The sequence below is a fragment of the Grammomys surdaster genome, unplaced genomic scaffold (genome assembly GCF_004785775.1).
Source record: "Grammomys surdaster isolate TR1022 unplaced genomic scaffold, NIH_TR_1.0 126153, whole genome shotgun sequence".
NCBI classification, from domain to species: domain Eukaryota; kingdom Metazoa; phylum Chordata; class Mammalia; order Rodentia; family Muridae; genus Grammomys; species Grammomys surdaster.
The window spans coordinates 7,081,818-7,225,996 of NW_021620961.1; the positions used below are offsets into that span (position 1 = coordinate 7,081,818).

The window sequence follows — 144,179 nt, forward strand, 5'->3', positions numbered from 1 at the left end:
TTAACAGGGGTGTGGAAGCTGTACAGTGGCATTAAAAGAAAAACAAACCAAAACAAACAAACAAACAAACAAACAAACCAGAGCTTCAGTGAAGTAATGCCTCACCCAGCCAAGATGGCTGTTATCAACAAAGAATATGTGCTCATGAGGTGTGAAGAATGCAACCTTTGTATATTGTCCTTGAGATTGAGAATGTTATCCTTGCTAAGAAAACAGTTCCACTCAAGTCTATCAGTCATAATAATGTGGCATTTATCCTAAAGAATTGGGAACAGGATCCTATATAGATAATGGCAGCATGATTTTCCTTGCAGGACTATTCAGAAACAAAGCTGGCTCAGGGAATAAATGTGCTTGCTGAAAAGCCCAATGACCTGATTCCTAGGACAGGAGCTACATGACGGAAATAGAGAACTGATTCCTCTAGGCTGTCTCCTCTAATCTCCACAAAAATAAAAGTAAACAAAAGTAAGAAAATGTGTAAAAATATTAATGTCTGCTAATAGAAAAATGGATATAGAAATATAATGTGTGCGTAAATGCTATTATACATTTTATATAATATATATATGTATATATATATGTATTTTACATTATATATGTATATATATATATTATACATTAGAAAAGAAATTGGGATGAACAATAGTAAGGACCTTGAAAATATCATGCTGACTGAAGTAAACTGGTCATAGATGAACAGGTGCCACCGGACTCACTTTTGTGATGTATTACTATCTGATATAATCAAATATGTTCAAAGAATGTTAACCAAGACTGTGGAGGAATTGACTATTCAATGGGCATAGAGTTTCTGCTAAGCAAGAATCATCATCTCTAGCCTAGCATCATACAATATGGTGTTTCCACCCAACAAAATGTGTTGTACACTTGAAATATTTAAGAGGGTAGCTCTCATGTTTGGCCTCCACAAAATAGCCTTTGAGTAGAATAGTGTACCAATTGAGTAGTATACAATATTCCCTGATCAAACTATGGCCAGAATATCTCATTGCCATTTTGTAGAAATTAAAGTTGCCTATGGCTATCTTCATGCATGTTCATGTTCACAGCAACCTCATCCTTTTGCTCCCAAAGTCTGCCTCTGGTCCCCAACAGTGGCAATTTAGATATTATTGGAAAGAATAATTTAGACAAACGGGTCTAATTAACTTGTAGAAAAATTCTGTTTTAAAATGCCCAGAGGCATTGCGAAGATAGATGGCTCAGTCTGTAAGAGTGCTTGCTTGCAGTAGGACCAAAATTCTTACTCTCACCACCCACTTGTAAAACAAGGTGCAGCCACATGTGGCTCTGTAGAGGCATAAACTGGACGCTTGCTAGGACTTGTGAGCTAACTAGCTAATATTAAAATGGTGAGCCCCAGATTCAGTGAGACACCAATTCTAAGGGATGTAGGCATATAAATAGTATAGGACACTTGATATCTTCCTCTGGCCTCCATGATAAACTGCACAAAGCACACATGGGTATAAACCACACACACAAGAATCTTCACAGCAATACACTGCAAAGTGAAGCTGATCCATTAAATCAAGTCATGCATCTGCATTCTTATTTGGGGACAGAAGCAGAGGCAAAATGGAAGCCAAAGAAGTAGGTCAGAGACTCCCACATCTTATTTTGTGGGTTTATATAACTCTTCCTGGAAAAACCTCTCTAGTTTTTGATGTGGAATGAAAATAGATTTGAGAAACCTCAAACTGGAAAAGAACTCATTAACCTATAATACAGATTTCAGAGTCAAGGCAAGATATTTCACCAACAATTTCAAAATAGACCGGAGGTCTGATTTTCTTGATGCATTATTGAATAAGTATAGTGTTTATATATAGCACCATAGCACTGTACAAAAAGTATTTACATTAATGGAAGATGAATGATAATTCAATAAGCCCCAGTAAATATACAATAAAAATGTATTCTATTTATATGTGACTAGTGGAATTGGAGGTTATAATTCTGTTACATTAAATTACCAAGTTCTAAATTAAACACCATTAGCTTGTCAAGTTTTTGTTCATTAAAATAATAAAATGGAAGTCCATAGGATTGGCAAAACCACACATTTCACTTCTATAAATAGCAGTGTACTTTTTGTGCATTCCTAGGAAAATATTTACACTCTTCTATGACAAAGAGGTAGAGTGTATATTGATCTCTAACAAGGTCAATATTTTTTTCTAAACCAATGTCCATTAAAAACTTAGATCTCTCTCCTTTTGTTCCTCCCTCCTCCTTTCCTTCTTTTTGTGTTCTCTCTCTCTCTCTCTCTCTCTCTCTCTCTCTCTCTCTCTCTCTCTCTGTGTGTGTGTGTGTGTGTGTGATGCTGTTTAAGAGTACCTCAGCATATAGTTCTAGCTAAACTTGTATAATTTTATAGCTAAAACTGGCTTTGCCTTGAACTTGTGATAATCTTCTTGCCTAAACTTGGGTACTAAGATTTCAAGCATGCGTCACCTGCTCTGACTTAATGTCAGGATTTGTCCTGTTATTTCACTGGTGTCAGAAAACTGGCCTGGCAGTGTATTATCTGCTTCCACATAACCTTAAGTCATCCATATTACTAATTCATACTGAGTGCTTATGTTGAGACGTGAGTCAAACCTTTGGCCTTTGTTGGCTCATCCTGGGTCCTGAACTCATTTGAAGTGTATTTGTTTGGATTACAGTTGGTCTAAACCCACTCTTCAATCAATAAGGGAACTGTGTTCCTGAGATGTATGCTATTTAACACTGAAAGAAAATCACACAGCTTGACCGTTGTAGAGTGTTATGAAGAGCTGCAGTCAAGTGGAGACTTTTTCATTCTGTTTGGAGTGTTTTGTTGCTATCTTGACCTTGAGATGGGTACAATTGTGCACAGTGCATAGCATTCCTTTTGCTTTGCTGCTTCAATGTTAAGAGGCCTTATTAACACAGAGGCATGACAATGGAATCGAGTCTGTAGCTAAACATTTAATTTTAACATTTATTGTATCTTAAAATAAGAAGGTAATAGCTTCTGTTTATTGAGTATGTATTTTAACCAAACATTCAGGGTATTATCTGGAGCATTACATTTATTTATTTTTTACTCTGAACTTACTGACATGGCAGATGATTTTCCAGACAGTTGCTTCCTTCAAGCTAACCACTCTTCCTTGCAGACTTTGCATTAGATCTAAAAAGTCACTAGAAATTTTAAATATATATTTCGAATACACGCTGGGGTTTGCATTTCATAAATAAGAGGCTAGTTTTTTCTCCTCAACTCAATGCTAGATGATATAATATTGGCAGTTTTAAGTGATCATGGTAAATTTGTACTATAGGCATAAGTAAATATTCTTTTATTCACTTCAGAGAATATTTATCAACAACTGACTGTTTTCATGTACTGCACCATTCTTTCTCCAAGAATGAATATTGCCACTGGAAATATCTGACCTTGATCAATTACTGCTACTAAAGAGAAATTAAAAAACTAGACATTATCTTTAAGCACCTAAATGGAAAGAATTAAGCCACTTATGCCACACCCATGTCCTGAAGTTAACCATCCATACAGCTTCATTACTTTTAAGAAGTAGGTAAGAGAGCAATGGTCGTTAAGCATTCGCCAATAACCAGGCAAGGCTGGATACCAGCGAAGTACAGTTTATGAGTTAAATCTGCTAATTTCTGCACTAAGTACTTGTGGGACTCAACCAAGACCATTTGTCTATATGTTGCCCACCTGCCTTTACACCTGTACAGAAGTACAATAAGAACTGTATGGCTGACAAAGCAAAAATTTATCTGGTCCTTTACAAGGTCCTTTACAAGTTCCATAATTGATTAGAGTGGTGTGTCTCTTTAATGTATGTCACTTTGTTTGGGGCTTAGTTCATGCAAGAATAGAAAGTTGTGCTGGAACAATGTCTACACTTGTGTACAGGCAAGAGCACCTTAGTTTAAATCCTCACCACCAAGGAAATTACTTTCCTTTCCTTGCAATCCCAGTACAGTGTGGGTGAAGACAGGAAGATCAAGGAGAGCCTCTGTTTCACACAAGTTACAGAGTGGTAGAACAGGACATCCATTGCCCCTTTTGACCTCTGTACATATAAGCGCACACACCTGAACACATGTGCTCATGTATTTAACACAGAAAAATAGGATGCAAATGGGTACTAATTTATTTGAAATTCGTGGCTATAGGTGTAGATACATAGATGCTTATACAGAATATATAATATAGAGTTTAGAGTATAGAATATAGAAGTTCTATGGAACTTTATTTTCTAGGGAAGAACTTTATTCATTTTGTTAAAAAGTATGTCTTCATCTCACTAGGTTATGATAAATACTCGAACTTCTTTCTTCATCTAGTTATTCATTAATTTTCTTATTCAGCAAGTATTTATTGAAGGTTTACTTGAATCTTGCGTCCTGGGTTCTAGAATAAGAGGATGCATCTATGAATCATCAATAGGACTAATATTTTTTGGAAAGGCATGTAAGCACACAACTGTTGGATTCTTTTTGTATGCTATAATATTAAGAAATAATAATTCCCATAAAGAAAACTTAAAGCAAGAAAGATGTTGAAAAGTGAACAGAGAGATTCTCTAGATGCTCAGAGAAGCCACTGCAAGCAGAGGGCATTTGAACAGAGAGAGCAGAATATAGTTCATGGGAAGCACATATTCCTGCAGAGGGAACAGCAAAGACTAACACTATCCATTGAGCACATGCTCCTCCAGGGGAAGAGATGAGAGGTAATGAATGAAAGAGGGAAACAGGGGAAGTGATGTTTAGAACTGGACAAGGTCATGTAGGGGTTCTCAACACAGTATTTGTTATGCTAGTCCAATAACCCAGAAACCAACAGGGAGCTGTAAAGAGAAAACTGACACAAAGTAAGTTGTATTCTAGATAGCTCACGGCCTTCTCTGTGATACACTAGAGTGGCCATAACCAAGTGAATAATGCCAGGTTCAGGTCACCACAGCACTGCTGCAAGTGATAATCTGGGTTTGTATGGTTCGGCGATAATCAGGAACAAGGCAGTAAAAAGATTTATTTAAGTTGAAAGTGCTGCCGATTTTAAGTCCTTCATAATTTTAATCAAATGCTATGTCTCACTACAGAGAGATGGAGACCTCATATTCTCATTCAACAAACTGTTATTAATCATCAATAAGAGAACAGCTACTGGTGTGTATTGAGATTACAGGTGAAAAGAAACGCAGTTCCCTGACAAATAGTGGATGTACAGTTCCTTATCTGTCTGTCTCCTTGTAAATTAATGTCACCTATAGCTACTCTAACCTCAGCTTGTCCTCTAAAATCTCTGCATATGGAGCATGTGTAGTCCCTTGGCTTCTCATTCAGGATGCCTGAGGCTGGTGTCACTATTGTCATCTGGACCCTAAGGATGGAAGACATTGATTAGAACAGAATGTAGTCTACTCGGAGCTGGCACAGAGACTGTTTGTCGAATGTTCTGATCTTCTCTTTCACAAGTTTAACTTATCACTCTTAACAGAAATGAGTAACCCTGCAGCCATTGAAGATACAGGATTTCTTTAATTCATATTTTGGCTAGGGTGGCCTCAGCTTCCTCCTATTACTTTCTTTTCATTTTATGCTAAAACTCCAGCCATTGTACCTTAGCAATAAGTTTCCCTAGTAGGGGGGCTTTGCTATTGTTCTATTTGTAAAGATGTACCTGCTCTGATATTCCCTACTGTTCGTATTGCCAGAGTTTGTACTGTGAATTTAATATCTCACTTCAATGTTGTGCTTCTTTCTTTGTTCTAAACAAAGAGCAAATAATTAACTGAAATATAACAAATATAGTCTGCACATGTTGGTAGTGTTCCACATTAAGATGTTTATAGCCTGAATGAACATTGTTGCATTTCAGTAAAGTAATATTGCTATTCCTTGTCAAATGGGTCCATCTTTGGCTTCAAAGCATCCTTGCAGCCCCAGCTAAAATTTATAACATGTAAAGGTGATGGGGTAAGCAAAGAGTGTTTTCAAAGCTGCCAAAACAGTGCCATGCTAATAGTCCTGAGGCTGGAACATTAGTGCTGCTGTGGGACTCAATCTGAACAGAAAATACCTTCATGTGACTTTAAAACTGTTAAAAAATAATGACAATAAAATGACTTATGGAGAATCTTGTGTTTTATATACATAATATATAAATTTTCATCATATTCTCGGCCTTTTATTATTTTGAAACTGCCTAATATGTTTCTGACCCTGTGCTCCTTAGTGCAATAATGAGTACAGGATTTTATATGAGGACTCAGTAATCTCCCTAAGGTGTGGGTGAGTGGCACTGAGTGTCCTCTACCTCATAAGCCAGGCTCAGGACTGCCAGAGGAGCTCTGAAGGGTTAAAGTTTTGTCTGTGACACTGAAATTGAGGCCAGCTGTAGGTCATATTCACGTCCCAGTCACAGGAAAATGAACCTGTGAGACAGAACCTAATTATCCGCTAAACCAAAAGCCAGTCTCAGTTCAATAACTTACGACAGAGCCAGCAGCCAGATATAGTGTTACCATGGCAACCTTGGAAAAAGCTCCAGTGCTGTTGAGAATAAGGAGGAAGGGAAGGAGACTGTAACCCTAACTGTGCTGTAGCCATTTGATCTCAGACAAGAGAGTGCATCTAGAAACAGGTTATTCTATACACGCCTCCCATTGTCTACTCACTTTAATATCTGTAACAAACATTGAAAAGAAAAATACAATTACAACATCCTGTAGCCTTAAAAATGATCCGCTTGTTCACAGCTAATTGAAATTAATTTTAAAGAAGAAAATACAAGCTTCCATTCTCCTCTCCTCCGTGTCACCCAGAAGTATTGATGGAGTAGGATACAGCAGCATTTTAATAAACAAAGTTCCCATTCCACCAAACTCAGCCTCAGTCGATTTGCCTCTGCTTCCTCTAATGGATGTTTTTGAGAGAAGAAAGTTTTGGGAACTGAAGCAACAGTGTTTGCTTTTCCAAAGTGTGTGAAAGTTGAACTGGAGAATAGGAAAGAATTTATTTATTTATTTATTTATTTATTTATTTATTTATTATTTATGTATTTATTTAGTAAACTCTGTCTACAACTTCATGAGTTCCTGGGATAATGAGTTAAGAAGAATCAGCATTTGAGGGAGGTAAGACCTAGCATATTAGTCATTTTTTCTCATGAGATCATCTTTGTATTTGTCTCTAGAAGGGCATTGGATTTATGAATTCTTCAATTAATACTGCTTTGTGCACACAGTACTTTTAAAAGACACTCAGCATAAGTACTGTGTAAATAGCAACTCAGTAAACATGCTAACTGTACCTGCCATTTGGACTAGTGTGATTCGGATGTGATCCCTTTATTTTTAAAACCATTCTTCATGAGAGAAACCATGATAAAACGTGGCAGTTATAATTATTGGATTTCAGCCCATTTGACAATTATAATGTCATTAACGATATAATCAGACACAAATGACACAAAATATAGTCATTTAAGCCTGCTATCCAGTTGTAGTGCCAAGATTGAATTGTTTAGATAGCTTTGTATAAATATACATATATAACAGTATATTTATGTATAACTCATAAACATAATGGGTTTGAAATAAAGGAAGAAATATGAATATGAATAATATTCTTTTCATATTCATGAATAATTTTGTGGTAATGCAAATGAAAAAGAAGATGGAAAGTGGATTTTTTTTTCTAGCACAGAAATGACTAAAAATATAGCCTGAAACTTTCAATAAAATAGATTCACTTATGATATCTGTCTATTTTCTTTAAGAGGTCACATCTTTTAAACACACTTTGCCTACCTTATCTTATTCTATATTGAATACATAATTATGTATTTATAGAAATTATTTATTTATAGTTCAAATCCTTTAAACTACTGGTGAACTAAAGGAGGTTAAGGACTATAAAAGATTTGTTGGGAGTCAGTAAACAGCAGCACAGAAAAAAAAAAGAACACGTCTCAGCACAAAATGAATTTTCTGATTAATTACTAGGTAGTAGTTCCCTAGCCTCTGTTTATGACCTTAACCTAAGCCATTTTCAAGTAAATAGAAGCCATAGAGAATATCATTTCCTAAGACAGATGTTTCTGAGATCTGGTTACTAAAAGGCTTGCAAAGATGCCAGCTAAAGACAATGGAGTCAGATACACTACATGGATCTTACTACTTCTGATATAAATTTCTCTTTCCCTTAATCTTTACATGTACATGAATTAATTAGGGTAGAAAATAAAGCAGTTTCATCAGAAATGCATCTGCAAGAGTTATTGAAGCAAATACTTTCCTATTTTAGCTTTAGCCCACATGATTAGCTTATAGATTTGGGAAGATGAGGGAAGGACACACACACACACACACTCACACACACACACAAAACAAATTTCATCATTTTCTCTGTTTCTACTTGAATTCCCAAGAAAGATTATAGAAGCACTAATAAAGAAACCATACTGTTTTTCTCACAAGACTGTCAATGATTTTGAAGAGCTTTATTTTTTTTCTGACTTCCTAGAGCAAGGACTATCTAAACTGATCCATACCAATTTCTTCAGCATCATAGTATTTCCTACAAATCTGTGAGTACAGGTGTGTGTGCACATGTGTGCACACATGTGTGTATGTGTGTGTGTTTGTGTGGGTGTCTGTGTATCCATGTTTGTATGTGTATGTGTTTTGTAAATATAACCCTAAATTCTATGAATGAGAATTGTGAGAGACAGATGCTTCCTGTAACATAAAGGCCCTGGTATGTTTAATTAACATCACACAAATACAATAAAGTAAATGATAACTGAAAATAATTTGGCAGCATAAAATATTTTGCTTGCCACATGGAAGATATTTAATGTATTTGTTTATGGAGTGAAAAATATAAGGGTCTAGTCATTAAAGACCAAGAACATACTTATTTTCAAAGAAAAGCGGGGAAATTACCAGATAGAAGTTTACAAATGGAAACCTAAGGTTTCTGCTTCTATATAAAAAGCAAAGTCTCCAATTTTCACAGGTGGTTCTATGACTCACTGAGAAGTGACAAACAAAACAACTAGAGAGCATCACCCTCACTTTTGGGTGCATTATTTTTAGTAGACTTGCATAGTTCATAATGTTCAAGAATATGAAATATGATTTCTATTTTCTATTAAGGCTGCATAGGCCATGCCAGAGACCCGTGCCAGGGGGCAGAGGCCCCAAGCTGCTATAGGGGCTATTCTAGTGACCATGTGTGATTTCAAGAGGAGGGATAAGGACACCAGCAAACCTCCAAAACCATTGACCCAAAATGTGTCCTGTTTACAGGAAGTGGCGGGACAAAAAGCAAAGATGAAGGGAATGACCAACGAATGAATTGCTAAAATTGGGACCCACACAATGGGCAAGAACCAATCCATGACACTTTAATGATACTCTGTCATGCTTGCTAACAGGAGCTTACTATAACTGTCTTGAGATGCTCAACCCAGCAACAGGTACAGAGACCCAAAGCCAAACATTAGATGGAGTTCTGGAAGTCTTGTGGAAGAGTTGTGGAAAGGACTGAGGGTCCCAAAGATGAAGGGACCTCCACAGAAGACTAACAGAGCCGACTAACCTAGACTCTTGGGTGTTCCCGGAGACTGAACTACCAATCAAAGAGCGAACATGGGCTGGACCTAAGCCGTAGGATCCACCCCACACTTCCCACCTCACACATATGTAACAGAAGTGAAGCTTGGTCTTCATGTGTGTCCCCAACAACTGAAGTGGGGAATGACCTGGAATCTGTGGCCTGCCTGCGGATTCTGTTCCCCTGGTGGACCACCTTGTCTGGATTCACCAGTGTGTGTAGGTGGGACACAGTGGGGTACAGTCTGCCTTCTCAGAGGAGAAGGAGAAGGAGGAGAAGGAGGAGGAGGAGGAGGAGGAGGAGGAGGAGGAGGAGGAGGAGGAGGAGGAGGAGGAGAAAAGCAGAGAAGATCTGCATGAGAGAGTGAGAGAGTACTGGGAGGAAAGTGGGTCTAATATTGGGATGCAAAGTGAATAAATAAATAAATTAATTTAAAAGTGGTTGCATATGCTTTCTGTTCTCAATTAGCTTCCGATAATATATATCTGGGTGTGGGCCTTGCTCTTGGAACATCTCTTAGCTTATTGTTGAGTCTTGTGATATTGTTATCAGAGAGACTAGCTTGGTGATTAAACTACATTCTTGCCTTGTGTTTTGGATTCTCTAGAATACTACAGTCTCCCATCTATGGTGAGACCAGTCATTGATACTTCTTGCTTGATGCATATTCACGGGAAAATTTATGGGTTGGACAGCTAGTGGGAGATTTGGGTATTTCAGTCCTTCTCTGGCTTTGCCTTTCTGTCAATCACACAAGTGTATGGCAGTGGCCTCTACAGGAAGTGAAGGTTATGACTCACTATGTCTCTTCACCCATCTGCTGGGCACTGGTTGTCTGCCTGCCTTCCACAAGTGGTGACAATAAGAGAGGAACTTGGCATGCATTTTCCAGCATCAATTTTCATCCCCTCTTCCTGCTTCTTCTCACTTCTCCAAGTCTACCATATTTTATGGTGTTCTGTATGATGAGCAACTACCTCAAGATTATATCATATTTTGACTTTATTTTATGATTAATTTCTGTGATATGACTAACCTGAAACTGGGCTAATAGATCTGGCCATACTCTTTAGAAGTTAAAAATAAAATTATTTCCTTCTCATCTAAGACAACAAGCTTGGTTTGAGCCCATTTCATTTTCTGTACATTCAAGAAAATAATTTAATAGATGATCTAAATATTTCACTTACTTTCTTCTTGTTTATGTTCATCCACTAAAGAAATGAATGCCATTAGTTAATTGAATAGAGTAAAACATAAGACATCGGATGCAATTTGTAGAGGCAATAACCTTGTCTAAGCCCTCCAGCTTCAATGTAGAGTTTAGCTTGGCTCTGCCAGTTCCAACTCCTCAATCTTCCTGACCTCTCTTGTCTCATATTCGGATAGCCACTCTATCCATTTAAGCAATTATCATCTGACCCAGTTAACATCATATAGAAATTACTATATATATTTATAGAATTGGGTAGTAGTAGAATTGAGTAGTACAGAATCTTCAGAGTAGTGTTTATATTAGGTAAAAAGAAAAAAAAGGTTAAAAACATTGACATCTGCGATTCAACTGGTTACGTCTATTACAGCAAAGTTTTAACACAATGAACCCATGATAGAACAATACATGAATGAAATCTTTTAGCATCTCAAAAATGAAACACAAGTTAAAGTTATAAAATCTATGGGAAATTTGAATGCATATGTATAATGAGACATTAGAACACATGAATATATACTATATGATAGTAAGATTTATTCTCTGTGATATGGAGTTTTTGTCTTCCTATTTATCTGAAAATTTAATTGTATAATTTTATAGGATGAGTAACTGCTATTTTTCTGAAATAATATTTTATTTTGTAAGTAAACTAGTTCATCTTTTGACAATGTGACAAGCTCCTGAATTGGCTATAATGATCTGAGAGTAGAAGAATTAATATTAGAAGAGCAGGTTTAACTTGGTCTGTGATAATAACATCTTTCTAGTAATATGTGGAAAAATTCTGGTACTTCAGGGCATAGATCACTGGAGTAGTAGTAGTTACTCATCTAGAATTTTCAAAATGGAAAGAAAGATATGTCTTCATAGAACTTTCTCTTTAGTTCTGACATAATTTCTACGTTAAGGTCTTTAGCCATACTGACTAGAAACAAATGAACATTGGATTGGAATGGTTTCCTCAGCTTTGTAATGACTCCTAGAATTTGTCCTGCTACCTTTTCATCTTTCTTTGGTGTCACATGAACATCATGTGCGAAAGACAACTTTCAGTTCTCACAACACATCTGTGAGATGGTCGATTTCTATAAAGAGAAATAACTTGTAATATTCACTTTTATTAATCTATTTCACAATCAGCTAGTCCTGCTGATTTTCTCCCCGTGAAAAGATATTCTATTAGTGTTTGGTGGAGATAAGTTGTTTATCTCATAACCAGGAAACAGGAGAGGAAGAAGAGGGCTGGGGTACCACTGCCCATTTCAAGGGCACAGTCTCAGTTACTTCAAGACATTCTAATAGGACTTACTTCTTAACTGTTCTGCTATATCTCAGTGACACTACACTAAAGATCAAATGTTAAACATAAAGGCTTTGGGTGAGCATTCTAGATCCAAACTAGAGACCCACATCTGATATTTCAGTTCTACTTACTGAAATAAGAGCTACAAGCAACTCATGCTGGTTGAAAAAGTACTATAATGATTCTCATTCTTTTGCTGCTAATCAGTAAAACAACACCATCTCTACTTTGTGGCAATTTGTGGCCATACAATCTACCTTGTCTCTAAAGTCTCTCATTTGTGTGTGTGTGAGACTTCTCATATATATCTCTTGTTTCACATGATCGAAATTAGTAGTTATAAATTTTGGGTGGAGTCAGTCTCTTGTAAATGTTACATACATTATCCAATTCTTTTGCCCTTAATAAAGACAAGGATGTTCACTCAAAGCTTCAGATAAACCTTTTATGGGGATAAGAAAGTAGAATAGCCAAGGGAGTTCGGGGTAGGTAATCTTAACTTAGATTTTTATTGTTTTTCTTTGCTATAATTACAGTGATCCTCACATATGGTTTATTTCTGGCTTGCTTTCTCTCATTCCTACATTGTTTGCCCCATTTGTGATCAGTTAGAATGCTAGTTATTTATCTAGGAGACTTTTTTATAACATACACATATTCATATCATGTTATGTTCTCTGTCCTAAGTATACTGCTAGAATTTTCAGAATGGAAAGGAAGATTTGTCTTCATAGCGTTTCTCTTTAGCTCTGATATCATTTCTGAGTTGATGCCTATAGCCATACTGACTAGAAACAAATGAATTTTGGATTGGAAATGACCTTACATCTACTTCGAGGTGTTTGTGGTTTCCTACTCATCTGTGATGAGCACAGCCTCTGTGACTATTGTAGCTCCTTTACAAACTGATATCTGTTTGCCCTTAATTACACACTCAGCATTCAACTTTTCAACAATTACACTAATTATTAACTAAATTCAATGAGAAATATGGCATAATCTATCTTATTTTTGGACATTGGAGTATGTTACATATCCCTACTAACACACCAATTTTTCTATCCTTAGAAAACCAACTAGATGTGCTTTTGTAGGGAACTTTCCCTAGATGCTATAGTAAATACTCTCTCTAGAATCCTAAATCATTATATTGTCATGTGATTCTGTCCTATTCCAAAGACAATTATTTTTTGGTTTATATTATTCTTAAAAGAATGCAGTATTGTGTTTTAAAAAGGAAATTCTACTTTCATTTGGGTTCCATACTTAGGGGGTAAGGAATTTGATTTTAAAAATCATTGTTGATGAATGAGTGGATAAGTAGATGGATGGATAAAAAAGTTTAAAGGCTGAAAGCTTCTTGTTTGAAATTGTAGATAATTCCACTAATCCATGGAACATTTCAAAATGACAATTTTAACAATTAAGAATTATTTCCTCTTAAAAATTTAATTTCAGAAAACCATGAGGAATCATCTTCAAAATGAAAGAAAATGACTACCAAGAATTTTGGTAATTAGGAACAGAGGATTCCCAAACTTTAGATTAACAGTTTACTCAGGATATCAGAGAATTAAGTTTCTATCATTCTTAGAAGATCAAACAAAAATGTCATGGAAGTATTTCCCTTCTCCGGTTTTAAAGACCTTAATATACCTCTAAGTGCAGATAATACAGAAAGCAAATCAGATACTTTAGGTAGCCAGCATTTTGGTCAAGTTCAGAGTTTCTTCAGTGTTTCTGGAGCTGATAGTTTAAGCGATGGTAAGATATAATGCTTGGAGCTACCAAAAACAATCCTGTCCTACTCATTACTGGCTCTTAAACTTACCGTTTAACACTTAAAACCTTTACTAACGTTTAGGCACACAAAATTAAAATACTCTTGTGAATTTTATGCTTGAGACCTGCTTTTATACTGTTTATTATAACATATCCAAAAGCTAATAGGAATGTGATTTTCAAATCATGAAACATTTCACAATGATTTCCCAAAACTATAATAAAAGAAAAAGCTATCACCATTTTTAAATCATCAGTAAGTAAACCAAAATCTGCTTCATACTGACTTTTTAAAATATAAAGAACAAACACTAGATTTTTACCTAATGAATAATGAAGACTGAAATAAGAATGTGTCTTTTTAAACTAAAGAGATCATGATATAAAATTCAAATAATACTTTGATGATCATAGAAATCCCATGTAGGCTGAAGAAGTAACAAGAAAAGGCTTGGATAGTAACCCAAGATTTGTGAAACAAAATTGATTTCCACTCAAACTGGGTCTTTTTACTGTTTTTGAAAATGTCATGATGTCAGCCTTGGCCATTAGGAGACTGTGATTTATATCTAAGACAAAGTGTAATACCAGCTGACTGTCTGGAGCCACAACACAATGTTACAAAGGCTGCCAGGACAGCACCAGTTTCTTAACCAATCATGGAGGCGTAACTAAGACCTGAGTTTTTTCTCCCCCATCTTGATAAAGGAATTATAAAATACTATCTGGAGGATTTACTTTGTAGGAGATAAATGGGCTTAGTGAAGGGAAGTGGATGTAGTCCTTCTGTAGAATAAATTACAAGCATTATTTATGGGAATCTGTATTTCATCCTTTTAGAAACATATATTAAAAACAGGAAGACAAACAGATGTTCCAAATATGACAACTTATTTTAATATACTGGAAACCACTGCAGAATTTTATAATTTCATTAATTAGTAAGAAGCACTGTGAATGTTAAAATAAAATTCCAAACTCTCTAAATTATATTTATAGCTTTGTTCAACTGCATCGTAAAAGTGTTTTTGCATTAGAGTCATTATTCATAGAAAACTAATCTCTGCAGAGAGAAAGATTTCTTATGTAGTCATGATTGACAGTTAAATATTAAAAATTGCCCAGGCCATACCATGATAAACAACAGTGAAAAAGTAAAGGATAAATTATGAGGATCCTAGCCAGTCAGGCTGGGTCACCTGCTGGAGCAGTCTTTTCGGAAAGTTCAAGGCCAGTCTGGGCTACAGTGATAAATCTGTCTTCTAACCACTTCCCCACAAAGGATGGAAATCTATCACCTGAATCATTTAACTGTAGCTGTTATAACTATACATACATACATACATACATACACACATACATACATATGTATATATGTAATGTATAAATATAAAAATATAATACATACATTTTCAATAAAGAAAAAAGATTTCGGTCAGTTCCTAATCAAAAATAAGAGGATTCAAATGTTGAACCACATACATTTTCATAACTTTAGTGATAAACGTTCAAAGGTTTTAACCAAGTTGTCAAATTGTATGGTAACAATGGTACACACATTAGACTACTAAATAAAACCATTATGCTTTCTTTACTAAACTTTTATTTCTAGCAATCCTTATTTATGAAATTTCAGATCCATGGCTGACAAGATATGCTGTCTGTCCTGAAAGAGGTCACAAACTAAATGATCATGCGAAACAGTAAGAAAATGTAGGTAATCTCCATGATACTCAAGGCTGAGATCTGCCTTTCAAGACAGTCTTCCATTGTTATGATGCACACAGCACATCTCCCAGGGTAACCGTGCTTCACATTTTGATAAGCACTACCAAGTTCACTCAGGCAAGCATAGTTGACCTGTAAATGCTATGACAAACAAATCAGAAATTGGTGATGACTGTTTAAGCTCTGGTTAGGTTTTGTCTGGTCTTACTTCTACAGTGTGTCATCAGGAAGATTTCCCTTGTTTCTCAGAGACTGCTAGGTTAACCTGGGGCAGAAATGTTCATCCACTGATGGTAGTAAAATAGGGCTTCTTTCTTATCTTCTGAACTGGAAAACAGGATCTCTCTCTCTCTCTCTCTCTCTCTCTCTCTCTCTCTCTCTCTCTCTCTCTCTCTGTCTCTGTCTCTCTCTCTCTGTCTCTCTCTCTCTCTGATTCACTCTGTCTCTCCCTGTCTCACTCTCTGTCTCTCTGTCTTCCTCCCTCCATCCCTTTCTCACTCCCTCTCTCTTCCTATTTTTTTGCTTCTGGAATATTAAGTTGTAAAGAAGATGCAGTCGGTCAGCTTTGTCACTCAATGATGAGCGCCCATCTGAAAATGTCAACATAGTAGTGAGAAAAAGAAGAAGGGGAGAGAATGGAATGTGAGAGCAGAGGCAGAGAGGGACTAAATATGATAAAGGAAAGGACTAGTGAATAAACAGTGCATACTGTGCTGACAGTACATACTCAGGAACTTGTGAGTGATGGAGTCTTTCCTTCCTAGCTGTGATCTCTCCAGAAAAGCAGTAAGAGGAGAACCCATGCTCTTCACCCATATTAGTTCTCAATGAAAAAACAAAAACAAAACAAAACAAAACAAAAAAACCAATAACACCGTTTGCTCCAGACTCTGTTAATCCTCAGAAAATGTTAATAAGTTTCTGTAAGCAGTTTCATTCTTGAGTCACATTCCTACTGTCCTGAGTAAACTTTATATGCAGTTCTTTATGACAGTATTGGGACTGAAAATTCATATTCTTGTAGAAGTGAGTCTTCCTTACAAACGTCATATCTGGTAGCCTCAGAGGCAAAGAGCAAAGAATTTCCTTGCAGAGTAACCATGACATAAGACGAGGATCATGTTTTTAATCTTGTAAGAAAAAGATGGTCTTTTTTTTTAAAATCAGCAATTTGGCTTTTTCAGAATTAATTGATTACATTGTTTTAAAATATATTGAATCATAAAGTTGGATATGTGTGAATGTGCTTGAAATCATATAAAAGGTGATTACTTTTGATTTGAAATACTATGAACACTGTGACAATTATGTCTAATTGTCATAAAAATAAAATTATCTGTGACCTATCCACGTAAGCTGTTATTTTTACGCAATGCAATAGGTGGGCCTCACTAGAATGGGTCCTGTGGAAACAAAACACAGTTTTTATATCGTAAGATACAATTTCCTTGAGATTTTATTAATCATTTACTTTTTAATTGAAAAAAAAAGTCACCACAAAAAAATGAGAGTACAAAATTCTTCTAGAAAGAACCTTAAAAGTTGACATTTCTTTGAACAATTGTACCCAGAAATCCTTTTTAAAGTACGTTTTCATTTTCTGGCATGGCTTGAATTGAATTCTAAACTTTGTGTGTCTGTCCTCTAAGCCCCTCTGATGAATTAAACAGGCTTCTCTATATATTTAGTACATTCATGGATTCTTTGTCGCAGAGCCTGCTCAGCTTCATTACTAGAGCTGTCTCGGAAGTCCAGCAGCCAGTTTGTTTTCTGCCATTAATAAAGAGTCTACTTCCCCCACCTCGACCTCTTTGAAGAAGTTGAAAGGGCTCCATGTTGGGTACAGGGGCACCAGGAAGAGAGAGATATAAAGGGAACTGACTGTTATAATCCCCCAAAGAACAACAGCAAAAAATATATATTGTCTAGTGTAGAAATTTTCCCCCAAGTTACGAATGCATAGGGTGGTTTTAGAATGATATATACCAAAGTAAGAATGTAGCCAAGATTGCTTCCCCTGCTAAGATTTGCAGGTCCACTACGAGAAAGACATTGTATCAAAAATCATACAAAGTCAAGGGCTTCACTTGGATACTGTTTCCATTCAACATTACTCTAACCTCTCATGGAGGAAGGAAATCAATCATAATATAAATATGTGGGCTCTTATATTTCACTTTTGTGTTTACAAAATATTCAGAAGATTTCAAGAATGACTTGTCAATTTGGATCTAAGTAAACAAAATCTCCAATTTAGAAACAAGGAAAAAGAATTCCACAGAAAATTCACTTGCTCACAGTTTGTCAGATACCAGTAAACAAAGAGGGAGAAAAATGGAAGGGGGAGACTGCTAACACTGCTTCTACAAAAGCTCCTCAAACATTATTGAACCAAAGGAGGACCCAAGGGTAACAATTCTTACTTACTTGGCCAAGCACATGCTATCCATGATAGGTGTTGTTCTTATTTGATTAGTAATTAACTATTAAGGGAACAAGGTTAAAAATCACATTAGTAATATCATCAATGGGGCAGATTTCCCACCATATCAGAATTATTCGTTTTGACATTGTCATAAGATATCTATGGAATTAGCTGATTGATGAGGAAACAATTTAATCTTAAATTAATCTTAATTACCTTCAATCTTCACCTCCTTTTAAACTTTCCACAGGTATAATATCATACTCAGCTTAACATGTAATATGTCTAATACGAATTAACATGGGAAAAGTATCACTTGATGAAAATTGACATTAATTTAGTAATAACACAGCATGGATGATGTTAGGAAGCTGCCTCAGTGTGTATAGTGTTCTCACTAAATATTTTCCAGAAATACAGAGTGATACACAGACATACAGACATATAGACAGACAGACAGATACACACACACACACATGTGTATTTGATCATTGATGGATAAGGAAACTCAACATGGAACTGACACATAGGTCAAAAAATAGCAACTGAATTTCAGCATACTAATTATGTATTTGCAGAGCTACAGGAAAAAACTTTATTTTCAGATGTTTACAAACTCTCAGAATTTCTTTTTTTTTTTTTAAAAAAAAACTCATCTATATTTGGAACCTTGTTTTCTTTTTCCAAATGCAGTCACTTAGGGATCAGTGGGATTTGAGTACTGAATGAAAAGTCAAGTAACAAATTAGACAAAAGAATTCAGGCATCAAAACTGTGCCTTCGTTTGCTGCCTGCGGACAAGGAGGCTGCAGTGCATGTGCAAATGGCAAGAAAATTTGGGCTTCAGCTCCCCCTTTGTGTGGTGCTTTCCTATAAACTCATCCAAACATGACAGCTTGCAAGGTCATTTGCATATATAAAATATATTAGCTCAAGGTTAGGCACGTGTATCAGCATGTCATTTTGAAGAGGAGTTTAAGATAAGCCCCACCTCTTCTAAGTTCATTAATAATTAATTTGTACTATAATTCCCCTAAGATACTTCTTCCTCCTTGGGATATTATTAAATGATTTAAAGAATGTCTAAATGTCTCTATGCCTCTGTTGTGTCAGTGGAAGACTGAAATGTTTAGGAATTTTAAACTGAGAACGGTATTGATCTCATGAATTCTAAAAGAAAATATAATCATATTAAGATCTGGCAAAATTCCAGAATGGCCTCCTTGATGGATTCTAAAATGCTTTAAACATTGTCATGTAGAAAAAAAAATCCATGTTTCCCTTGAAAGAGATCTAAAGCTAAAATCACAGGTATCACAATATTGTCAGAGGCACACAACAGAGACAAAGGAAAACTACTATTTCATTAGTCTGCAGTAAATGGTTAAGTTGAGTAATGATTTTTATTTCTAAAAGGAAGTTGGAGTTGACAGTAATTTAGCAAACAATATAAGGAAGAGAGAGAAACAAGCAGGGGTTAGTCTATGTACTTGGAACAGTGACTTGCTACTTCAAAATTAAACTGTACAAATAAGCTGGTGTCAGAAGAGGTGATCCCTCATTTCCAACACACTGAGCTCATTCCAAGCTCACATGGGCAGCAGACAGCTCTTAATGTATGCGTCTGGTTCAGGCTGCTCTCTCTCCCAATTCAGAAGCCATCGGATTGTTAGGATCACTGCTTTTTGCATGCAACCCACATCATCCTCTCATTCTTTGTTGTTTATCTTTTTGTTTATTTTAAGCTTAGAATGATCTGGTTTTCCAAGTCACCTTATGAATCCACAGAACTGCATCATCTGGTGACAGCTGAGAGAGAAATGAAGAGAGAGAGTCACATCCATCCACATATAGCATAAAATAGCTTATAGAAACAAAGTCTGACACACACACACACACACACACACACACACACACACACACACCTTTATGGATTAAGACAGAAGCTTTCTGAGTAGTATTCTCACACAACATATGCTTTGCACAGAGACTCTTCAAAGTTGCAAGATATATGATACATACATACATACATACATACATACATACGTTGTTCAGTAGACCTGAAATTTATTTTGGTATTTTTCTCTCATGAAATATAAGTTAGTATATAGTGTAGTTCATTAACATAGCATAAAAAGAAAATCTCTATATTAAAATTTTCTGCTGTTGACTATTATTCCCTACTTCCTTTTGGATTTCAACTGATGAAGCATCACGTGTGTATCATATATGATTATTGTAACACAAGTGTCATTAAACACACTCCTTTATACGGTGTTTTGTTCAGTAGAACAGCTCTGATCAGTTGTGTAAAGCTTCTATTAAATGGAATCAAGTTTTTGTGATGCTTGCAGACACACAGGCATAGAGTTCTTTGTGCTGGAAAAGTTCTGACTTTTAAAAAATAATCTGTTCCAAAAAGAATGAAGTTAAAAGAAGTGAAAGATAAATACTAGTAATAATAATAAGAAACCTGCCACTATTCATATTTACTCCTTTTACTTGGAGTCGTACAGCATGTTTATACACACAGACACTGAGATTTCAAAGCTTCTTGATAAATGGCAGGGGTGAGGCCAGGAGAGAATCTGAAAAGACACAACATCATCACACACTTAAACATAGTCCCTGTTTATGATATTCTTATACTATTTCTAGGGAACAATAAGGATACTTTGTATTGTTAATATTTCAAGTTATAAGTAATAATAACAAGCTCAACGAAAACAGAACAAAGACTCCACATGATATCCTAAAATAGATTCACAGATTTATTTAATAATGGGGAAAACAATTTATGGTGAAGCATTAGAGTTAAAACACCAAAGTCACTCTCTTCTGTGTTATGAAAAGCCATCTTACTTTAAGCCTTAATTTCTGTAATGTTGCTATAAACTTGGAATAGATTTATTGATTATAGATTAAAAAAACACACGTTTGATGTGTCATTGACCAACACACAGTCAAGTAAGTCACACAGGCTATGGTTTGAGTATTTACTTCTGGTAATGAAAATTCTGAACAGAGCCTGCATCTCAGATGCGTTTTACATGTGAACTAGAGCATCCGACTTCATAGGCGTTCTCTAATGCTTTATAACACACACAAAATGAAATATAGAAATTCAAAAGCACTGTATTTTCCCTAAATATAGACTTTGTGAATCTCAGAATAAGGAAAATTTTCACAAATATGTGCTATTGTGTGTGGGCAAAAGTCTAAGGAGACACTGGCTAAACCTACCACGTATAAAACAAAATTCTCTCATGTTAGTATCAACAAGAATAGGATCAATAGAGAAAACTGCAAATCGTTTCTTTTTCAGGCCTCGAGTATTATTAGAACCTTATATTACGTATTCTAAGCCACAGTTCTATGGAGGCATGAATAATTTACTGAAATAACTAATGTATATAATTCTATGCATACAAAAACTTATGAATATAAACAACTCTCTTACAATGTAGAACAGATCCTCTTCTTAGTCATCTTAAAATACATCCAAAGCAATGTTTTTAAAACACTTGTGTTTTAGTTTTGCTTCTTATATACATGTCTTATAATACCTTTATATGATGATCATAGTAAATACAGACGGTATTTTAATATTACTGTGCTATATCTTTAGAATACAGTTTCTGACAATTGTATTTTGGGGGTGGGTCATGGTGAAACCCTTGCTGATTAAAAAGAAAACCATTGTTCTTTGCTCCTAGGCAGAATCTATGTCTGTTCTTTTGTTCTGGTGGTTTATGCCGAGAATCAATAAGGTCCAAAGCTGCTGGTACCCCTCCGCCTAGGTCCCAAGAGCCTGACTTGTGATGTTACTAAAATACCTCACAAGTTAGGGTCTCAGGGACTAGGAAAAGTCTGGTTTGATGCAGAAGAATTCTTCTTCCAGTGAAAAGGACAGCTTAGGATTTAGAGTTGGGTTCAGTCTTATTTTTCTTTTTTTTTTAATCTTCAAAGTACGAATTGAAACACACAAATAGAAACATTAGTAATACATGAAAGTCAAGATGCGCTGAATAATCAGGATGACCACTTATAGATTAGAACTTACGGTAATGCGGAATATGAAAAACAAAGCAGACAATGGACAGTTAAGAAGCATCCTGTTCTATCCAAAGCAGGAGACAGAAAATGGGTTAAAATCTGCTGCTCACAGATTTTTACAGCAACACCCACTTCTATTATATTAGAGAAGGATTATATGCCAGTTAATGGGATCCTAATTGATATTTTGCTTCTATTGCAGTTTAATATATCACAACTGTTACAGTTAGGCCCAGGATATACAACACTTAAAATTCTCATTTAAATGTATAACATTACAGTTAAGATTTAAACAGAAACTTTTTATATGTCATAATTTAATATCCATTAATGTCGATTTTTCTCTTTCAATATGCGAACTATTCAGACAGCAAATATTTTCATGCACACTCCATAGTTATTTGAGCAAGACCACCTAACAAGCATGTTACTTAAAATCCTGGCAACATAGTAAGAAAAAAAAAGATTCTTTACTTTGAATAATTACATTATAAAGTTTACTACTTTTGAAAATACACAATCTTAATCCTGTATATTCATCAAATTCTCTCCCATCTTTTAGCCTTGTTGTGATTCAGGAGCAGAATCTGTATTTTAGGAATGATGTAAGGTTTAGTAGCACAGAATGCAGGGCACAACAACCACACTTAGCACAACATAAAACTCCTAGCCACATAAGTGGAATCTGATTCTTCAAAAGTGGTGGATCTTAAAAGGGAAAAGAGGAGGTTAGAAAGAAAAGAGAGAGAGAGAGAGAGAGAGAGAGAGAGAGAGAGAGAGAGAGAGAGAGAGAGAGAGAGAGAGAATGGAAAGATTTAGAGATTTAGAGTGTTTTCCTCTAGGCAGGTGAATCATCCATTTCCAGGCAAGCTGCAAGGAAAGCTAAGCTGAACAAAATATTTGCTAAGTGTTCCCCTCCCCCACCCTAGTACCACACCCCTTTCTAACCACCCACCCCCCTTCACCCCTGCCCAGATCTTTACTTTGCCTTGTAAGACTTAAACATTCTGTTCCGTGATGTAATGCATCCTTATATAAGATCTCTTTCTGTTTATCATTTGATTTCCCATACTGAATCACTTATGGCCCCAGATAAATAGTTTTTAAAAAAATCCAAAAGAAACAACCAAAGAGCAGCATTCACAAAAAGCAAAAATAAAATAAAATAAAATAAAATAAAATAAAACAAAACAGTACTTAGATAAAAGTCCATGCTTTTCCTTAAAACTGAATATGGCTTTACAATTTTTGACCATAGCATTCAACCAATTATTAGAATGAAAAATCTCACCCCTCCATAAATATGACATTAACATAATTATACCACCCCCATCACGGAGACCCATCCTCCTTAGGGAATACATCTGATGCTCCAAAGATGGAAATCAGTCAGATTTTAGTTGCTCTCCAACGTACCTTTGCTTCTCACTGACTGACTGGCTTTTACCCTCCACGCACTCACACGCCACCCCCTCCCCTCGGCTAGACACGGATGCCCGAGCGAGCACGCGCGCGCGCACAGGCACACAGACACACGGAGAGTCGGACTAGCATCTGATGCTGACTCAGAGCGCTTCTGTGTGCAAGGGGTGGCGGCGGCGGCGGCGGCTGGTATTTTCACTGCGCTCATCATTAACATTAACGCACAGTCTGGCATCCACCCTCTCCCAGACCTGCTGGACTGCGGCATTTGCATGACGCTGTCACTCTAGCCTCTGCAGGTCAGATGATGGAAGGAAAGGGGGAGAAAGAGAGAGAAAGAGAGGGAGAGAGCTAAGGAAAAAAAAAGCCTCGAGACTCTTCTAAGAAATGCCTTCATTTCGTCCTTATTTGTCCACCTTTCTACTTCCTCTGTGGCTGTTTCTCAGCTGTTTGACATCTTCCCGGAAGAAAATGCCTTGTGCTTCAAGGAGCCAGTTGCCAGTTAGTGATCTCCCCTCCCTCCAATCCCCACCCTTTTCCCTGCTAATCAATAAGACAGATCTGCAAGAGCAATGTGGAAACAGACTCAGGCATGGTCTCGCCCGGGTCCCCACCTAAGGAAGCAGTCAAGCAGGCTCACACACTGCGACACGGGGGGGAAAAACAAAACAAAACAAAACAAAACAAACAAACAAAAACCCCGGCAGTTTCTTAACAGCCTTAGACTTTATTCTGCGGTTTCGTTTTCTTTTTCCCTTTGACTGAAGAAAGAGCAAAAGAGAATCTATCTGTTTTTGTGTGAAGACCCCACCCAGCACCAGACACCCACACACCCATAGGGCCGGGTGTGTAGAGATCAATCCTTTTAAGTAAAATAAATAAATAAAAGATAGATAAAATAAATAAAAAATTAAAAAGCTGGGATTTTAATCGAAGTTATAACCTCATGTTTTTATTAGCTATGTCCTCATTTCGTAGGAATTAAAAGACAAGACTTGCCAAGATCTGACTCATCAATGTGATTTAAACTGTGTTGAAATGCTAACTTGGAATGAGATCGACTGACTGGATATTAGTATATTTTTTAATTTTAAAGACTTTTTAAGAATAATAATAATAAATGACTGTTAGTGAATAGGTATGTCACAGAAGTTTTCTGGTTCCGCATATTAATGATTGAATACGTAGATCTAAATAAAAGGTGGATCCCTGTGCATCTGTACACTAGTACTAAAAGAGCTAAAACATTTGGCCATGATTGTGCTGGTGCTTCACAACATACAAGGCACCATTTTCTTTGTTCTTCAGTCGCTCCCTGTGATGACAGTGTGGTAAACTGTTACCTTCCCTTTCTACACTAGCAGTATTTTTTAATTACTTGCTGGGCAGAACTAGCTATTGGTGACTGTCTAGTACATACAAAAATAAAGGCATACAAAAGGGAAGCAGATATCACCATACTCCAGCCAATGCTGGCTGGTGCTCCAGATATGTCAGTTTACTCTCACAGACAATCCCAGCATGCAATGCAGCCCTGCAGGACCAACTAAGGTAGCAGTTTGGCAACAGATTCGTGGGCAACAAACGCGAAGGACAACCAGCTGAGGTTCCAAAGAAAACATCACACGATCCATAAAGAGATGCAAGTAGAAATCAGCTCTTACAGGCTTCTGATTTGAAAGAACAAGGAAAAGGAAACAGGAGTGGGCTGGAGTGGGCTGGGTGGTGGGTGGGTGAACAGAAAACCTCAAGCACAAAGACCGGCCGAAAAAGAAAAGGAAAAAGAAGTGGCCACCAGACGGAAACAGAATGTTGAGTGCATACTCCCAGGAGAAAGAAAAAAGGGCAGGAAGGAAAAGGATGGGAGAGGTAGGAGGAAAAAGAGATGGAATAGAGATCTAGAGGAAGAAAGACAGGAAGGAACAGAGCCACCATGTCGTTAATCGCTACAAAGAATATGAAGTACTATTTCTGAGTCTGGAGACTGCGAATGACTCGAGTTCAGAATCGGATGAAAAGTTGAAATAAAGACAGACATCCACAGGTTAGCTTAGCACACGTATTTGCCAGTATCAGCAATAAGCCTGCAGAATCTGTCCTGTCTGATACGTTTAGCTTATTTTCTCTCTCTCTCCTCGATCAGACTTTATTTTGATTTTTTTCACTCTCTTGCATCTGTGCATTTTTGATCCTGCTTTTGTTCCTCTAAATAGTTACCCACAATGCTCTTGATAAATTAGAGTCATGACTTTGTTATGTCTGTCAGATCTCATTTTTCGAGTATTTTAATAATGTAGTATGTGCTTACAACAACTGGCCACTGATACCCAGTTCTTTAGACCTTGTGCATGAATAACTCACTTGTAGCTCTCAGGAGAAGATGCAATAAAGTCACATTCAAATTTTCCCCTTAACCTATAGTATTTTGGTATTTCTTTCTTTTTCTTTATTTTATTGGATATTTTATTTATTTACATTTCAAATGTTATCCCCTTTCTCTGTTACCCCTCCGAAAACCCCCTATCCCATCCTCCCTCTCTCTACTTCTGAGGGTGCTCCCCCCACCTACTCACCCACTCCCACCTCACTGCCCTGGCATTGCCCTACACTGGGCATTGAGCCTTTACAGAACCAAGGGCTTCTTCTCCTACTGATGTCTGACAAGGCAATCCTCTGCTAAATATACAGTTGGAGTCACCACAGGTCCCTCCATGTGCACTCTTTGGTTGGTGGTTTAGTCCCTGGGAGCTCTGGGGGGTCTGGTTGGTTGATATTGTTGTTCTTCTTATGGAGCTGCAAACCCCTTCAGCTCTTTCAGGTATTTCTTTCTTTCCCAGGCAAGCATACATGACTTGAGTCCACAGAAAGAACAAAATATATTAACTAAAGAGTTTAGAAAATCAAAGCAATAGGCACTGGAAGGAAAATAATTATTACTGAGTGACTATGGGTTACAATATTTATATTTAGACATGGGCTAGCCAGTTCCAAGTGGCGAGACTCTGTCAGGACTTCTGTTAGGGCCAATAGGAAAGCAGATTTGGTTATATCAACATTTATTTGAAAGGAAATGTAGAAATCAAACAATGTGGTTACCACTGTCATAGACGGAAGCTTGAAGCCCTTGCTACCTTTCGGCTTCTAATCAACTAACACTGAAGCCAGCTTTTCCCTACATCCGGATTTATGTGGTGACCACAGGAAAAGTATTCACAAAGAAAAACTTTGACTTTGCTTCTCCGTTTAATTTGAAAGACGTAGCACATGTACAATCACTCAACATCAATTACTTTCAAATATTATTGGAGATTTATTTTCTAGCTTCATAAAAAAGTCAAAAGTGCTCTGATTCTACCCTAAATCATGTATCAAACTAAAGGAAGCAGTGCTTCGAAATAATACAGTCTGCCTACTCTTTGCTTACAGGCCAAGAATGTCTTATTTCTTCTAAAGGGTATGTAAAATTAGTATGATTGTGAGAATCATATTAATTTAATGTATGAGGTTTATAATAAGGAGAATAGGTGACATCAAAGTGATGCATGGTTTATATTTTGATTTCAAGTTCATGGAAGCATACACACAGTATATTATTCACGTGCTGAATATTTTTGTGCCATATTTAACTTGTATTCTGCAATCAGCTACAATTGGGAATCTTTAATACAAATTAAAATTAAACAAAAGTCAAAGTTCATTGCCTCTGACCCCATCTGTGTCTCTGATGGATAGTATGTATGGCTGGGAATTTACCATTTTAGACAATGTGAATTTAAAATATTTTCTAACTTTGTGGAGAGCTTATTATTCAATTCTGACTTCATTCATCCCTCTGAAAAGGTTTATAGAGAAAATCATCATTGGATCCCAGTGTTTTCCTTCTAGTGTCTTTTTGGAGACATAAACTATATTGATTGACTTAAGGATCTAAAATTAAAAGTATTTCTTTCTGATGGAAGAACTTTTATTTCTTATTTTGGCTGAAACGGTTTTATTTACTAAATAGCTTTTAAAAAGGTAAGATGACTTATGGAGGAAGAGTTACACAAAACCAAGCTCCTCCCCTGCCTCCAAAATATAACAATGATTTAACAAAATCAGAAGACTCAAAATATCTCCTGATTCTGTGGGCTCTGAGTATCTCAGCCATGCTTATTTGTCTAACCTTTCCAGAGTAGAGAGCCATGTTCTCTCTAATGCCAACCAACACATATCAGAGTTCTGCTTTCAGAAGGCATGGAGTAATAGTGAGAGAAGCAGATATACAGAGAGTTTTTTTTCCAATTTTTTTTCACATTAGAAAGGAATAGCAGAAACTGAATAAAATGAAAAAGGTCTCTATTTTTTTTTTCAGAGAAAGTAATGAATAACCAAACAATAAAGAGATAAGAATCAGACGTCAGTGATTTGATGTTGGTCAGGTTAGGAATTTTCTATGAAATAAAACACCCAGTGTTCTTGTTTGTCTAAGTAAGATATGTCTGAGTAAGAATTAGATCTCAAATCAGATTTCAAGGAAAGTTAAAATATATTAAAATAAAAGTGTATATTAAAATCATTATAATCAAGGACAATGTTTGCTTTTAACCAAAGGAAACTATATGGCTTAATTTTCTTTAATAATTTTGCTGTTTTGGGGGAGAGAATGGCTCTATTTAAATCAGACACCTGATAAGTGCCCAAGTTGGTCTGTCAGTCTGATAAGTCTCAGCCTCTTTCTCTCCCCCCCTCATTGTAACTCATTATAGTAATCTTTTCTATGTTCCACATCCACTTTCCCTTTCTCCTTTCAGCTCTCTTAGAAGTGCGGAACCAATTTTTGATTCCAATCTTCATCAGTATCCACAGGAAGCCTGCATTCAGTGTCACACCAATGAGAGTAGTTACAGAGAGCCAGGGAAAGGCAGGGCGGGAACATGAACTTGAAGGAGGTATAAGGCTAAAGTGCTGTTGCCCTGTAGTACACTCACCAGAGCAAACAGCTCTTAAGGCTGAAGGTGGGGCTCCCTCTTCCAGTTAATAAAGCAACTGATTGTATGGTGGGGTCAATGTGTGGACAAAGCACCAGGCTACATCAAGTTATACTCACACATGGCAGAGTGCATTTGAGTAGTTATCAGTATTATACACACCAACGGCAAAAAACGTTTCTGTGATATTTCTGAGTTTGCTGACAGGTGACAGAGAAAGAATGGATCCTAGCTTTTTACATTTATTTTTATTTTTTAATTATTTAGTTTATATGTTATTTATTGTAATACTTTTTATTTATTTATTTATTTATTTATTTTACACTTCATATTTCATTCACCCCCTTCACCCTCCAACTGTTTCACATTTCATACCTCCAACCCACCCCCCTGTCTCCACGAGGATGTTCCCACTCCCCACCCCCACCCCACCTGACCTCTAAACTCCCTGGAGCTTTTAAAGAAAAGAATAAGCAGAAAGAAAAACCTGATAGCAAATAGCATTGGAATGACTGTTGTATTGAGAGTGGGAATATCAAGGCACAGGATCTGTAACAAACAAGAACAATTATAATAGCTTATCTTTTAACTAATTCTACTATAGGAAGGAGCGACTTTCTGTCTGGTCGCACCTATGCCTTGACTAAACATGGCAGTAGGGGTGGCGTGGTAATTAAAGAACGAATGTCTCTAAATCTTGGGGAACCAAGATGTAGTGCCAGCTCAGGAGCTACTAACGCTCACTATCTTAGAAAAATCATGAAGCCTAAGAACTTCAACTTTCTAATCTTGAAAATTAGGAAAGAGAACCAAATTACCACCAAGGCCTAACTATGCTGGAAATAACTGTGCAGTGGAGTGGAACAAAACTGAGATCTGTCCTGGTCACCATTAATCTAGTATTGTTTTGTGTGTTTCCTTGGCTGTGTCGTTTCAGTGTCGTGATGGCTTTCTGGTTGCTCCTGTGACAGGAAAGCTAGAAAGATCTTCTTCTGATTTCCCTCATAGCTGATCTGAGGCCATAACCCCAAAGGTCTATTATGACATCAGCTGCAGAAGATGTCAACATCAAAACTCTATACTAAAACCTTCGCATGGACTGTCTATTCACATTAAGGTTTTCAATTGTTTGAGACAGTATGTAAGATGTATTTTTGTAGATTTATAACTGGAGAGGTATTGGCTTTTAATATAGAAGTTACTGTGTATGTGGTACATATGCGGAAGAGCATAACTGGAAAAAGTTCCAATAAGCTTACCTTAAATGAATTCTAAATGCTCTTTTTAATACAGAATTATGTTTTGCTTTTTCTATGCTCAATGATAGTTTTTTTTTCTCATCAACACACCTCTAGATGGAAGCTAATTGGAAGCAAGTTCAAGTCTACTTTCAAACTCTATTATATTTTCCCCTCTGGATTGAAGAAGCTTCCTCTTCACAAGAACTGTGAAAAACGACTCATGGCTTTGTGTGCATCATTTAAATCTTCCTGAGCAGGGGAGAGTCCACTGTGGCTGCCTTCTTAGGCACTCATCCCATGGTTTCCAATCAGCTGTATTGATTTTGGTGGGGGTTAGCTGGTGTATCTTCATTGATCAGGGAAAGAACCTGACACAGTGAAGTGTCTGCTGTTTCAAGATAAATCAATCATACCTTTGTCTCCTCCTCTTGGCTACATTATGGATACTTATTCCAAGTTATTAAATTTTGTCTTTGTCTTTCTGTCTCTGTCTCTCTCTCTGTCACACATACACAGTGGGGCATGAAGATAGAAGAAAAGTGTATAAAGTGTTATCTATTATGTATTTTCAAGGAAAATATGATGCATTCCTATGTCTTTACCACATATATCTGCTATGAACTCTATGTGACTTTTGATCAGGAACTTGAACTCATTCTCAACATTCTCAAGTTCATTGAAAAACTTAGGCCTTCCTCAAGATTTTATAAAGAAATACACACACACACACACACATACACACACACATATACACACATGCATACACATACACACACACATACACACACATATACACACATACACACACACACATATACACACATGCATACACATACAAACACACATACACACACATATACACACACATACACACATACATACACACATATATACACGCATGCATACACATACACACACATACATACACACATACACACATATACACACACATACACACATACATACACACATATATACACACATGCATACACATACACACACATACATACACACATATACACACATATACACACACATACACACATACATACACACACATACTCACATACATACACACACACACACACACACACACACTCCCCAAAACTGATTGAGCTGAAAAGATGGCTCATAGGATAAAGGTACTTGTTATCCACCAGGATGACTTGAGCTTTATTCTTGGGATTCACAGGGCTGCAGGAGAAGAACTCCTATAATCTGTCCTCTGACTACCACATACATACTGTGACTTGTCTATATACACACACAGAGGCATTCAATGAATATAATAAAAATTATTTTTAATAATGTTGGATTAATTATAAAAGTCAGTGACCACCAGGGAAGTTAAAAATAAAAATGTCACTATGGTTTGTCTCCATATATCTTACTAAGTTATAAAGAAGTCACTGATTCTGACAAATTGTTTTAAACTTAAATAGATTGACTCAACTTAAACTGTATTGGAAAACAAAATCTACAAGCAAACTTCTACTCATATAATAGTAGAGTAGCTACTTCAGGAAGGTATGTTTACAAGAGTTACCTGCAGTTTGCATTTTGTTAGCCTAAATTTTAACACAGGTATGGTGGCCCAGGCCTATTATCTCAATTATTTTTAGGCTGAGCAGACACCTAAAAGGCCAACCTGAGCTACAGAGTGAATCCTGGGCCAACCTAAGCAACTTAGCAAGACCCTATGTTAAAAGAAGTAAAGAAAAAGAATTGAGGAAACAGCTCACTTTGCCAACCACACCCCTGTAAACATTGTAAACTTTCCTGAGATGACAAACAGTATTTCCTAATTGAACACGCTCATAGAAATACTTGATTATACTTTCTTAGAAATGCTTTCTTCTTTCCTTCCTTCCTTCCTTCCTTCCTTCCTTCCTTCCTTCCTTCCTTCCTCTCCCCCTCTCTCTTTTTTTCCTCTCTCTTTCTTTTTTCCCTCCCTCCCTCCCTCCTTCCTTCCTTCCTTCCTTCCTTCCTTCCTTCCTTCCTTCCTTTCTTTCTTTCTTTCTTTCTTTCTTTCTTTCTTTCTTTCTTTCTTTGTCTATGTGCCATGAGCACATAAGAAGTGAATAACTTATTTAGAAATTATATTCAGATCCCATGCCACTATAGAACTTGAATTCAAGGGAAAGCATATTCCTACCCCCATGTCTGACAAAGACACGTTTAAAGTACATATTAAACAAAGGAAACTGCTTTTTCAATCACTAAACGCTCTATGCAGTATGACAGAAAATGTAATGCTTCTTTTAAATGCTAGACCTTTAAAACATTTAGTGGGTGACAGCATCAGGAAAAAAAAAAACCCAACTATAGTTTCTCTAGTAAAGAATTCAAGCTGAATATGCAGCATTTCTTAGGAGCACTGAATAAGTCTATTTGTCCAGCTTTACTTTGCAAAGGCTGTGGAGAAAACAGCACCATAAACAATTTCAGTCCCCACACAAGGGCTAAACAAAGAGTCCTCTTTCTAGCCATCTAATCGGGGTAATGTATTTTTTCAACCATCACATAAATTGAAACACAGCTGTAACCAATGACTTGCAGATCCAGTTCCCAGCCAGCTGGAATCATTTCTGCTGAAGCAGCAAGATTTTTACATTGTTCACTTCTGTACATCTGGAGAAATCATTGAGGTTCAAAGGTGACCAGAAAAGCTCTTTAAATAAATTCAGCCAACAGAGGGGATTTGCTGAAGGATCTACAAATTCTACATTCACTTCTACAAAGTGTTTGTGTCATGAAATTAATGCTTATAAAGGCTATTGTCATCTTTGTCCATATAGACCCTAAGAGTCTCTAATTGGATTAAGCACTTAAATGTCCATTTCTTTCAAACAACTTGCTTAGCTTTTCTCAAAACTTTTTCTTTCTGAGACTTACTGCTATTTGAAGAGAGTTATATTAAAACAACAAGTTAAATGCAGAGGCATCACCAATAAAACCTGAAAAACAAAACAAAATCCTGACACAATACCAGAAACTATCCGACTAATATCTCAAGGCCAATTGTGTTTAACTAATATCAGTCTCTGTTTAGGAAAAACGAATGAGAAATTCTCTTTGAAATCAAATAGGGCTGGAAAATCTCCATCAAACTAGGCAGGTAAATACCTTCAGGAGCAGGAAGAAACAAATGGTGGATTATAAGTGTTCCACATGGGATCTTAGAAGGAAGCAACTCAGGCGCAAAGACAGACATTCAAAAGCAAAAGCCATTGCTGTTTTATCTTAGAAGCACATAACTGCACACAGTTAGCACTTGCTTCCTAAAACAAAAACAACCAAACAGTCAGTCCTTGAAAGAAAGAGTCTGATACAAAGATTGGATAAATGTAAAAGCCAATTAAATCCCAGAAGAGAAAATATATTCGTGGTGCTAAAATAGTGATCAGAAGATCAATTTAATGAATAATTTTCTTCACAGGAATGTACTCATCATGTGAGCTGCAGACATAGCCCAGTGGTATGGTTTCTGTGTAGCAGTCATGAGGCCCTCAGTTATAAATCCAGTACCCCCAAACACAACAACAAAAAATGGGCATTTATGCAACTTGGCAAAATGAAACTGTATCCCTCACAGAATTATCAGGTATGTTTTTATTGTGTTAAAAATAGACAAAGAAATCACAAATATACATCACTTTCTCCTTTGAATAAAATCTGCATCCAAGTTACCTTCATTGTTTAAACTACCTTACTGAAATGTGTGGGCATTTTCAATTGTTCTGATCTTATGAACTGCATTTCTAACTGAAAGAATGAAGCAAGAACTTAATTGATATGGGACAAATGACAATCACTGACTGAGTATAAATTACTTATTCCATAATGAATTCAGACAAAAGCGTTGTAGGTTCTTTCACTTATTACACATCATTATTTCTTAGATTTTTGTGCACATGTACCATAAAGATAGCCATTGACATCGTTAGAGACATTATTTAATAAATAACAAAGTTCTCAGCTTAATGAGGGTAACCGTTAAGTGTTTCAGGGCACTGGAAATCTTCACTGCATCTAAAGCAGGAGATACATATTCCTGTCTATCACACCTGCTATGTGATATGGAAGAGGGCACAGAAACTCACTACTTCTCACCTCATAGCCCAGTAGATCTTAATCTATGACTTATGATTCATATGTCATCCTGTAACTAAGCACTGGGGTTGTAAAGAATTTGGCAGCGGTAATAGGTTTAGAAAACTCAGTGATGAAAAATTGGTTCACAATTCTATGAAAATCTAAGGTGTTCATTGCAGTGCACACATACCCATGTTATGTAGGACAACCTCACTCTGCTGTTGGTTTCAAAACACATAAATTGTGCTCTTTGCTCTGAACCAGCTTACATCCCAGGCAACGTCAGTGTGAGCTGCTTGAAACACCTCTGATAAGATTTGAGTATACAGTATAGTATCAAGTGTGTACCTCCCTTTACATGCAAGTATTGATACTCTTATAGAGACATGATATTTTTATTACAGAAAACCAAGATTTTTGATATTTGCTGCTGTCATTACTCAGCATGTAATTATCACGTTAGTATCATCTTCCTATTGTATTATGCTCTAATGTTTGATTTTGAGGGCTGATATGAGGTGGTCTTCTCAACATCACTGATTATAAAATAAAAATACCAACTCTAAAATAATGGTGCTCTGTTTTGAACTATAGAAATTCAGCCAAACTTGAATTATTTACATAAAAATAAAAATTGTGTATAGATTCTACTCCAAGATCTATAACTTCACCAACACTGAGTAGCTGACTGGTTTGGTTTTCTAGTATTGGTTTTGGCTTCTCTCTTACTGAACAGGTCTTTACTGAACCAACATAATCTTTAACTGCTATTCATCCCTATAGCCAGAGATAACTATAGTACTCATCCCACATCAAGAAAAAAATTTTTTTTCAATAAATTGAGACCATTATAGAACACTTCAATCAAAATGTAGGGTTGTCAAAACCTGCCCCGATGAATAGATGTAAAAACACACCCACATCTCATGATCTGTGAACATTTCAGAAGATGAGGCAGAAAGACTGTAAGAACCAGAGGATCAGGGCATTTGCTGTGAGACTGTGTCTACTAGTAATGCTGGAAGCTACACATAAATTCTCACCACGATTATCATTCAAGTGTGAGCTGAACAGCAATAGACATAGATAGAGCCAATAGAGACAGAAGAGAACCCACTATGCCTCAACCCTGCACAAAAACCTACAGGCAACTAAGGGATACTGAGGGAAGGAGACATAGTCTTCTCCAGAGAAGAGCACACCAGTTGGATGTCCTGTGCCAAACAGCCCTGAAAATAAACACATGAGCAACATTATACACATTCAGCAGGAATGTGTTATATTTGGAATATATAGGTACATGCATGTGCAAAAATCAGTAGTTAACAATAAAAAGAGGGCATGATTTTTTGAAAAAGAGCAGGAAGAGGTAGATGGGATGTTTGGGAGGAAGGAAAAGGAAGGGAGAAGTGATGCAACTATATATCCTCAAAAAACAATGGAAAAAATTCTTAGTAGAAATTTTGATTTTTGTCCATAATGAACATAAATTAATCCTTATACCAGATAATTGTTTTAAATTTTTAATGACTTATTAACAGCAAATATTTGATATGTATTCTTATTCTTAAATGCTTACATGCTTGGGATCTTGTAAACTTTTCTTAGGTGAAAAAGTTTAAGAAGTATAGTGATTAATTTCACAAATAAGTTTTTAAGATCCAAAGACACATCTACAGGTATTATGGTCTTTTGAAATGTGAAATTCCCATATTCCCTTCTATCAAAAACTTTTTTTAAACCATATTAGGAATGAATAGTCTAAAATAATATATAAATAATGAATAAATAAATAAATAACAAGAATAAACCACCACTAAGAACAAAAGACACCCTTTACTTTTTAATATACAAACCAATTAAAACAGAAATAACAAGAATCCACTACCTAACAGTTTTCATGAGAAGATAGAAAGTTTGAAGTTCAGAGACAAGTTGCTGAGAAGATACTTTCATGTCATAAATATATGTTTTAAAATAGATCATATAGTAAGTAATATCTTATTCACTATACTTTGACCTCATACTTTGGTCTCTGTGTTCATCTTCATATACTGTAAAGAAAGCAAATGGCTATAATGAAATGGTGTCTCCCAGAAACAATAGGAAAATTGCACAAACTCACAAATGAAACCTGTGCATGATCAACTCAGATAATATCCCAGGACAAAGAAGGGAGATTGGACAAAGATCACCATGAGCTGAAGAGCTATTAGTAACTAACAGCTGTTGGAAGAGAATCATTTCTCCTTAAGGGTGTCATTCATGGTAAGTGGAAGATGCTTCAGCACATACGAATATAGGGTCATCACTAATTTTGATGGGATGAATTTTTCAATATATATGTTACAAAAACATGAGAGACTATGAAATAGGGGTAGAAGGAGGAAGTGAATGAATATAGTGTATGAAATTCTCAAAAAATTAAATGTTTGCTTATAGGAGATTCTGCTAGGCTCCTACCCAGGGTCCTTGTAATGGCTTACATCATCAACTGCTGTCACTACTTGCTGCTGGCAGGTGTAGGTGGCATATAAAAGGACTGCTCACCACCCCAGCGTTCTCTCTCTCTCTCTCCCTCCCTCCCTCCCTCTCCCTTCCTCCCTTTCCTTCCCTCCCTCCCTCCCTCCCTCCCTCCCTCCCTCCCTCCCTCCCCCCTTCTGTCTTTCTATGTCCCTCTGTCCCCCCTTATCTGCTCCTATGACTCTGCTCCTGCCTGTCTGCCCTCCCCTTCTCCAGACCCTCACTCTCCTCCCATCCCCCCCAAACCCCCTTTATAGCAGATCTATTGCATGGCATAATTTCTCAGGGGACACCTTGGCATGGGCCGGCCAGGTACCCCTAGCTGCATTACATTTCATAACATTAGTATAAGTACGTATTAAAAATGAAGATTTAAATGTACCAATTTTTAAATAAAACTAAAATTAGGCAACTCCACATTTTGATCTCTACTGTAACAATAAAGTATGCTTTATATGTCAATTCATGTGGCTGCACTGACAGTGTTGTTTGTAAATATCTCAATTATTTTAATATTCTAGATCCTATTATATATTGTAATGAATGTAAACATTCACTCAAATTATCACATCTTTTATATATATATATATATATATATATATATATATATATATATGTAATTGGGAGTCAATAATAGTTTGTACTTGTCAATAACTCCAGATCTGTCATGAAGCTCTTTCTAGAGTTTTCCAGTATTCCTCAATGCAACATGACATGCAGTTTATATATGTTCCCAAGAAACTACATACAAAATTACTCAAAGGAAGGGAGGAATGGTCGGTCACTGCTCCCTAAGGATTAACATGTGGTAGATGAGTCAAGTTGACAACACTGGAAATAGCAAATTGTGAAATGCAAAGCCCCATTGGAATACAGGAAATGTGAATTGAGGGGTGCTTCCTTGAACTGGGCTTTGAAGAGGAGGACTATAGAAAAGGAAAAGCAAAGAGAAGGAGATGAAACTTGTGTGCTGAGATGCTCAAACATGGGGGATGCAGAAATTTTGGGGAAGGGATCAGGTTAGAGTATCAGAAAACTATTAGTCAATGCAAATTTCCTTGTGATGCAAGGTACAGAATGTGGAAGCAGGGGTTAATGATTCAGGAAACCAACTAGGGGAATAGTGTTGCATGCCTTTAACTCCAGCACTTGGGAGACAGATGCAGGTGGATCTCTGTGAGTTTGAGCCTGGTCTACACAGTGAGTTACAGGACAGCCAGAGCTATATAGTGCTAGCCTATCTTGAAAACCAAACAAATGAAAATATTCAGGAAACATAAAAATAGAAGTCATTTAAAGCTGTAGTTCTAACTAGCCTGATGACAAACAACAGTGGCGTTTCTATCGTCACTATGGTCTCAATAGATAACTTTGACTGAGACCTGTTTGATTTCAATTTTCACCACTTTCTTAACCGTGTGTTAGACTCTCACTAGAAAATAAGCCAGCTTTAGGCAACATTAAGCTACACGTAGCTCTCACTACATGTCAATTTAGAATAGATGTAGAGTCATAGAAAAACTTTCAAAGAAGTTACAGGTGCCCAGTAGAACTCCGGAGCTCCCTTGTATGTGAAACATTTTGACTGTAACAGGAAACTAAACCACAAGTGTGCTTGCCCTCTCCCCAAATTAAGTTCTTTCTGTTTTCACAGGCCACTGTGTATGTAAAACAAACAAACAAAAACAAACAAACAAAAAACAAATAGCAACTTAGGAACATTCTATAATTTCCTTAACCATTTTTAAAAATATTGAGAAACTCAAGGAACTCTAAATTGTAGCTATTAGTAAGTCCAATACCTGTCTCTAAAGTGTCTTATTCCTTCATTTAAATATTCTCCTTTAACTCTCACAAGGCTTCACCCCTAAAGAAGAGCTACAAGTAATTAACAGTGGCTGTGAACAGGAACATTTATCTTCAGGGATGAAACACATGATAGGCTAGTAGATCCCAACAGGTCAACCCTAAATATGAGTAACATTAAATTATCTCCAAAGATTGTGTTTATCAGTGTGTGTGTGTGTGTGTGTGTGTGTGTGGTGTGTGAGTGTGTTTGTAGCAATTACAAGGAAACAAGTAAAGCCCACCAGATCTGAGGAAGAATGGAGGAACATAGAAGGAATTGAAAGGAAGGGAGGAGAGAGTGAGTTCAATACTCATATATGACATTTTAAAAATACATAAATATAAATAAATGTTCTTCTTTGTATAAAACTACAGAAGAAAGTAGTGATCACTTCAAACAGTTGAACTTTGGCTTAACTTGATAATTGGTAAGACATTTTCTATTTACTTTTATTTTTAAGATACTCCAGACATGGTATCTATTTATCTGCTGAAACTTTTGCTTGTTTTATCTATCCACTCATTCATTTTTCCCCTGACTTAGCACATCCTGTGGTACTCTATCTCTGATCAGACTGTATGTGATGACAGAAAATTCAGTGAACAATTACACATGTCTTTACTTACTTGGCTCATAGGATCAAACACCAAATAATATTCAAAGGTTTTATCAATAAAATATTCCACTTTGCTCCATGTAATTATTTCAAGCTGCATGATAACATAGATAACTTAGCCACATGCTATTATCTCTATCCTAGAATGATAAGGTCAATGGGTGAAGCAGCAAGGCTGTTCAAATACTACCATTAGTATTTTGTAGAATCTATTAACATTTCTCCTGCATCCATATGTCTAAAAGAGTTTTTAAGCTTTTGAAACACTTTAAATACAGAAAAGGAAATACAAATAGATCAAGACAAGATTTTTCAGAGATCTAAATAAAATTTGAAAGTACAGAACATGTCTAATTTGAGAAGCAAGTGGAATAAAACATTGAAATTAGAAACCCAGAGTTCTAACTTTATCTCTGCTGTGTTCATTGAGCAAATACTGAAAAAATGCTTACTCCTTCAAAGTTTAGGGTTCCTCTTCTCAAAGTGTCAAATTATCACATTGGAATGGGATGTCTGTTTTGCACTTTAAGCCTAAATCTGTTGAAAACAAAATGAGTCACAAAATTGTAAAGTAATATTTTCTTGTTATAAACTGGCCCCTAAACCAAATTCTATTGAAGACAAAAATAAATAAATAAAAATAAGTAAATAAATAAATAAATAAAATTTTAAAAATTAAGAGACAACAATAAACATTTTCAGGATCTGAAGACATTGCTATATTGAAATAAATAATCAAATAAATACATTTTTACATTGTAATAATCTCCTATTAAATTACTTGTTTTTCCTAAAACAGCTATAGCTTTTTTAAAAGGGCAATGAAACCAATTTACTATGATTAAGATTCATTTGGAAAGGAATCATTGTTAAAATCACTTGCATAGATAGCCTAAAAACAAAGGAAGAATAAGATAATTGACTTCAGGAAAATCAAACATTTATGGGGCCTTTGACTCTTTTCTCTCAGACACCATGGTTTTTCTTTTATGAGTATCAGCTGTATGGACTTTCTGTAAATCAGGAATAGATGTTTCAGATATACTCCAAAAGAATTCGTATCCATTTTGAGAGTCTCGATAGTCATTTACCCAAACCTCAGATAACCAACTTATATAACTGTGAAGTCAAAGTTCATTCCCATGCATTCTAAGGATTAAAAACACCTTTTTGCTTTACTAATATCTTAGACAAGATGCTTAAACCTCTGATAAGTGTTAAAAAAATCAAATAGCTATATCACACAATTTAGAGATAACATGTTTTCCTGAAACGTATTTCCCCTAGAAGACTAAAAAAAATGTTGAACTGAACAGATTAAAAGCATGCATTACAACAGAAGACAGCAGTCACAGACAAAGAGCTTGTCCAATTAAATTAATTAATTAATTAATTCCATTTTACAATTTTTTAGCTGTAATTTTTAGCTCAGCTACCTAACATATACAATTCTTTCCAACACAGATATTTTGGGTTTTCTTTTAAGAATACTTAAAACATGTTTGTGATTTTGTGTTCCTTTATTCAGAATGATTTACCTTAATGAACTCTGGAGTTAAGAACCTAAAGAAATTCTGAAAACTTTCTTAAGAGAGTTAATACAAACTGTATTACTATTTTCATAAATGCACAGAGGAGAAGGAAAAGTCACAGCATAGTCTGGTTTTGAGAACTAGTGACGGACTCTAATCATAACACAAATGAAGTTCCTTAGAACATGGGAAGTTCAGATGCACTATAACAATATACATTCTCCTGTCTCTCCAAGCTATAGTCCTCTATGTTTGCAATCAATCTCACTAGCATTCGTCCTTGGGACCACTGTATTGAGAAAATGGCACTTAACTATATATTACATCATCAGACATGTCTATGCTTTTCTCCACCTGTATTCAGGATGTGTTTAACTGTGAGTTCCCCATTCCTTTTGACTTTTCTATGTTTGGATGTGTTTTTGTTGTGGTGGTTTGTTTGTTTTTGACAGTCTCTCTACTTGGTTCAAGCTCAAACTCTCAGTCATTCTGCCTTAGACACTCATGTAATAGAATTGCCTGGGAGGCCTATCCCCATTAGCTTTTAATAAAAAGGAAATCTCATGGCTGCAATCTCTCTGGTGTTTCTTGGAGACAATCTTACAGAAAACTTCCTGTTCTGCTTCCTCTTCTTCAGTAATCCCTGAACTTTAGGTCTAGGAATTATGTTATAGATGTACCAGTTGGAAATGAGAAACACATGCTCTCATTTTTTTCTGCATTTTGATTGATTGTGGTTTTCTCTAATGGTCCCATCTATCACAAAGATTCAGCTTTAGGCAGGGAATAATAGTCAATGGAGAGGTCTGAGTGCAGGAGAGATGATCTTCTGGGAAAAACACATAATTGGTTATTCAATAGGAAGTGAGTTCCAATGGCCTTGAGTTCATATACATACAGGTAACATACATATGGAGACAAAATTAAAGAAAAAGAGGGCATGAATTTGAGAGTAAACAAGAGATACATGGAGAAGGTTAGAGGAAACAATGGGAAGGGGAGAAATAATGTAATTATAATTACAGAAAATACAAAAATGTAAATGGTTTATTCTCTAGACCTGGTGAATTTTCACAACCTTTTTTTCTTTGATACTTTAGCAACCATTTCAGAACACCTATTAATTAAAAAACATCTATTAATTTTTCCTGATTATCTACAGTCAAAATTTAGATGTAATCATTTACATGGATTTTAGTTACCACATGATTCTGTTTGTCATAGTGTTAATATGTTACACTTTGCTTTCACATAATAAAATGATTTTTATTTTCCTTTTTATGATGGAATACTTCACCATACAGTTTGCAGTGGAAGAGAAAGTACTCCTTGAGGCAAACAAAAAAAAAATGCTAAGAAAGCAGATTGTGAATTAGGAAAAAGTAACGGGGTAATTGAGTGTTTCAATATAAGAAGGAGCATATTGGAGCTTCCACTCACAATAACTATTTTTCTGATTGGGACAGAGAGTTATTTTATCTGAGACTGTGCTCAGAAAACATTGGTTTGTTCTAGAATAAGAATATAAAAGAGGAGACTATTGACTACAAGCCATAATTGAAATCATAGTAACTTTTAAAAAAATAAAGTATTAGTGTAAGTTTTATAGTAGAATGGATATAATTAATATTTTTATGTGTTAGTCTTTGAAATGAAAATATGAGGAGGCTACTAACCTAAGGCTTCTCTCTCTTTACTGAAAACAATAAATAGGAAAGAATACATTGGCAATTATGAAAATAAATAATATAGGCATCACTAGGAAGACCAGCTAGCTAAAGGGGAAAAAGAATAGCTCAATCTGTGTTGGTGCCACCTGTGCACAACATAGTTGTAAGAAGCACCACTTCATGTAAACTTACTGATCTATTTTCCTGCCAAGTACATACTGGTACTTCCATCCATCAGACTGGCTGTCTTCAGCTAAAGAGCACCTGAGAGATGGTAGACTAATGATTGCAATATATAGGACATGAATCGAACTCTGAGTATAAAATGTAATATTATAAAAAACTATTGTATCCATGGTCCTAGTAGATCTGGCCAACCATATTTTACATGAACAAGAAAAGGAAAAATCAAGTCATAAATAGTATATGAATTCAGTTCACATATAAAGTATGACATCTTATTCTATCCCCCAACAAAAGTTTAATGTCCTGATAGTTTGCATCTGTAAAACTGTTATGTGAATTTTGCTGCTGTAAAGATATGAAATATTTCTGTGAAAAAGCAGACATTTGATGCCACATCAAAGATAAATACTTCATTTTTCATTGAGTCTGTATAAACATATACAATATAAATTATAGGGTTAGTATTATTATTTTATGTTAGTATATTTGAATATTATATATTCCAATGATGGGATGGAACATGGTAATTTATAGCTATTCAATGCAAAAAGATTATATTTATTTAAATAAGTAGACCTAATTAAAAGTAATACATATTATCTCAAAGAAATGTAAAAATTTTACAAACAAATAATTCAATAAAAATAATCCAACTTTTACCAGCAAAAGAAATAGAACAGATAAGACAGATAATTTTATTTGGAAAACCCATCATTTACATGCAAATAGATAATACATGTCAAAATGCCTATTCAAAATTTCAGAATAAAATAATAAATTTCCCATATTCATGATTCAAAAGACATTGAATAGGAAATAATTCAAACATGGGTGTGATAACAAGAGAAAATAAGTAGCATATCTTCACATACAGAGATTTTATTACGCCAATAGCACATAGTACTTATTCTCCCTTATGTTTATATTAGCACGTCTTCTTTCATCATAGAGACTTCTTGCTGTTCTCTTCCTTTGATATTCATTTACACTTAGGTAAACATGTTAGACAGATTCAATGGTGGAAATACCCCTGAAATCACAGTCAACAGAAGGAGAACACATCCAGGCAACTGTTTTTAAGAAGGAGCAGCCTTTGGATGAGTAAACACAGAATCATTAAGCATTAACTGAAGGAGATTGACTTTGGAAGGAGATTGACTTTTGAAGGAGATTGACTACCTTCCATAAAGTGGTTATGTCATGTTTATAACATTACTCTACCTTATGCCAATGCCTTTTTACATTTTTAAAAAAGATTACTTTTTATTTTGTATATTTTAGTGTTTTTTGTTTGTTTTGTTCCTCTTTTTTTTTTTTTTGAATTTATGTCTGTTCACTACATACTTGCCTGGTGACCAGAGAGATTAAAAGAGTCTATCAGATCTCCTAAAACCAGGTTAAAAATGATTGCTGGCTGCCAGGTTGGTGCTGGGTTTAAAATATTGGTCTTTCGTAAGAGAAATCTGTGTGCTTAACCACTGAACAATCTTTCCTGTATTACCAACTTATTCTTCAAAACCATTTCTAGACTCTTTTAATTACTTTTCTTCAAATATAATATTAGATCCATGTACTTAATGTGATTTATGTACATTAAGTCTGAGCCTGGCAACACACTGTCCAGTACACTCAATATTGTAGATACCTTAAAATGAATAGTGTGGGTGCATGTGTGTGCACATGTGTTCATGTGTGTACATGTGTGTGCATGTGTGTGCTGACTTGACTTCAAAGATTGCTATGCATACAAAGGAAAAATATATGGTAAAATAATTAATTTTCTTATATATGGTAGAGAGTGTAAAGTACTTATTTTATTCATTTTATTTACTTAGATTTTAAAAGGAAGAAAATTTAACCTCAGTAGAGCATGAAGGCAAGAGACACATGTAAATACGTAAGGTTTTTATTTTTATTTTCTTGAAGGTATCATGACTCATTTTCAGGAGTCGCTCCTGATGGAGATGTTTGGTCACAGTGATGCTTGCCAGTGAGAACATGAGAACATCTGGCTAAAGTCTCTAGGCCATGAAGAGTTCCTGAAATATATGTATGTGTTATATTAATTATAACAAATCAAGTAGAAGTAAACTTGCTTTAGGGTAGATAGAATGAAATCTCCTAGGTTTGTGAACTTTGAGTGGAATGTTTTAAAATGTCTTCTATAATAAGATCTTAAATGTTAATGTAGGTTTTTACAGAACCAGTCAGCCAGTAAGTGAAGGAACTGAGCAGGATACATCAAATTTAAATGATTTGGACTCTTTCCAAAGCTTACACTGGAAAAAGAAAATAGTCAACCTGCTTTTTTGGCAACCGATAAAAGACTACTCTGAAGTTAAAAGCTAATTGTTACATGGCACAAGACCTTAGACTCTAAACTGGACAACCTCACCGAATACCCTTGTTCCTTGATACTCCCTATAAAAACTGCAAAATAAAAATGTTCATTGATAAGAATCTAATACTCTACTCAAGAGTGTGGAACCATTGAATTTATGAGTTTAGGCTATAAAATGTTTGGTTGTAGTCATTATGGTCTGATGAAGTCCAGCACTAATGCCCACCCATTTGTAACTCCTAATTGTACTCACTCCTTGTACACTTTTCAGAGGCCCAGTTTTAGGGTTAGACTGAGGCTCCAATATTCGATTATGCATACTTAGAGTGATTCTTTTGAAGTTTTAATTATGACATTTAGAATGACTGAAATATATTAAATATTCTACCTATTTCTTAGTTCATCATTTCCATCTATATTATCTTTCATAAAGCCTATTCTTCCCACTGACCAAGGGTCATAATATCAAGTGGAAGATTATAAGCATGAGAGGCAAAAAAAATTAAGACTTATTTGTCTCACAAGCCATTGGTCTCAGTATTAAAATGTTATTATATTCATTTTAGTAAATATATTCTCCTGACACCCGTGCTTCTCCATTGACCAACAGAAATGAGTAAATTCTCACTGGAGGTCTTGTAGTGAAATAATATCTTTTGCAAGTAACTAGAAAAAGTAAGCCATTTACCTCACTTAATCTAAAATTCACAAATGGCAAGTTTGGAATATATACAAACAACAACCAAAGGAATCCAGAACCCAGAAATTATATATATATATGAAAATTATCATCCAGATAACACCAGAGGCACAATACAGGGCAAAATGCCTTGAAGAAATGAAACCATTTTAAGTAAAATATGGTTTCTACCTTTTGGTTGAATAAAACTCGTCAGTCTTACTATCAAGATCCCATATGAACTGGAATTGAACACTGTACTAAACTGGAAGTAGCATAGCATTCACCTGAAAATACAATGGTAACAAATGTTGAGAAAGCCTTATTTTACAGTATTTTGTTTTACATATTCATAAAGAGTAGTTTCAATAGTAAGGTTGAAATATTTCTGGGGATTGTTTTGTGACATTAGGAAACTGCAATACCTCCTAAATATATAATATTGCAAATAAACAATTATTAAAAAGCGAGATGATGATAGATCTTACACTGATCATAATGATTACTCAACATTAAATTAGACTCTCCCTAGAATGATGCCAAGTTGGAATAAGGACATTTTAAATGGAGTGTTAATATACAATGACAAGGTTTCAAATATGGTTTATAGTAAGTTCATGAGGAAAATCCTAATAATAAATTTTAGCATGACTATACTTGCTTACAGTTACATGAGTCTCATTTTAATTTATGATCTGCTGAAATTTCAAACAAAATATATTTTACATGGAAAGTTTCAGTGGCAAAAGGGAGGAGGTACCAGTCTACTCTATGTGCTGCAGCAGTCTTAGCTATTCCCTTAATGTCATAGAGCCTCTGACTCAGATAAAATCAGATGGGCTTCCACACAGAACAATATGCAACATATCATATCTCAGGTGTGTATTAATTGTGTACGTTGATAGATGAAGGATTCACAAGCCAGTACATTATTTAAAATAAAGGAGAGTTGATATTTCCAAAATGGAAAGAAACATGTTCAGAGAAAGATTAAAGTACATTAGATATCACTCATGTGTGGGCATCTTAGAAAAGAGTCCTGTTTATTGTGACACATTTAAGATACCTTTTAAACATAAGGGTTAAGATAGTGGTCTTGCACGAAAGAATGGCACACCTAATATGGCTACTGGCTATAGAATCTCACAAGTATCTTAGCTTTAGATATCTCATTAGGTCTACTTGTGTGCTGACTCTCCAGTTTTACCTCAAAGAATTACAGAGAAGCATTGCTCTTCTAGTCTCCCTTTTTTGATAAATGAGATTACAAGTTCCTTTGGGAATGTCTTGGATGAGATTATAATTGAATAATGCAAGAGCAGGATTCAATTGTTTGCAGGAAAAACAGAACTTTCTTCTTTTCCTACAAACCAATTTTCTGGTGAAACTTGTAGAATCACAGCTGGGAAGGAAGAAAAGTTTTATGCCTTTATTGTCAATGGTATTGGGATTCCTATTAGATTACAGGCGATTCCAGTAGGTTCCTACCAGTGTCATCATCTGCCCCCCAGATGCTTCAGGTGTGGGTTACATATAAAAGGATTGTCCTCCCACTCCCCCTTCCCCTTCTCTCCCCTCCCTCTACCCCTCCTTCTGTCTCTGCCTCTGCCTACTTTCCCATGTGTTTCTGGACAGTCTTTCTCTCTCTGCCTTTCAATTCTCTGTGCTCCCCTTTCTATCCTCACAGCTCTGCCCCTGTCTCCCTGTCTACATGTCCACTCCTCTGCCTCCATCCCTTCTCCAGGTCCTCAGTGCCCTCCTTTCCCCCAAATCAACCCTATGTTGCATGGTGTCATTTCTCAGGAGGACACACTGGCATATCCAGGCTAGGTACCCTCACTCCATTAAATTTCATAACAATTCTTAGTATCAACTGGCTAGAATATTTAACTAGACTTAGGATGAAGGGGATCCTTCTTCTCCAACCCAAAAGTATTGCTAAGATACTTCAATAAGAAGTAAAGGCAATTAAAGTTAAGTCATGTTAGAAGAGATGGGACTCTAGGCTCCTTGGGAGACAGTGGATAGTTCTCTCATGCAGTAGGGTAGGGCTCATCTGTAGGGAGCTATCCCTGAAGCACCCACCCATTTTTCCTAGGAATGGATGAGTAACTCTGATTGAGACTAAGGAGGAGTATGCTTTCGGCTCTTTACTGGCTCACTCTGATGCACAGGAAATGAATCTAGTCAAGATTATTTCAATCTCCATCTAATTCTTGCTGTAAGACCCATAACAGAAGACTGGGCAGGGCAACATAGAGGTATGCCTTCCATGGAGCCTTTCCAACTCTATGAAATTCTCTTAGTTGTAACAGATCGGCTATTCCATGTCCTCCTTTTCTTATTTCATCGGCTTGGGTGGCTTTAGCGGCTGCTGACCTTCCAGCAGCCTACCTCACTGAGTGAACTTCATCACGAAGCTAGAAAGGCTTTCTCACTCTCTGAAGTCCCAATTCTCTTGGCAAATCCATAGACAGGATCTGATGGAAGCAATGGTATAATCTATCAACTCAATTACTTCCTACAAATTAAACAATCAGGAAAAAAAATAAAACCACTCCAACCTTTCTTCTCTTGGTTCCCAGCACTGGTAACTCAGACATTTGGAAGAAAGTCAGACATTTGGAAGAAATGAGGGTAAACCGATGTTTGGAAACACTGAGAGGAAGAAGGCTCTTCACTACCAATTCTATCCACACAGAACTGATTGATTTATTCAAGTCAGATAAGTGTAGCATCCACCAACAAAAAAACACCTCCAACTGCCTTCTTCCCTAGATGAAACGCAAGAATTTAATTGGAATAATATGGGGGAACGAGAATGAAGAATTAAAAAAATGATCAGAAGGAAAAGGAGCTTAGCTAGCAAATTTTAGCTGCTATGACTATCTTCACTGCCTTTTCTCTCTGAGTCAGAATCTTTTAGGTACATAACTTTTCTCCTGCCAAATGGATTGCGACTTTCTTCTAATTGAAATGGTTATTATCAGAGAACTCTATAACAAAAATACAAGCACATCCATTTCCCCTGCTAATTTTTGCTTTTTTTTTTTTACAATGTGGCCTAAGGTGGATAGATAGACATTGGGTAGAACAAACCCAGAGCCTGCGGGGGAGGTGATCCTGGAATGTGTTGAATGCACATTCCTCAGATGCTTTGAAAGGCATGACTGGCCCTCCCTGTTAGCCTCTGCTTTTTTTGTTTGTTTGTTTGTTTGTTTTCTCCTTATGACTTTTTAAATAAAAATTTTAATTTAATTTTTAAAATTTTAATCTAATTAAACTAATTAATTAATTTTTTGTTTTTACTTATTCACTTTACATCCCACTTTCTGCCCCTAAACATAGTTTCTCTTTACTCTTAAACATTCTGTTGGCCCTTAGATGTTTAATCGCTGACTGCTGGTCACTCTAAGCTTTTTGAAGTAAGCTTTTAAGCAGAATACCATTCTGTCCAACTTTGCTTTAGACCCCTTCAAATCTATTTTGCTTGCTGTACTTTTTTTTTTTTAATGTCACAGACAGAGAAAGACAAACTGCATGCATGATCTTACTCATGAGGAATCTGAGAGAGTTGATCTCTTCTAGAGGCTTGGAAATGAAGTATGGGGACTACTGGGAGACCTCTGACTTCTGATACAGTGCTAAAGTTTGGTAGAATAAATTCTATTATTTCAGGATGGAAATAATAAAAAAATATTTTAAGTGACTATAAGTATACTTCTTGCAAAGATAATACTTTAAGGCTATATGTATGCTAATTATTCTTACTTGAAAACCGCACAATGTAGCCCATTAATAAACATAAATGCTATATCTCTATCAAAAAAAACCTTGAAAGGACTAAAAAAATAGAATTATAAATCATTTTCATTTATTTCTAAAAAGAAAAAGAAATAACTATGGGAAAATTATACCATATGATTTTGTCAGTTTCTTTAAATTTTTTTTATTCCTGGAATATTCATATCTTGTTCTTAATGAGCTTTTCATTACTCTCAGCAATAGAGTATTAAGACATAGTAATATTAATAGTAATTAATTAATTAATTGACATAGTAACGTCAATTATTATTAAGACGTAGTAAGAGACTTGTGCTGATTTTGATGTTTGTTTTTATTTACTCAGAAAAATATTTTAATTGACACTATTAAATGCTATAGTTTTCCACAGTTATTTCTTTAAAAAGATCTTAATAACCTATGATGAATAAAATAAATGTACTCATCCAGTCAGTTTTTTATAAAAGATTTAGTAATAATAATTAATAATAAACAACCACTACAAAGCAGCAGATGAACTTTCTACTCCAAGCTCAGGCACCCATGCTCATTCTAGAACAGTCTTTGTGTCTCTGACTCACTCTGAGCGGTTTTCATGACATACTGTGCCCCCACTCTCTCATGTCTCTTCTTGTAAGGTGCCTACTAGAACAATTCTCTTTTAAGAATTCTCTTTGAATTTGAAAGCTATATAAATGACGCCATTAATGAGTTTTCTAAGCAAGTCATGTAAAGCTTTTCTGGTTTAGACTTTATATAGATTTCTGTTTGAGATTCAAACTATGTGTAATTCGAACAATGATGAACACTAATTAGTTTAGAAATAGAATTATAATATTTAAACTTTCATTAATTGGCATAGGCCTTTTCTTACTTTTTTTTTCCAAATTGCAGTAGCTACATACCAAACAATCAGACAAGAAAGAATATTAAAAGTATATTAAAATTAAATGGGGTAATTTGGTGTGCACAGTCATTTATTCCTTCTTTAGAAATCCCACAGCAGAGGGTGCATTGTTCTTTCAAAGCCCTTATCACATTGTGTTATAATTACTGTTTATAGTCTATCTCTGACTAGGCAGAGCTTCAGGGGATCTACCGTATTCATCTTTAGATCCTCAGGTCTGACAGAATGTCTGACACATGAAGATTCTCTCATGGTAAATCTGTTGAATGAAAGAGCAAGTGAAGGGATGGATAAGCTTCACATCCTCCGTCTGCCATTCATACTGTTAAGTTTGCTGGAGTTTCTGCTTGCATTTGTCACTTGCATGAGATCTGCTGTGTATAAGTCATAAAGAATTTCTTTGAATCTCATTGACCTGATACTTTTATGGAACAGGAGTTGATTACTAAGTGTAAAACAACCCAGATATCTGGACACTTACTTCTACTCTCCCAGAGTCTAGTGTCTAGTAGCAAAGAAGATTGGGTAGACAGCCATGTACACACACCATACTGTGCAAAGCATACAGGAGACTCTTGATGTGAGTTAGGTAAGTGTTTCAAGAAGGGAGCAGGAAGGGAAGCCCTCACACAGGGCATGGTGCCATGTGTGTGAGAGGGCTTTTAAAGGTCTCTTGCCTTGAAAGCTTTCCAAGGATCAGTCAGGAAAATCTTGGAATCTGTAGCCATAAGTATATAGAAAAATGATCCACTCAACTGTTTTCCTTTCATTTAGGAAGTCTTTTATTTGCTTCTCTGTCTCTGAAATTTGTCAAAATTCACTAATCATGTTTGTCATTTATATGCCTTTGACACGAAAAAACTGAGTCTCTAGAGTATTCATATTACTAAATTTTAAATTTAAAATCAGAAAGTATTTTACCAGGTTGTGGTTTCATTTACCATAAATTATTGGAACTATGTGACTTCCTTAAAGTAAAACAAAACAAAACAAAACAAAACAATTGCAAAATGACAAGTCTCCCCAGTATTATTTGTGTTGAATTAGCAATTAAATAAATATTGGTCATATTATATTACTGGTGGTCAGCCACCACACATTCCATGGCATATTAGCATTTATAAGCCTATATGAATTAAATTCCTAGATAATGTAAAGGTTACTTTACATTGACAAATAAAGATTTTGGACCCTGCTCTGCTAAGAGTCATCTTGAAATGCTCAGCTCTTTAGGAACAATGAATCCAGTGTTGTTTGATTATCTTTGATTCTTGGTGCAGTCAGCCGCTTGTTCTGAGGCTTCAGGCAGATAAATTAACCTTTATTTTATTTAATGATTGCTTTCTTTATCCTACCTTTTGTACTTTAAGTAACATGAATATGGAGTTTGGAGAAGCATTTCATGGAGATTAGCTATAAAATAAACACTTGAGGGTCTTTGACTTACTCTGACTTACATAAGTAAGTACGAGTAAATCTTAGAAGTCAAAATAAAAAAAAAGAAACTCTTCATAATCTATCACCTTGCTTTCAGGATACGTATTCTAGACTACAAAATTCTCTCTCTAGCAATAATTTCACTATAAGTACTATATAAATTCTGTCACTGAATCATCGTTAACTTTACATCTGTCCTCAGCAATGTTTGAAACAGACCATAGAATCATTAATAAAGAAAGAAAGGATTTAAAACTGTTTAATGGATCCCCTCTAGTTCATACAGTGGGTAAAACAAAGTTAGGAACAACAATGCTGACATTATTTTAAGAGCTCATTTTTTTTTTTAGAAATTTACAGTGAAAATATGCATAACATGAAAGTTTCATGGACAGAAGGGAAAAGATGAGTCATGACAGAATCCCCACAGTATACATCATGCACATAAGCGAGCTCTTATTGCTGAGTTGGATACACAGTGTACTGGGTCCACCATTCTTCTGCAAAGGAGCATCTAGTAGAGATGTGTGTTTCTTTCTGACTTCTTGGAAAAAGAAAACCAGACTATGCTGGGGGAAATGGACCTTGCATTGGATCATACATTTTTTATACAAATCAGTATTTTCCCATTTCTAAATTTCCTAATGATAAGAAAGAACCTATTCCCATCAAATTGGTTTTGCTTATGCTCTTTAAGTGCAAAAGACATCCATCTGGGCTTGAAGATAATGATGCCATGAAATGGAAATCTGAGTTTTAGGCTATAGTCAGAGCAGTACTCTACTAGAAATAAGTGGCCATTTAAATGCTACCATATCTAGGTTTGCAAATGTATCTTCACATAGAAAATAATCATTCCTGGTCTGAAAGTTAGTCATAAAATTCTCCATTAGTGGTTAGTAATGGACAATAATATAACTTGTGTTTTGAAAATACATTTGGAAAATGAAATACTATAAATGTTACTCGTATAAGAAATTTTAATGCTCATATGAGATAAAATTGTAGGGACAGATCTTCATTTTCACTGGCAACTGCTAACACAGGTTTACTACTTTCTTGAGAATGTAAGGCCTCTGTTGCCCATAAAGTAGAAGAAATGGGCTTTAAAAAATTCTGTCACATGTGGTATCTGGATTCAGTAAAAAGACAAGACTGTTACACTATGGTAGATTTATAATATATGTGATAAAAATCAATAAGAAATCATCTTGATGTTTACCAAAGACCACATTAACATGTGCTGAATCTAATCCAAATGATTACAGGAAGTACAGGAACCCACTCATGTATCATTCTACAAAAGAATTTCAAGGAAGAATCAAGACTGAGATGAGCTTTTAATGTAAATGTATGAATACTCTCAATGTGGTACCAATGACAAGGGGAATATGTTCAATTTTGAAATGGTCAAAATCCTTTTTTCTGAAAGTATGGTGATGGAAACTCATCCAATGAACAAAGAAATCAATTCTGAAGGCATCTAATGAATGAAGAAGTTAATTCTGAACCCCTTAACTTTCATTTTTAAAAGAGAAATGGATTTCTTATATATATAAAGAAAAATATGAGCACTCCCCACGCACTTCAAGTAAGATGATATTTCACTTAATTTTCACAAATAAGAAATAGCCATAATGATTATAGCTATTTTTTTTTGACCACTGGTACTTGTCACACCCTGTTCAAAGTTTATAGCAAGTAACTCTTTTTTAGGAACATTTGATATTACCATGATTCTACAGATCAGGCAGACAGAAGACAAGCAAAGGTCTGGGCTGGGCCACAGTAAAAGATTCAGATTCTTATAATCTGACACTGGAACAGCTCACCCTATACAAGTTTATCTCTTTTCCTGGAACCAGAGAAACCAAAGACTCACTGAAGTGTTCTAATGTCAAGTGCTATATATTAATTAGTAAAGGAAGACTGTATTTCTAAAGCACGACTTGAGGAAGAAAGCTGTTTAAATACAAAACAAGCTATAGCACAGGTACCTAATGATGCTCTGGGCCATGGCTACAATGATGATGATGATGATGATGATGATGATGGTAACTTTCTTTCAGGGCTGTGGGTATTTGATGGGTTCTGACACTGGCCAGACAGCCTCATTGAGAGACAGTGGGTAAGACTGCTCACAGGAGCACACAACAATGCAAGAGAGGAAAACTGAATCTGAATAAGCTTTCCTTTCTTATCAAGCACTTATTCATATAATTCTGTTGCCTCCTTTCTTCTCCCTTTTCAGTAGAAGAGAGCTAACATCCCCAACAAGTAGTCTACAGACCACCCAGATCAGTAAAACCAAGGATGACTATGAAAATGAGGTTAAAGTAACCAATGGTGAGTCACCTAAAGGACCACCCCATTTTGCTATGAAGCGGTGATGATATTATGCCTTGATTTTTCCTACTTCAGAAGGGAAAACAAACATACCAACAACAACAAGAACACTGCATCAGTTTCACTTTATCCATGGCTGGCCTCTCACAGCAGACAGCACTAGAAGACAGAGGATACACAACTGCACTCTCCAATCCAAAGAATTCCCAGGTCCTATAAGTGTCAGTGTATTAGGGACCACTCTTAGATATCCAAGGACTATCAGGAGCCATTTTTAAATTTTTAAAAAGTAAATCTCTAAAATAAGATGAAATTGGAAGCAGAACCCCATATCTTATGTGAGTACCAGCAGCATATGGAAGGCTGGAGAAGGAGCGGGAAGGAACACGTTTGAAACAAGCCTGGGCCACAAAGTGAGATCTTGTCTCCAAAGTAAGCAAGCTGAAGCTCGCATAACAGAAAACAAACTGTAGTACAAAGATTTTATAGTTTTGTCCACAGGTACTTGTTATGGGACTTCCTTTTATTCCTGAAATAAATTTTATGCTGAGTCTGTCTTCTGTTAATCATATGGCTACCAAGTCAACTAGACAAACTTATTTTTCTACATGTAAGTAACTCATTGATTATTGTATCAGCAGATATTCTAGAAATAATTTTCCAAATTACTTTGTCAAAAAGTTTGAGCCTTAGTTTTGCTATTTTTGTTATTAATTGAGAATATAATTATTACTCTATAATTCATATACATGAATTATGCATGTATTTATATGAATGATATATATGTATATATGAATTATATATGTATACATATATATGTATATATATGTATATATATAATGTGTGTGAGTACATATGTGTGTGTGGTGTGTGCACATGTGTATATGCAGTTGGGCACATCTCTATTCACTCATGTGGCAGCCAGAGAAGACTACTAGGCATTTTTCTGGATCATTATCTACCTCAATCTCTTGAGACGAAGTGAGTCATTAACCTGGAACTAGTCAGGCAACCTGCAGCCAGCCGAATCTTGTATTTCCTCTGTCTCTACCTCAAGAGTGCTAGAGTTATAGGTGTGTTATCAGCCATCACTTGCTTTGAACAATGGGTGTTGAAATCTGAACTCAGATCCTCCTCCTGCTTATGCAGCAAGCATTCTTACCCACAGAAACATCTCACCTGCCCTAATGAGAGTATTTTAATAAGTGAGTGCTGGAGTCCCCTGCTCAGTTTTGTGATACTTTAGGAAATAAGACAAAATAAAAAAGGAAGCAATATTTACTAAGAAGCAGGATAGTGGAAATGCCAGTGCAGGCTGCTTCATCATTACTAACCACAACTTAATGCTAACACTGAGAATAAGCAAATCATGAATGCAAATTTCCCAGAAAGTAAAATGATTCAAAAGCATTAAACATGCATGTACCCACATGTATGTGCACAGATGCACACATACAGCCACACACACACATTCAGAGAAAGGGCAGGGAGCAGATTCTGGGAATGACAAGGGTTGTGGCAGGGTGGAGTCGGAGATAGAATAGAGAGTGGAGGAGGGCTGGATATGACTAAATACAATGTGTGTATTTATGAACATTTCACCATGAAACCCATTCTTTTATAAAAATAGTATATGCTAATATAACTTAAAACATTTAAAATTAATGGAACTGAAATTTTCATATTCATCTTTATTACATCACAATGGCTTCAACTGCCTGTCATGCTTGTTCCATATTATTTATAGCATAAATTAAATGCTCCTAGGGGCATGCTGGCGAGGTGGGGTGGGAGAGGGTTGGTGGGTGGGGGAGCACCCTCATAGAGGCAAATGGGAGGAGGGGAGGGGCAATGTGGGATGAAGGGTTTCTGGAGGGGTAACCAGGAAGGGGGATATCATTTGAGATGTAAATGAATGAAATGAATAATAAAACTAAATAAATAAAATCAAATAAATGTTCCTATCCTACAAAAGCTCAATGATGGCTTGTTATGATAATTACAAATGGATTGAGTGTAAGGTTTAGACATTGTCTATCCAAATACAAAATGATACTGGCCTATATCTGCATTGGCAGCATCACTCCCAAAACTGTGTTTATGGACTTCAGTGACCTTCCACTATACTACCTTTTAAACACACACATAGCTCTTTGAGCAAGTAATACAGAGAGGAAAAGAACTTAAAAAGCTTAAAGAAAACCAGTCTTAAATGTGAGTTAGAACAAAATATTGTATGTTAATAAAAAATATCTAGCAGGAATAAAGGACAAAACCTAAACACTGCCATCTACTATGGTTTAATTTTGAATATTCATAGAAATAATAATATATGTGCATGTCTTTCAAATCTATCCTTAAAAGGTAGAAGCATAGAGCAACATGGGTAATTACCATTCACTCATGTATTCATTCATTTGAGAACACTGAGCTGTACCTATATGCTATTTAAGGATTCACATGTGACCACAGAAAGATTACATGGTCATAAAACACATAGAACGCAATTATATGACAAAGAGCTTCAGGCTTGGACTGTGTGATAGTCACAGCTCATAGATAACTAAGCATCTGCCAACATAGAGAGTAGGCTGGGCCATTGTATTTATGTGTACTCACGGTGATGTTCATATAATAACGTGTTCTGAAAATAAATTTATAATTGTGAATATCAGTTGTTAATGACCCATGGATGTGTATTGGTCCAGCACTTCAAAAGCTGTTTAAACTATCATGAAAGTTATCAAACAGTGTGGCTTTTTCATTACAATTTTTTATTCACTAAAGTGAATGATGATGTTACACTCTACTTTGGGTCTTCTAGATGTAATTTTCTAGCTATTGAGTCATATAGAGCATTGACTTTATAATCCTTACATTTAATGGAGAAGGCTTCTTCTATGTCTTTGTTTTTTTTGTAGTTTGATATATATTCTTACATGTGTTTGGTGTGTTTTCCTCTGACCACTAATCATATTTTAATTATGTATATTTTATTACCTAGCCAACAAAGGGAAATATATTGATCATGTTTCTACACTAAAACATTACATTTAAGAGACTATGTAAATACAGCTGCCAAATCAAAATATAAGATGTTCAAGTGAAATATAAATTTCAGATAGACAACAGAAACACAAATATTTTAGATATACTAATATTAAAAAAAAAACATTGTTAGTTTCAAGAGGTGGCTCAGGTGATAAGAGCACTTTCATTCTTGCAAATGACCTGGATTTGGTTCCAAACAAACTACATGGTGGCTCATAACTGTCTAGGAAGTTCAATTCCAGAGGATCCAACACTCTCTAACCCTGTGGACAACACACACACTTAATTTGCATAATACAAAGATCAAAATACTCATAAACATTTTAAAAATGTTTAAAATTGTCTATTTAAAATTTAAATCTGTGTCCCTTATTTTTTATTTGCTAAATTTCTCAGCTTTTTTCTACAAAGTGAATGATTTATTTAAAAAAAAAAAACGATTTAAGCAGAGAGAAAGAGGGAAACAGGGAGGAGAGAGGGAGGGGGAGAGAGAGAGAGAGAGAGAGAGAGAGAGAGAGAGAGAGAGAGAGAGATATTTTCTGTACCCAATTATCCACAAAATCTGAAAAGAACCATTTATCAGGTTAGTGCATTTCAAAGTCTAAGCCATAGCAGAAAACAAACAAGGCCACCCACACAGCTGAGAAAGTCTCTGACTTTCTCAGAAGGAAGCAAGGGCAAAGGGAAATGTTATTTACCATCCCCTATAAGGCATTTATCTATGCCCCAGGGATGGTATAGGTCTTTCTGCAGATGGGTAGAAAAAACTTTAAAGGCATACATTGTACCCTAAGTGAGAGGAATCCTGTTTTGATAAATCATCTAAGACCATGACACAGGAGTGTCAAACCTAAGGAAAAGTAGCAGCAAAGTACTGGTTGTAGAAGGTCAAGGGTAAGGGGCCATAGTGATGGTTCAGAGTTTATGAGTGAGTATTGATCTTGCAGATGATCCAAGTTTGGCTCCCAGTGTCCGTACTGAGCATCTCACAGTAGGCTACAACATGAGCTTCAGGATTCTTATGCCCCCTTTTCAGCTCCATGGGCATCTGCACACACGTTCATGCACGAGTATGCACACGCACACACACGCACACACACATACACACACACAAAAAAACTTAATATAAACAAAATAAAAGTAAAACCTCAAGATGATGCATGTAATTCACCATTCCTGGCCTATCGAAAGTCTCCAAAATATAAAATAAAATCAATTAACAAAGCTTCACAGGCTTAAAACCATAGCCAAAACCTCCTAGCAAACAAGAATGGCATGCATTCTTAGCTCATGTGAAAACAGGTGGCTCTGTTAAGGAAAAAAAAAATGGGGTAAAATGGCAAGACTGTTCTAGCTCCTTATAGCATGGCAGGACCAAGATGATACACAAACTTGGCAGGTGATTAGCCTACTAATTAAATCCTGCCAAACTCTCCATCTTCATTTCAGCAAGGCCTGAAAACACACATCAGAGAAGCGAAGAGAAGAGACATAAGGAAAGGAGCAGCATCCTTTCCCAGAGTGAACACGGAAGAAAACACAGTCCTCTCTCCTTTCCTAGGTTTACACGTGTGAGATTCAAAGGAGTGATTTTCAATGACTTGATTTGTTATTTATACACATAAAAAAGATGTTCTTTTCTTTTTCTCTATCAAATGTTTTTACCTTTTCTACGCTCTGAATAAATCAGATACAAGTGATCATTATCTGTATTTTAGACATAGGAACAAAGAGATGACTGGCAATTTTTTTGTTATTTTTCATTTTGTTGTTGTTGTTTTTCAAGTTTGCACATGCTCAGCACTGACAAGATTGCTTCAAGGTTTAAAATAAGCATTACACATGGGGACTGAAAATTAACTTCAGAGGCATGAAGACAGACTGTAAGTTCAGAAAGAAGAGGTAAGATGTGGAGTATATTATGTCTTGGGTCACTTGACAATGAAGATGTTTCTAATGTGATCTGTTCAAAATAGTAAGCCAGGCAGCTGTGCCATGGTGTTCAAAGGTAGGAAGGAGGAATCATGAAGAAGAAAAGGTATGGAGTACGTTTCTCCATGAATTTGCTATGTCAGGTTCTTCCTGTGTAATTTCTGTAGCACTAGCTATTACAACTTTCAATAAAGCATGGATTGTACACATGATGTATTTTTCGACATTATACTTTTATCTACTAGCCTCCATGCTTGCTCCATATAATAATGCTCATATAATTAATACAGGTGATGTTAGAGTTTCCAGTTTACTGAGGAGGACCTATTATAAAGCACTGGGGGAAAGCCAGCTTCTGAAATCATGTGGGTCAGACTTGTTCTAAGTTTAGGCATCCCACACCCTCCATGTGAGCTTCAGTCTCTGTGTTACTAGAAGGAGAACGGTCGTGATTGTGCTCGCAGTGCACAGAGGAGTGCATAAGCCGAAGAACGTGAAGGTTTTCCCAGACTGTTCACTTCCTACTACACCACCTCTTCTTCCGGATGCAGGTTTCAAAGGAATACGGTTGAGGGTCAGTCATCTAAGAGGCTTTACAATGAGACAATGAAGGAAAGAATTTAGAGTTCACACTAAGATAGGGGGAGAAAATGTGAGCCGTGTCCTAGACTTGAGAACATCGTTAAATGTTTCCTGAATGTTAAAGTCAAAGGGAGTTTGCAGAGCTGGGATTTCTGTAGTCCCACGTTTTCAGATGCTTAAGACTTTCAGAGAGGAAGTAACCAGGACTGAGAAGATCAACTTGGAACTTCGCTAAACTGGTCATTTTACAGTCAGGGACAAATGTGTTACCTGTCGAGAGACAGGTTTGATAACCTTATGTTATCTGCATATTCTCAAAAAAAAAAACCCACATTGAATATTTATTGTGTGAATCTCTAAATTGAAACAGTGCCCTAGACACAGCGTCTAGGACTGGAGCAGGAAAGTTGAGCACTTACTGTTACTAACTGGACAAACTATCTTCTCCCATGGGACTGTGTGCCATGAGTGCTTTCAGGTCACTAAAAGCACTGTGACAAAGTAGTCAGAATCAATGGTGGAAGACACCCAGGTTCTAGGTTAAAGAGTTACCATTGTAGGTGTGACATATACATGAACACCTATCCATGTACAAATTTACAGTCCCAAGCACAGTTTTCTAATATTTAAAGAAATAGCTAACATTCCTTTTGTTGTTACTGTTTCTGTTTTTTTGTTTCTTTGTTTTATTTTGAGACATGGTTTCTCTGTATCCCTGACTGTTCTGAAACTCACTGTCTATAGAGCAGGCTGGTTTTAAACTCATGGATCTCACAGAGATCTGCTTGCCTTTGCTGGGAATAAAGTACTGTGCCACCACTGCCAGGCTTACAGCACAGACCGTCCCACTTCGTGTTTAAGGTTAGGAGCTGCTAAATGCTACTTTAAAAATAAAATCCAAATACTTTTTTTTAAAATATAAAAGCACAATTTTATAATTTTTCTTAATGTTGTCAAGTGACAAAAATCCTTTTCATTACTTGAAGCGTTAGGTGTGGGTGCTGTTTTTTTGTGAGTTTTGTAAAAGCATACTCAATGTTCTATTTTCCTGTTTCCCCTGATCCAGAGGAAGCTTCTGTACTCCTGTAGTGAATCTGTCTTTATTTTTATCATCTGTCTAATACTTTACATCTAAATGGTGAAGTGTAACTCACAGTAACTTTCTTGAACTATGCAATTACTTGAATCATTTTAAAACATTGCACTCTTTTTCTTCAATATTCTCCAGTATGTTTAGCTGGCTAATTATTTGAACTTTCTTTGCTAATGAAATACTACATATATTAAGTTTTGACCAATATTTTTTAAATGCATATTTAATAATAAAAAAAATCTTATCTGTAGATAGACAGTTAGGTAGATGAGAAGGTAATGTTCTAGGTAAGAAGGAGTTGCCAGTTCTCTATGAGCTTAGGTCTGAAAAAAACTTTTTTAAAAATCCGGATGATGCTAAGTAAGCAGCAAGTTCAAACAGACAAGCATTGCTCTCTTAATCTCTTGTGGACTACTGGGAAAATGTGATAAATTGGCACATCTGAGGAACAAATGAACACATATATTTATTTATTTTAATCAATTCAAAGAGCGCAAAGGAATGAATAAGTTTTACCCATACAGAAACTTCACCATTATAAAATCCAATAAACTCATTAGCTACTAGCAACACACAGCTGTTTAAACTTTAACTACAATGTAGTATTATATTCTTCAATTAACTAGATGCCAATTGTTTAACCCAAATGTGGCTATAAACTATTTTGATAGATGGTACAGAAAACAATTTTAAGAACAATTAAGCTAATATTTATGTACCCAAGAAATTATTACTATTCTTACTATTGCTAATATTATCTGTGGTGCTACGGATTAGACCCAGGCCCTTGTAACAACTTGTTTGTAACCCCTGGGTCACACCACACTCACAAATCTTTGCTCTCAGCCAGCCACTAAGTACTTTACATGTTTGTTTAGAGTCAGTTCTGTCCATTGCCAAGCCATTGGATACTAGAAGAACCAACTGAAATACAAGTGTACAATGAATAAGAGATGCTCTTCTAAGTTGAATGTTTCAGAAAGAATAAATAAAATTCAATCACTTTCAAAATACTGTATAATGGATAGAAAGAAATAAAACTCAAAATAGAGAATTATTTATACTTTTCCTTTCTAGATAAGACATTCATGAAGCAACCAAAAATTAGAGAGCACAGGTGACAAATCTTGTGACTTATAGAATATATATATATATATATATATATATATATATATATAATGTTGTAAGGTATATATTTTTTGTGTATAAATTTATATATGTATATAACTTTATATACATATATATATAATGTTAGAAGGTACATATTTATGTGTACACATATATATGAAACTTTATATATATATATAAAGCTTTATATATATATAACTATATATTAAACTATGTATATAATTATATATCCTTTTGTTTATATTATATGTACAATTTCTTCAGGATCTTTAATTTTATAATGTATATAATTTATGCTCTATTTTAAAGTTATTTTTTAAAGAAAATTATTTATTGGGGCATAGCGAGGTAGTTTAGTTATTGTAAGCATTACAACTTCTATTTAGTCCTCGGAAGTCAAGTATGGTGGTATGTGTTACTATCTCAGAAGTGGAAATGAAAAGACAGGCAGGTTTTGAGGCTTGCTGGCCACCCTGCCTACCTTAGTTGGTGTGCCTCTGTCCCAAGACTGTGAGAGACCATGCCTCAAGAAAAGAGTGGATAGAAGAATGACATTTGATACTTGATGTCACATACAAAGTTGCATCACATGCACAAACACACACACACACACTTCTTTATTGCTTAATTAATCAACTATACACGCCACTGGAGAAAATGAACAGCAGGTTTTCTAGTGCTCATAGAAGAATTGCAAACCTATATAATATGTTATTCCTAGAAATTTAGCCTTTACATAATGGCTTTTGACATTTTGAGAGGGAAGAGAAACAGAATGGGGATTTAATGAAGGTATAAATATGTCTACACATAACTCACACTTTCTATATAGCACAGTTAGGTGAAAATGAAGGCACATATAGATGAAGAAAAGGGAACAGCCTTCAAACATATTCCAAAGTTAATATGATATTCTTAATGTCACCTTTGCAAAATTGAAAGATTTTTAAAAGTCTACATTAATTTAGGATTGCTCTTCTATGTCAGAATACTTTTATTTTATTGAATTTTTTTTAATTCACAAGGAACACTTGAATATGCTTTAAAACGTCAATGATACAGCAAGAGTTGTGAGTTAGAAAAGAACTTAATGTTTTTATACAAGGGTTTTGGACTTATAAATATTAGTGACTGGTTAGCTTTACAAATCTTCAACCTTTATATCACAGGTCTTAATTAAGATTATGGTGTAGACCTTTCAGTTGTCACTAGAATGCCTCCAATACAATAATAACACATTGTGAATTGTCTGGAAATATCTTGGAAAACACAGAAATTTACACTGAAGCAAAAGCTATTATAATTTTGTACAGATGTTCTTGACAGAATCCATAAATAACCCAAAGTTCAATTCAATACAACAGGCATTGATTCAATACAAATGTGGTTCATTCTAAGTATATAACAGAAAGTACAAAGGCAAGACACCGTCCCTTTGGGCACTGATTATTATTAATGGAACTCAGAGTAATTGCTGTGGGAATGAAAGGTGTACAAAGACTTTGGGGAATCAAAACAGGAAGTCTCTCTTTCTGAATCAGTAAATGTTTTGTGAATGAGCACGATGGTATCTTGCTATAAAAGTAGCTGTGCTGTTTATGTTGTAGAGATTAAAGGACAAAATTAAAAATTTAAGGGCATGCTACTTGTTTCTCATTCAGACCTTTCTTTCACATCTATACTCAGTGTGTCTCTTAGGAAAAAAAGCAGGTATAATCAGGGGCCAGTCACCCTACATCAGTACTATATGGTTTTGCAGAGAAATGGGTCATGGACTTAAGGCTCAGGATGACAGACCCTCTATCTTATCTCTTGTGGAATTGCCGCTGCTTATGAATCACTCTTTGCTAATAAGAAGTAAGAGGAATTAAATGGTTATTTATAGAAAATGACTCACTCATCCTAACAGCACAGTTTATGTGCTGCTGGATTATTTTCAAAAAGGACGCATGTTGAGTAGTTTTGATTTCCTTGTAGTTCCTCTGGCTAACTTAGTTCACAGTACTATGAACTCACAATATTATGAACTTGGTTAGGTTTTTCCAACCTAAGGCTATATCTATTGCTTAGGATGTTGCTTTGTACTCTTCTTTCCTCTCTTTCCACTTTACGTTAATGCACATGCTATAAAGAGTGCAATGCAAATCAGAGGTGATGGAAGAAGAGGCAAAGGGTGCTTTAAACATTATCAAAGTTCATTTACCAAATTAATTAAATCAACCACTATGACTATAAACATATCACACTGCCACAGAAATATAGCGGTAAAATAGGATTCAGTAACAACTGAATGTTTTTTGTTGTGTAGACGATCCTTCATCTGATACAAATTGTACAAATCCTAGCATACAGTAAACCCTGCTACCTAAGGAAATAACCCAATTTGGATGATTGGTCTTATGTGACCCGATGTCTATCCTCAATGTGTATTATGATTTCCTTCAATTTTGGGATTCAGTTTACTTATTTCTAACTCATATCATCAGTGGTCCTAGACATTGGTATCTTTCAAATTAATCTTGTCAACTTTTATATTGATATTTGCTCTTGATTTTTATTCAGAAACATACAGAAATTTTAGCAACCCTAGAGATGACTTGGCAAAATACGTCACAATCTAAGGCAAAAATCGAATTATCTCACCACGCAGAGTTTTAAAACTCTTCTTCTCTGTTGCTATGCCCCTTGATCTTCAGAATTTCTACTATTTCTATGTAACCAGTGTAATGAGTTATAGTTTCATCTTCCTTAGGCTTCTTCCTCAGGTGTCTACAATTCCAGTTTTCTTTAGAAAGTTCATGCACACGATCATAATTCTATAATCTGATATATTTACTTTAGAGTGTGTATGTGTTTATGTGTACTGTGTGGGGGGGATGTGGGGGGGTTTAAGGGGGTGTTCATATGCTCACAGAGACCAAAAGAGGGTATTGGATCTCCTCTAGACAGAGTTGAAGGTGTTGAAAACTACTCATGTGGGTACTAGAAACTAAACTCAGGTCTTCTGGAAGCTTCAAGACTGATCTATCTTTCAAGAGCCACCTCTTATAATATTTTATAGCTTACTATTAAGATACAAATCATAGTTGGCCTCGGTAGTATAATTAACTCTCCTGTGTTGAATGGAAATCAGGACTTCCTTTGCAATAGTATGTATTTGATCCTTTTAGTGGGTATATCATGTGACCTCCAGATCTATGCAACCAGTATTGGGGTAAATTACACACACACACACACACACACACACACACACGAAATGAATGCTACCTTTCGGACTAATTGATGACAGAGATATCCTAGCTAACTACTTTCTTGGCCTTTTCTCCCATATTTGTGTCCAACCAACACTATATGACAGAATATCACTTTCTATTTTCCAATATACACTTTCTCTTTATTTCTTGGAGTTTGCTTTTGGGGACATGATCTCAAAAACATTTTTTTTCCTGAGACTCTAGTAATATTGCTCATATACAATAATCACTTTGGTAAGATTTGGTTTCACATGCCTAGAACTCCCGCCCCCAGAAAGCTAAAGCAGAAAATCCACAAATTCGAATGCATACCGTGCATCATGGTGAGGCCTAGACTTGACTTACCTATTAGGGAAACTGCATCTCACAAAACAATGGTTGAAAATAATTGATGTTTAATTTCTAATGCTTATTTATTCTGTATACCAGCATTTATACGTTCTTTATTTAGTATTGTTACTGGTAACTTTTAAATAATAAAAATATTTTAGATATCTATATACTATATTCTAAAAAAATTAATGATCACAAAGTTGAAAATTAAGGTGATATATTTGCATACTATATATGTATAAAATATGTATGATTATAGGATATATTCCATGATTTATTAAGATAATTGTAGTTATAAATTAAAGGTTTTAATGTCAAAAGCTACTTAAATTTAGAGGTGAAAATAATCTGTGCAAGATGAAATCAGTAACATATTGTAACACTGGAATACACTAAAATGGACAGCAAGCAAAAAGTATTCTAAAACATCTCATTTACTTTATTACATGCTAATATAATATGCCTTTCCTTTAAATGAAAATGTTTCCAAATTTTAAAATTGCATTTTACATCATTTTTTTAATCATTAAATTTCATGACGTGCTTGTGGGATTCACAACAGAAAAAAAATCAGTTATTTGAAAAAGAAAGAACATAGAAGAGAAGAAAAACACACAAAACACAAAAATTGCAGTTTTAAAATTATTAAATGAGACTTTTAAAGTGACATGTAGTTGAAATTACTATTTAAAAGAAAAATGGTTTGTCTGGAAAAAAGGTATTTAAATGGTTAACACAGATATGCATTATTTAAAACAAGAAACTATAATGAGGTAAGTAGTAAATTCATTCTACTTTTTATTCCAGAGAAAAATTATTCCAAATTTTTAAATTGTATTTATAGAATAAATCAAAACATTAAAAAATGTCGATATATTACTGACTCAGAAGAGTCTGGAACTTACAGTTATGAAAATTTAATTGGGTCAATAAAGAAAATTTATATTTAAAAAATCTTCACAGTGAAATCTTATAGCCCATTTATTGATCCTGTAAATATTTACTATTAAGATGTATAAGCAGTAAAAGAATACAACAAAAAATAAGACATGGACTTTGCCCTCAAGGAGCTTACAGTCTAGTATGGAAAATATAAGTAAACATATATATAGCTATAACATAAGATAGAAAGTGATGGGTCATGAGAAAACACAGATAATATATTATGGAATTTATTATCATTTAGACATGTTCTATTTGTAGTTTCTATGTATGAAATAAAAAAGAACCAATAATCTCTTTTAAATATCAAATTTTGTGAATCCGTTGAGGAAAGAAACCAAAGTTTCAATATTAACACAACTTAATTCACTATTCATCTGTTCTTTAGAATGGTAAACACAAAATCACAACCGATGAGAAATAGCATTGTGTCATTGCTTCACAAGTAGACACAAGCAGAATTCCAACTGTCAGGTCTGGAATGATCAGGAAAATGCACTAAGGCCTCACATACTCATGACACATTACTTTCTTGAACAGAAATTGGCTCAGTCAGATTAAAGAGATGAAGAATTCCTCGATGGCTCAAGTGTGCTCCAAGGAAAGCTAGAAGGTTGTACAGTTAACTCCCAGGGTGTAACTCTAAACCATACAACCTACTACCTCAACCCGGATGCACACAGCTTCCAATGTTTCTTCAAACTCCTTATCATATCTTCAGTCCGCTCCTCCAAATATGGCGGCCAAACACCTAAGGGCTTGGCAAGGTTGTGGATAGAATATTCTAGCAGTTTACAAATCAACTTCAATTGTACCTTACAGGACTACCCTAATCTGGTGGGTTTCTAGTATAGGTCATGTGAAATGTCTTCTGTTACCACAGTTTAATTAGCGGTGAGCAAATTTAAAAGTCAGTAGCGTTAGGCCTCAATTTTGAAGAGACACTGGCTCCATTGTAACATAAAAATCTAGTGATAGACTTTCCTCTGTTGTTGAAATGGATAAGACACATTAACTCACAGAAAAAGTGCTGAGGTTTCTTGACAACAGCCACACAGATTTTTTTTTTCTGAAAGCCAGCTATTTAGAAACACCAACCTTTGGAAAGCAGTTTATTGCACTGGAATTTAACTTTGAATGACTCTGCTACAAATACTTCCAGAAAGTCGACAATTAAAACTTGCCTTGTAAGACATGTGAGGATTAATATATACACAAAGAACAAAGGAAATACTAATGTTCCAAGGCTATGTAAAATAGTGGAGTGTTAACAGGAGTGTACTGAGATGTGATTGAGTAGCACTTTCAGAATAGTGCTTTGTCAGATTACCACACTGCCACAGACCCATAGAAACGAGCTTGTGCGGTCCACTTCACCACAAGATCGGATCTACGGGTTTATGCCAATGGGCATCGTCTCACATGGACGTTTTACTAATGTAGCATTTGTTCTAAGTATCTAATGCAAGTAGGGGATAAAAATAAAATTAATATTGTAGTGTAAATATTTTAAAGCCTGTACTCTCAGAATGCATATTCCCAGTTAAAGAGCCTCATAAATACACTGACTTAAATACAGGTTTATAAACATGAGGATTAAAAAGTAGTTTCCAAGATCTTGCTTTACTTTCTTTTTTTTTAAAGATTGCTTTTGTTTTTAATTGTGAATATTTTAGCATTATTGTTAAACTATTCTAATTAAGAATCTAATATATGCCTATATGAATTATGCTGCTGTAAAGCATAGATATAGTATGATAAGTCTACAACTAAAACAGAAATTATTAAATTGTATATACACTAGAGTGACTGTATTTATTCACATAAAATTCAGCTAATGATTTTTGAGATTTAGTCACATTATAGCTTTTGTAAAACAAATGAGATCTTGTTGACTAGGTAAAGAACACAAAAATCACAAATTTTAAATGTCTAGAGTTGGGATGAAATTAAACTTTTACAGTAGTGAGAAAAAAATGATATCAAAAATCTAAAATCAATGACATGATCTGTGTTATTCCTGCTATTCTGGATTCTTTGTATCACATCAAAGAGCATACATTCCCTTTCAACAAAATACATTTAAATTTCTTTTCCAAGATCTTTGACCTTTCAACAAAATATACAGTCACATATAACTTCTCTCTGTTCAACAGGTTGAAGTGAAATAAATGATTCTTAATTTTGTAAACTACTACACTGTAAGAAAGCAACCCACTGAGCACACATAAAACCAGTTACGTGTACTTTTTTTTAGAATGTTAAGCTCATCTGCAGCAAAATTGTAAGTTGTACAGTCGTTAATCATTTCACTCATATCTAAAATGATTTAACTTTTCTTAATTATATCTTCATTGTGAAAAATAATACTGCATAGTAATTACTTCATGATCTGGCATGTTTTGAAATAAATAAAAATAGAATGTATTTTCTAGAGTTTAATACAGATAATTTGGCCTACACAAATTTTCATCGTTATTTATTTTCAAATCATTCATCTACTTATTAAAACTGTAGTAAATAATCAACAATCATGCACCCAATTGTAATAAAAGTATTTCAACATATATTTATACATTTCATGTTTAATAAAAGAGGAAACGCTGGCTGTAGCTTTTCTTTCTACAAAGTATACTTTAGCTTTATTGTCTTATTAGATCTATGAAAATCAGACTATGAGTTTATACCTTTCTCTCAGATTTTATTTCCTTTTATATGGTATAACCACTGACAACAGATTTGTCTTTTTATTAATTAGATTCCTATTCAACCATCTTGTACCTGTATTGTATAAATCAACATACACGTATGTCCTCAGAAAGATGGAAACTGGGCATTGATCACAAAACCAAACAAAAGGTTTACAAAGGCAAGTAATACTGTAAACTCTTGAAAGAAAACCATCAAAGAAAACTCCAATAGGTACCTTCATAAAGGGAAGGACAATTTCTTATACCAAACACAGACATAATCATTTTCTCTTTAATATTCAAGGTTAATTACACTTCACACTCGTGCCTTTTCATTTTACCTGAGATGATTTTTCTCCTGTGGTCATTTTTCTTCTCTTCTCATATGCACTTTAAATGTTCCCCTAAAACAACCACAAAAGGAAAATATCAGACAACTGGCACCTACAAGGATCATCTATGTAGATTGTGAACAACGGAAGGAGGTGGACAGGAAGACAGAACAATGTCATAATGGGAAAACCCTTAAAAGTCTTTTTCTTAAGGCTTGGCAGAGTCAGAGGGCCCCACCCCAAGATACTCATATGACACAGAACTACTTTCACAGTTTGCCGTACATGTTCATTTTGGTTGGGGTTGCTTTCACAGGAGCAGCTCTGAAAGTAAAAGGATGTGCCTCTTACGGAAGTGACTAGTTCTTCACAATGAAGGGTGAACGCTGAAAAGAGCTTTGGATTTGGCATGGAGCTTAATAAGATAATTAAGAGTGTGGAGATTAATGGCTCCTAAAATTAACATTCAAAATAATGTTTTTTTTAAATACTAAAGGATCATGAAACATGAAAAAAAGGTTTATCAATATTAATTAAGCCTTTGGAAGTTGGCTTTCCACTAACAAAGGAGGAAGAAGAGCTATTCTGCAAATAATTAGTGAACAATAACTAATAAAGTCAATAAAACATTGCTTCAAATCTTATCTGTATATTAGGTCTGTGTAATGTCTAATAATTCCTTCACAAATGACCAAAGGAAGACAATTAACCAGCTGTATAATATTTCTCTTTGTTTATCCTACTTGTTTATGATATCATGAAATATAATTTTGAAATCATAACAATTATGCTAAAGTTTATTCTTCATGGATAATAGTATCATGTCAGTTCTTAGTATGAAAATTGTAATCTTAATTGACACACACTGCATATCTCAAAGCATTTTTTTCTTTTCTGAGATTTTCTTACATTTTTAGAAACATTTTTAATGAAGAAAATTTTAAAAAGGGGATATATCATCCTCTACTACTAAAAAAGGAAAAACTGCATTTTGTTGTTACAAGCTGTTGAACTTGCTCAGCAATTTCCTTCTACAAATAGAGAAAATAATTAGAATACAATGTATTCACCTGCCGAGCCAAAGCAACTCTGAACTTGAAGCAACTTTGTACAGACTTTCCCCACCGCAACAGTGAAGGGCAACTTGCAACACTTCGCAACTGCTCTAGGGCAAATTCTTTTTCCTTGTATTTTTAGTAGAATTATTAAGGAACAAGCTATTTTTTTTTTTTTACTTCACAACAGAGAATATGCCCTTTTTTAATCCCCATCTCTCTTCTAAGCTGCAACCAGTGTAAAAAGTAATTTTATTTAGCGTTATGTGGATGCATTTTTGAATTAAGCTCTCTTTTTAGAACTTCGAGAAATTTCTTCTTTTACATTTTTAAATTATGAGTCACAAAAAAGGTTTTACTTCCTGTACTACTGATTCCCAAGCCTATTTCTCCACAAAATATATTACTGAAAACAAAAATCAGAGATAACACACACTACAGTCTGCCTAAAACTTCTGTGCACAATCAAAGCAGGGCCATAAGTCTGTAGAGAGTTTTCTATTTTCAGTTTAGTGTCTATGCTAATCACGATTAGAGTAGGAAAGCAAAAGAAAAAGTGTAAAGCGGGTAATGAGTTAATAAGAATAAATTGAAACTGCAAGGACCCTGAATTATGGAATAGAAAGCAAAAAAAGAAACAACAAAAGTTATACCTGATATGAAAGTGCGGGTTCACCAAGTGCAATGTACTGCTCTTAGGCCATTGATTGTTTTTTGAAATAATAATAAAAATAAATAAATAAAAACAAAGAAGGCTCATAGGTTTGTGTTGCCTCCAAAGCTGCTTAACGAAGCCCGATGTCTCAGGAGTTAGACAAGTCAAAGTTTGCTTTTTTGGTTTGTCTCAGTTTGCATTTTTGTTTGTTTTTGTTTTCACGCAGGCGTACGGCACCATTATCAGTATTTTTCCGGCTCTCTTGCGAATACTGAGAAGCTCAGGGTTTTTGTTTGGTTTGGGTTTTTTTTTTTTTTTTTTTCTGTTTCTTCAGGGCTCCCGGTATTTCTCAGAGAAGGAGGTCCAGAGAGCTTGTCTTCCTTCTCTTCCTTCTCCATATTCCAAGCACAAAGCACTGCGCAGAATCTGCACCAATCGTTGCCATCAACTGGCAGCAGAAGGGTAGAAGGTGGGAGAGACCCGGAATCCTTCCAGGCTGAGCTGACTTGAGAAATGAGGACTGCACACGTTCGTCTCCCGAACCGAAGGGGTGAAAAGGCTGAGTGCCAGTTTGCTACTCGGCTGCAATGATCTCATGCTCATTGCTCTGTAGTCCTGTTCGACCAGTTCAAATGCCTGTTCATTATGAACCAAATACATACATAAATAAATAACCCAACTACTTGAATTCTTCAGTAACCAAAAAAGGGTATTAACATAAAATTTTTAAAAAATCAGCAGTCAGAAAAGGTAAAAAATGAAAAGAAAAAAAGCACATACAATTTTAGGATTCACTTGTTATGCCTCAATATTCTGTTATTATTATTTTCCTTTTCTCTCTCTCTTTAGAGATAAGCAGCAGAATTTATCAGGCGTGAAAGGGACAGCCTCCTGGTGGCCTGCCAAAAGCCCAGAATAAAGGCGAAGTTGTGCTTCAAAGCTCAGTTGTTTGCTGAGTCTGGCTAAAGTCAAGTATTAAGATCCACCATTTTCTGATCCTTGATAGAAAAGAAGAAAAAAGTCAGGCCCGTTTGCTGCTTCCAAGTCTCCGTTGGCACCATCACAAAATCTCAGTCGTCAGGTCACATGATTCTCTGCCAAATGTAGAGTGAGCGCATTCCCATCAACCATTCTGCTGATACTGCGAAGGCAGCTATTGTCTCGTTTAGACCCAAAGTTCAGCCCACTCTTCATTGAATTAGCTGAAAAACGCATCACCTTTGGGGGCTTGGAGTCATGGAAACGTCTACCTGGCAAGCTGCCCACTTTTTCTGCCCATCAACCAGAGATGGGATTGTGCTGCTTAACGCAGTCATGACTTGGAATGTGAAGAGTCGTCCAAAGTGAATCTCATTCTTACAACGCCTGTTTCATTTGCACAGAAAACTCTGGCTCATAGGAGAGAGGGAGGGAAAAAGAGAGAGAGAGGAAGGGAGGGAGGGAGGGAGAGAGGGAGAGAGGGAAAGAGAGAGAGAGAGAGAGAGAGAGAGAGAGAGAGAGAGAGAGAGAGAGAGAGAACAAAAAATAGCAAATAAAGGTCTGAACATGCTTACTTTGCAACTTTATTTCTCAGTGTACCCAAACGGTTCTCAAGCCGGAAGACTGAATGCCCTGCCCTGCGAGTTTTCTTCATTAAAGGCATATCTAATGTTTTCTTTTCTATAAACACAACAAACCTAGCCCATTTGTTTTGTTCTCCCACTTTAAGACTTCGAAACAAAACCAAACCTCCCAGTTTTCTTTTTTGCATTTTTATTACTTTCTGATTTTATCTAGCACCAATTTTGTGCTACATGCCCACAATATCCACTAGCAACAGAGATGCATTATTGCTCCCATCTCCAACAAAGTGGTCCCCTGAGAGGCTGGGGTGTCTCTTCCAGCAGGCAAAACCCTGCAATTGGGTCTTGTGATAATCCCCATCACTACCTAGCACAGCTGCTATGCAAGTTTGCTAAGATTGACACATGTGAGAAGTGTTCTTTCTGTTCTCTTACTGGCTGTGGGTTGCCTGTGTGGCATGAAAGATGCCTTTGAAAGATTCAGGGAGTATATCAACAGCTCTTAGGCAATAAAATGAACTGCTTTCCCCCTCCCTGGTGAATTTCCATACTAGCATGCAGTGAGATTTTTCCCATGTACAAACATTTCCATACTTTCTAATAAAAGTGGAGTGAATTCAATCTTTAAATATTTTCTCCAGCAAAATGTAAAGCCAAGTAGCAAAGTAAGCATCGTTAACATTTAAGCCAAAGATACAGAGCACCTTATGTAAAAGGCCTACATTTTCATATGTGATTGAAAATTTGGGAGCGATTGTGTATTAAAGTAAATTATGTTTGTAGTAAGTCTAAAATGATGTTCAGTGCCTTATCTGAGTAATGGATCCGGCTCCCTCTCCAGGAATGCACATATATTAAATATTATTTGACAATTCAAACCGTGACTTGCCTAAACATTATTTGTGAACGTCAGAGAACTAGGAAACTAGCCTTCAATGGTTTTAAAGGTTATTATCTTATTCATGAGGTCACTTTAGGGGCACTAGGGGTGAATGTCACATGCCCATCTGGGAAACATCATGGGATTCTGCCTGTCTGTAATTGAAAACTGCACGCAGTACTACACAATAGAACTTGACCTTCAACATGTGCTGAAGTTTGCAGTTGCTTTTCTCCTACACTGAAAAATTCTGGGCAAAATCTTCTAGAGTCTTAACCACAAGCCTAAAGAGTGTTGGGTAGAGAATTGTACAGTGCAAATTTAAAGCTCCTGTACATTCAGGCTGCACAAAGTAGGTGGACAGACAGTGAAAATTTTAAATTCGCAGTTACTGTTCAGTTATGCAACAGTTAAGCACTAGTGTTTGCTACTTTTATAATCGGCATAGGGGAATAACAGTAAGCCGAGAGGATGAGACTCCCATGGGGTATCATTCGGTAACTACTCTAAAATGAGGGAGAAAAGGTCACTGTAAAACAGTGAAGCTAGTGTCCAGAGAAAATGTATTAGAGTGAAACACTTTGTGAAACAAGCAGGAAGAAATTGAAGACCAGAAGGGAAAAGCATATTCAATATGAATTGCCAATGGAAGTGTTTTCTCAAGCTGAAGTTTTCCCTTTCAGTAAAAACTCATTAATTAGTTTTCAATAATTTTATGTTTAATTTCCATAAATAAACTGATGTAAAAGTTGTATCGTGGCCTCCCAATTCCAAATGAAAGAAACAAAGGAAAAGAAAGGAGCAAACTTTTGTGTTTAGGAGCATGGAATAAATGTTTTTATTTAAATCTTCTATTAAATACCATCAATATCCCTGAAGAATATGTATAAAACAGAAGACTGTGACAGACTGAGAGACTATGGCAAGGAGGCTGGAGACGCTGGCTCTGAGAACTGGCATGCTTGTGAGTCCCTTCGTTTTTTGCTTTGGCTGGTTTTAATTTGTTTGTTTGTTTCTGTTTTATTTGTTTTTTTTTTTGTGGGATCAGAAGAAGAGTGGCCCACAAGGACAGTAATTTTGGGGACAATGCTGTTTTAAATTTTCTTTCCAGTTTAGTTTTTTTCAAGACAGGATTTCTCTGTGTAGCCCTGGCTATCCTGGCACTCACTGTATAGACCAGGCTGGCCTCGAACTCAGAGAGATCTGTTTGCCTCTGCCTCCAGAGGGCTGAGATTAAAGTCATACACCACCATTGCCTAGGTAGGACATTACCATTTCCTATAGTCAAACACCAGAGAAGGAACTGTGACTGCATTCTAACCCACACTTATAAATGTTAGCTTGGAAGCCAAAGTGTTCCCAAGATAAAATAAGGAATTTGGATGCCTTTTTCCCAACATCACTGGAATAGGAGAAGACAAGTTTAAAGAAGAGTTAATGAAGGGGGGTTAGGGGGAGGGGAAACAAATGAAAACAAATGTAATCACACACACAAACACACACACACACTACACACACACACAGACACACACATACACACACTACACACACACACACACACACATTCATACATGCATATACATGTGCAAAGATGCCATGGCAGAATGAATTAGTTTTAGGATAACATAAAAAGTAAATAAAATAAAAACAAAAGCCTAGAAAACAAACCTCAAAACATTAACAATTGAAATATCACAGAGGGTGATACATTGGTTTAAATATTTATTAATTTTAAAACAAGGTTTTGCTATGGAGCTTAAGTTGTTCACAAATTCCTAGTCTTCCCGTTCCTATCTTGACTACGAGTGTTTCAATAGTGTATTGCCACATTTAGATTTCACAAAGTGGGTTTTGGTTTTTTTATTTGTTTTTGTTGTTGTTGGTGGTGGTGGTAGTGGTGGTTTTTCTTCCAACACATGCAAAATAGACATCAACTGACAGAAAAGTAGAATATTTCCAAGTACTTTCAAATTACAATATGTGTTTAAGTAACCCATGGGTTATAGAGGACATCTTAAGCAAGACAAACAAAAAGAAATTATAAAATATTAAGGAGGAAGAAAGAAAAACTGAAAATGTGACATAAAAAAATTATGAGATGCTTTTACAGTAGTGTTCAAATGGAAATTAATTAAGTGTATTCACTGAAAATGCCTCAAATTTTTCCTTCACACTCTAACCCCAAAACCCATAATAATAGCCTAAGTAGAGAGAGGAAGGAGACTTGAACATAAACAAATAAATTTAACAACAGAGAAAGAGAGAAAGTCAATGAAATAACATTTGGGTTTTTTATGGTACCCATCAAGTTGACAGAAGTCCTACAGTAATGGAAAGTCAGAAGATCCAGCCATCAATATTATAACAGAAACAATGGAGTCATCCCCAGATATCTAAAGATAGTAAGGAAAATTAAAAACCATATGAAGATGAATTGGACATCTCTGTTGAAATAGGTCAAGTCTTTTACACTATTTTATTTGTGTGCATGGATGTATGCCTATGTGCATGTGTGCCAGCTAAAACTTTATAAGTGGTCAAGTATGACATTGAACTCCTGATCCTCCTGCTTTCTCTTCGAAAATGTGAGAATTATAAGCATGCACCATCACATCTATTTTGCTAGAGTTTTATGCACACACATACATGTACTTAAAAGTTTAAGCCAACAGTTGCAATGAAAGCTTTAATTGTGTGAATGTGTATGTATGTGTTCATGCATGTCTGTATAGAAAAGAAGAGGACACTGGGCTGCTTGCAGCCTGAAATACAGGTGTTCATGAGAGGACAGGATGTTATTTAGGGGTTAGGATCAGGTCTTGTCGCTAAGCAGTGAGCAGTCTTAACTGCTCAGCCATTTCTCCATCAGATTTAACTCTTTGAAATAAAATTTTGAAAAAAAATCCACTCTTCTATCCTGAGACAACTTATCACAATTCATTTAAAGCTATTCAGGAAGTTGAACTTATAACTTAGCAGTTTCCTCAAAGATGCAGATGATTTCCACAGACAACAGTAAACAGTACTGACAGACTTAACACCAATTCTATACCATTGTTTGGATGACATTTAAAACAGGTAGTGGCTTTCATTCATTTCCTAAAATTAATTATTATTTCAATTTTAAATCCATGCAAGAAAATCTCTAAATAGAAAAACTACAAATCAACATTGTTCATGACTGCAACCACAAAAACCCTTAACATGCTATTAGCTAATTCAATTAATCCAGATATAAAGACATTACGTAGCATGAGATGATGAAGTTTATTACAAGAATGAAAAATCTGATCAAAATCCACAGAATACTCTTTACAATATTTAGAGCTAAATAACAAATATCAAGTAATAACATTTGACAAAATTGAGCATCCATTCATGTATGGTTTAAAACATAATTAAGGGAAAGCAAAATGTTAACTCTATAAAGATTTCTAAGACAATGACAAAGTGTCTTGTGTAAATATTATATTTATATGTAATGTTCAAATACTGAATACTGTTTTCCCTAAATTCAGAATCAAGTATGCTCAGGCACCAAACACTGATTCAATAAAGTAGTTCTGTAAGTTGTAGCTAGGAAAACAAAGCAAAACAACAACATAACAATAAAACAAAACAAAAACAAAAGAAAAGGAAAATGAGTGGAAAAAAGAGGAAAGGAGGAGAGAGGAGGATACAATGAGATAAGGTAGAAGGAGAAACAGATGAAGAATACACAATATAATTAAGAATTAGTCAAGAAAACCTCCTTCTGTATTGATAGCCTCTGCCCCTCCCCACTAGGCGCTCTCTCGCTTTGGTTCCATTTCCCATGTCACATTGCCTGTATCCTGATCTTTCTTTCCAAACCTCCCTTCCCCTCCTATGATCCCTTTATTCTCTTGTATACTCAGATCCCGGGCTTTGGAGCAAGGAACCACAGATGAGAGAATATGCAGCTTTTGTCTGTCTGGGTCTGGATTATCATGCCTAATACAATATTTTCCGAGTCTATCTACATACCTGCAAGTTCATGATATTTCTTTTCTTTATAGCTGAGTAGAATTCCATGTGCATATGTATTACATTTTCATTTTCCACCTATTAAACACTTAGACTGTTTCCATTTCCTGGCTAATGAGTATATGATGGCAATGAAAATTGTATCAAGAGGATGTGGAATCTTCTGAACATGTGCTAAGTAGATGTATTGTTGAGTCATATAGTCGATTTATTTTTGATGGCAGACCTTTGATGGTCCTTTATATTGATATCCAGAGTGGCTACACCAATTTACATTCCTGCAACATGAGGATGAGGGTTCCACCATCTCACCAGAATTTGGTGTTACTTATTTTGTTGATCTTAGCCATCCTGTCTCTAAGTTACTTGAATATAATTTCCCTAATTGATAAGGATGTTAAACATTAGAAGTATTTCTTAACCATTTTTGTTTTTTCTAATGAAAACTCTGTTTAGATTCCTAGCCCATTTTTATTTGACTTATTTATAAAAGCCTCAAGAAATCATATGATTTTTTAGTTATCTAAAATTTTTATTTGTAAACAAATACACACACACACACACACATACACACACACACACAGGCACAAACACATACCTTAAAAAAGTTAAGCCACTTGAGCTGACACTGCTCTACACAAGAACCATAGACTAACAGAAACCCACTTACTTGGCATAAAAAATATCCTTTTAAAATCTTGGTCAGAGTATTTCTAGTGAGTCCCAAAACAGTAGAGATTATTTATGTAGACACATAAAATTATTATGAACTTGGTAACTCTGTATACATACAAAGGAATTAGAATAGATGAAACAATTTGTGGGCAAAGAGATTGTAACACAAGGAAATACTCTATGCAATTCCAATGCAGATTGCATAATAGTATATTATTATAATTTATTACCATTATATATAGCATAAAACTATAATAATAGCACATTCGATTATTATTTTTACCAATCAAGACTCTGTGGTCTTGTGGAAAAATAGGATACACCAAATAATAGAACAGAAAAGGAAATCAAGAGAGACATTCATTGTACAAGTTTGCAAATCCACCAGCAGTGGAGGAGTATTTCCCTTGCTCCACAACCACTCCAGCATGTGCTGTCCTTTGGGTTTTTGCTTCTAGCCATTCTGATGCATGTAAGGTAGACTCTCAGAGTTTTTTTCAGTTGCAGGTTCCTGTTAACTTAGGACTCTGAACATTTTTTTAGGTACTTCTCAGCCATTCATGACTCCTGTGCTAAGAACTCTCTCTTTAGCTCTGTACCCCATTTTTAATTGTGTTATTTGGATGATTGGTATCTAATTTCTTGAGTCCTTTATATATTTTGGATAATAGTCCAGATGTAGGGTTAGTGAAAATCTTTTTTTCCCTAATGTCAGTGTCCTTTGACTTTCAGAAGCTTTTAGGTTTCATGAGGTCCCATTGATTAATTCTTGGCCTGAGCCATTGGTGTTCTGTTGAGGAAGTTTTCTCCTGTATCGATGATGAGTTCAAGACTATTCCCTACTTTCTGTTCTATTAGATTTAGTGTATCTCGTTTTATGTTGAAATATTTGATCCATCTGGGCTTGAGTTTTATGCAGGGTGATAAATATGGATCTATTTGCATTCTTCTACATACAGTCTTTCAGTTAGTCCAGCACCATTTATTGAAGATGCTCTCCCATTCCTGTTGTATGGTTTTGGCTTCTGTGTCAAAAATCAAGTGTCTTTAGTTGTGTGGGTTTATCTCTGGGTCTTTGATTCAATTCCATTGATCAATGTCTCTGTTTCTATATCAATGCCATGTAGATTTCATTACTATTGCTCTGTAGTACAACTCGAAGTCAGTGATAGTCCCAAGCAGGACTCCCAGTGGAGAGATATGGACAGCAACCCACCACAAAAACTTTGATCCAAAATGTGTTCTGCCTATGAGATGGGCAAGGACAAAGATAGAGCAGAGACTGAGGGAATGGCCAATGACTGTCCCAAATTGAGACCCATCCCATGGGCAAGCACTAATCCCTGACACTATTTATAATATTCTCATATGGTTGCAGACAGGAATCTAGCAAAATTGTTCAACTAGCATTCAATGGATACAGATGGACACTCACACCCAAACATTAGATGGAGCTGGGGAGCTGAGATTAGGATTGAGGAACTCAAAAAACGATAAGGACTCCAGAGAAAGACCGACAAAGTCAAGTAACCTCGACTCTTGGTGCTTCCCAGAGACTCAATCAACAACCAAAGAGTGAGCATGGTCTAGACATAGGCCCCCCCTGCACATATGTAACATGTGAGCACTTGGTCTTCATGTGGGTTTCCCAACAATTGAAGCAGGGGATGTCTGAGAGTCTGTTCCCTGCCTAGACTACCTTGTCCAGTCTCAGTAGAAGATTCACCAAGTCCCTTGTCAACTAGTGGGGACCATGTGGAGGGAGGGATGTGTTAGTGGGGGGGGGTGACACCCAGAGAGACCTGATGTTATTATAAAGAAAGAACCAAGTGAATAAAGACCTGAATGTATAAGTTGACAATTGTTTTGTTTGTTTGTTTGTTTGTTTCTTTGTTTGTTTTTTCATTTTTGGTGGTGGTGTTGGGGGCTGAAATTGCATAGATATATTTCAAAAGCAGTGCAGGGACAGCAAGCCCTGTTTGCTGGTGAGAAGATCCTAAATCAGAGGATGGCAGAGGTCTCTGGGAGGCTCAATGATGAATGTCTCACATCTCTGTGTCATGTGGTGTCTCAGTGTCTACCCCAGTTGCCCAACTTAGCTTTTGAAACATAGAAACTGTCAGAGCAATATGCATGGGAATTGAGAGAAGCAGCATTTGGGTAAGAATTTAACTATAGAAAACAAAGTTTTAAATTCACCAGTATGACTATTTTAACACAAAGTGTATGTTTAAGACACAAGTCAAAATAAAAAAAAAAATGTTGAGTAGAAGGCAGGAAATAATCAAACTCAGGGCTGAAATCAACCAAATAGAAACAGAAAAAACAATACAAAATATCAACAAAACCAGGAGCTGGTTCTTTGAGAAAATCAACAAGATAGATAAACCCTTAGCCAGATTAACCAGAGGGCACAGAGACATTATCCAAATTAATAAAATCAGAACTGAAAAGGGAGACATAACAACAGAAACTGAAGAAATTCAAAAAAATCATCAGATCCTACTACAAAGGCCTATACTCAACAAAACTGGAAAACCTGGACAAAATGGACAACTTCCTAGACAGATACCAGGTACCAAAGTTAAATCAGGAGCAGATAAACCATCTAAATAGTCCCATAACCCCTAAGGAAACAGCAGCAGTTATTAAAAGTCTCCCCACTAAAAAAAGCCCAGGACCAGATGGTTTTAGTGCTGAATTCTATCAGACCTTCAAGGAAGACCTAATACCAATTCTCTTCAAACTATTCCACAAAATAGAAACAGAAGGAACACTACCCAATTCGTTCCATGAAGCTACAATTACACTCATACCCAAACCCCACAAAGACCCGACAAAGAAAGAGAACTTCAGACCAATCTCCCTTATGAACATCGATGCAAAAATACTCAATAAAATTCTAGCAAACTGAATCCAAGAACACATCAAAACAATCATCCATCATGATCAAGTAGGTTTTATCCCAGGAATGCAGGGATGGTTCAATATTTGGAAATTCATCAATGTAATCCACTATATAAACAAACTCAAAGAAAAAAACCACATGATCATCTCACTAGATGCTCAGAAAGTATTTGACAAAATTCAACATTCCTTCATGATAAAAGTTTTGGAAAGATCAGGAATTCAAGGCCCCTATCTAAACATAGTAAAAGCAATTTACAGCAAACCAGTAGCCAACATCAAACTAAATGGAGAGAAACTTGAAGCAATCCCACTAAGATCAGGGACTAGACAAGGCTGCCCACTCTCCCCCTAACTATTCAGTATAGTACTGGAAGTCATAGCCAGAGCAATTAGACAACAAAAAGAAGTCAAAGGGATACAAATAGGAAAGGAAGAAGTCCGAATATCACTATTTGCAGATGATATGATAGTATACTTAAGTGACCCCCAAACTTCCACCAGAGAACTCCTAAACCTGATAAACAACTTCAGCAAAATGGCTGGTTATAAAATCAACTCAAACAAATCAGTAGCCTTCCTCTACATGAAAGATAAACAGACTGAAAAAGAAATTAGGGAAATGACACCCTTCACAATAGTCGCAAATAATATAAAATACCTTGGTGTAAATCTAACCAAGCAAGTGAAAGACCTGTATGACAAGAACTTCAAGTCTCTGAAGAAATAAATCGAAGAAGATCTCAGAAGATGGAAAGATCTCCCATGCTCATGGATTGGCAGGATTAATATAATAAAAATGGCCATCTAGCCAAAAGCAATCTACAGATTCAATGCAATTCCCATTAAAATCCCAGCTCAATTCTTCACAGAGTTAGAAAAGGAAATTCTCAAATTCATTTGGAATAACAAAAAAACCAGGATAGCGAAAACTATTCCCAACAATGAAAGAACTTCTGGAGGAATCACCATCCCTGACCTCAAGCTGTACTACAGAGCAATAGTGATAAAAACTGCATGGCATTGGTACAGAGACAGGCAGGAAGATCAATGGAATAGAATTGAAGACCCAGAAATGAACCCTATGGTCACTTGATCTTTGACAAAGGAGCTAAAACTGTCCAGTGGAAAAAGGACAGCATTTTCAACAAATGGTGCTGGTTCAACTGGAGAACAACATGTAGAAGAATGAAAATTGATCCTTTCTTATCTCCTTGTACAAAGCTCAAGTCTAAGTGGATAAAGGACCTCCACATTAAACCAGATACACTGAAAGTAATAGAAGAAAAGGTGGGAAAGAGCCTCGAATAGTTGGGCACAGGGGAAAAGTTCCTGAAGAGAACACCAATGGCATACGCTCTAAGAACAAGAATTGACAAATGGGACTTCATAAAATTGCAGTTTCTGTAAGGCAAAGGACACTGTCAATAGGACAAAACGACAACCAACAAATTGGGAAAAGATCTTTACCAATCCTACATCTGATAGAGGGCTAATATCCAATATATAAAAAGAACTCAAGAAATTAGACTCCAGACAACCAAATAACACTGTTAAAAAATGGGGTATAGAGCTTAACAAAGAATTTTCAACTGAGGAAACTCAAATGGCTGAGAAGCACCTAAAGAAATGTTCAGTATCCTTAGTCATCAGGAAAATGCAAATCAAAACAACCCTGAGATTCCATCTCACACCAGTCAGAATGGCTAAGATTAAAAACTCAGGTGATAGTAGATGCTGGTGAGGGTGTGGAGAAAGAGGAACACTCCTCCATTGTTGGTGGGACTGCAAGATGGTGCAACCACTTTGGAAATCAGTCTGGTTGTTTCTCAGAAAATTGGACAAAGCATTACCTGCGGATCCAGCTATACAACTCCTAGGCATATACCCAGAAGATCCTCGAACATATAACAAGGACATATGCTCAACTATGTTCATAGCAGCCTTATTTATAATAGCCAGAAGCTGAAAAGAACCCAGATGTCCTTCAACTGGGGAATGGATTCAAAAAATGTGGTATATTTACACAATGTAGTATTACTTAGCTATTAAAAACAATGAATTCGAGAATTCCCTAGGTAAATGTATGGAACTAGAAATTATCATCCTGAGTGAGGTAAGCCAATCACAAAAGAACACACATGGTATTCACTCACTGATTATTGGATATTAGCCCAGAACCTTGAAATGCCCAAGATGCAACTCACAGGCCACATGAAGCTCATGAGGAAGGAAGACCAAGTGGGGGTTATTCGGTCCTTCTTAGAAGGAGCAACAACATAATCAAAGGAGCAAATATGGAGACAAAGTGAGGGACAGAAACTGAAGGAGGGGCCATCTGAAGACCATTCCACCTGAGTATCCATCCCATGTGGAGTCACCAAAGGTAGATGGTGATGTGGAAGTCAGGAAGTGCATGTTGATAAGAGCCTGATATAGATGTCTGCTCAGAGGTCTTCAAGAGTCTGACATATTCAGAGGCAGATGCTCACAACTAGACATTGAACTGATCATGGAGTTCCCAATGGAGGAGTTAGAGTGAATACCATTGGAGCTGAAAGTGTTTGTGGCCCCATGAGGAGAGCAGCAATACCAACCAACCAGACCTTCCAGGGTCTAAACAAACAGCCGGGAGTACTTAGGGAGGGACCCATGGCTTCAGCTGTATATGTAAGAGTGGAGGGCCCTGCTGGGCATAGGTGGGAGAAGAGATCCTTGGCCTCATGAAGGCCCCAGGGTGTGAGAATTTGAGGTTGGGGAGGTGGAAGTGGGGGGTAGGTAGGGGTACATCCGCAGAGAAGCAGTAGGAAGGGTGAGGGGATAGGGGGTTCCTGGGTGGGTAGGGGATGGGGTAAGGGGACAACATATGAAATGTAAATAAAACATCCAATAAAAAAAAAGAAAAAATAAAAAATAAGAATGTTACTCTCCAAGAGAAAAAGAACTACACACTAAGTTTTTAGTCACATAAAAAATTAAGAGTCATCAGACAATAATGGGAATTTCTTTTGCAAGTTAGAATGATTGGACATACAATACTCTTAAAAACAAAATGATTTGGAGTGATAGCAAAAACTAAAGTCCCTATTCTATTTTTCTTTATGATCTATAAGCCACCAATGGAATCTTGTTAGAAAATCATATTGTCATCTTACTATCCAAAAGAAACATATGAAAATATCTTTAATAAGAATGAATTGTAGGTGAACATGGTTTCTTAAAATACTTATAATGTAAAATAAGTTTACTCACTACTGACATGTCTGTGTGCATAATTAAAAGTCATACTTCAGTCTCTCTAGCAGGTATTTGCAAATAAAGTAATAATGTTTTTGATATTCCCATGTATTATATGATTCATATATATATATATATATATATATATATATATATATATATATATATGATGGTAAAAACTATTTAATAAATGGATTAAATTGATAACTAGGGTACTAGTTAGTATGGATTTATAAATTTCAATTTTATTCTTTCAAAAGAAAGAAACAGTATGGTATACAATTATCTAAACATTAATATTTTTTAATACTTTAAAAATATCATCTCTGATTCTTTTACATAGCTGGACATTTTCAGGTATAAAGATTTGGCTTTCAAGTAACTGGCAGACTCGTTGGAGTCTTGAATGGGTTAAGAATTGACATACATCCAGCCTACAAGATATGCAGGGACAAATATGGAGCAGCAACTGAGGGAATGGCCAACCAATGACTGCCCCAAATTGAGACCCACCCCATAGGCAAGAACCAATCCCTGACACTATTAATGGTACTCTGTTATGGTGACAGCCAGGTTTCTAACATACCTGTCCTCTAAGAGGGTCCGCCCAGCTCCTGACTAAAACAGATGCAGAGACCCACAGTCTGCATTCGATGGACCTCAGAGCAGGAAGAATTCAGGGATGTATTCAGCAACCCAAAGAGAATAGAAACTCCACAGGAAGATCAACAGAGTCAACTAACCTGGAACCTTGGTGCCTCCCAAAGACTGAATCATCAATCAAAGAGGATACATGGGCTGGTCCTAGGCCCTCGTACAGGTGAAGCAATGTGTAACTTGGTCTTCACGCAGATCCCCCAACAACTGGAGCAGGGGCTGTCCCTGAATTTGACTCCTGTCTGTGGATCTCCTTCCTCTACCTGAGCTGTGTTGTATGGCCTCAGTAGGAGAGGAAGTGCCTAGTCCTGCAGACTTGATATGCCAGGGTGGGGTGATATCCAGGGGAAGCCTCCTCCTTCTCAGAGGAGAAGGGGAGGGATGAATGAGAGGAGGAGCCATGGGAGGGGGTAACTGGGAGAATAGGGTGCAGATATTGGAATGTAATGTGAATAAATAAATAAATGAAAAAAATGACATACAAAAATTTCTGCTATGAAGACATATCAATTTGTATTACAATGACCTGAAAAATCCAATTTGAGACTTAGCAACCAAACAATACATTCAACATTCAGGCCATAAATATTTGCTTTATTTGAGATATTAAATATATCACAGCCCTATTTAAAGAATAACTCATGTCATATCTAAAATAAACAAGTTTATGTAGTTAATGATGTTACAGAGAAGTTGAACCATTTCAGCAGAGTGAAGAGGGGTAGGTTTGTGGTAAGAACAAAAGATGGGTAAGTGGGTAACATACTTAATAAGTATGTTGAGAATGTATTTTACATATGGTTGAAATGTCATAATGCAACTCATAATTTTGTAATTAATGCAACTGAAAATGTTCAGAAAGATGTGTGCAGCTGGAGCTTGGTGGTCACACACACTGGGATAAAGTACCATTATTCTTCCAGATGGCCTGTGTTTGATCCTCAGCACAGACATTGCAGCTCGAAAACATCTGTAACTCCAGGTCCAAGCACCTTTTCTTACTTCCAAGAGTGCCAAGCACATATGCATCCAGACATATGGCAATACACACCAAATCAGAAAATCATTTTTAAAAAAATGATATAAAAGATCATCAAAGTTTAACTAATATTCCTGTAAGAAAAGCATTTATGCTATTTATGGGTATTTTGTAATCTGGCCCCTTTCCTAAGTGAGGCTTACTAAGTATGCTTAGATCTGAAATTTTTTATTAGTTCAGTAGTTACGCCTTATGTTAACTAATTTCTGATTCAAAAGGGAATAGAAGAGGTGTGTATTAAGTATTGATTATCAAAGCCATAAATATCCAATAAATTCCTTTTTCAATGGAAAGTGCCACTAGGGTTTTCTTGACTTAATACTAAACATGCATACAACAATATCTATTGCAGTATTTGAAGCAAGTGGTCAGACCTTCGGAAAGACTTTTCACCAATGGTGGCTCGTAAAGAGCAAATTCTTATCTGAAGCAATAGCCCCCACTGATAACTAGAGATTAATTTCACTTGCATGATTTTATTAACAGAAACTTTATGTAACTGTGGTTTTTTTTTTCTTTGCCAGTATAACATTGCTCATCATTCACTGGGAAAAATACTTCTGTTTTTCTATATTATGAAAAAATAATTTTAAACTATAATAAAATTTGTAGGTGTAGATTCCTTCCTAGGTCTATAAATATGCATTTTGAAAGCATTATACATTTTCACCTTTTCATAAAAAAATATACCTTTTATGTTTTCTAGGCAGATTTAGTTTGATAGGTAACATTATTTTGGATTTTGGGCCTTCAGGAGAGCATAGCAGCCCAGCTTTGCAAGAGCACAATACTAGGATCTCTTTCACATTAAAGCATAGATGTTTTATAAATATACATGTATACACACACACACACACACACACACACACACAAGCGCGCACGCAGTATGCTATCTTGACTTGTCAAAACATTCTCTGCCTATATACTCTGTTGTCCATAGAAAAGGTCTACAGAGATCTTCAAAAATATAATTTGGATATTCAACCCTAAATCAGTCTTTATATTTTTGTACTTTATATTTTTATTTATATTTATCCCTAAATCAATGTTTATATGTTTATATTTTATATATTACTAGATTAACATTTTAACCTATAATTTTTGTTTTACTTATCTCCTTTATTTATTGAGATCTCAATGTTCTCATCCTGCTCGGGACCTATTGCTAACTTCTTTGTTTTCTTGTGTTTTTGAGAACTTTTCTCATTATGTAACTTTACTTGGGCTAAAACTCACTGTGTAGACAAGACTGCCCTCAAACTCATAGAGATCTTCCTGCCTCTGACTTTTCAGTGTTGGGATTAAAGGCATCTGTAACAACATAAGGCCTATTCTAACTTCTTAATGAATTTAATCATCTACTGTCAATAAAAAATTAAATAATAAAGCTATTACAATAGTGTCAGGGAACCTTTATTTCTTTAATTTTGAATAAATAATCAATATTTTACATGCAGAATCTATTATCCAGGAGCAGTCTTGTGCTCTAAAATGCTTAGTAAATTTTTAAAATGATAAAATGTAATAAAATGTTCTTGAACATGAAATATTTTTTTCTTTAACAATTTATAACAGTTAAAACATGTGAAGTTGGGTTAGTGATAGAGAACAGACACAAAGAGAAGGTAAGGAGGAGTATGTGAAAACCAAATCTATAACTGTTTTATACGGACCCAGACCATGACAGTCAAACATTAAGAGTAAGTCTGTCATATTTCAAATTTTATTTTATACATTGAACATTTAAAAATTATATACTTTATAGGATTCATATTACAAGGATTTGCCTGGCATTCCACAATGACAGTGGAAGTCTCCCAAGGAAGAAAGGTTCTAGTGTCATAATTACCAAGGTTATAGGAACAGGATTAAAACAAAAAGATAAACATCATAAAATGAATGACATCATTACTTGTGTGGTTCATCAGTTACATTTTTCAAATATACTACAAGGCGAGCTCTACAACTTGATCATTTAAAAATAGTTTTCAAATGCATTCTAATGCAAAATACCTCAGATTTCTTAGTGTAATATATGGTTTTTTACAATTTGAAAGTGGAAAATATGAAAAATGAAACATTTATATATTTGCATTTACTAATAGTTTTAATTATTTTTATAGCATGCTTTCAATTTAGGAGGACGATAGTATGAAATGAATGAAGCAAGAGAACTAAATATAATATCTAGGTGTGCTCTGTACCTATTGTGACTTAAATTAGCCTTGAATAAGTTGAGTTCACACTTGGTTTAACATACATAATTGTTTGACTATGGAAAGCTGGGGTCAAAGCTGGCTGTATAGTTTCATTTGATTTGTTTTCCTTGAAAACAATGCATTTCTTCTATCCACCAGGTTTAATTACAGGTATTGTAATTTCACAATGATGGTTGCTTTATGATAAACTTCCAGAACATAAAGAATGGATCCATTTAACTATACTTCCTCAGTTCATGAAGTGGTAATATATGCTGGCGTAGCTACAAGAATTTCTTACATACGTGGAGTGAACATGAGCAGTATGCTCCCTTTCAAAAAGTTTATTGCTTAGTTTACACCCTACAATTTATTTCCCCAAGCATACTGTTACAAAGCATCATATATGTGTTAATTTGTATTATAATATTTCAGAATTTATCTTAGGAGTAGTCCACTCCTAATATCTTCATTATCCCTTGTCAAATTGTCATGAAAAATTCCTTGAAAAGAATGACCTCTGTGAAAGGAGCTTTCTTATTATACTTCCATATACTCATATTTGGTAGTACTAAGAAAAATTTAAATTGACTTAATCCAAAAAACATGAAAAACAAACCAAAAAACAAAACATAAACAAAACAGAATAACAACAACAACAACAAAAAACAAATCTAACATTGCCATGGAAGGAACCCATCACAAAATAATGAACATTCTGGAATGTCATGCATCATTTACTGGAATAAATTACTGGAATATTTAGAATACTATAAGGCAGGATCATATGAAAGAGAATGAGCAGGTAAGATTGAAGGTAGACCAGAAATCCTGTTGTGGTTCAAATGAAAGACACCCCTCATAAGTTTATGCTTTTGAATATTTAGTGGTCCTGTTTCAGGATGTTATGGAACTTTTGCTTGAATAATTATGTCACAAGTGACATACTTTGAGGGTTTAAAACCTCACCAGATCTCCGATTCTCTCTTTCTGATTTCTCTGACGGATATGAAAATGTAATCAGCCAGCCTCATGCCTTCCACAACTGCTACTGTGCCTACTTGTTATGATGGATCCCTATGGAATTGTAAGCTAAAATAAACCCTTTTCTTCTTCCAAACAGGAATAAAGGCAATAATTACTTACTGGGTATTTGAAAGGTTTTTGGTAGGCAGACCGACCTAAAGAGGTTAAAATGTCTATTACATAGTAATTATTAAATATGATGAAATTTCATGTCCATTTTAAAAACTTTCAGACTTTTATACTCAATTGAATATACTAAATAATAAAAAGATATGTGAGTATAAATTTCCAGGAGGATTCCTATAAAAGTCAAAGATGCTACCATTATTGTTTGTGTATATGAAACAGTGTGGTTTTGTATAACTACATCATTTAACATTTTAAAAAAATAAAGCAGGGCAAATGGAAGTATATTCTACTGTAGATCATTGTATTGAAGATCAGAATGATGACTTTATACGATGGGAATAAGAACCTAGGTTCACTGGTTCACATCTCAGGGCTTTTTAAAAAACTAAAAATAAACACTTGTGAAACTTTTAGCTGGCTGCATTTTTTCCTGACTCTCATTTCCTTGTTTCCACTCCCTGGCTCCATTTTTGCCTAGATCTTCTGCTATTATAGGCTACATGTATTGGAAGAGGCAAACAGTATGCGATTACCTTTCCTGTATTACCATCCACCTTTTAATCTAGTATAAACATTAGGTTTGAGGGTGAACAATTAAAATTCATTAAAATAAGTAAAATTAAATAATTTTGAGTTTGACAGAATCTTGACTGTGCTAATTTCTTTGGTCAGAACAACAACAACAAAACAGGAATAATGTACATAATTTCTGTTTTAGTGATGACTACTGGATCATCACTAAGTAACACTAGAACAAACTACACTTTATAAGAATAGTACACTTCAGAAATTTTCTTTTGCTATGTTCTTCAACAAATGGCCTATTTTAAATGCATTTTTGTTTAAATATTCTCAGGTACAATTATGAACTTCCATAATTTACTTACGTTCTTTTCAAATGTAGCTGAATTTCTTTTGCTGATAACTTTTCCATATACTAAGTTGAATCCACAAAGAATAAAAAAAATCACATGCATGATTAAAAAGTATTGCATGAACTTGGAAGGCTGTTAATCTTGGCTTTAAACCAAATTCTACTATTTTTCTACTTGAAATATAAATTTGGGGAAGAGATCTTTCTATGACCTCTACAAGATCAAAATTTGATCTGTACATAAAACTCTGCACACAAACACAAAACATTTTATTTTTGTAGACTACCAGTATCATGCTGATGCTTCAAGATTATTTCAAAGAACAGATCTTTACATTTGCTTAAATAAATCTGCATTTATCTAAAATATATAGTGGAGCATGATCTTTTGTTCTGAAAAGTTATAGATAATTTGTGATGCAGCGCTATTTAAGAAAAATTAGAAATGAAGAAAAGCTCAAGGAAAACATACAATTATCCTATAAGAATGCCCTGCCCCTTGTTTAAATAGTAATTACAACTTAGTATTTTGATGGAAAAATTGTGACTCTAGGGTAATTATCAGGGTTTCTCTTGCCTGGGGGAATAGCATGCTCTCTGTTCTAATCTGTATTAATTCGGGATGATTGAAACCATATGGAGTTTAGATAAAACATGGGTATGCATTTGAAGGTGATCATGCAACCTTACATTTAGACAAAATGAAACATGCCTTGTGATAAGCACAGGAGTCTTAGAGTTCCAATTATGTAATTAATATGATTAATTTGGTCTATTTTTAACCAGTGAGAATTTAGTTACATAGATTTCTCCATGGCAGATGGATCAGGTAATGAGTAAGGTAAATGGATGATGAGAAGCAGCGATGATGGAAACTTAACGATGTAATAAGGATCAGAGCAGTGATGATATGTCCTGTTTTTATAAATACAGGATTCTTCTGGTTCTAAAAATATGCTTGGAAATGTGTCTCCAAAGCCACAATACTATTTTTGAAGTAATTACTGGATCTAGGAACTCCAGTGAAGTTTGGAAGTCTTACATGGATCAATGATTCTACTTTTCTAAATATGGAACAATGTCTCTCAGATATTTTCGAAGAGGAAAAAATCCACCTTCTCCCATTACAGTGCAAAGAAACTACAGGAAGACAGATATGCCAGTGTTTATACTCATTGTGATAGCCCCCATAATTTGAAGAATACACACAATAGCAAAAAAAAGTATTTGTCGAATTTCTTCAAGCACGTTGAGTCTCAAAGTTCTCGAGGTTTTGTTTCTGCTTAAACCAATGATATTTTATGTTAGAAATTATCCTGAATCCTCTCTGACTAAGTATAATTCTGAAAAAATTGAGAAATGTAGGCTCAACAGAGATAAATCTTTTCCTCATTCTTAGGAATACTGTGGATTTTTGTAAAATTTTAAACTAATGATCTTTGTCCTGAGGTAGAAGGAAAATATCTATTGCTGATGAGACCACATACTTCAGACAAGGAGCTCTGAAGCCCCTGAGGTGTACCTAATATGATAGCATCCTCCCTGAAGATTAGCTTTAATGGTGAGGTTCAAGCTTTCAAAGATGAGAAGTAACCAACAGTTCTATGTAGCTATGAAGCCTATGAACCACAATGGGTTTGAAAACTACTCTTTAAACCAGACAGTATATTCTATTAGATTTGACCACAGCCCTGAAAATTCAACATATAAGTGAAGCAGAATAGGAGCGATTTGTTCTTTCCTATCTCAAGTTATCCAGGAATCTCTTACTTCATGGCCTTCTCTTCTTAGGGTATAATCTGATATGCTTACACTATGAAAATATTTCCATCCATGGGTAAACCACTACCCCATCCTCTTTGGTGCATTACCTTCCTACAAAATAAATCATCTAGTCACTAAATTTGAGCAGTTGCTGTGGACATGACCATGTTTTTCTTGTCAGAAAGTGTTAACACACTTAATTTTATAAGTTTCTATTAAGACATGTTTGAACTAAGCTTCTGAACTGGTCTTTATCTGTTAAAAAAAGAAAAACTTTTACATTTAGTTATCACTAACTGTCAAGTCACTAAATATCTTGAAAATATGGGGGCTGTCACAGTGAATGTCAACCCTGGTATCTTGTCTTACTGGTGCTTCTTTGTACTGTAATGGGAGAAGGTGGCTTCTTTTCTTCTTGTTAAGTATGAAACATTCTTTCACATGTAAGAAAACAGAAACATTGATCAGTGTAAAACATGCAACAGGGATTCCTAGATCCAGCAATTTCTAGATCCATTAATTGCTCACCTGCCTCTGCTTCCTTTTCATTAATCTTATTCCATAGTTGAAACAGAGCTTGCCAGAGCCTGAGGATTCTCACAACTTACTAAAGAAAATCAACACACGCTAGCCATAGAAATTTTTCTTTCTTTCCAATTGAAGAAAGGTACAATTTGTGGTTAGAATGAGCTGTTTTCCTTGCTTCCTTTAGGTAACTCTTACTATCAGTTATTCCCTATTGTGTCACTGGGGCCACAGAAGGCTCCCTGTGTGTCCTTTGGTGGCACACTGAGTGTATAACCAATGCATCACTGCACACATGGGTGTAACAGACAGCATTAACAAGCACACACTGTATAGAAATGATGATCCATTTCAGGCTTGCTCTTGAATTGCCTTTCTCTTGGCCCAGTTTCCTTACGGTCAGTGGCATTCAGCTATGAGATAGTTGGCCTGGGTTTGAACTGTAGTCTGTGACCCAGTAAAAGACTAAAACTCACTGGCCCACACAGAGATCAGACCCAGGATATGGCCTCATTAGCTCCATGATTCAACCAACTGAGCTAATTAACTACAGATGCACAATTATCATGCTGATTTCACTTCATGAAGAATTACAGTATAGGTTGACAAATTGCACTGAAACCCATTAAAGCAAATGTGGGTGGGATGTACTGAGTATAGTTGTAGAAGTAAAAGTATGTTTTTTTAAATTTTTATTTATTTATTTATTTATTTATTTATTTATTTATGCTCATAAAAAAGAAACAGTAGTGAGATTTTTATTGTGGAAACTCCATTCAAACCAAAAATTATTGTGGAATAACAAATGTATCAGTGAGAATCTCCTCTTCATGACTACGTTCTGGTCCCATGCATCAAATATCCAGGGGTATTAATAAACTTTTCCAGGGGCTGGAGAGATGGCTCAGTGGTTAAGAGCACTGACTGCACTTCCAGAGGTCCTGAGTTCAAATCCCAGCAACCACATGGTGGCTCACAACCATCTGTAATGAGATCTGACGCCCTCTTCTGGTGTGTCTGAAGACAGCTACAGTGTATTCATATATAATAAATAAATAAATCTTTAAAAAAAAATAAACTTTTCCATACACCTGCTGGTATTATATGGTTTTGTTAACATGTTTGTAGTCAGTGCTTCATGTTCTTACTGAGTTTCTCTTGTTTTCAAAGAAGTTCTTTTCTCTCTGAAGATCTTTACCTTAGACTTCAGCTACGCATGTGCTGTCCATCAGGCTAATGAGAAATTTTTCTCTTACAGAAAACTGTGGCATTTCTTTCTTTGCTTAAGTTATTTATTTATTTATTTATTTATTTTATTTATAAGTTTGTATGTATCTGGTTCAGTGTTTGTACATATATAGTCTATGTGTACATAGAATGTCTCGCTATCATTTCTTGAAAAATAACAGTAAACTTAAAGTACAGAATGAAAGAATTTTTTTTCTACAAAGTGATTAAATGACAACTGACAGTGTCCTGAGAAATATATCAATTATGTTAATAGTTTAAATAAATAAACCCCAAATCAAAATATTAGGTGGTTGCTCCTGAGGTTTAGATGCTTCAGAAGTCTGATGCTCTCCTGTAAATGTTTACATGGTGCAAAGATGTGTCTTATAACCTCAAAATTATTTTATTTTTATTTTGTTCTCCGAATATTACATAATCAGTTAGTTAAAATATTTTCAGCTTAAGATATATTTGGTTTTGTTTTTGGTTTTTGGTGGTTTTTTTTATAGCTCTTTAAGATAAGGCTACTTGTCAGGCTGACATGAATTTTTCTAGATACCCAAGAACGGCCCTGAAGACCTAAATCTTCCTGTCTCTTCCTTCAAATGCTAGAAATCTAAGTATGCATGACTATGCACAATTTAAACAAGAGTAGTATCTGCCATTTTTTTTAACCAACATGGAGTAATACAGAAGTCCTATATTTAAAATTAAGTATATTTTCTCACACTGACTTTAAATTTATCCATTATTTTTCTTAATAAGGTAAATTATTACACTTTTTATTTTCAGGAAAAAAAACTTTACACTACACTCATAGTTAGATTAAGAATTTCATATTCCTGGCTTACTTTATTCCAGTATAACACATATTCTTTCAAACACAGTTAAAACTTTAAAACTTGGCTTCTCTCATCTCATAGCTCTGTTTAAAATAGCTTTTTGGTGGTGTTTAGTGTTGGGCGTAGCCAATCATTTATTTTGTTTTCTTTGTAGTAAAGTATAATGTAATTGACATATTCCTGGAATTTATACTTTTATATATTATTTTAAATATGCTTGATTCTTCATTTCTTAAGAGCATGAATTTTTAAGAAGCCATCAAAGCTATCACGAGACTTCAGTACTGTACCTTTTTTTTTATTTTAATGACTTGTGTTTTCAGGTTCCTATGATGCTCTCCCTACAACTCCCTGCGTCCCCACATTCCTGGTACCAGGTCATCTCTTTCATATTGAAATTCTCATCACAACTCTCTACAACTGTCTTTTCTTTATCACAAACAAAGAAGCCTTTCTTTCCTTTTTTTTTTAATTTAGGCAGGCAATATCCACACTGGTTATTATGTTTTCATTATCGTTGTATCTGCAGGGACAGGATAGATAAACAGGTCCACCACAATGAACTCTCTGTATGGCTTAAAAATTTTCCCTCAAGATTCATTAGGCCTTTTAAAACCAAGGATGGATTAACTACTTATCTAGTTCATAGAAAAGTCCAACACAGTTTTTCTTTAGGCAAGTGAACTCAGAAAAAAATTAACTTTTATCTACCCTTTTCAAGATGAAAGTGCTATATTCCCTGGAACAAATTCCTAGATATCTTCAGCTGTGGATCCCTAGGGGTTCTCTAAGGTAGAAACTGCAAACATAGGATTCAGATAGCTTCAATTACTTCATTAAATGTGATTCATGAAGTTCTCAGCAACTCTCCCTTGATTAACAACTTTCAAGTAATTTCATTATAGTAAAACCCCCAAATACCCATTTTGTAAACAGACTTCTCTTGGGGTGAGATAATTGACTAAAGCAGACCATTGGATATGTAGAAACTGAATCAAGAGTTCCTTGAATAAAGAAACCTTATTTAATAAAAACCCTTGGATTGATTATTTGGATCATTTAGTTGCCAATTTAATGATAAAGACAAATTAGTTGTTAAAATAAGTCAGCTGTTAAAAGAACAGCACAAGTGGAATTGTCATGGGCAAAGATGATACAATCTATGTGAAACTCAACATTACAAGAATCCAGTGTTGAATTGCCTAGTCAAACTATATAGCAAAAGACAGTTTACAAGGCGTAAGGCTCTGTGACTATGCTCATCTTACAAACAATAGCACAAATAGTGGAACACCATTTCCCATACACTGTACTTGCAAACTAAGCCTTACACTACCAATGAGCAGAAGTATGGAGCACTGTATGGAAAAGAGTGTTGTGATCATGACAAACTGTATGACCTCTACACAGTAATGAATGACCTATAGTGGCATTCATTCATAACATATTCATAATAGGAGTTAAAACTTTAAATGTACAAAATGCATGTTTACTAGGCAGTGAGGAAATTGGAAAACATAAAGTGGTTATAAAATTAATGAGGGAGTATGTTCCCGCTCCAGCAAGCAGCAGAACTTGGCAGTTTCAGCCATGTGGCTCTGGCTTTAGAGTCAAGAATAAAAGTGACTACTGAGAAAATTGGTGCTGGTTAACTGGAGCTAAGAAATTAGTGATGATTAAGAGGAGACCAGCATCACTGAAATCTGGGAAGTGTTTTCTGAGAACATAAGGAAGCTGTGTTCCAGAGATAGACAAGGTTGTACCTCCTGCTGCAGCTGTACTTGGTAATGTGTAAGAGTCGCCCAGGCAGTACTGGTTTTGAAGGCATGAAGGGATTATGGAGAGCAGCTGAGGCTTGGCCTTGTGAGAAGCCATGGAAGGCCATTGGTGAAGGTGCAGCCTCAATTGCAGTTGAATAGGATTGAAGGGACTATGCAAAGAAGTTGAGGCTTGACACCTTAAAGGGAGCCTATGAGAGGCTATTGGTGAAGCCTAGTTGCAGTGAGAAACCCCAGCATGTTATTGATGCTAGTACCATGGGGTGAGCACTAGGAACAGCAGCCACAGTACAGCGGAGCCTAGAGTGCTACAGAGGGAAATGCTGAAGTTACCTAAGCCCTTTTGAGAAGCCCAGAAGACAGTGTATGGATCCCAGATATTGGAAAAAGAAGCTGTAAAGTTGAAGTAGCCTTGGAGACATCAAAATGTCAAAACTGTAGGATATCTGCCAAGGAAAGCAGGGAGTGGAACCAGCCCAGGAGAAAGAAGTTTGATGCAGTCAACAAAGATGAAAAAGGAGTTGGAGATCTGAAGACTGACTTGACATCAGACATAGAGACGCAGAGTTTGGAGTTTGCCCAGTTGGTTTCCTGTCTTGATTGAGGATTACAGTTAAGTGATTGGAAGAATCTCAAAAGAGACCTTGAGCTTTGAGCTTTTAACATTGTTGAGGCTGCTATAGACTTTGGGGACTATTGGACTAAATGTATAGGATAGACTCAATGTTTGAAAAAGCATATTTGGGCCAGAGAGCATAATGTGGTCATTTGAATATGCCTATGTCAGGGAGTGGCACTATTAGGAGGTGTAGCCTTGTTAGAATAGGTGTGTCACTGTGAACATGGGCTATAAGACCTCCATCTTAACTGTCTGGAAGTCAGTCTTCTCCCAGCAGCCTACAGTTGAAGATGTACAACTCTCAGCATCTCCTAAACTGTGCCTTCCTGGATGCTGCTATGCTCCCACCTTGATGATAATGGATTGAACTTCTGAAACTATAAGCTAGCCCCAATTGAATATGTCCTTGTAAGAGCTGCCTTGGTCATGGTGTCTGTTCACAGTGGTCAAACCCTAACTAAGGCACTTCCTTACTATAAATGGTACATTGACTCAATGCTTGTAGATGGTATTACTAATATTACTAGGGAACTGTTAAGGGATAGCATCCATTATATACCAGCTACCTGTATGAAAAGTGTTTACTGCTCTCAGTCGTAAGTCATTAAATGGGTCACTGATCATTATCGACTATGTCCAAAGTACCAGCTCCTTTTCATAATTGAGATGGATTGAGAGCATGTGCCCGTTTTAGTGAACTGTATTGCTACTTCTGGATCACATCTCTGTGAAGGCACTCTGAATGAATTCATATTATCATATACTGCTATCTGTATATAGGCAGGATTTATTTTTTTTAATTAAAAAAAATTTAATAGTGCCTTTAACTGTGAGATAAGGAATACATTAGCACCTTAGCAGTATTTTGTTCATAGAACTAAATCAACAATCGTGAGACCAAACATATGGAGTCAGTTATAAGATTAAAATATAGATATAGAGTGTTCTTGTAAATTAAATGCCTCCAGCATCCTCTCTGCTTGGTACTCTCTAATTGCCATCCCCCGACGGCTAAAAGCTTATCATCTGTTTCACACCTGCATTACTGGAAATGTTTCTTATGGTTCTTTTTCTGGCTCCAGGGTGCCTCCAGACTTTATTTCCATCTCCAACACCCAGCTATGTATTGCATACTACTTCCAGACAAATTCATTTTAAGTGCTGATTTTATTATATAATAACCTTGCTTTAATGTCACCTTTGGATCCCTATTTCAGACATCGCAACAAAATCTTCACAATGCAGATGTTTAAGCCGTTCGTAATTGTTTCCGGTATTTCCATGTAAACAATCCTATCAGCTCCATCAAGGAAACTGCTCAGTTCCTCTTCCTACTGTGTCATTAAATTCTATAACCATTGGAAGTACATTGTTACACTCCTGCTACCCCTCCCCCCATACAAAGTACTCTTCACTCTTACCTTTGTTCCTCTAACAATGCTTTATATAGCTTTCAGTATTACAATATTAGTGAGTCAAGGGCTATTTGTTCATTACAGCAAGATGAACCCTCTCTATTCAGCTAAGTGTAAAATTCCCAGTGGCATTTCCTGGCTAATATTTTTTAAGTTTTCATTTTATTTTATTTATTTTTGGTTTTTTGCTTTCTCCAATTCAACAATCTTTTATATGTTCAGACACATTCCCAAAGCTGAATCGAAGTAGTTAATGTGAAGTACTATGCTAATGATTCTAGTAACTTTCCCTAGAACAAAAAGACTCCTGAAATATAGCAGTACCTAGAAATTACTGATCAGTTGTAGTGCACTTACACAAGTCTAGAGCACTGTGTTTGTGCCTACATCTAAATGGATAAGCCTTTCCTTCTGGATTTACTGGTACTGGAAATGGTTTTTAGAATATAATAAAGAAAATTCGCCTTGAAAGAAAACATAGATTAAATTATACTGTACAAGAATAAAATTGTTTTATAATAAAATTTTCTATAATACTGTGCTATACTATTTAAGAACAATGAGAATATATATATATATATATATATATATATATATATATATATATATTTAGTTTAATGTCTGTAATCTCAAAGTATACACCTATTCCTTACACATAATGAACCTGAATTATTTGTATAATAGTAAATGTTTACAAAATATTTTTAATGTAGAAACTAAGCTTCACATATGACACTGCATTTAGAGTTTATGTTATTTTCTTAAAAATCCACCACAATTGCGTTATTAAATACAAGTGAACCTGGTAAAACTCTATGTTTAACAATTGCTTATTAAAGTGTTATCTTTGCATTGCTTACGACATACCATATTCATTTTAATTGCTTTCATTTTGTAAGAAAATATTTGATTTATGTTTTTCCAGTATATTTCTTCAAATTAACTGTTTTCAATTCCAGAAAAGATATTTCCTGAGAATTCTTTATAATTTCTCTGACTTTTAAAAAATCAAAGTCTAAAGATTTGCAGTAGTTCGATTTTGTAAATACTTCATCAAATACAACAGAACTGACTTGTGAATTATTCCACACCACAAAACAGCAACAGGTGTATGCAGAAGACTTATCCTTAATGACTTTTCCATTTTCTTAGATCTAATTACATATTTAAATGGTTCTACACTGTCTTGTCTTGCTCAAGAACTTAATGTTGTTGAGCCACAAACACTTCCATACACACAGTTCCTTTGAAGAATGGGATGTAATGAATACCAGTAGTAATATGCTGATTGGTAGCAGTATTGACAATATTTAATAACATAAGTATTAATATTTTTCTTTACATATGAGGATGCCATATTTTCAAAAGATATGCACCTTAAGATGTTCTTCAAAACTCACAGGAGTAGGAGCTTACATGAAAGTTTATGGAGAGGTCAAATTCATAGATGTCTGGGGAAGCCAGTGGGATGTGATTTCAGAGGTGTGTAATACCAGTGAGCAGAGACAGCTGTGAAAAGCAATTTATTTCTTGTGTGTGCATTTCAGACTTGGTGAATTATGTTTGCCTATCTGTTTTCTCACTTAAAAATGGAAAAGGAATTTGCAGAAACAACAACAGAAACAGAAATCATCTACTCATGAAATATAGAGCTCTTGTTTATCTTTTCCAAGCCTTTCCTGTGCAGGAAAATGTCATAATACAGAAACAATTCAAGAACAACTCCTCGGTACATAATCCATCCTCTCATTATTCAGATTACCCTAATTTAAATTTGAAGTTATTGTTTTACCCACTCTTAATTTTCTAAGCTAACTTCTACATCTATTTTAACATTAAAGAGAGGATGGTTGTACAGATTTCTGCTTCATTTGACTGAAGGAAAACCTGAGCAATTAATAATGTAATACCCCATGTTAGTCTTTTCTTAAGTTCAGTACCTCAACAGCCTTTGAATATATGTTCTTATCTAGCGAACTAAGCTCAACACTCAAGTCCGGCTTTATGTAAATGATGCACAATGCCAGAAACTCAAACTACTGGCATAGTAACGAGACAATTATATTATTTAAAATTGTGTATGTAATTATATAGTATTTTATATAGTCTCATAATAGTAAACTATACATAATTACATTCACAAATTCTATTTTGTGAGTTCTCTTTTCAACTCTTGTCAAATAAAGAAGGGCAATGTTAAGTGTTGTCTAGTGAACTCAGGTACTATTTACAAGTGACAAAGCAGAAAACTTGTGACCCTGAGCAAAATCCTATCTTTTATCCTGCTTCACTGTCACAGGTATATTTGAAATGCTTACTCACTCTGAAAAATGAAATACTATGTTTTGCTTTAACTTGGTCACACCATCTATCACTCAAGATATTTCTGTGATTATACTATAGGTATTAGATGACAAAAAATATAATATCAACAAAGGAAATTAAGAAAATATTTTAGGAAAATAACATTTCATTTTCTTTTTTATCTATAAGGACTAAACAAAATTTAAGGTGTTGATGAAATACATTTTGTGGCCTCAAGTACTGTGTTTTGGTGCCACCTAGGCAGATGAATTTCTATTGTACTTAGGCACTCAGATTTTTTATATTCCATGAGTCAAGGGCAAGCTTTTTATATATTGTCTTTTTTTAAAAATATAAAGCAAGTCCAGAGTGGTATGATAAAATATGATGTGACGAATGACATATTGTAAAATATGATAATAATATAAAATATATAATTGGTAGAGAACAGCGACACTGACCATTTGAGGAGTTGAGAGGGGATGTAAGAATTAATATTTATTAAAGGTGAGGATAGAAACATCTTTCCAGACTCCTGCTAGGAAATAGATTTCGGAATTGGGAATACTTACTTTTCTGTCAATCACCAACTTGTCATAGAATTTGAAAAGAGTGGAAGTGTGTTATGGTTCTGAGAAAGCTTTTTCTTAGTTTGCTTTGAATTCTTGGCTGTTGGATGTGTGAGAGGACAAGGAGATATAGCCTTGAGAATCAAGAATTATGATGAAGGGCAGAAATGAAAGGAAATAGTAGAGAAAGACAGAGCCTACATAGGAATACAAGAATTTAAAAGAGAAAGAGATGAAAAGAAACAACAAAAGCAGGAGGGCGCTGCTGAAGAAAAGAAGCACTGCCATGGAGAAGGCAGGGCCTGCTATAGGCAGCACCTAGTGTGGGTAACCATTATTGTGTTTCAAAGGGGAACTACAGTGTAAACAAACAAAAAACAAATAAACAAACAAAAATAAAGAAAACGAACTTAGAACAGCATCAAGGTAACCTGTAAGGTCACAAATTACTTTCAGAGCCTCCTTTCCTGTTTTCTAGAGTGGAAGAATTTTTTCCTTCGTTATATTTATTATTATTATTATTATTATTATTATAATACAAAGAGTCCTTGACCCTTAATCCTTCATGAGTCTGGTCAATATGCAAAGAATCAAACCTAAAAGTATTATGTCTTTGTTTTCTTTTTTTCTCTTTCTTTCTTTTTTCTTTCTTTCTTTCTTTCTTTCTTTCTTTCTTTCTTTCTTTCTTTCTTTTCTTGGGCAGGGTATTTATTTATTTATTTATTTATTTTTAAGATAATTATACATTTAATTTTTTATTGGATATTTTATTTATTTACCTTTCACATGTTATCCCCTTTCCAGTTTTCCCCTCCGCAAACCCCCTATTTCATCCCCTCTCCCTCTGCTTCTATGGGGATACTTCCCGATCTACCCACCCACTCCTGCCTCCCCACCCTGACATTCCCCTACACTGGGGCACTGAGCAATCTGGGTTAAAATTTTGGAGATGAGAAATAATAGATAAATAATGGAGTACTTACTCAGCTATTAAAAACAATAGCTTACACAATGGAGTGCTGCTGCTCAGCTATTAAAAACAACAACTTCATGAAATTTGCAGACAAATGAATGGAACTAGAAAATATCATCCTGAGTGAGGTAACCCACTCACAAAACAACACAAATGGTGTTTACTCACTGATAAGTAGGTATTAGGGGAAAAGCTCAGAATACCCATGATACAACACACAGACTGTATGAAGCTCAAGAAGAAGGAAGACCAAAGTGTGAATGCCTTAGTCCTTCTTAGAAGGCGGAACAAAATACTCAAAGGAGGTAGAGGGTGGGAGGGGCTTGGGAGGAAAAGAAGAGGGGGAAGGGAAAAAGAGGTGGCAGGATCAGGTATGGGAGGAGACAAACAAACAGAGGGTAAGGAAATTGAACAGAGGTGTGTCGCAATGGAGGATGGGGAGCCAGGGGGTAGCCAGAAAGTAAAGCAAGAGGCTCCCAGGAACCAACAGCACATTAGCTGAAATACTCAACAAAAGGGAAGAAGAACTTGTAGAAACAATATCCAGAGGTTAGGCAAGGCCCTTGGTCAAGGGACAGGGTCACTCACTCATCTCCAAATTTTTAGCCTTTGTTTTCTTAAAGCAAGTATTAAACTTTGTATCATTTGTGTGGTCAAAATAAAGATTGTTGGAATTGAACCCCTACATGACTGAGGTATTTGAAGACAGCAAATTAAGTGCCTATTCAGGATGCCAAAGTCATTTCTTGGCAGAAAAACACTCCATTTGTTTTAGATAAAATTAAGTAAAGTAATATAAAAAAATCTATTCCTTCCAACACACCATCAATCAATAGTTACTTCTGTATCTGGTCTCAGAGTCTTTTTCCTTTTAGTTTTTAATCTAAATGCTCCTAAACTAATAACGATGCATCTGTTCAGTTCCTTCCTGTGAATTCACAACTACTTAAAAATATAAAGGCATATTTTTCAGGGTAAATGTAATATTAAGACAATCTATTGCTCCTCATTTTTTTGTATATAGCTTTTTGTAGTTGATCTCCTTTCCAACTCTCTATTAAAATAATGTTTGGAATAATTTACCAATTAGAAGAGGTAAACATTCTGCTAAGAAACACATATATAAAAATGAATATAAACATTAACATTAAATATGAAAAATAAATATATATTGATACAAGGAAAATTATATTAACAGATGGAAAATATTAATTTATCTAAATTTGAAGTCTCATAGCTTTCAATAAATGAGGCTAACAGAACTAAAAGAATCTGTTTATCCATCAATTATTTACCTGTAAATTGTATAAATATTTGTATTTATTTGTAAATTGTACAATTAAGTTGTTGATTTTGTTCATAAATTTTTCTTTGGAAATAAATATGGATGAAAGATGAGAGGCTGTCTATAAAAACATGAAACAGAATCTTAAGAATGTTACAAAATAGATCTAATGACTACTATTTGTTTCAGATTTATACATGATCACAATTTATCCATTCAACTTAAATGCACACATATTCATAATAAAACCATCACTTAAATTAACTTTAATAATAATTGTTCAAATATTTATCTATATATCTTTTTATATGAACTTTTCTACATATTTTTCAAGAAGAGAGAAGCCAAACTCTCATAAATATTTCTGGATTTTCTATAAAAGTGCTCTTAAACTGTTTCTTCTCTTTCTTGAAAGACTCCTTATTATGTCTGTTATTTATTTGTAGCATTTTTTGTTTATTTTATGACTATAATCAATTGCATTTATGTTTTCCATTTCTTCCCTCCAAACCCTGTTACATGCCTCTAGCTGCTCTCTGAATTTATGACCTCTTTTTAATTATTTTTTTATTACATGCATATATTCATTTATATAACATATCTTCCTGAGTATAGGCTGTTGATTCCATATAACCTTGCTTGCACACACGTTTTCAGGAGTGACCTTTTGGTACTGGACAACCAATTGTTGTGCTATCAAAGGCTACTTATTTTAGACCCACAATGTCAAAAATATCTATTCCCTAATATGTTCTTGCTACCAGAAATACAGCCATGCATTTATTTTTGATCATCAAATTCTAAAGTGGAAAATTATGTTAGTAACTTAAGAGGTGACTTATTTTTAGATACTAATCAGGGATGCACCTGATAAAAATACCACAGGAACCTTTGTCTAAAAATATCATAGACCAATGTTGAACAAGGATGTACTATTTTTAATTATACTTTGCATCAAGAAATTCGGAAAAAAATCCAGTTTTTGTTTTTTTGTTTTTTAATGATTTATTTATTTTTTTATTGGTTATTTTATTTATTTACATTTCAGATATCATCCCCTTTCCCCATCCCTCCCCCAAAAACCCCCTATCCTATCCCCCCTTCTCCTTCTTACATTTTTTTCTTTATTAGTATTTTAAGTTAACGTACAAAGTACTGGGTTTTATTACAGCATCCTCATACATGTGTCATTAGAGTTCTGATTTGTTTCCCTCTGCCCCTTGCCTTTCTTCCTCCAGCTAGTTTCCTCATTTGATTTCCTGTCACATGTATTCCATCATCCTCCCTCCTCATCCTTTTTTTTTTTTAATTAGTAACTTTTTAAAAAAATGTTAATCGGAGGCTTTATAAGTTTGGTAATGTGCAATAACAAGATGCCCATATAATCAGAAGTGTAACCCATTACCCAACCTAGATATATCAACTACCTTTTACTGGCAAAGACATGCGAACATTCGCCTCCATGTCCCCCTCCCTCATCCCTAGCTCCTCCTCTCATTCTCCTCCTCCTCCTCTCGTTACTCCTCCTCTTCCTCTCCTTACTCCTCCCACCTTAGCTCCTCTTACATGTCACCCTTCCTGTTAAAATTTTTCTCTCAAAATACAATGAGAGCATAACTATACCAATTTGTATCAGTAAAGTACGAGATAGATCTAAAATAATTCCAGAAATTCATCATAATCTCAAGGACTCAATTAGTGTAGGCAATTGTAGGTTTCTACTTCCCCCTTCCCTAATACCCTGTTCTGCTAAAAGGAACCTATGTTTAAGAAATCATGAAAAGAATAAATTTCGGTTAAGAATCACATTATCTTTGAAAAGAATTTTTTTAGATATCTTTTTTATATCTCATAAATCATATAAATATTTACTTATCATGGACAGATCAGAGCTATGTATGTCTCATTCATGTCAAGGAAGTATTCTAGAAAGGAGAAAAAAGGGATGGACACATAGGAAGTAAAAAACGTGTACAGGATTGGTAAAAAGACTCCTCCCACCTGGTATGCTCAAAAGTGAAGAAAGATCTGCAAATGCTTCAAAGAAACACATTATTTTTGTTTGAAATACAGTTAATGTTTTTAATCAGTTGTATATGCTATGAAACACAGGAGCTTTTCTGTATGATTCGGACATAACTCAACATATGTTTTTAAAGTAATTGATGAGAAATGATGAAAATAAGGTATATTATCTGAAATCCAAGTTAGATGAAAACATCAAAGTAAGTGATAAAGCTTCTTCTCTGCATTTAACAAGAATTCCCAGCTTTGCTTAAAAATATCTTGATGATGATGAAATGTCATATTAATAGAAATAGTCAAAATTTAAAAAAACCTAAAAATCAATATCACAGAGTTGGTATATCTTTGTGACATTCTTCTTCATATATCTTTAAAAATATTAATTCCACAGAGAAGTTACTGGTATCTGTGGCTCTAATTAAAATGAACTTAAGTAAAGTACTGGCTTCAAATATATTTTATAAGATTTAATAGTTATCTAAAGCATATTTCACACTCAAAGAAACCTTCCTAGATCATTGTTGTCTCCTTTGATCTGCATGGTTAATTTGTTTTGCAGAAAACATGATTTTTGCTTTGTGTCTGAGTTAGATCCCTGAAGACTTCATAGTTGAGAAGATTGTTCTCCACATAAGTAAATGCCACTTTGAATCTAAGCTAGCAGAAAGTGGGACCCTGAGACATATATAGTCATGTTTTATGGTCATTGTACTGGTATAAACCTTTATAGCTTAATGTCTAAAATGAACTTTAAAAAGTTGAGATGTGTAGAAATATTACAAGATTTAAGCGAACTTTTATTTTGGAAAGTTTTTTCAGATCTCAAATCCCTATGTTTCAAAATATAAGTTATCTGTATTATTTTTCTTTCCTGTTGCCATGATAAAATATTATGGACAAAAGCGATGTAAATGAAAGGGTTTACAATAAATTATGGTTCCAGGGGCAAGGATGCCCACAGTGGAAAGACAGGCATGGAATGGTAGTGGGAGCAGGGGCTGACTGAACCTGTTATCACCCACTCACAGGAAGCAGAGAGAACGGGAAGTAGAGCAAAGCTATGCTCTCAGTGCCTCCCCCAGTGGCATACTTCCTTCCCCAAACAGCAACACCCACTGAAGTCCGAGTGTCCAAATGCACAAGCCTATGTATTGAGAAACCACCCGTTCAAACCACCACAACCTGTATTAAAGAAAGCACTGCATTTTAATACTCAAAGACACTAAGATTATGAATGAGAGTTTGTCGCCTGTCAGGAAATTATAGTATTATTTACTGTAAAATCGGGCTTTTCATTGCTCTTAATTTTTAATTTTTTTATTATTTAAGATTATGGTATACTTATGTCACTATTGCGTCCTCCCTTTCCTCCTATGACTCTACCACCACCACACTCTTTTTTTAGTTCTACATTATTTGTATTGCCTGCAAAGCTGTTGAGATCGATCATATGGCTGTTCATCTTGCTCGTTATCCTCCACATTCACTCTTCAAACACACCACATTGGTATTGCCTAAGTAGGATTTCTTTAGCTGTTTCATGTACTTCTGGTACCTGGAACTATCTTATACTTTTATTTAGTGCATCTGACACTTAAAATCCACTTAGATCTTCTCCTCTGTAGGACATACTTGCAGCTGTTAACACACATCACATTCTGTGCCCCTAGATCTGCATATACATCTTCAAGAAAAAAAAATGTGACTTATGCTACTGAGTCTCCATTGCCTACTGCATTATCTAATCAGCAATAAAAGATGACTGCGCACTGATTAAAACCATAAAATATAAACATGTTAATAGAATAAAATAAATGGTGAGAAAGTATTTGTATACTTTACTTTGGACTATTAAATGATTCTGAATTTTAAGATATTAAAATTCATAAATATTAAATTCTTTTAATTTTTAGATTCCTAAGGGAAACTGACTAATGAAAGTTGACATGTACTTCCATTGACAGTGTGTTAGACATGTGTGTATATAAATATATATATATGTATATGTATATGTATATGTATCCATCCCTTTTCTGATATATATATCAGTCATGCATTCTATTTACCAGTCTTTATTATCACAAAAGCTTAAAAAGTTGCTAAGTAGTTATGGACGAAGCATTAGTGAGCTTGTACTGGTAACATACAGTCAGTTGAAACCCTTAAATTTGGGGTTGCTCTGATAAAAGCCATGATTGGGTTGGATGTCTGAAATGTGTCTTTTTGACAAATGACGAATTTCACTACAGGTGTCTTTGTTGAGTAAAAGTTATCCTTCCCAGAACTGAATCAAATGTGTGGACATTTTCAGTATGTTTTATTGTTTTGGATATATTAAGTCCAGTGATGTTCAAAACATATTGACAGGACAGATAATTAGGTTTGTGGTTCAACAAAGAGGAGAAGGATAAGAAGGAGGAGTGGAAAGAAGAGGAACAAGTGTCTGAATGAATCACAGTGTAACAGAGGTAATTCCTGATGAACACATTCCCCTTGATTCAGCAAACTATTCTCTGAATAAAAACGTTTTAAATAATTTCATTTCTGTGGAAATACCAAAGAAAATAATGTAAATTTTCCTTTCTAATAATAGTAGACCATGAAAATGCCCTAAGCAAAGCAAAGCAGAAGACTAAGACAACCATATGAATAAATCAAACACAAAGGCTGTTTCTGCCTCAGTAGTCCAGGTAATTGAAAGTGAAACAGGTTGAGGCATGTAGCTGGCACTTTTTCTATTTTCTTTGGTATTAGAGACATGCTTTTCTCCATAAGTCTGAGATCAGTTTTAAGCTACAGTATTCTCTGTTTGTGGTACACATGGAAATATGGAATAAATTACTGAAGTTTCAAATAATATATTCAAACCATAAATTATTCTGATGACAATAAACTAATGAGAAAGCAAAGCTTTTGCATGACATTGTGCAGAGCGTGTTGGCATAGTGAATTCTTGCTGCATATGTATATGACAAAAACACATATGTACTTTCTTTAGCATTGACCTCTCTCTCCTCAATAAGCATTTCCAATTTAATTTCTAAAACTGAATTCTTTTTTTACTGTTTCTCCCTACATCCCACACACTTGTCCTCCCTTATACCTTAGCTTAATTTAGGATAATGTCATCCATCCTGAAACACAAGAAACAAATTTTAGGAATTTTCCAAGCTTTCACTCCCTGTATACTGCTTTTTGAACCCCACCCCCTTGACTATATAGAAAGCCTTTGAGAAATTCCATTGACTCCATTTCCAACGTGATGACAAAACCATGCACTGGTACATCTCCATCAATTTTCAAACCCTTAGTTATGACTGTATGTCATCTTCAGTTTCTTAGCTAAGATTAGTGAAAGACCATGCTGGTTAAACATTCCAGGTCTGTCCCACCTCCTTTGGTTATAGCCTCCTACAATCAAGTATAACATAAACTACAATATTATACTCTTGTTATACACAGGAAAATCTAGTGGTCTTCATTTTGTTTTGCAGAGGAAACTTTCCCTCACTGAAAAATATAAATGGCCTTAGAGGAAGTGTAGACCTGTCTGTTTCTTCAATCACCAGACTGTTAAATGCTTTTACTTTGGTGCCTAGCTCTTCTTCCATGAGTTATTGTAACCTTTATCTTGTCAGTTAATTCTCATTAAGTTGGCATTCATTCAAAACATTGACTAATTACTAGCAGTAGTCTATACATAGGACTGAATCGCTCTACTGTTTCTATGTAGTTTAGTCTCCGTCATAGGTATTGATTCCACCCACAGGAAGACTGGGAGGCCATTCTGTTACTTTCTGTAACAGATACTCAACTAAGCATCACAGTCAGTCACACAGAAATGACATTTGTTTGTATCTTATCCAAAACATGGAGATAATTATTGGTGAAGAGCACATATTTTAAGTCACTGTGATAGCTCCTGGTAAAGGTACTTTCTGACAAGCCTGATGACCCAAGTCCCATCCATAGTGGAAGGATAAAATGGACTACTCCAAGTAGTCCTCTGACTAGTCCTGATATGGGCAAGCACACAACAAGCAAACAAAAATGTAATGCAATGATAAGTAAAATATTATTGTATATTGTGTTTTGCTGAGTTAAGAATCTTATATCTGACAACTGAACTGAATTGTGCTGATCTTGAAGACTGAGGATACAAATAAAACTTAATCCGTTTTCTCCTATTTAGATTTTTAAAAAATATTTCTTACTCTCAATTTCTTCTGTCACTTAGAATTGGTAAGTGTAGGACCCCAAAGGGCTGCTATGCCCTAGCTGAGACTTTCCGTGTGCTGCTGTCTACTAAGTAACAATCAGCAATTCCTCTAAGATCAAAAACATTCTGACTAAGTCATGGTACCCCAGGAAGGGAATTTACACTTGACATCCTACAAAACATCCTGAAGGATGATGCCCCAGGAAGGGAATTTACACTTGGCATCCCATTGCCCCCAAGTTGAGTTTCTGCTTTTTCCTGAGTTTGTGTTTTTCCCTCCCTGGCTTGGTATATATATTGAACCTGTCCAGTAAAGGCATTGGCATTCTCTCATAACGATGATCCGAGTCTGAGTCTTTCTTTAATCCCCCAGGCCTACGCCCAAGCTCTATGCCGTGGGCAGCACTGGAGCTGTCAGGTAAGTATTGCATTTCCTACTACTATGGTCAGAGAAGCATATTGTTTTTCTTCAGGAGTAGAAATTCTAGATCTTTCTGGTGGTTGATAGAAGGTAAGCAGGCAGAAAGAGAATATAGAAAATTCCATAGAATATAATCAATATTTAGGGATGGAATGTCATCAGATATAGGAAGAACTGAGAATTTATAAATTGCAATTATGAGCTCTTACTGTCTTTTGAGAACAGTAAGAACATGTAGACCTTGGTGTTAAATATGAGAGACTTCCCCAAGATCCCCAGTAGCATAAAGGAAGGAAGAATTCTGATAAGTACCAAGGCTGGGAGCTTCACCACTTAATTAAGAAATCAAAAACTATGGTAAAGAACTTCTGTTGTAAATGATTACCATGTTTGGTTCTGAACACATACACCCAAACTGTTAAATACATAATCACATGTGAATAAACATTTTCATGCTAACAAGTACAGTATACACATATTCATGATAGGTTATACAGAGAAAACCTTATAACCATGATAACTCATGTGCAGGCACATGTATCTATGCAACAGAACATACACACATACATATATAATCATTGTCTTATACATAAATTGCATATTTCTCTGCTATACATACTAGCCAGAGCATATCCATTCTTCAGATGCCATTATGGTGTAACTCAAAATTCTACAATTCACTCTCACTACTCAGAACACAACAGTTTTAAAGATTACTTCTGGCTTCAGGTTTCTCAATTCTCCCAGGAAAGAGAGACATATGAACAACTAGAGTTTTGACAGGTGATCAAGAGTCTGTCCAGAAGAAAAGCAGAGCAGATATGTGAAAGGAAGGATCTTCAAGAAGACAGGATACAAAGCAGAGCCAGTTCCATTACACCCACTTTATTCAGTAGCAAGCATATGACAAAATAGCTCTGTACCTGAACTTTAACATCCTTCTTAGTTCCTGTTGCTCCATTAAACATTTTCACTGTTGTCTTGTGAGTTATAATACAACATACAACATGCAGAAAACTTGAATTAAGGAGAAGATAGTAATAAATTTCTCACTCAAAGTGACAGGCATAGGAAGTATCAAGAACAATATTTTAATAGCATGGTACATAGCAGCAACACAATGCTATCTTGTTTGATTTTTTTTTTTTTTGCTTTATGCTTTTGTGTTTCTGGCTTCTGGAGTTTGAGAGGAGCTTATCTGGCATGTCATTATCATATCATAAATAATTTTCATTTTCAGTTCTATTTCTATGACCTCCTCTAAGATACTATGTGACATTTTTTGTGGAGTAAGGAACATAAGGAAGAATGGTATGCTTCTAAGTAAGAATGGCTTGTTTCTATTTACCTACTATTTTAGAACTGTATTGTTTAAAGCATTTTGATGAGGCTTATCTATGTGGGAAATTGTTTATTTAAAGCACTGTTTAATTTATCACATGACTTTCTAACCTCTTTTTATTCTGTTGTATCATTACAATCCTTCTTTTTAAATTTTAGTGAACAATGAAAGGCATGATATATCACATACAAAATCTAATCCTCAAAACTCTATCCTTTGAGACGCTGGACTGACTGCTGGCTTATACAAAACAAACAAACAAAAAATAAACAACAACAAAACAAGATGCCAAGACAAAAAGCTATATACAAATCACATGACCATCTACTTCTTTGTCTGCCACAATATTATTCAGTATTTGCTTTTTGCTCTGATATACTCATTTTTGTGTGCAAGGGTCCTGGTGCACTTCATTTGTAATCTAGCTGAACAGAAAGCAAGAATGTGATGCTACAACTTACGGGCTCTGCCACGGGTCCTGTTTATGTACTGGAGACACTGGTTATGTACTGGTAACACTGGGCTTCAAATGAATTTCTTTTAGTACATACAGAATCATTTTTCTGCTGAATAATTTGTATTACCTCCCAAAGTATTAGAAAATATGGTCTCCATATTTTAAGTGAGCATTACTGTTGAATTCAGAATAAAGGATCTGAGGCTCTTTGAAATGCAGTTCAATCCAGTGAGAACTCTAATTTTGCTGGTTGAGGTAATTTTCATGACTTTAATGGTGTGAATTGAATAGCAATTTACATCACAGAACATGCTGTGATATTGTGATACTCATTGTCTTCACACAATTTCTTCTTACATGTATTACCATTCTTTGGTAAATAAATACTGATTATTTTGATCAACAGAGCCACTGTTGTTTCCTATAATATTAACAACAACAGCAATGTCATGTGTGCAAACGATTCATGAAAGGCAACAGAAATTCTAAGGGCAATATTTCCAATTTTAGACTAAATAAGAAATTTTATCATATCATAAATATTTTTCATAAATATTTGAATCTTATGTATGTTGTTTTAAGAAGAATTTTGGCTGAATATCAAAAAAAGACCTCTAAAATTTCATGTAAAATAAATTTTATTGTACATCAAAACACAAATGTTTATATTTTTGTGCCCAATTCATTAAAAAATTATGACTTAATCAAGAGATAATAAAAGGACAAGAAATGTCACCTTACAAAAAAATACATGTCTGATTTGATAGTTTTATTGATAACCCCTTATGTCTCATTCTACTAAATTTATTTAAATGAGTATTTATTCTGCAGTCAGTAATTTCAAAGATATAGTCATCACTCTCCAGGGCACATAGCCTACTGTGGACAAAAGGACAAACAAATCGATTTTGATATATGAATTCTATTATTTGCTATAGAGAAGTGTGACAAATGTTCAACACAGAGAAAGAAAAGAATCTCCAAATGCTTATGGACAGTGGTCCTGTTTGCAGCAAATCTTAAGGAATTTGGGTGGTTGTCAATTTTACCTACTTATGACACATTTTCATGACCATCTATACCATTCAATTTCCTCTGACAGTATTACTACTCTCTGTGCCTCTTGCAGAACATTTTTTCATTCCTTAATTTCTTGATTCAAATGGGAATTATTCTTTTGTATGTCTGCCAGAAGTGTAATTAAGGAAAGCTTCTCTCTGTTCTATTTTAAAATTTTATTCTAAAAGCAATGTTTCGAGGATCTATTAAATAAATTATGATACACCCAAAGATCATCTAATGCAAGTCATTAGAAGAGGAAATGGACACTGTTGATTTAGATGGAGATCTAAATTAAAAGAGGAAAAAACTCAGAACTGTTCTAACAGTATAAAAGTATCACTTGCCTTTATTAATATTGTTGTTTACACACATGAAGAAAGACTGAAACAACCAAATATTAGTAAGATAACTTTTAGGGAAATATCCCCTATTATATAGAATAATTCTCTATTTTATAATTAAATAATTCACATAACAAAGGCTTATATTATAGGTGCAAAGTACGCATAATCTATTTTTCAAAAAATAGATTTTTTGGGAGGGGGTTGTTTTTTTGAGACAGGATTTCTCTGTGTAGCCCTGGCTGTCCTGGACTCACTCCGTAGACTAGGCTAGCCTCGAACTCTCGAACTCAGAAATCTGCCTGCCTCTGCCTCCCAAGTGCTGGGATTAAAGGCGTGCGCCACCACCGCCCGGCTTAAAAAATAGATTTTTTAAAAATCTAGTTCACCATACTAAATATTAAAAATAACAATTGCTTTTTCTTAGTTTACAGAGAAAATTGATTTTTATATATTACTGCTTGATAATTCAGAAAATATTCATAATAATAGTTAAATTATCTATAGTCATAAACGATTCTTTGTTATAGCTGGGAATTGAACCCACAGCCATGTGCATGCATGAAAAATACTTGACTACTGAATTACCTCAGCCTCCTATTCAAGTTCTAGAATAATAAAATTCCAATGAAGGTATAATTTAAAAGCTCACATAATTGCAGAATTTTTAGTTTCTGAGATTTAAAGCACAAAAGTAGCCTTTAGTCAATTAGCAGCAAGACTTAGATACTTATTTTTTTTCAACATATCCAAAACATCAGCAATTCACTTGAAGATTAAAGCCAATGAGTGTAACAATCTGAATCGAGAGTTTTTTAATACAACAGACAACACATATATAAAGTCTGAGTGGAACCGTAAAAGCTGGCTACTCATCAGAAACAATACAACGTGTATTCTACAGAGATGCCTATAGACTAGACCTACATACAACAGCTAGAAAGAGAGAGCTCTGCAGCTGCCATAACCGTATGCAAACTGCCTCAGCATGGCTTACACATGGTGTACTCCATTAACCCTTCAGATGGTTTTGTCAGGGGCTGCACGTGATACTTTGGGATGAACTCCTCCATCATTCATTGAGAACACCAGAAAAATCAGCACGGTATTTCCACAAGGCCATCAGAAGTCATTTTACAGGCCTCAACCTCTTTTTGTTTAAGTTGATCTTCACTTCAATTGCCAAGAATTCTTTTACCACATGTACTTTACAGATCGGGAAACATCATCCTCTAGGCCACGATTTGGAGGCTACAAATCTTAGAGAAACAACATAACAAAGCTAACCAATCATTAAACCAGGTCTAAAGAAGCACAGCCTACCTTCCCATTTTAACAGGGACACTCTGACCCCGTGGTGCACTGTTAATTTTTATGTTACTCTTTTGGTTTTATCCAAGGTCTGTGATCTGTGCTGTTCTGCTCTTTTAGGCAAGAAGCAGTCTGTCCCGAGTTAGAAACGAGGTCCTACAGTGTGGGAGCAGGGATTGACCTACATCTGAGCAATCTGCATATGATTCACCACAATTAACCAATTTGGTTTGAAATAGCTACAATTAAGTTATTAACAGAGAAGTATTTACTAGACTAGAAACTCTAAATTTATCTGCATGTACGCTCTAAGCAAGCAAAGGGCTGCATTTTCAGGACATGTAAGCAAAAAAAAAATCCGTTCAAATTAACATTATATTGTGAAATTATTCACAACTAGTGTTTGCTATAAGTTTGTGCTATTCCCTTAAAATGTTTAGGTGTAGAATGACAAAAAATATATACGATCACTGTGCATAAGATATACTCAGTATCTACATATCATCTGTCTGTCTGTCTATCTATCATCTATCAGTACACATGTGAAAGTTCCTGATATTTGAAAATTGTATTTAGTATGCCAAGTTACTATAAAATCATGGAGAAAGTAATATAGGAAATGCTGGCTTAAATAAAGCATAATGATGTCCCCAGTAAGACATGGGTTAGAACATATTCGGACTGACAAACATTGATTGTGCAGATTCAAGTTTAGCAGTTCAGTAGAGATAATCGATCATAATACATCGCCGACAATGGGCACTATCAATTCTATCTATACCTAATGATGACAGAATATTTTGCGACGATGAAAACTAATTTATGATCAAAAATTTTTTCCTACCTTTATAGTTGAGTAAAACGTTGTCTGAGTGACCATTAAGGATAACCTGGGAAAGAAATGGACAATAGATGACGTGGGGGGAAATACAAGAGTCAGATAGCTTTAAAGTCAGTATCAACATTTAAAATTAGTATTCAATAAGCTGGATACCCAGACACTGTTTCAAGGCATCCTTGGTCCCCACTTCACATACTTATGATAGCAATGCTGGTGACAAAGGGGGCAGGCATGTTATAACAAAAGTATCCTATGTGGACTGAGCTTGTTTGTGCTTCACAGGGTATCTGCAGTCATTAAGACTCTTAGCTGTTCATCGCTACTAGCCAATTTCGAAACTTCACTGTTGACATCCTGGAAGGATGACAAGCAAAATTGAAAATCATGGCATACAGATAAAATGAAGCAAAATAACTATAATAATACAATTAAAAACTAAAGAACTCCAGATTTGGAGCTAGAGAGGTGGTTCACTGGGTAAGACCGTTTGTTTTCTAAAAGGCCCAGGCTCAGTTCTCACCAAACCACAGAGTGGTTCACAATTATTTGTAACTCTCATTCTAGGAGATTTGATGCCCTCTTCAGATCTCCCTGGACAACAAGAATATGATACACATGCATACATGAAGGCAAAATACACACATAAAATTTAAAAACCTAAAAAAACCTAAAGATTCACTGACATATAACTTTTTATATTACTGAAAATATAGGGGTCAAGAAAGCCATTATTCTTAAGATATGATAGAAGTTCTTCCCAGGGTGATTCAAGTTCTGAATTTTTGACACTGAATAAAGTCTCAACTAACCTGGACCCCTGAGATCCTGACATTGAGTCACCAACCAGGCAGCATACACCAGCTGATATGAGGCCCGACACATATATAGCAGAGGACTGCCTGGTCTGGCCTCAGTGAGAGAAGATGCACCTAACCCTTAAGAGATTTGAGGCCACAGGAAGTGGGGAGGTGTCATGGGTGGAGTGGGGTGGTGACATCCCCTTGGAGACAGGGTAGAAGGAATGGGATGAGGAATTGTCAGAGGGTAGACCGAGAGAGGGATAATGACTGGATTGTAAAAAAAAGATTAAAGAATAATAATAAATAAAAACAAAACAAAACCCCCTCAAATGTTGACAGATAATCAAAGAAATCTTTCAGCTAGTTCATGGCAGAACTCAGAGTAGCCTTTTAACTTTCTGGTTTCAAAATATTTCCGCAGCACTAGGTTATTCAATTTACTGTGCCTCCTATGTCACACGAGAAGTAGAGAAAGTGGAATAATTTAGTCTCTTTCTGAGAACTTTATATTTTGGCCTGAATTGGTGATCTGTGTCAGCAATGTGTACTGTATCTAATTCCTTAAAAATATTCCTTTGTGGGGCTGGAGAGATGGCTCAGAGGTTAAGAGCACTGGCTGTTCTTTGAAAGGACCCAAGTTCAAATTTCAGGACCCATATGGCTGACTGTAATTCCATTTCTTTGTGAGTTGTATTTGACACCTCACATAGACAACATCAATGTTAAATAAATGAACAAAAAAAGTTGATTAAAAAAAAGAAGAAGAAAAATCTCTTTGTGAGGAGATCGTATCATCTAGCAGATTTTTGGTTATAAACTTCCTAGAAAGCATTGGAAAGAATAAGGGTGAAAATACGCAAAAAGCTGGCAAAGCTCATCAGTAACACCACTAGCTGAGTGTGCAAGAAACTACCCAGTAATCCTAGATATAGAATTTGCTTCCTGGCTGACTTTAAACAAGGCAACTGTAGTGTTTGATCTTTAACACATGCTTCTCCAATCTAAACTGATCTCGAGATTGCCGGTAATATTGGAGTTATGACTTTGCCCTCTGGTTCATGGATAGACACTTTTACAAATACATAACTATCTGTTAACTATAATTGATAACAATTTTCAAAACAATCCACAAATTATTTATTGTGACTATAATACTCCTGAGATAATTCCTGGACTAGTTTGTTTTTCTAAGAAACACTATGTTCTCTGTGTGATCAGCGAAAAAATAGATTCTTGCCTCTAAACTATCTTGACTTAAAATTCTTAGAGACTTAAGACTTCTGAGCAAACCATAACTGTAAGAAGGTGTTTCTGTTGCAAACTCAGAAACTGCTTGTGTGCACCACTTGGGAGCTTCAGAGCATCCTGACATGCATCCTCCCTGTTAATTCATATTTCTTTTGCAAAGTGCCCAAAGATGAACTTTGTAAGTTTAAAAGTTATATCAGATATGAGAAAAGATATTCAACAGAAAGCTTTAAGGAGAGATTGAAATAACTTACAAATGTGTGCAGTTGATGAGGCTAATGCCTCTAATGGTGTAGAGCACTGCTTAATACTAAGGTAAATTTGCCAGATTATGTTACAACATTTTTGTTTGCATTTTTTTCTTGAATCATTAAAAAATAATGCTAGCAAGACAATGTGTTTATTGTCTTGAGTGTTGCTTGACAATTTGCATCTATTGTATTGCTAGTCCCTCAACCTAGAACTGACTTGCATGTAATTAAAATGGTATAAAAACAAAAAGGAGCAGGGGGGATGGGATGGAGAGTTCTAGGGAGGGGAAATGGGGAAAGGGGATGACATCTGAAATGTAAATAAATAAAATATCCAATAAAAAAAGAAATAATGCTAGCACACATATATTGATGCCTATGCTTAAATAATTGAACTCAATCATATTTAAGTAAAATAAAGTCACAGAAGGAATCACAAGAAATTATGTTTTCTGAAACACCAGTAATACATAATATTTAAAATGCAGCCATATTATTAGTATAAAACATATCCTCTCAGAACTAACATTTTCAGATATAAAAATTTATACAGTGCTCATTTACACATTCTTGTGCATACAATTATGTTTATACCTCCAAATATGCTTAACATATCAGGAATGTATCCTTCTAATCGATTATTCAGTTTATGTTCTCAAATGTTTTTGACTCTAACGTTCCTTTTTTTACCTCCCAAATCAAGATCATGATAAATAAGCACACCTGTAACTTTCAAAATACCAAATGTGTTGCAAAGGACTTATGTTTAAGAATATCTCAATGAGCAGCCTTTGTCTCTGGATGCTACAGTTAAATATATTAGTTACGATTACTAAATTCTATTTCTAGTTAATGGATTTTATGGCAAAATTTTTCTTCATTTGGTATGAAAGAATTTGCAGAGCTAATGGAAGCGAAGAGGAGATAAAACTTTTTTTAATCATAAATGACTTAAAGACTGTGTTCACTTCTCTTGCCTTCTAATGAAGAGAACATTTAGTAAGATATCATGAAAACTATTAAAGCCTTCCTACCTATCATACGAGGCTTTAGAAAGAAAATTCACCATTTTGAATAATGTGTTCCAGATTCCATTTCTAAAGATCCCAGTTCTTTTGTGACTATAAAAAGTCACAAGTTTACATTCTACAAAAGCAGGATACTCACAGCATTTGTGAGAGTAAGGGTGACTCTTATCCCCTTTCTCTCAAAGTTTGTATGAGCAAGCAGCTTTGGAGGTCTACCCTCCACATCGCTGTCCAAAAGAAACTTGCTCTTTATTATGATACACAGCAAATTATGATTAATAAATTTATGGAAATCTGTATGCTAAAACTAACATCAACAACCAACAGAGATAGAAACTTTGACTGATTAGATAAGATCCTTTGACTTTATAGTTAGATAATGAATGAAAACAAAACGCATGTAGCACATTTTCAATAAAATGTAATACTATTATTTATACCTTATGTTCTCTTCATTTTCTGCAAGGCTTAATTTTATATTGTGCAAATAAGGACAATGAAAACCCCTCATCTATTTAGTATTAAGTATAGTGGTTAGCATAGAGGCCTTCTGAATCTTCTTTAGAAATCAAATCAAGTATTGTCTAACGGCAGAGTGTGCTTCAATTAAAACATTTTCTATGTAGTCATCAAAGAATAAATTCACTTTCTTTTCCATTATTAACCAGGCATATTGTTCTTTATGAGAATTTTTGCTTTACCCAAGCCATTTGCACAATACATTTCCATTTCTGTGATTTGAATTCTACAATATGAATCTAAGCTCAGAATAGGGTCAAGGTTATTCTTAGACTATTAACTGTGTGTCTATAGTATTTACTTCAGGATGCTGTGACTTTTAATGACATAAAAGTTGACACTATTGAAAGGTCTATGAGCAAAGCTCTGGCAACATTACTGTATAACTATTTTCATTTCTCCTTCTTAACTAAATGCATGGCTTAGGTCATTATAAGGACATGTGACTTTCAAAAGCTGCACCTTCTTGTCTGGTGATGGAGTGGTTTGGAAATACCATGGCTACAACAATAATTTCATGTTCAAGGAATTTGAAAAAACCTTTTCCCCACCAAAAAAAACAAAAACAAAAACAAAAAAACCTCTATTTGAGCAAGTCATATGACTGGATTTCTTCAGCACAGATTGATCTCAATTGATCACGTTTTTTTTTTTTTTTTTTTTTTTTTTCCAAAGTGACAGCTGGAACATGGCCAATAGGATGGTTTCAGAAGTATTCTTAAACAACTTGCAGGGGCCAGCTGAGGTCTTGTCAGCTGATCTGAGACTAGAAATGACAGCATCCCAAGGACAAATTGTCAGATTGTCATGTTCAATACTTCTCTGGAATAGAAATCTCCATCCAAGTAAAATGTGCTATATTTTAACACTGTAGATATCCAGGAAGTGTAATGTACAAGTCTGCTAACCTTATAGACAACAGAGTAAGTTTAATACAATTTGCTAAAATCACATATACGCATAATCTTTTAAAATACATACTTTTAAAATTTTGAGTGCAATTAATGAATCATCACTAAAATGTATCCCATCTTTCATTTTTAAAAAGCAAAATAATAATCTTTATTTAGAAAATTACATCAAAAATAATGATTTCTAGCTTTTAATGAAATTTATATACTACTCAATATAATTAAAAATAAATAAATCTCCATGATAAATGGTATTTAGAGATATAAAAGAAGGCAGGAAAATGAATATAAAATAAAATTATGCTTTTAGATATAATGGAACATCACAGTGTTTCCTGTTTCATCTACATCACCCTTTTTATTATCTGTAGGAAGCCGCTACCGCGACCAATCGCCATTACAAGATGGCACTGACATCCGCTGCCAATCCCGACAAACAAGCTGTTGTGCATGTGCGGGAAGTGAGCGCGCCAAGTCACAGCCCATCGGGGCGTTTTGGTGGATAACGAGTAAGCAGCCAATCAGAAATGAACACGCCGCTTCAAGGGTATATAAACAGTGCCTTTTCGGGGCCCAGGGTCTTCCTCCTTTCATTAACAATAAATGTTTGCTGCGGAAGGATCCTGGTGTCCGCGTGCGTTCTTGCTGGCGAGACATTGCGCGGGACACAATTATCCTGGAATCATTAAAGTGGATTGTACCCCAAACTCTTAACAGCATTTAGGGTGGTCTTTGAAAGGTAGGAGTGAAGGACCATGAGTTAGTTCCATTCCCTGTAGGCAGATGGAGAGGGAACAGATCTATGACTAGATAAGAAAGATGGTGAACTTCCAATATGGCTGAGTATTTCTTTGTCCTCCTGACTGGAGCCAAAAGCTTCAACAGCTCAAAACAAATCTCATGGGCCTTTTCTTTTCCAGGTAAAGATCCCTGCTGGTGGACCAGCCTAGGCCAGGCTTATAGATCTATCTGTGATGGTATTTCGTTCCAAGTTACCATTCCTGAATTGGAGCGGGAAGACCCTAGAAATATCCATAAAATCTCCATCTCTAAATGGTAGACTAAGTTTCAATATCTAGAGTTACCCTGCTGTTCTGTAGGAGGTATTTTCGCATTGTATCACATTGTAAGCTGTGTGTGTATTTCCTCACCACAAATAAAAGTGATTTTCTTTAACCACTTCCTTCCCAAAATAAAGAAGGAAATGAAGAAATTACTCAGCTTTCTGGAAGGTTATCAGCTGTCTCTTATTCAGGGTATTTGAGCCTAAGAGTACACTTGATGCTACCATGTCAATTTTCTGTGACAAAGGATACCATCATACCTTGTAAATTATTATAATACATATTTGATTACAAAGTATCTGACAAAGGGAGAAACATTCTTCCCTTTTAAAGGCTACCCAAAATGATATTAAGAGTTTTGGGGTACAATATACTTTTATGATTCCAGAATGATAAAAGGGGTGATGTAGATGGAACAGGAAACACTGTGATGTTCCATTATATCTAAAAGCATAATCTTACTTCACACTTGTGTTTTCCTGCCTTCCTTTACATCACTTAATAGAGTTAATCTTAGAGATGTATTATTTTTAATTACATTGAGTAGCCTATAAACTCAATTAAGAGCAATAAATTATTATGTCTAATATAATTTTCTACATTAACATTAATATTTTGTACAAACTATTTGAAAAATATGTGAGAAATATATATCACAGCAATTAAGTAAGAATTAGTGGAATCACCTCAATAAGCTATGCTTAGCTTTAGTTTTGACACTATCCTAACTTACTTATGTATATTTTATAAACAAATAATTTTCAATATTAACTTAACATTATCAGTTAAAGAGTCTCTCTTTGTATTCTTTCCATTAAACTGCCTTAAATGTGAAGTCAAAAAGTAAGCATAGACTTTCCAACTCAGAGATGCAGTCTTATTTTCTTTTTGAGGCTAATCATCTGCAATAATAAATAAAATAATTGAAATCAAGTCCCCACATTTTCTAAAAATAGTATTTCCATTCTTAATGTTTCATAGGACTATCTAATCCTCATTTGTTTTTGTCCTCAGTCAAACAAATCAATCTAATTATTTCATAAATTTGCTTTTGGTGCCATTTCATTAAAATTTTATTTTTATAAAACATATTCAATATAATTAATTACTTATAATACTCATTATTATCCTAAAAGAAGATGTTAATTTTTTAAGTACATAGCTTAATATGAAATATAAAAATACACAAAGTAAATTTTACAAACAGAAAACGTTGAGTCTGTAAGATGGAAATAAACTTAACACCTTTATGGATTAAATATTAATCCATAACATAATTCCTATATTTTGGCATTGACCATTGATAACCCAATATTTCATTTTGCCTTTAAATGTGTTGTTTAGTTTGTACTCCAAATTCATTGAGCCACATAATAATTTATAAAAATGAAGAAGCAGGATCTCACGGAAGAATTTATAAATCATGTGTGTGTATTTATTAAACCGGCAATTTTAAAACATGTTTATGAGCATGTGCTGCTTGTATAACTCCATCTAGAGGTAGTCTGTATCTCTTGTAGAGATGAGCCCTGCTCCCTATGATGAGGAAAGTGTACTATTTATAAAGTTGTTTTACTTGAACTTTATATTTTTATTTTGTTTTATATATGTTGATTTTTATTAGTTTATTTTAAATTAGTGTATAATGTAATGGGCACCATTACTTCATCTTGTTTCCCTATGTCTGTGTTGATCTATGTCTATAGTTCATCCTCCCCCATCCTCCTGGCTCCAGCTGGTCGCCTCTTTCCCCAAGTAGCCTCCTGTCTATGTTCCTACTCCAATAGCCTCTCTCCACTCTACAAAGAATATCTTTTACTTTTCCTCATGGTCAGTCTCCCTGCTAGTTTTGTGACATAAAGACACATTCATGTGAATATATAAACACGAATAAAACTTAAGTCTCAGGTCTGCATCATGTCTTTCCAAACCTGGGTTTTTTTCCCTTAACATAAGAATTTCCATTTCTATCCATTTTCTGGCAAATATCTCGACTTCATTTCTCCTTAGGGCTGAAAAAAATTCCATTGTAGGTATTATCCATATCTTCTTTATTCTTTCTTTAATGATGGGTGTCTCGGGTGTTTCCACTTCAAAACTATTCTGAATAATATAGCAGTAAACATAGAGAAAGAAACATCTTTCTTTGTCAGTTCCTACGTTCTATCCAGGATTGGTGTGGCTGTGTCACAAGTCCTTCAAAATTCCAGTGCACAGACGGAAAAAATAATAAAACAAGCTTTATCCAAGTATATAGCTTAGATTTCATAGACATTGGCAATCTGCAATGTTGGTTTCAGTGACTGCAGTTTTAAACGCTAACTGTAGCCACTATTCTTGTTTCAGTGAAATCATTTTCAAAGGAGCACCATTTCCATTCATTCTAAAATGGCTTTCTTTAATAATCCTTTGTCTGTATTGATCTATTTTATTTTCTTTCACAGAATGAATTATTTTCTATTTAATAATGTGACACATTTATTTGTTAAAGTGTTTATTATCTGCCTTCCCAGGATAAAAGATGCATGGGGGCTGCTATATATTGTAACCAAGTTTCATCTGTTGTACTCCATTCACCCCCATGCTAGCCAAAAGTCAGCAATAGTCTTAAGTCAACACATCTGTTTTCAATACACAGGTTTGGTTTTATTATTTTTTTAACCTTGCCTAAGAAAATATGTATCCACCTCAAAGCTACTGGAAAGCTCTCTTTCTGACATTTGTCCATTCTTCAAATTTCAACTCAAGTGGCCATCCCTCCATTAAGCCTTTTCCTAACACTAGTGTTATTTACTGCCTACTATGGCTCAGCAACTTTGGTAACCATTAGTTCATGTGGATGTTGAAGAACCCACATCTCTTAATCTAGACAATATGGGAAATGAAATGACAATGATAATCCCATCCAAAGGCCCAGGGATGATATGACCAAACGTTATGATCCAGCTCCTCTCTGTATAGCGATTCTTGTCTTTCCTTCATGGAAAATTCATAGCTGTGTACTCAGGCTAGCCGCAAGCATGAGAAATAAAAATGTAGATTGTGTAAGGCTATACGCAAGACAATCATCACTTGAATTTTCACTATCACATTGTCTGGATGGTGGTTTGATTAAGCATGGATTTAATTTGGGCAAATGGTGGCCAGACTATGAAAGAAGATGAAGGAACACAGTGTCTAGTTTGGGGTTCCAGACTTTTGAGAGAGAAGGAAATGACAGCACTGGTGTGCTTCAGAATTCTTCTAGAAGTGCTCAGATAGAATATGAGCACAACTTGAGGCCTCAGCCCTCCCAAGCGTTTTGGGACCAGAGGCTATATGTGAGTTCTCGTTTATACCTGAGGTCATTAATGTACAACTATGTCCCCTACATGATTTCAATGTAAATAATTCTACCTTTTAAAAGTAAGCAAAATCATTTAAAGAATTATACATGCACAAACAGAACCATATCAATAAACATAATATAAAATAATGGAATATATTTTGGTTAAGTTGTAGCTTAAGGACCTACATGAGCAAAGATGGCTCAGTTTTGGGTTCAAGTGTCAGTTTTGGGGTTGAACTCTGACATAATTTAGAGGAAATAATTAATATTTACATTTCTATGTGTGGTGATTGTCTTACTTAACTTTTCTATTCATATAAGAAAGTATTGTTACCAGTGCAACTTAGAAGAGAAAGCTTTAGATTGAGAATTCAGTTCCAGAGGGTTAGAGTCCATGCTGGTGGAGTGAAGGCACAGAGGCAGAAACAGTTGAGAGCTCATATCCCAAATGTTAAACAAGATGCAGAGGGCGCATTATGAATACCACTACTCTTCTCAAACCTCAAGTTCACCCCAGTTACATGCTTCTCCCATGGAGACCACACCTCTCAATTATTCTCAAGCATCTTCACTAATGGTACCAAATATTCAAATGGCTAAGACTAATGGGGGATATCGCATTCAAACCACCCAATGACTTTCTTCACTTTTGTACAGATGAAGTTAGATTTCCTTGCTAATGAAAAACAAGTAAACAGCATACATCATTTCTATTTGAAGTTGTTGCTTTCCATAATTTTTTTTTTTTACTACTGTTCTTCTAGAGGGTTTCCCTTCCCTAGCAGTTAATCTTGGTAAATATTGTTTCATATTTAAAGACAAATTTTTTAACAGATTACAAGTATATAGAATTATATTCAGACACCGAGGAGAAAATGACTCTGTTATTTATCCAAGTTTCATGGACTCAAGTACAAACATTTTGAATTATTGTCCAGGGGTTTTCAAAGAAAGTCCATGAAAATATATGAGCTCCTGTTCTTGGAAGAACCTGCTCAAAATTTGAATCATTAAAACAAAATGCACGTTAGTATTTTAGAGCTTAGTGCTTATATTCAGGAGGTTAATCTCTTTTCCATATCCCTTCTGCTGGATATAAACACACACACACACACACACACACACACACACACACACACACACCCTCCATCAACAGTTGAACTTCAGACAGCTCTCTAAAGTGGCAGAGAAGCATAGAACCAATTCTACTTTGTTTTTTAAAAGAAAAGTAAAATAAAATTTCAGAGATGATCTCTAAAGATAAATCGGTATATAAAACTGGACAAGTAATTTTCTCCAAAACACATAACACTTTTATATCTCCTTCTTCTTCTGGAAAATTAAGCCTTTGCTTTTTGACTAACAACAGCAGAAAAGTAATAGGAACTGTGTTATAAAATACCATGTTATTTTTATTAGATATTTCTCATCCCTGTGAAAGCATGTCGCTGTGCAAATATTATTTATATTGGAGAAAACAAGTAAACATCAGTTTTAAAAAATGTGTATGGATGCAAAATGTATTAAATATACGTTGCTTTTATTTGTGATGTGTGACAATAAATTCAGGGCTAAGAAAACTAAAAGATATTTTCAAGTAATTTTTGAACAAATAACTCTTCCTTTAACTAAAATAACTTGGACATTACTATTAAAGTATATAAGTTTCTTCCAATTATATATTCAGTGTTTGGATGATTTTGTATGAGAACCTAAAAGTCAACTCCCACAGCAACTCAGCTCTGTCTAAAAACTACATAGACATGGTAAATTGTAATGAGCTGAGAGTAAATATCAGGAGGATGTAGACTTAAGCTTTAAGAAAAAACTAATAAATGCCTTTGATGCACCTATTTTCTCATATGCAGAAGTATTTCTAGAATAAGTTCACTTATATTATACAGTGCTCAGTTGTATGCCAGGAACTGCAATGCAGTCTGCTCAATGTATACAATATTAAACATATATTTAAGGTATCAGTGCGTTAGATCAACACAATTTGAAATTTATAGCTTAACATTGATACAATCAGAATAATAATTACACAGATTGATGGCAACATGAGTAGATTATTACAAAGATAGTCCAAGACCAGCTGCCCACAGAATGGTACCATTCACAGTGGGACCTCTGACTTAAATTCACAATTAACACAATCTACACAGACCTGCCCACTGGTCAATTTTGTCTAGGAAATTCCTCATTTGAGGATCTCCATTCAAGTGATGTCTACTTTGCGTCAATTTGAGAACCAAGGCTATCTATGACAACCATACATGCTCATTGAACTTAACAACTCTGAGCTTTGAAGGTGACATTAAATTAATGGAGAGATACAGTATTATATACAAGTAGTATGTTAGAATATAGGAATGCACACAAGTTTAGCGATGGGTTTACATTTTACTGAACAGGTGCAAGATAAATTTCAACAATGCACATGTTTAAAAAAAAAGTTCCTTTAAAGATACTATTTTCTATTTCTTGAATATGTAGGATGATAAAAAAATCTTTGCACTGTAATATCTGTGAGCTTCAAAATGCCTCCAGTCTAGTGAATTAAACACTCAGCATGCAGAGATTCTATAACTGTATTATACATTTTTATTGCTTATTTATAATTATTGTTTTGCAGTTTATTATTTTTTCTTTGGGAATAACAATCTAAATATTAATATTTTGAAAAACATGTAGGTCATTTTTATTGATACCATTTCAAAAGTAATATTTTGAGATATTTTCCATTAGTCATTAGAAGTACTTTACATAATAATAAAGTCTCTTCAAAATGGTGCTTAAATATGGGAAATATTTAAGGATTTTGCTTGCATTTTACACACACACACACACACACACAGACATACACAGACACACACACACACAGACACACACAAAGACATACACAGACTCACACAGACACAGACACACAGACATACACAGACTCACACACAGACACACACACACACACACACACACACACACACAGAGTCCTTCTAGAATCATGTTTTCCATGTAACGTTGTCTATGCTTTTCTGTGACTTTTCCCTGGTGTGCTTGGTTTAAGCCACAGTTTTGAGAACTTGAAAAAGAAAAAAAATAAGAGATATGGAACAAGAGGGCTGGATACATTTCAGAATTCTTGAGGAAAAAATGAGAAAGGATTGTGTTAATGTAAATATGTATCACATATGGGACTGGGGAAATGTTGGGCAGTTAAGAGGGCTTACTGAATATCATGAGGATTCCAGTTTGTTTCTTAAGTGTCTCACTGCCTATAACTGGTTCAGAAGATCAAGATGCTGTTCTGGACTCCGTGTATATTTGCCTATACATGACATCTATTCACACAGAAACACATTCATACACATAAATAAACACATAATATACAATAAAATATTTTAAAAATGCATATGTTCAGCAACAAGAACAGAGTAAAATGTCACCATGACACTTTAGCAGAAAGGAGGTTCAGACAAAAGAGGTGAGAAAACTATGTTTTAGGTGGCAGCAAGCTCAGGGTCCCTGCCTGGTCTTATACCATGGCACTGCTGTCTGACTCTCTGGTCTTTGACTCTCCAGTGTACTTTTCATCCTCTCATCTTTTTGTTGGAAGGACTTTACCCCCTCTTTTTTCTGTAACCTTTTATTCTGTTCATTTTCTGGGCATCTCTTCTGTGTCAGGCAAATTTCTAGGTATTAGAGATGTATCAGTTAAAAGGCAGGTAACCATTATGGTTCTCCTGTATTCTGTAAGGGTTGTGGGATTGCTACTGAGTTAAGTTAACTTAACTCTTTTGTCATTAGATAAACTTCTTGTGGGAGCTTATTTTCTTTGTTGTAGGGTGTAGAGATACGTATTTAGCCATTTACAATTAGATGCCATTAGCACTCATCCATTATGGCCACTCAAACTATCTTATGCCTGTTGTCCCTGGCATCTCAGGACAGAATGGTTTGGTAATAAAAGTATCATTCATAATTCCATATTTATTTGTGTGATTATTAAATAATATTTTTTACTATAAGATAATACCTATCAATATATCCAGACCAGGGATTATAGAGGATTGTAAATAGATGTCACCATGTCTGAACTTCTTGTGCTTGCTTGGGATCAAATTTAGGTCTTTATTCATACAGGGCAAACACCTTACTAACACATTTTTCTCAGCCCTATTAGCTCCCTGTATTTGTCCTTCAGCATATCCAATAGGCTCTAGACACTGTCATCTCTCATCACCACAATAAAATTTCCTAAAGGCAAAGATGATAGTCTGCTTTACATCATCACTTCCTAGCCTAGGACCTAACAGATAGATATCTATTGAGAAGGCTGAATGGATGCCAATAGTTCTAAGGATTAAGCATTTGACACGCATCAATGTTGAGCAGGTTCAGATACAATATGACACCCTACTTCATCTTCACATAAAGCTTAGATGGAAATGAGATTCAAGAACGGGAGACTGGATTCATGCTCATAACACAAGGTCTAATTTAACGTTAACTTGGAAAGTTTGATCCTGAGACTCTAAGTATTACTGTCAGGATGGGGTTTATGAGAATTAGAAGTAAGAAAACAAGAAAACAGTAAATGGTCAGCAATCGAATTTGGTCACAATTTTATATCACAGATGAATAACATTTCAAATTAATGTTACTGGGTCCAAGTAACAAATGAAGAAACAAGCTAACATTTTGTAGATATCATTTTTTCTATATTTTTGTAGTGGCCAAAGTATTTGAAAAACTGAATACACAGTATAAAGGCATTGAAAATAAAATCCAAGGTGGTCGAATACTTATTAAGGTAAATAGTCACTTGTTAATATGATTCTCACAATGCAGTACTTGATTGGGGGAAAACAGTGTTAAATTGAAATAGCGTTTTAATCTTAAGGTATTTACTCATTATGCCAATATACTTGTTTCAAGGTGGAAAAATGATTTAGAATACAGAATCCAATGTATCATTAAAATTTCACCTATTGCAATCTGATCATTAATTTATGATCTTACACATTACATTATTCTGTCTAGTGTTCTTTGTGTCTGCCTTTAAATTAAAAAAAAAAATCTGTCATTCTCTTCCAGTCAGAGTGTGGTAAAACTTCCTTCCTCTGTCCTTGAATATAAAATCTGTCAGAATAGTGCTTAGAAAAGGAGTTCAAATCTGCCCTAATTTCCCAGATCAAGATTCCATTACAGAACTAATTATATTATGTTACATATAAATATTGGGTTAATACTCTAAGATCTGATCTTCGTGTGATTTTGTACTGTTCTCAGTTTTATGAATACCTAATTTTCTTAAAATATATGCCTTTAATTAGATAAGAAATTCAAATTACTATAGAACACTTGGTATTTATGTATGTGGGAAGAGGAGTGTTCACCTGTGCACGGGAATGCAGGAGCCAGAGATTGATGTCAACTTTCTTTCTTAGTTATTCTCTACCTTAGTTTTTGACATGAAACATCTCTTTGGTCCCAGAGCTCACCAGTTAGCTAGAATAGCTGATCATAATCAGGGGTCAGCCTGCATCTTCCCACACAGTGCTGGATTTATGTACATTTGCTACCAGATTGGTATTGCTGTTGCTATTGCTATCATTATTACCACCATTACTACATGGATGCTGGGGATCTGAACATGGGTTCTAACGCCTTCTCAGCAAGCAATTTACAAAGCCTGTGACCAATGAAAATTTTATTACACCCCAACCCAGTGATGGTGTTCGGAAATATGTTGAAGAACCTTCTACAAGAAATATTCATAAAGTAGAAATTGTTTTACCTTGACATTGTGTCTATAGGAGACTGCTGCTTTTTTACTAAAAGAAGACATTTTTTTCTTTTGTGAAAATAAAATTTACCATAATCTACATTGCTTCATTTCTAAGTGATTTTTTTGCTCAAAATTTAATCAGCTACCATCTCCTTTAAATAAACTGAGGGGCAAATTCTCTGAGAGATGTCTTCATCAGAAAATGTTACTGGTACCACTGTTTAACAAAGACTGAGTTTATATAAGTTATTGATTCCTTAGCTTTCAAAGGACCTGGAAACTATCATTCACTCAATGATTATTTTTTGAACAATAATTTAAGATATTAAGTTGGTTGCCTCTCTAAAATCTAATCTCACTCAATATAAAATATCAAGGTTAGAGTTCCCTTTCTGTGAGCAACATTTGGTGTTAATTAATATATTTAATTTGGTACTCAATAAATATTTGTCGAGTAGCTAAGTTGACCATGAACTGATTTAAGCAGACTGAGCTTAAACTATCCCTACTTAAGATGAAAATTAATAAGACCCAAACATTGCTTTATTTGCTACACTCAGTTCAAATGAACTCAAATGATTAAAATAAAACTAATAAATCTGAAATTGATTGGAATCTAAATACAAGCTCAATTCCAAATAGGTTATGATCAAGACATAGAAGAATGTGTACTATGAAAATGAAGAGGATGGAAACTCACAAGACTCACCTTCCCTGGAAAGGGTTTGGCAGGGTAGAATTCCATCTCAGGGATTCTATTCAAGGAAGACTTCCCCACCAAAATCCTTTAAGTGGCCTTTACAAAAATCCTGGGCAAAAGGGTGTTTCCTTTTCTTCTCACTATAAATTCAAAGAAACTATTTCTTTTTTCTTTTTGTTGTTCATTTTATTGAATAGGAAACCAAATAAGTGGGGGCAAAGGGACATAATGATAATATGTTGTGAGGTCAATTCAAACTAAACATTATGTTGATGCTTCAAGTTCTCATGTTTCCTCCACTTATCTGCATGTGTTCAAAACACATATACACACATACACACATACACACATACACACACACACATACACACACACACACACATTATACTCACTTGAGATGTTCCTCACTAAAACACATACTAATTTGAGATTTTTAGAAAGACATCTAAATGAATGTTAATTTTAAAAAAATTCTGAAATTTGCCTAAATAGTGTCTGGATAGCAAGAAGAGTAGATTAGTGAATATATCCATTCACATTTCAATACTACAGAATACCATTTTATCAACATATGAATGTCCATTATGCATAGGAGTTTCTGTCTTTTGCATGGGCTGAAATACAGAATCAGAGAGTGGGAGATAATGCCATGCCCAAGTATTTATCACATACTTAATGTTTTCAATCTCTTTATGTTGAATAAATTGTTCTGAAATCAGTTAGCAATTTTAAATTGATGGAAATATTACACAGCACAGGAAGTTTTCTCAGAATTAAAGTTTAAATAATTGGTTTGTATACAGATATGTAGCTGTGGATATGCAAGCTCATAGCTAGGTCTTATGTTCAAAGAATAGTTCTATTTGCATGTTACAACTAGTATTTTTTTAATTGTCTACTTCTAATATTACTTTTTTTTTGAATTCTAAAAGAAAGGAAAGTGAAAACCTTGTCTTGGACTCCCTGTGAAGAGAGTTCAGTGGGTTTTTTTTGTTGTTGTTGTTCATGCTTTTACTCCAAAAGTAAAGAAAGTGAAGTTTCCAACACTTTGACTGACATGTTTGCGGCTGACCTCTAAATTTATTTATGAATTCCATTTCTAATAAGTGAGGATTCTTGCTGTTGGTTCTTTTAATAGTAGTGTTATTTACAGCATCATTTCACCAAAAACACTGTCTCTGGCTGTCTGGCAAGGATTTTCCAGAGTCCTCAGGTTTCTCAGATGCTAAGCCTTCTGCTGTGTTTGCTTTGTTCCTGTGCCCACTCCTCAAAGGCCTGCTCAAATGCAACTCCTTCTTAATGATGTCTTCTTTGGTCATCCCAGCTGGAATCTCTACCTCCTCTGATCCACTACAGCAATTATCACATTCAGCCTTGTAATTCAATATGGCTTAGTGGAAAATCATGTGTGGATGAGTGCTGGGTTTCAGTAGAAAGGGGCTCAGATTTTGGCTTTGCTCCTCATAGGAAAAAGACATGGACATGTCTGTCAGCTTCCTCGAGTCAGAGTAAAGGATTAGTTAAACAATCTAAATGAAATTTATGTTTGATCTTCTAGCAATATGGTCACTGATTATAATAACTGAATAGATACATTTGGAATAGAGTTGTCATTTAATTATCAACTCTTCATGAAAAAGCTTCAGTATACCGACTCTTGAACTATACTTTTCTTAAATTTGAAGGCCACCTACTCAAGTACGTGTTTACATAGTGATATGCCTCAAACAACATTCATGCTTCAAAGAGGATCCGCAGATACCACCATGTTGTGTTCTACATTCCATAGTACTGTAATAGTATTGTAAAGGAGGGGAGTGCTGAGTGAATGAACACATGGTGGAAAAGCTTCAAATGGATTATTATCCTCATTGAAATTTTTACTGCCAAGTTGACGGTGTTAAAAATACAGAGTAACAGCTCAGCACTATTTCAGCACAATAAGTTATTTTTTTTTTTATCACGGTTAATCCATCTAAGGGCTTTTTCTCTAGACAAAATAAATTTATATCTTTTCATCAAGAAATATGCATTTGACTAATTGCCATGATGTATACGAATCTGTATTAAATAAGATTAAGCTTTTACTAAAATGTTTATAATGTTAACATAAATATATCTGAACCCTCTACAAAACTTGCTCAATCAACAGGAGAACACATGATTTTTCACTATGAGGCACATTGTCTGCCTGTCTGTCTGTCTGTCTGGCTGGCTATGTTTTGTCTCCATAATCATAACCCTGCCGTACACAAAGCCATCTAATAACTGTGGATGAATTACAAATGTCTGCCACATGGGCTATTACTATGCATATGTAAATGCTACTACACTCAACACTATAACTGTAAAGCAGTACAATCAACATAAGCAGATTCATGCTTTTATTTATTTATTTTTATTTTCTAAAGTGTTGATGCTCAACGGATCCTTTGTTTTGTGACAAGTACAATGTGAGGACCCTCAAAACCCTCATTTATCATTGCTCCTTTTCTCCCTCTTTCTTTTCTGGTGATATTTTTTTAAGGGCTTATGATCTCCACTGGATAAGAAGAAGACATTTGAGGTCGAGGGCTGTGGAGTTTCAGGGTGGGAGGGAGACGGCTATTTTGAATCTTCTGACGGTGAGGTTTCTTTCACTAAGGAGCTCTCTCTGTGGGTTTCTGGCATTGTAAGTGTTTTGTCTGCTTGCAAGTGAGCAGCTGATGGATAGGGAAAATGTTCATTGATTTGTAGTGCCTGCACTGCAGCCAACCAGCACTAGAATGAGGAGGCAGCATCATGAATCTCTCAACTATGCATATTTATATGCAGCTGCTGAACTTCTAAACCTCCCGTGAATACAAAGTACTTGTGTGGCCACCAGTTCGCACAATGCCATCCTGCTGCATGTTCTGCTATAACTACTGTACGGGAGAATGGATGTGGGAGAGGGGCTGGGTGGGATATAGAAAGGTAAGGGCGATGGGGGAACACGAGCCTTGTACAATTCCTTCTTCTTAGATAGCAACGGAAATGAAGTGTGTGTGAGAACAAGCAGACCACATTCTAATAAATGCTCGCCTTGCCTGAATCTCGAGTTCCACAATTGATTAATGGAAACAAAATCCTTTAAAGATGGATATTTTCTGTGAGCTAAGCTCTGAGGCTCCCTGATAATGATGTGGTTAAAGTATGCTGGCACCACTGAAATCATCATAGCAATGAGCTGTGCACATGAAAAAGTACCTCCCCTGAGTAAATCGCAGCTTCGCTTCGGGAGACAGTAGATGAAACAGTATAATGCAAGGGAGGGGTGATGGCAGGAAGATATAAAGAATCATTAATATTATTGGGAAAAAATTAAGTAAAGTGAAATGCAGGAGGTTGTTAAGAAAAACAGATAAAGGGGCATTCATTTGAGAATGGGGATGGAGTGGGAGGGGCAGGAACGAGGCAGGAAAGCTACAGGGGAGGTTAGGAGAATTCAGAAAATATGAAGAAGAACTGTAAATAGGAGAAAGAAAATAGGGGAAGGAAACAAAAAAAACAAAACTGTCATCGGGGCAGGACATGTCTTTTTCACAGTACACATTCTTTATTTGACAAAGATGCATTTTATATGATACAGAGTAAGTCATAGATTTTTATAAAGCGACCAAATTTTAAGATTACGGTTTGTAAGCAGAAAAAAAATGTGAATTTGGAGATTTTTATACCCAATGATTAAAACATATTTTCTTAGTTTTTTAAGGATAAGAAAAATGGGTTGGAGGAATGTTTGCAAAATTGAAAATCATAATGAAACATCATCTATTGTGAAATTGTATTCATTCAGAAAGTTCTGAAGTCCAAACTCAGGTCAATGTTGTCACCCTCAATAGTTGACACGGGGCCTCCAAGGAAAGCTCATTTTATTATGAGATTAGGGCTTGTATCCAGCTGAAGTTTTATCAAAGAAACATAGAAGGAAACGTCAAATTCAGTGACTAGGTAGACTTTCACTCCATTATCAAAACCAAGCTTTCTATGATTCCTTATAGAGTTACAACATTCATTCAGACCAAAGAACAGCTGTTCTTTTGACCATAATATGAAATGGCCTTCTTCCAAGTCCTTCCCTCTGAGATTTAAGGAAAGTTGTCAAGCCTTAGCTCTGAAAGGCTTAGGAAAATGGATGGATTTTGAATGTTAAAAAGCCAGAACATATTCAGTGTTGGTATTAGATTCCAGTATTACTAAGCATGTCCAGGTTTTTAAAACAATGTACAAAACCCTCAATTTTTTTATTAATAGTTAATATATTCTGGTATGCATAAGCATGGGTACACACACACACACACACACACACACACACACACAGAGCAAAGCTTAACCTAAAGTTCAATAATGTTAAAGTCTCTCCTAGCAATCTGGCAATCTTCTCCCCCTAGTGGTGAGTCAGGAGAAAAACTGCTTTCTCTAATGGTAAACTTAATTTCTCTGTATTTCCTTCCCAGAATTGGTGCTACACATGTTAAACATAACGTGATCTTTACTTTTTTAATTGAAAAAATATTAAAGCAATATTCTTAATTTTAACATAATGTTTTCCTATGTTTAAATTTAAAATTATTTAACCTTTAACAGAGTTACGTAATGATTATAAACTCACCAATGTGCATATGCACATGGCTATGAGGACGTTTCTGAGGTTATATAAGGACATACTAAGTTGTTATCTTTTAATCAGCTACCTTTTAGATTTTAGTTTCCAAGCACTCGTAAATTATCTCCACAGACAAACTAAACATGAATGCTAAGGGCATAAAAGGCAAACTACCAGGATTCATTCTTATTTCTCATTGACAGGTCTAACTATAACATCCTCGTCCTTCCTTGGTGAAATATTGAAAATTCTTATTCCTTATGCCCTCAGCCTAGATACCACAGAGGAAACACTGAGTGCTTTTGTTTTTATAATTTATCATACTAAGCAATGATCATTGATGCATGAAAGATATAGTGGTTTGTTTACATAATAATCTAAATTCAGGTCTCCTCTGAGAAATTATTTGTGAAAATTCTGATTATTATTATTCAATTCTTCCAGAAACCAAGCAAAGTGAAGTCTCTGTTTACATTTAGATATCTAGTGCTGGGTTGGAATTTTTCTCTGTTCAACAGGGAGGTGCATGAAGGCTCCAGCGTTTTCAGTTAGTGGATAACATTTATGGAGGCGACTGAACGACTAGAATTTGAGGGTCAAAGAGTAATGATGAAAATATGGTGAGAAACTCTTCTGGGTATTTCAAAATGTAACCAACTATATTCACCCTTTTCATAGTTGCATGGCATTAGGCAGGTGATAATATTTTTAAAAACTTTTTTAAAATAACAAACTATGTCCAGTTAGATTGAGTCACTTGTAAATCCAAAGTAGAAGGTCAATAATGCTTCCTCATTTTCATCACATGGGGAACCTTTTGAGAATCTTAGAAAGGTCACAGATAAGCTCACCATTAAAACTTTATATCTCACAATGATTTGCATATGATTTTAGGGTTTAATGGATAGCTTAAAATTGTCTGTAGACTTTTAAGACTAAGATAAACTCTGTACAAAAAGTTTTGGACAATTTTCTACTTGTTTATTAATATCCATCAATATACATAACCAATTTTGCTAAGTGTTGATTTAGGTAAGAGACTCACAGTTGCACTCAAATTAAGGCTAGGTAAGTGTTTTCTTAAATATAGTTTCAAATAAATGTTTGGCACCAGGGATGTTAACATTATAATTTACTAAAACTTAATTTAAATCTAAAAGGTAGAAAACAGGACCACATCAATATATACTGAAATATCAATTGATCCTATTTTTCCCTTTCTCTAGATAGGAAACAGAAGATATAGTCATATGAATGGAAATGAACAGGAAATGGCAGATTCAAAAGTTTATATGAGAACTTTTGTTTGTGTTGAAATAATACACTCACTTGATAATTCTACAGTTGTTTAACAATTTCATGTGTTACACATAACATCATCTCTAAAGATGTATTTATAGCTGTAATACTGTGACTCTCACCAGGCACAGTCTGGTTCATTTCACAGATGTAAACATACTGAATACAAACAAAACCGATGACAAAGTAGCTCTCAGTCACAGAGGTCTCATTTATCACTAAGTTGTTAGGATGTCCCTCAAGGAGAGTCTACTTTTCTCATGTTGAAAGACTAGAGTTACTACTGCCTATGTTATTGTGCTGTTACTGTGTATATCTTTCTATCTTCTTCTATCCATATGTGTGTGTGTGTGTGTGTGTGTGTGTGTGAGCATGTGTGAGTGTGTGTGTGTGTTACCAGGAACCAAACCCAGAGTCTTGTACACTACAAGCAATTAATTTACCAGTGAGCTACACACCCTTTTCCATTTTGTGTTCTATGATTTCATTGTGTGGTCAATGAGTTTTTCAATGATTATTTTTCTTAATGAAAAAGTTGGTGAGATTGTTGCAAATGAGCATGAATTATGCAGAAACTTTAATTTTAGATAAATCATATAATTATGGGACAGCCTTCTGAATGTACAAGGCATCTAAGATAATAGCAAAACTGATTTTTAAAATTAATAACATGTATAGCAACATTTCTGATGAAAGCAAACATTGAATGTGTAGTATTTTCTATATTATTATTCTTATAAATATTATCAAAATAATAGAAGCAAACTGGGATGAATCCAGCAAAACACAAAGTCATCAAATCTTTTCTATCCCACCATAGCATGGAAAAATGAAATCAAACATTTAAAGATAAATAAACTCCTCCAGATAAATAAAGTACCTCCAGTATGGCTTGCTTACTTAGATCTAATGGATCCATTAACCAAAGGAATGCTTAATAGTCCAAAGATGCAATGTTTATTTCCAAAACTGCTTAAAACTGCATTTAATATTTTCTTGCCTGACTCATTTATTTGCAAAAGAAATAATAATGATAAAATCACTATTAATAGGCCTATGCACCAGGTACAAGTCAAATAATAATAACTTTAAGTAAAAGAATCTCTAAGAATATTGTGCAATATTATAGCCACACTACCTAGGCTCCTTAAGGCAACATTTGATATCAGTTTTCCTTGGTATAATAGATATTTGAATCATTGTTTACAGATTGAATCTAAATAGCATCTATTTTGTACATTGTGATAAACTCTAAAATCTGAAAGAAATACAACATTGTTGTTTATGCCACTGTCAGGCACCTATTAAAACAAAAATGCACTTTAATTAAAGTTGAGTAAAATAATTTTCTCAATACTCCCTTAGTCTTAATCATAGTAAAGAACTGTAACAAAACAGTGAGTCGTCAGATACTACATGATATCCAAATATAGAAATTATGTATAAATTTTTTTGCTGAATATCAGTATCTGCTATTCATTACTTTGTATAGATTTTATGCTGAGGCAAAGTAGAAACTGACATGATTTGATTTTTTTTTACCCCAGTAAATCAGGTACCTTCATTGAATAAAAACAATTTTGCTGATAGTTTTTCTATAGAATTGCCTCAGAAGATACAGAATATTCATGGAGCTTCAGGAGACAGAAACATTACCAGAGGATATAAAATGACCCACTGATAAACTCCAACTGTGCCCAGCTCAAGGGCAATAGTAATTTGGTCATTTTTCATATTGCTTTAATTCTCTTGACTTTTGCTTTACCCATAATAGAGGAATTCTAAAATTGGGAAAAATAGCTCTATATGTTTACATGTATTATTCAGGAAAGTAAGCACTATATGTTTAAAGGAAATTGAAAATTAGTTTTGCAGGGATAACTTGGTCTGGAAAATTAAGATGAATTTGAACTTCTTTTCCAGTCTCTCATTGTCTCAGTGATTCACATCGATGCCTGAGGCAGAATATTTCCCAACACTGTCTCCAGCTCACCACTGAGAAAATCAGACTGATCCTTGAAGGCTCCCTTTACAACTACACCAGAATAATTTTGAAGAAATGAATGCCAATGTGCCATGTACAGCCATTTTGCATCAATCTTAAAGGACATATGAATAACCTCTGGATTACTATACTGCATCTAGTTTGCAATCGGGGATGATAAATAATTCACTTACCATTGTCACAAAGAAAATTCCAGCCAAACCCCATACAAAGACTGAAATCACCTGTACCCTTCCTTTATGTTTAGGGGAGAATTACAGAACAGACTGTTTTCCTTTGTCAGTTTGCTCACTTAATGGATGAGACTTTACTCTAGCTATTTTATAACCTGATTCAGTTTAAACTGAGCTGAAAACATTAGAAAAATGAGTAAAACCCTAGAACAAAGATATCAGAATATTGTCCAGCTGTATACTGTGATATGCCATTAATAATTTCAGGTTCACAAACTCCTAATGTTTTGTTTCCATCTGGTATTCCTCTTGACTGAAAAAAGCTTAATAATAATAATAATAATAATAATGGTTTTTGTTATACAGATTTCCAAAACCATTTTTCTGTTCTTCATGATTTCCTTGACACATAATCATTATCAAGTACCCAGATGTGTTATACTACAAAGTATTGTTTAGCATATTATAAAATAGTGTTCTCCTCAGTTCTATTTTGTTGATGTTACTTCAAATTTATTTTTATTTCTCTTTTGATTTCTCTTTTCTGAGATAAGAGGGGAAGACTTACAAAATTACTATCATCAAATAGTTAGAAGACTGCTATCACTCATTTATGCTGACCACCTAATTAAGTTTTGTATAATTCAAGTCAGTGACCTAACATGAAGTAAAAGTACCAATGCCCAGAAAGAAGACATTATTACATGAAGCTCCAAAATAGCTTTAAGTGGTTGTCAATGACAAAGAGTTGGGAAGAAATTTAAACATCACTTAATTGTATGTGTGTGTATACACCCCCCCACACACACACACAGACACACACACTTATGCATTCATATGGGTAGATGGGTAAAATAACTTTTATTCACCAAGTGTAATTTTTGTCTCAGAGGTTTACAGCTGAATAAACTCACCCTTTATAGTTTCTTCTGAATTCTGGCTGGCTGGCTGGCTTCAACTCAGCTGCTGTGGCTCAAACTCCTCTCTAAGTTGACTGATTCAAACTGCCTTCTCTCCATTTCTTACTGAATTGCTCTGCTTGGAAAAACTGCCACTGATTCCTCAAATTGAACTGCACTGACAGCATTAACTGGAACTGAACAGAGCGACACATGCTCAACTGCATTCAAGTGAACTGCACCAAACTACACTGAACTGAACTCAACTGAACTCCATTTCATTGCTTAAACTCAACTGAACTGATCTCTCTGAACTGCTCGCCACACCTTACTCACTCTACCCTTCTCTTCTGAAGCCTCTTTTTCCTGACTGTCACGTGAAAGTTTCTTATATTCTAACTCTGACTCATTTTGTCAAATCTTTGATTCATCACTGTGTCTTCCCCTCAAGTAGACTTCACTTTCAACATGGCTGCTTCCTGCTACAAACTAACTTTACCTTTATTATTAGAGATTAAAATAGAGAGATATGTCTGTATTCCAGGCAGAGGAATTAACGGTATGTAGCATGTTTACCTTGCAGCCAGATCACATAGATTTAGAAGAGCTTTGTATGTGATCCCTTTAAGAGCAGCCATGTTGCTGGATTAAAATTCTTTTACATGGGTATGCATCTGGAAACCTGAAGTCACACTCAGTACCTTTCTCAGTAGCTCTCTATCTTATTTTTAGAGCCATCTCAGCAATTCATCTAGATTAGATGACCAGTGAGCCACAGGGATTGTCCTGCTTCCGTAAACCACCTCCCATTAGTATTGCTGGCTTGTGCTGCAAGATACAGCTTTTAATAGATGCTAATGGTTTGAACTCAGATCTTCAGGCTTGTATAACAATCATATTCTAAGTGCGCCACAATCTACCTATCTCCAGGCTAGCACTTTTATATCCCAGTACCAAATCTGTTGAAAAATAAATCAAGCCAACAATATTATTCATGATAGTTATAAGAATAAAGAATAAAAACACTATATAAGAATAAAGAATAAAAGCTCAAGAATAAAACAAAAGGAAATACAACCCCAAAGTTAAAAATTATAAAGCACTAAAAAACTTGAAGATAACAAAGCTGGTGAAGATCCTATGTATTTATAGTGGGATGAATTGCTAAAATGTACATTTTACCTGATGGGACTTTGCAGACTCACAGTAATCCCAACAAAGCATCAACATTTACAGAAATAGAAAAAAAAAGGTTGTACTATTTATATGTGAATGCAAAAGAAATCAAACTGTCAGAGCAACGCTGATCATAGAAGTCAGATCTGAGGCATCACCCTGACTTTAGTACATGCCACTCTAGGAACCTACAATTCATAATACAGGCATAAAAATCAACATAGAAATGGAAAAGACTGTGCATCACCCAGCATGATCTCAAGGACACTAACAATATGCAGTATGACATTGGCCAAGGACAAGGAAGTAAGTAGGTTTCAGGTAGGAATCTGATATTAGGCTACAACAAAGACGTAATTTCAGACAGGAACCTAAATTTTAGGCTAGAACAAGGAAGTAGGCTTCAGACATGAAAATAACTTTGGGCTAAGACAGGGAAGTTGGCTCAGATATTTTGGTCATCCTGATAAGCCCTTAGAAATAGTGAACATGGGAGGCTTTATGGAACTTTGTTTATTGCCTTGCTTGTTCTTTGACTATTTGTGTTTATTGTATTGTTTGTTCCTTGACTATTTGCATCTATTGTATTGCTAGACCCTCAAACTAGGACTTACCTTAATACATGCATGTAATTCAAATGGTATAAAAAGAAAAAAGAGGAGGGGGGATGGGATAGGTGGTTCTAGGGAGGGGAAATGAGGAAAGGGGATGACATCTGAAGTGTAAATAAATAAAATATCTAATTAAAAAATAATCATTTTGGGGGGTAGAGTACAGGGGGTAGAGATTGTTCGAAAGCCTTTTATAGTCCTCTTTCTAAACAATCTGCAGTCATCACTACCATGGCAAAAGTAGCTTCCTTGTCCTTTACTGTCAGCAGGAGCATGTATTGTGGACTTACACATGGTTTCTGTCAATAGCTCAGACCACAGACATCCACAGGGTCTCCACCATCACCAAATGCACAAACCTGAGCATGGATTCTGGTGGCAGTAGAGATTATGAATATCATCAACATGGCTTCAAGCTGCACCACAGATCATAGACATCCACATGGCCTTGAGTAGTCATACAGACCATAGACATCAACACAGACTCTGGATCCAGTAGAATCCCTACCTAAAAGTAACAGACTAGACAGAATGCTATTGAAGAAAACTCTTAAAAATTGAGATTAAGATGCTAAAATGTTGACAGTTGATGTCTTCTGGCAGGGGTGTGGGTGAGGAAGAAGTTAATGGTTTTAAGGGGCTAGCCTCAAAGAGTTTGACCATGCTTCAGCACGTTTAAGTATATATGGGCAATAAAAGCTAAAATTTTGTCTTCTTTCCTCCTCCTCCTCCTCCTCCCCCTCCTCCCCCTCCTCCCCCTCCTCCTCTTCCTCCCTTTTCCTCTCTGTCTCCTTCCTCTCCCACTTTTCCTCTCCTTCCTTCTCTTTCTCCTCCTCCTACTTCTCCTCCTTCTTTGGGGAAAGGGGTTGGGGCAGACTTGAAAGGACTGGAAAGAGAGTGTGATTGTAGTTCATAATGTGAAATTCCAAAATAATCAATGAGAATATTATTTTAAAAAAGAATAATGTCTTCAAGAAATTATATTAAGAAAGATAAATATCTATCTACTACATGCACAGTTGTGTGCACATGCGTGCATGCGCCCGCTCGCGCGCACACACACACACATACACACGAATGAAACTTTATTTCTTAATATATAAAAGTTAACTGAAAAATAGTTTTCAAAAACCTAAATCTCAAACTGTGAAAGAAAGAATAACTTGATCATAATGTTGAAGAGAAATAGAAATTACTAGAAACTAAGAGAAGGGTGGAGTTGAGAGATGAGGAATAACAACTACCATAATACATTTATTTGGGGAAATATTTTCCAGTGTTTAATAGCACAATGACGTGACTACATTTCACAGTAACCTACTATGTGCTTTATGTAGAAGAAGAAGAGTGGACCACAGTGGCTTCACACATGAATAGGTAATGAGATGGACACATTACTTAGCCTGAATTTGTTAGTATTCAGTGTATGTATGTATTAACATGAAGTGTTGTATCTGACATTGCAATTATGTGTTAATTAACGGCATTGTTTGGCAAGGACTCTTACACTGTACCAGCAGTTCGATAATGCAGTTTCAGAGCTTCTATATCTGTATCTCTTCTTTATTCTGCTAAAAAAATATTATGATAAAATGTCTACAGACATGTATGTCTTACTCATCTCTCATCAGAGAAGCTCTTGTAGTAGATGGGAAACAACACAGAGACACACAACTGGACAATGTATGGGGAAGGAGGGACTTTGGAACATTTGGTGCTAAATAGAATGTACAGATTCAAGCTTGACATGACTAGAACACTGAGAGAGGGAAACGACACAGAACTCCCAATCCTAACCAAAAGCTACTTGAAATTGAAACTTGGAGGGACTCATGTCTCCAGCTGCATATGTAGAAGAAGATGCCCTTGTTTGGCATCAATGGGAGGAGAGGCCCTTGGCCCTATGAAGGCTTGATGCCCCAGTGTAGGGGAATACCAGGGCGAAGAGGTGGGGGTGGTTGGGTAGGGGAACACCCTTATAGAAGTAGGAGGAGGAGGAGGGGATAGGGGGATTCCGGAGCAGAAACTCGGAAAGGGAATAACATTTGAAATGTAAATAAAAAAATCTAATAAAAATAAATTTAAAAAAAGCGCTTCTGAGAAGGAAGAAATCACTTTCTACAGCAAGATATCACTAGCTTTGTGAGTCATACTTTAGGGAAGGCCCCCGTGTCCAGATGGACTTTGCCAACATAAAATGAACTCCATGTTTTCTTGTGTGGGCCCTTTATTTCATTTGTTTTGCTTTGGCATTTTTTTTGTCTTATTGGATTTTTGTATGTTTTGAATTTTGTTGTTTGTATTAGGAGAAAATTTTGTTTATTTTCTTCTTTGAAAGAGAGAAAGAACATGAAGCTGTGGGTGGAGAGGTGAGAGAAGTGGAGAGAGGTAAAACAGGGTCAAAATATATTGTTTGTAAATGTTTAATT

The 144,179-nt window shown here is 35.2% G+C and overlaps 1 long non-coding RNA gene across 1 annotated transcript; it reads right to left on the minus strand.

Annotated features, from left to right (window-relative positions):
• Positions 1–20,631: 20,631 nt before the first annotated feature.
• LOC114612260 lies at positions 20,632–115,368 on the minus strand. The gene is made up of 3 exons (XR_003709973.1): positions 115,327–115,368; positions 69,111–69,173; positions 20,632–20,699 (listed from the first exon to the last, which is right to left on the minus strand). It is a non-coding gene; the product is annotated as an uncharacterized LOC114612260 (long non-coding RNA).
• Between the last annotated feature and the right edge of the window lie 28,811 nt (positions 115,369–144,179).